General features: G+C 53.0%; 4 protein-coding genes, 1 long non-coding RNA gene and 1 pseudogene across 12 annotated transcripts; 3 read left to right on the top strand and 3 right to left on the bottom strand.

The window, feature by feature from the left end:
- The first annotated feature begins 21,791 nt into the window (after window positions 1-21,791).
- ACP7 (acid phosphatase 7, tartrate resistant (putative)) lies at window positions 21,792-38,221 on the top strand. The gene is made up of 13 exons (XM_043598969.1): window positions 21,792-21,882; window positions 22,655-22,937; window positions 29,622-29,822; window positions 30,129-30,311; window positions 31,193-31,316; window positions 31,533-31,595; window positions 31,693-31,807; window positions 31,900-32,007; window positions 32,099-32,156; window positions 32,235-32,302; window positions 32,413-32,484; window positions 35,281-35,418; window positions 37,836-38,221. The coding sequence occupies exons 2-13, from the start codon at window positions 22,817-22,819 to the stop codon at window positions 37,899-37,901; spliced, it is 1,317 nt and encodes a 438-aa protein (XP_043454904.1). The 5' UTR covers window positions 21,792-21,882; window positions 22,655-22,816; the 3' UTR covers window positions 37,902-38,221.
- A 7,947-nt stretch (window positions 38,222-46,168) lies between these two features.
- PAK4 (p21 (RAC1) activated kinase 4) lies at window positions 46,169-91,342 on the top strand. Of its 8 annotated transcripts, none has more exons than XM_043598962.1 (11): window positions 46,196-46,348; window positions 59,726-59,855; window positions 80,445-80,518; window positions 81,729-81,987; window positions 84,755-85,213; window positions 85,428-85,865; window positions 87,185-87,318; window positions 87,537-87,663; window positions 88,810-88,935; window positions 89,768-89,902; window positions 90,334-91,342. In XM_043598962.1, exons 4-11 carry the CDS (start codon window positions 81,784-81,786, stop codon window positions 90,487-90,489), a joined length of 1,779 nt encoding a protein of 592 aa, XP_043454897.1. In that variant the 5' UTR covers window positions 46,196-46,348; window positions 59,726-59,855; window positions 80,445-80,518; window positions 81,729-81,783; the 3' UTR covers window positions 90,490-91,342. The 8 variants fall into 8 exon arrangements, 7 of the variants coding, with proteins under 7 accessions (XP_043454894.1, XP_043454897.1, XP_043454900.1 ...); XM_043598961.1 differs by lacking the exons at window positions 46,196-46,348; window positions 59,726-59,855 and adding exons at window positions 71,929-72,140; window positions 72,594-72,657; XM_043598959.1 differs by lacking the exon at window positions 59,726-59,855 and having other exon boundaries at window positions 46,169-46,348.
- LOC122494074 lies at window positions 77,114-79,267 on the bottom strand. The gene is made up of 2 exons (XR_006300098.1): window positions 78,619-79,267; window positions 77,114-78,057 (listed from the first exon to the last, which is right to left on the bottom strand). It is a non-coding gene; the product is annotated as an uncharacterized LOC122494074 (long non-coding RNA).
- Window positions 91,343-106,510: 15,168 nt separating the features above from the next.
- Window positions 106,511-109,723, top strand: NCCRP1 (NCCRP1, F-box associated domain containing). Its single transcript, XM_043598966.1, has 6 exons — window positions 106,511-106,842; window positions 107,445-107,507; window positions 107,592-107,643; window positions 108,225-108,320; window positions 108,912-109,050; window positions 109,183-109,723. The coding sequence occupies exons 1-6, from the start codon at window positions 106,584-106,586 to the stop codon at window positions 109,321-109,323; spliced, it is 750 nt and encodes a 249-aa protein (XP_043454901.1). The 5' UTR covers window positions 106,511-106,583; the 3' UTR covers window positions 109,324-109,723.
- Window positions 109,724-110,559: 836 nt separating this feature from the next.
- On the bottom strand, window positions 110,560-111,951 carry SYCN (syncollin). Its single transcript, XM_043598968.1, has 2 exons — window positions 111,542-111,951; window positions 110,560-110,723 (listed from the first exon to the last, which is right to left on the bottom strand). The coding sequence occupies exons 1-2, from the start codon at window positions 111,934-111,936 to the stop codon at window positions 110,714-110,716; spliced, it is 405 nt and encodes a 134-aa protein (XP_043454903.1). The 5' UTR covers window positions 111,937-111,951; the 3' UTR covers window positions 110,560-110,713.
- Window positions 111,952-125,573: 13,622 nt separating this feature from the next.
- LOC122494293 lies at window positions 125,574-126,579 on the bottom strand (annotated as a pseudogene).
- Between the last annotated feature and the right edge of the window lie 13,144 nt (window positions 126,580-139,723).

The raw sequence follows: 139,723 nt of genomic DNA, 5'->3' as shown, positions 1-139,723 counted from the left end.
TGCGCCCCCCCACCACCAAGATTTTCTTTTTAAATAATCTCTACACCCAATGTGGGGCTCAAACTCAAGCCTGAGATCAAGAGCCCCAGGCTGTACCGACTGAGCTAGCCAGGGGCCCCAGCAGTGCAGTTGAGTGAGAGAATGACCTGATTCTTACCTGATGTGTGCTTAAGTATTTAAGATGAATGGTCATCCTGTCTACAACTTACTCCCGAATGGTTCAGGAAAAAAAAAAAAAAAAAAGGACAAAGCAAACATGGCAAATCATTCACAGTTATTAAATCTGGACAGAGGTAATGGGTGGGGTTTATTATACGGTTCTATCCACTTTTCTGTATGTTTGGAACTTTTTAGTAAAAACGGGTTTTGGCAAACAGAACACCCGTTATGGCAGGGGATTCTACTGACCAAAGGCAGGGCTGGAACCCCCCCAGGGGCTTTCAGAAGGGCTGGGGGTCCCACCTGATGCTCGATGTTACTATAGATTGTAGATCTGTGCCCCCCGAGCTATGGACATGTTGTCCACGTCGCAATCCAGACCCTTCTTCCTGGCGTAGAGAACCTCAGTTTTATTCAGGACCAGACAGTAATATTCTCAGGGAATTAGTTTCATTTGAGGTAGAAATGGCCAGGTCTGTGGGAAGAATGATGGGGGCAATCTGGGTGACTTTATCCTGCTTGATAAAAACTGGGAGACACACAGAACTGGGGGGAGGTGTCTGTGATTGGAGGGGGCGTGACGAGGAAGACGTCAACGTGAAGCAATGTCCCATTTCCTGGCCTGGTTGTTGGTTATGTGAGTGTTTGCACTATGATAATCCATTTATGCTGTATGTTTATGGACTTTTTGGTGTGTATGTTACAGTGTTGTTACACATACAGTGTGTGTGTGTGTGTGTGTGCATGTGTGTGTATAAAATGTTTTCTTTCCTAGGGCGCGTGGGTGGCTCAGTCAGTTGAGCATCTGACTCTTGATTTCAGCTCAGATCGTGATCCCAAGGTCGTGGGATCGAGCCCTGAGTTGGGCTCCACACTGAGTGTGGAGCCTGCTTAAGATTCTCTCTCTCTCGGGGCTCCTGGGTGGCTCAGTCGATTAAGCGTCCGACTTCGGTTCAGGTCATGATCTCACCATCCGTGAGTTCGAGCCCCGCGTCGGGCTCTGTGCTGACAGCTCGGAGCCTGGAGCCTGCTTCGGATTCTGTGTCTCCTTCTCTCTCTGCCCCTCCCCCACGCACGCTCACGCTCTGTCTCTCAGAAATAAATAGATGTAAAAAATAAATAAATAAAAGATTAAAAAAAAGATTCTCTTCTGCTGCCCCTCCCCCACTCACGTGCACTTGGGCAAGCGCACATGCTCTCTCTCCCTAAAGAAAATATTAATAATAATAAAATAAAGAAATAGAAATGTTTTCTTTCTTGTGGCAAACGTTGAGTGAAGACAGTCATGCAGGAGGCGTTGGCGGCCATCTTGGGGCAATTGGGTGGCAAATCCCAAGTTGGATGACAGCATGCTGAGGATGATGGAGTAGAAAAATGGACAGAGGTGTCCCTCGCTGTCATCACTGAGCCACTGCACCAACCCAGGTGTTACATACCTCCTGGTTAGGAAGAGGGAAAAAATGCCCTCAATCTTCAAAGCCTCTTGGAATTGGGTTTCCTTTACTGTTTCCCAGAGCATCTTGGGAATTGTGGTGGGGGTCTCCAAAGCCACCCTTGGGTTTGGTGATTCACCAGAAGCAGTCACAGGACGCAGAGGGTGCAATGCTCACAGTTAGAGTTTACTACGGTGGAAGGGAAAAGGTGCATGGCGAGAAATCCAGAGGAAACCGGGCGCAAGCTTCCAAGAGTCCCTCCCCCCCCCACCCCCCCGCCCCCAGCGGAGCGATCAGGATGCAGCCTAGGTCCTTCAGCAATGATGGGTGACAGCTCATGCAAATATTGTCCACCTGGGATACTCACTTGAACCTAGGAGTCTAGGGTTTTTTTGTTTTTGTTTTTTTAGGAGTCTAGGGTTTTTACCGGAGGTTGGCCATGGAGGCACGCAGTATTTGAAGCTTGACTCCAGAGCTCCAGGAGAAAAGGAGACGTTCAACTGCACATTATATTTTCTTTTCTTTTAAAAAAATTTTTTTTAACGTTTATTTATTTTTGAGACAGAGAGAGACAGAGCATGAACGGGGGAGGGGCAGAGAGAGAGGGAGACCCAGAATCCAAAGCAGGCTCCAGGCTCCGAGCGGTCAGCACAGAGCCTGACGCAGGGCTCGAACTGACGGACCGCGAGATCGTGACCTGAGCCGAAGTCGGACGCTCAGCTGATGGAGCCACCCAGGCGCCCCTCAGCTGCAAATTATATTTTCTGCACCAACTATCTAGACAAACAAGCGCCAGGGTGGTTCGAGCCCCCAAGTGTGCAAAAACAATCTTGTCAGAACATTCAGAGAGCTCCATTGGCGGGTGCTGGCTAAGGGCCAGTCACAAAAACAGGCGCCTCTCGGGACTGCGTATCGGGCCTGCTGAATGAACTTTTTTTTCTGCATAAATATAATCATCACTTTCATTCTTGTCTTCGAGTACATGGAGGTCCAGAGGGGTTAAGAAACGGAATGGGCCCAAAGCCACCCTAACAAATGCTGATGCTCTTTAGTCTCTGGCATGACTGTTTCAAGTTGGCCACATCAGTGGGACCGCCTCTCCAGACCAAAGAAGACACGGATGTGGGCTGGATTTGGCCCCGGGTCCTGCAGCCCTCATCCCTGGGATATCGAGATTCCACTGAAATCCTTATAAGGGAGTACGAGGGGGAGAAATCCCCAAAGGTAAAGGAAAGGATGTCAGAGGAAGGCCACACGAAGGGACAGATATGTCACACACTTCCCAAAGAAGGAGCTCCACTCGTTGGGGGAGCAGTGGGCTCTGGGACAGGAAGAGGGGCTCAGAACTTGCAGGAAGGGGGAGCAGTGGGCTCTGGGACAGGAAGAGGGGCTCAGAACTTGCAGGAAGGGCTTAGAGGGGAGGGTCCAGGTGGCGTCAGGGGGCAAATGGAAAGGGGAGCTGGAATCCAGCTGTGTCAGCTGGCTGCTTACTCCCTCCTCCCAGGCGGCCCCACACTGAAACCCCGCCCTGGGAGGAACTATTCTATAAAGCAATACTTTTGGAATCGTGGTTATTTCATTATATATTTTTTAAGTAAGCTCCACGCCCAGCGTGGGGCTTGAACTCACAACCCTGAGCCCAAGAGCCACATACTCTACAGACTGAGCCAGCCAGGGGCTCCTGGAACGGTGACAGAGGATCATTCCTGGAGTGGCCACCTCTCCCCTGGGGGCATTTGGGAAACTGGAGGAAGGTTTTTATTACAAGGATTAGGGGGAGCGACCATCACTTCCTGGACAGGGGACCAGGGCACCAAGATGCCAAATGTCCCATGAGGCTTCCCACAGTGGCCCCGACAGAGAGCCCCACACTACAATCCATGAGACATTCATGGAAGTTAAGAACCTGTTTATAATTACCCGCGTCCAGCACCGAGTTCCGTTTACTTATGAACAAAGTTATACATTTTCCAGAAATGCACACACCGCTCCCACCAAGGGAGGTTCGTTCATTGTTCGCCACTGGGTTCTTCGAATCACAAATACAGTATATTGTGTCTGTTTTGTTTGTGGCAGTCAGAGAGCATTCAGGAAGATTCTGCCCCGCGTACACACTCCCACCCCCATCATTGTGTCTTGAAGCTTTATCAGGCCTGAGTCTTTCATTAGTGTATTACAAATTACTTTCCCCTTATTCTTTCCTTAGATCACAATAAGGGCATTATCTTGATTAAAAAAAAAACAACAACACTTTTGGTATGTGGGTAGGTTATATTATCCACAAATTTTATTTCGGGGTGGCGAAAGGAGCGTTAAAAAATATTTATTATAATACTAATCTACGGTGATAACAATCAGAACAGCAGTTACCCCGGAGGGTGGGTGGCGGGTGGTGAGAGGTTTGACTGCAAAGGGGCACAAAAGAACTTTCCGGAGCAATAGAAATGTTCTTTACCTTGACTGGGGTGGTACACAACTGTCAAAAGTCATTAAACTGCATACTTAAAGTGGGCTTGTTGCATTGCAATTGTAATGCAAATTATAACATCACTCGGGCTGAATAAAACATAAATTTAAAAATATTTGTGCGGAAAAAATTTTAAGTATGTATTTGTTACAGAAAGGAGGTAATGGATCTGCTGAGGCTTTGAAATTGATTAGGTGGATTTGTGTGGGAATCTGAAAACAAAGATGAAACAATAGCAGAAGAGATCATTTCATCCAGGGCTGCCTTTCACACAAGTTATGCAAAACTTTCAACTAAATAATAAATGTGCAGATGTGGGTGCAGGTTGGGTTGCGATGTGAATACATTTCTTACTCTGAGTTGCAGTCAAAAAACTTCGAGGGGTGCCTGGGTGGCTCAGTTGGTTGAGCGTCTGACTCTTGCTTTTGACTCAGGTCATGATCCCAGTGTCATGGGATCGAGCCCCATGTAGGGCTCTATGCTGAGTGTTGAGCCTGCTTGGGAATTTCTCTCTCTCTGTCTCCCTCTCTCTCTCTCTCTCCTCTGTCTCCCTCCCCTGCTCACACTCTCTCTCTAAAAATAAAACAAAAACCAAAAAACTTTGAAAACCACACTCTAAAATAGAAATCGCCAGACTTTCAAAGCGATCACTCATGTTTCGGCACAAAGCGGATTCAGGGCAATGGCTTCGCTCATGGTGGTGGACGTCAATCTGTCCCCTCACATCGTTATCTTTGTTTAAAGTTTTTTAAAGTTTATTTGTTTTTGAGAGAGACAGAGTGGGACTGAGCGGGGAGGGGGGGCAGAGAGAGAGGGAGACAGAATCCAAAGGGGGCTCCAGGCTCTGAGCTGTCAGCACAGAGCCCAACGTGGGGCTCAAACCCATGAACCGTGAGATCATGACCTGAGCTGAAGTCGGATGCTCAACCGACTGAGCCATTCAGGTGCCACCCCGCCCCCCACATCATTTTCTTAATAGATTCTTGTACAGCAACCTGATCAGATGTGATTAGATTAAATCATTCTGGCTTTACCTGAGAAGCTCGTCAGTCAGGAGCTTGTGTCTGAAGCTTGCAAGAAGTTGAGATACAGGGAAGGGAGAAAGAAGGTGATGGGGTAAGGAATCAGAATCTCCATCTTTCATAATGAAAACTTAATACATAATGTCTAAATTCGATCAACCCAGCCATTAACACTCACAAAATGGGAAAAATACAAATCGTATCACACACAAAGGGCTAATTTTCCTAACATGCATACAGATTACTAAGCTTTGGACTGGGAAGCTCGTCGTCACCATCACCATCAATAACACCAAAAGGTGGAGAAACAGAGTGGTTTGAGACTTCTTAAGAACAATACAGATTCTCCTTGACTTACGATGGGATCATGTCCTGATGAACCCATCATAAGTTGAAAGTACTAGGGGCTCCTGGGTAGTTCAGTTGGTTGGGCTTCCGACTTCGGCTCAGGTCATGATCTCATAGCTCGTGAGTTCGAGCCCCGCATCAGGCTCTGTGCTGACAGCTTGGAGCCTGGAGCCTGCTTCGGATTCTGTGTCTCCCTCTTTCTCCGCCCCTGCCCTGTTCATGCTCTGTCTCTCCTTCAAAATTAAATAAACATAAAAAAAATTTTTTTTTTAAGTTGAAAGTGCTAGAAGTCAAAGACACATTTAATACACCCGGCCTGCTGAACATCATAGCTTAGCCTGGCCGACCTAAAACATGCTCGGAACACTTACATATTAGCCTACAGTTGGGCAAAATCATCTCACACAAAGCCTATTTTTTTTTTTAATTTTTTTTTCAACGTTTTTTATTTATTCTTGGGACAGAGAGAGACAGAGCATGAACGGGGGAGGGGCAAAGAGAGAGGGAGACACAGAATCGGAAACAGGCTCCAGGCTCCGAGCCATCAGCCCAGAGCCTGACGCGGGGCTCGAACTCCCGGACCGCGAGATCGTGACCTGGCTGAAGTCGGACGCTTGACCGACTGCGCCACCCAGGCGCCCCATACAAAGCCTATTTTACACTAAAGTGTTGAATATCTTATGTCAATATTGAATGTTGTACTGAAAGTGAAAAACAGATGGTTGTTTGTATTGGTTGTTGACCCTCACGATCGCGGGGCTGACTGGGAGCCGTGGTTCCCTGCCACTTCCCAGCATCGTGATATGCCCATCCCTGCATATCACTAGCCCCGGCAAAGATCCAAATCCAAAATTTGAAATCTAGTTTCTACTGAATGCGTATTGCTTTTGCCCCATCGTAACAGTCAAAAGATCATAAGCCGAGAATCATTATTGTACATCGGGACCATCTATGTTACCAACGTGAGGACAAGGGAGCAATGCCTTCAAAATTCTGAAGGAAACTACTTTCTGTCCCCGAATTCTATAGCCAGCCAAACTATCACTTGAGCGAGAGGGGGAGTTGAAGACATTTTCTGAAGCACAAGCTTTAAAAAATGTACCTCCTGAGACCCCTTCCTCAAGAAGCTGGAGGATGTGCTCTATAAAATGAAAGTATCATTAAGGAAGAGAAGGAACTGGGACCCCAGACACGCAGGGGGCCCTTCACAGGAGAGAAGTGGGGGGAACCCCAAGGATGATGGAAATCCCAGCACGTCAGCTAGTCTCAAGATTACTGGTCAACCAGTCCTAGTAGGACCATGTGACTGCAGGGACACTCACGTTGAGGGCTGTCATCCCCAGATGCCAACTGCCATTGAACTGTTTTGTTTTCTTTTGATTTTTAACCTGAGGAGAGAACGGCTGGATGGACACGAACCACATTCTTGTCTGTAGTTGACTTGTCGCGGCCATGATGGAGACCCTGTTCTCCCTCCACAACTGGCTGCTGGATCCCCACCCAGGGGGCTCATTTCTCCCCCAACAAATGTGCTGCTTGGCTCCCACTCATGAGAGCTGTGGGAGGCCGGGGGTGTTCTCAAAAGTGGAAGACACAGGGCTGACCACATTCAGGCCGGCTGTGCGGGACGTGGCCCACATGTCTGCCCTGACAGTAACACTTATTTACGTATGGTTAGCCGTATGCTTTCTAGGATTCGTTCAGGCCCTCACCCACTGAATTCTCCAGAAGGGGTTTGTGTAGACTCTCAAGGAAGCTGCCACCAGATTATGATCTGGATATGGTCCAGCTCTTGCTCTCCCAAGGACTTCCGTTGAAGAGTGGCTGGTGTGCCCTCTCCTTACACAGATAGATGGCTCTTCTCTTGTTCTTTAACCTTTCCTTCTCTTGCAAAAAGCTTTCTTGTTTCCCTTGGGGCCATAGCTTGGGAGAGAGCTCCAGAGTGGTTACAAAGCTGCCCAGTGGGGCTGCAGGGAGAGGTTCAGGCACGAGCCCTGACCCCAGGGGGATGCCAGATGGACCCGTCAAAGGCCGCTGGGCTCCAGTGTTTCCTAGTCATGGTTGTGTTCCTTTATCACTTTTTAAAAACTCAACCATAACAGTGGATAAATGGATATTATTATATACTAGGATCACAGTTACCATGAGAAAGGTGAACCCAGAGTGTGTGGTCTAACCGATAATGCCGTACTGACATAAATTTCTCAGTTTTGACAAACGTACTGTGTTTTTTTTTTTTAATGTTTATTTTTGAGACAGAGAGAGACAGAGCATGAACAGGGGAGGGTCAGAGAGAGAAGGAGGCACAGAATCTGAAACAGGCTCCAGGCTCCGAGCTGTCAGCACAGAGCCCGATGCGGGGCTCGAACTCACGGACTGTGAGATCATGACCTGAGCTGAAGTCGGCCGCTCAACCGACTGAGCCACCCAGGCGCCCCAAACGTACTGTGGTTTTGTAAGATACTAGATGCGAACATCAGGAGAAACGGGGCAAGGGGTCTACTACACTGGAGCACTCTGTGTTGCAACTTTCTGTCGATTTAAAATTATTCTAAAATTAAAACATCGGGGTGTCTGGGTGGCTCAGTCGGTTAAGCATCCAACTCTTGATTTCGGCTCAGGTCAGGATCTCACACGGTTCGTTAGTTCAAGCCCCACGTCTGGCTCCTTGCTGACAGCATGGAGTTTGCTTGGGATTCTCTCTCTCCCTCTCTCTCTGCCCCTCTCCCGATTACTCGCATATGCGTGCATGCTCACTCTCTCTCTCTCTCTCTCTCTCAAAAATAAATAAAACTTAAAAAAAAACCAAAAAACAAAATTAAAACATTGAAAAGAAATGTCATAGGGCCACCTGGTTGGCTCAATCAGTACAGCATGTGACTCTTTTTTTTAAAATATAGCAGCCTCTTATAAGGCATAGATTTTTAAAATTTTATCTCTGAGGGAGAGCACGAGCAGGGCAGAAGCAGAGAGAGAGGGGAACAGAGGATCCAAAGCACAGGCTCCACGCGGACAGCAGTGAGCCCGATGTGGTGCTCAAACTCACCAACGGAACTCGCCAACCGTGAGATCGTGACCTGAGCCGAAGCCGGGCACTCAACTGACTGGGCCACCCAGGCGCCCCGGAGCATGTGACTCTTGCTCTTGGGGTCGTGAGTTCGAGCCCCATGTTGGGCCTAGCGCTTACTTAAAAAATAAATAAATAAATAAGTGGGTGAATAAAATTAAAAAAATAAAAAGAAATGTCAACCATTATGGTGTCGGAGGACGGAGGAATTGCACGTAGGTGATCAACTATAAAGAAAAGAAAGAGTAACACAAGAGGCCATGATAATGGCGACACGGGACTTGGGTGGGGCACACAGGTGGTGCTAAGACACTGAGGATGAGCTCGTTCCTTACCCAGGTGACGAGTTTACGGGCTTCTAAATTGTTGTCCTTTAAGCTGTACACAGGGGTCTTACAACTCTGTACTGTGTTCTATGAAACAAAATACAATATTTGGATGGTGTCTTACACACAGCCTGGTAGTGACCTACCACCAACGACACCCCAGCCAGAGTGAACACACATATCACAGGCATTCGGTTCTGTGTTCTCAGGGAAAATCCTCCCCTCCAAAACAAAACCAACTCCCTAAAGGGTATTCTACTCAATAAACATGGGTTTCAGTGGTAGCTGTGCTTCCAGTATATAATAACACCCATTTCTAAGATATCATGGGTCCGCGTTCAGTAGTATTTTGTTATTGTCCTCAGATTTCAACCTCAACTCAAGCTTTATCTAAATCACCGTTCAGTGATCAGCTCTAATGTGTGAAGAAAAACAGGACGTCTTGCCCAGAGGTAAGCGGCTTAAGCCATCGGCGGTGGCTGACCCAGAGGCAGGCACTTTATGCTTGGCTTTCCTCATCTGTGAAATGGGTATAATGAAATCCCTACCTCACACCCTTGTTAGGATGTGTAAAGCACTTAAATGTGGTGGGTTTTTTTGTTTGTGTTTTCAACATTTATTTATTTTTGAGAGAGAGAGAGAGAGACAGGGCTCAAGTGGAGGAGGAGCAGAGACAGAGGGAGACAGGGAATCCAAAGCAGGCTCCGGGCTCCGAGCTGTCAGTACAGAGCCCCACGCGGTTCGGTTTCGTGAACCTCAAGATCACGACCTGAGCCGAAGTCAGATGCTTAACTAACTGAGTCACCCAGGTGCCCCATGGATGTGTAAAGCACTTAGAATGACACCGTGGCACCCACTGAGTACTCTGGAAATGTTGTTCTTTAAAAAAAAGACAAAGAGTTTTTAAACGCAATTAAAAAAATTTTTTTAATGTTTATTTTTGAGAGAGACACACAGAGAGACAGAGCTCGAGTCGGGGAGGGGCAGAGAGAGAGGGAGACACAGAATCTGAAGCAGGCTTCAGGCTCTGAGCCATCAGCACAGAGCCTGATGCAGGGGCTCGAACTCACGTGCCGTGAGACCTGAGCCGAAGTTGGACACTTAACAGACTCGTCACCCAGGTGCCCAAAGGTAATTTTAAATAACATCTGTTTTTAACTCTTATATAGTTTGGCTTGGTTTACTCTGTCCCAGGCCTCAATTTCTGGATCTTATGGAACCATCACTCCCACCCCACGATTGGACAGTGTTGGGAGATGCCCCTGAACTTGAGGCCTGAAATCCAGGATGTGATGGCTCATGTCTATGGGCGGAGGGCGCTGGAAATGATTCTCAGCTCTTCTTACTAAGGCATATATCTCAAGTTAGTGAGTTCACTTCTCTGAGCCTCAGTTTCCCGTTCTAGAACACGAGGGTATGAGGAGGAGTGTGGAATCTACACAGTCCCACTCATGGCACCTGACACATAGTGAGCACCCACTGGCTCAGGTCATGACTATAAGGATGAAGCCTCAGGTAGGCGGGAGACTGAGTGTTCGGGGGGGCTCCCCTGGGTCTGTCACAGGAAGCTTCCATATCCAATAGGGTGAGTCACCCTTCCTTCCTACCATAATTTGAGGCAGAGTGGCATCTCCCAGGAGGCGAGCGGTGTCCTGGTCACACCCCTCACCTCCAGTGGCTCACAGGTCCCCTGACACATGACATCCTAGTCAGGATGAAATAATGCAGCCAAAGGTTTGGATGAAAGGAAGTTGTTCTCTGTTCGTCTCTTCCTCTCAATCTCAAATTCTTTTTTGTTTTTTTAATTTTTCGATGTTTACTTAGTTTTTGAGAGAGAAGCAGAGAGACAGAGCGTGAGCGGGGGAGGAGCAGAGAGAGAGAGGGAGACACAGAATCAGAAACAGGCTCCAGGCTCTGAGCTGTCAGCACAGAGCACGACGCGGGGCTTGAACTCGCGAACCACAAGATCGTGACTTGACTCGAAGTCACCCAGGCGCCCCCAATCTCAAACTCTTGAACCTAGCACTTTCGGGTTCCTCTGGAAGCAGCGGGGCCCTAGGGAGTAGGCAACAACCTTGGTTACCCCCAGTGAAGAAGGTGGTGTGGAAGTAAAGATGGGCTCATGTTCTCAACAGTGAGGATTCATTCACGTATGCAATCATTTAACAAACCTTTATTGTACAGCTACCGTGTACCACGCAGACAAAATCCTCGCCTTCCTGAAGCTGACAACCTAGTGGGGAAGTCAGACAGACGTAACGCCGGGGGAAATATTCTAATCTGTTAGAAAGTGAGGCATGGGGCACCTGGATGGCGCAGTCGGTTAAGCGTCCGACTTCAGCCAGGTCACGATCTCGCCGTCCGTGAGTTCGAGCCCCGCGTCGGGCTCTGGGCTGATGGCTCAGAGCCTGGAGCCTGTTTCCGATTCTGTGTCTCCCTCTCTCTCTGCCCCTCCCCCAATCATGCTCTGTCTCTCTCTGTCCCAAAAATAAATAAACGTTGAAAAAAAAAATTAAAAAAAAAAAAAGAAAAGTGAGGCGTTCCATGTGAAAATACTGGGCAGGGGGATCTCAGGGCAGGGTCAGCAGACTGCAGCCTCCAGATAAAATCTAGCCCATCATTCGTTTTTGTACGGTTCCCAAGCCAAGAACGGTTTTTACTCCTTTTCGTGGTCGGGAAAAGGAAATCAACGGAAGACTTTGGGACCCCTAAAATTTGCATGAAATTCACATGTCAGGGTCCGTACATGGAGTGTTATTGGAACACAGCCATGCTCGTTGGGTTACATAGTGCCCGTGGCTGTTTTTGTGTTCTAACCCCGGAGTGGAGTAGCTATGCCAGAGACCACATGGTCTGCAAAGCCTAAACTAGTTAATCACCTTGCTCTTCACAGAAGAAGTTCCCAGATCCCTGGCTTAGGGGATTGCAAATGGTATGTGAAGGTGGACTGCGATTTTATATTAGAAAGTCAAGGAGAGCCTCGCTGAGAAAGTGACGTGGGGGTAAAGCCTGAAGGAAAGAGGGAGGGCTGCTATGCCAGCATTGGGGAAGAATGTTTCAGGGAGCGGGAACAGCCAGTGCAAAGGCCCCGAGGTAATGTGTCTGCTGTGTTCAAGGCACAATGTGGGAGCCCCCGTGTCTGAAGCAGAGAGAGCACGAGGGGGCGTGGTGAGAGAGGACAGAACGGTGATGGGGAAGGTTGGGTGGGCTGGGCCACAGGGCAGACTCCGGCTTCTATCCTGAATGAGACGGAGCCACAGGAGGGCTCTGGGCAGGGGAGGGGACAGTAATAGTCTGGTTACACGTGGGGAAGGCTGCCGGGTCAGGCTGGGGGCAGGGAGACGAAGGAGGGAGCTGCTGAGATAGTCCTGGAAGGAGACGATGAGTAGATGCTGGGGAAGGGAGAGAGGCGGGCAGATTCTGGATAAATCTGAGGGTGGAGCTAACAATATTTCTCAAGAGATAATATACCAACCGTGGAAAAGTCTTTCCTAAAAGTGCTCCCGTCCTAGGCTTTCAAATCACTCCCGTCAGGGTTTTAGTCACAGCTTGACTACGTGGTCATACCTATGTGGTCTTAGGTAAGTCGCTCAATCTCTCTCAGCCTCAGTTTCCCCACCTGTTAATGGGGCTAATAACCGGGGTGCGGTATCAACGAGCTCATTCATGCAAAGCGTCCATCATGATGCCTGGCACACGGAGCGGGCTCCCATGCGAGGCAGCTGCCGTAATGAGGATCGTTCCCCACGAGGGACCCCAAGATCTGTGGGTCCGGGTCACCGTCCCTGAGTCGTAGACCACCTTCCTGGAAGGAATCTGTCCATTTACCGCCCACCTCCCCTCCGCTGGATCCCACCCTCCTCCTCGACCCCCGCCCCACCAAGTCAGTGACCCGAAGACCACACAGCGAAGTGCTAAACCTTGCTGAGCCTCAGTTTCCTTAGCTGTAAAATGGGCCTCCTAACGCCTGCGTTACGGACAGTCAGGGCCATGAAACTAACTATTCCAACGTTTATTTATTTTGGGGACAGAGAGACAGAGCATGAACGGGGGAGGGGCAGACAGAGAGGGAGACACAGAATCGGAAACAGGCTCCAGGCTCTGAGCCATCAGCCCAGAGCCTGACGCGGGGCTCGAACTCCCGGACCGCGAGATCGTGACCCGGCTGAAGTCGGACGCTTAACCGACTGTGCCACCCAGGCGCCCCAACTATTCCATATACACATCAAGTGCTCAGAAATCCATTGCCGCTCTGTTTTTCCCATGGCCATCAGCAACAACAGCCACGTGGGTCTCCTCAAGTATTTTCCCCAACGCTGTATTACGAAAATTCTCAAACACACAGGAGAATTGAGAGAATTTTACAAGAAACACACATGTATCCACCACCTGGATTTCTACCATTAACATTTTATTATTCTTGCTTCATCACGCATCTGTGGATTCCCCTGTCCAGCCGTCAGTCCATCTTACGTTCTTGCGACAAATTTCAAAGTCGTGAAATATCTCTTTTTTTCTTAATGTTTTTTAATGTTTATTTGTGAGAGACAGAGACAGAGTGTGAGCAGGGAAGGGGCAGAGAGAGAGAGGAAGACACAGAATCCGAAGAGGCTCCAGGCTCTGAGCTGTCAGCACAGAGCCCGACACGGGGCTTGAACTCACAAGCCATGAGATCGTGCCCTGGGCTGAAGTCGGACGCCTAACTGACTGAGCCACCCAGGCGCCCCAAAATATTTCTTTTTTTTAACATATATATTTTTTAAGTTTAGAGAGAAAGAGAGAGCAGGAGAGAGGGGTAGCAGGAGGGAGGGAGAGAGAAAGAGAGAGAGAGAGAGAGAGAGTCTTAAGCAGGCTCCACGCTCCTCAGAGCCCAACATGGGGCTCAATTCCACAATCGTACAATCCTGACCTGAGCAGAAATCAAAAGTCAGGTGCTCAACCGATTGAGTCACCCAGGTGCTCCTCAAAATCCTGAAATATTTCTATTAAGATTTTCGAGGACTCAGTTTGCACCAAGCGTTGTTTTTATCACTGTTCTTAGTTCATTACTTCCACTTGCTCACCCAGTTCTCACATCAACCCTCTAACATATGTCAAGTATGCAGTAGAGTGTGTTATTCCCACTTTACAGGTAAAGAAATTGAGGCACAGAGAGGCAAAAGACTGATAGCTGCTAAATGTTGGAGTTGGGTTTGAACCCAGACCATCATGTTGCAAAGCCCTAGCTTTCAACCATTAATGCCATATTGCTTCTCCTTAGTATGGGAGAAGTATGCCACCCACTGGAGTATCATGCAGCCAGTATCAAAGAATGTCGAGAAGAATCCAGTAAAAATAATACAGGACTGCGACATGATCATGATTCAGCTCAGATCCGGTGTCGAAGAAAAAATATGCTCCGAGGAGGGGCACCCACGGTCACCAGTAGTAGCTCAGGGGTAAATGGACACTGACTGATTAAATAAAATCGTTTGTTACTCTTTGCAGCTACTATCAGTTGAGCTCTTTCTTTGTGCCCCACCCTCTATCACAGGCTTTACATGTTGTATCTTTCCAAGCACTTGGAAGGTAGGCACTGCCATATCCATTTTAGAGATGAGGACACTGAGACTATGAAGGGCAGGACTTGCCCGAGGTAACTCAGCCGATAAGTGGAAGAACCAGGATTCAAATCCAGGTCTGTCAGTTCCCTGTGCTGATAAGCCTTTCCGGCTCTTTCCAACGTCTTCTTTTTCAGTAATAAGATGATTTAATTCCATAATGGAAACTACTCTTTTAAGAAGACATCTCCTTAAGAAAGTAGACTTATTTATCGTTATTGTATTAGCCACGTGTATTATTTTAATACAATTAAAAATCCTACCTCACACCATAGACAGAAATCAGTTCCAGGCGCACCTGGGTGGCTCAGTAGATTGAACGCCGACTTCGGCTCAGGTCATGATCTTGCAGTTCATGAGTTCAAGCCCCACATTGGGCTCTGCGCTGACAGCTCAGAGCCTAAAGCCTGCTTCGGATCCTGTGTCTCCTTCTCTCTCTGCCCCTTCTCCACTCACGTCTCTCTCTCTCAAAAACAAAATAAACATTAAAAAAATACAATAAAAATCAGTTCCAGATAGACAACCAACTTAAATGTAATGCAAGGTGATAAAGATTTTGGAAAACAACGTAAGAGAACATCAACATGTTTTGGAGGCATGGAAATATTTCTTAAACAAGACATAAAAATAATTATTCATAGGAAAAGACTGAGGAATTGGACTGCACTAAAGGTAAGATCTTCTGTTCACTAGAAAATGCCATTAGAGGGGTGACTGGTGGCTCAGTTGGTTGAGCATCTGACTTCAGCTCAGATCATGATCTTGTGATCGTGGTTTGTGAGTTCGAGCCCATCAGGATCGCTGCTGTCAGTGCAGATCCTCTGTCCCTCTCTGTCTCTGTCCCTCCCCCACTCATGCTGCTTTCTCTCTCTTTCAAAAATAAATAAACATTAAAAATCGTGTTAATGTCATTAAGAAAATGAAAAGACAATCTGTAGAGTAGGAGGTGTTCATAGTACAAACAACTAACAAACGGCTTGTGTCCTGAGTATATGAAAAACACATCCATTTTAAAAATGGGCAACCCAATAGAAAATTGGGCAAAACACCTGAACAAGCACATTACAAAAAAGGATATTCAAAAGGCCAATATGCAAATGAGAATTTTATTACTCATCAGGAAATGCAAATTAAAATTACGATGAACTACCATCGCACATCCACCAGAATGGCTAGAAACGAGATGGCTGACAATGCCAAGTGTTGGTAAGCAATGGAAGTACTCCAAGATGGCCAGAGGGAGAAGATATTATTACAACTACTTTGGAAAACTCTTTGGTAATATCAACTAAAGATAAACATACATGTCCTATGATCCAGCCATTCTACTCCTGGGTTCATACCCAAGAGCAATGTGTAATAAGTTGCCCCTTTTAATAACTCAGGAGTTAGGGGCAGTGACCTTCCCATGCAGTCAAAAATCTGAGTATAACTTTTGACTCTCCCCAAACTTAACTACTGAGAACTTCCTCTTGATGGAAAGCCTTACCAATAACATAAACAGTCAATTAACACATATTTTGTATGTAATAGGTACCATATTCTGTATTCTTACAGTAAAGTAAGCTAGAGAAAAGAAAATGTTATTTCAAAAATCATAAGGAAGGGGCACCTGGCTGGCTCAGTCGGTAGAGCATGTGACTCTTGATCTTGGGGTTGTAAGTTTGAGCCTCACACTGGATGTAGAAATGACTTAAAAATAGAATCTTCAGGGGCCTCTGGGTGGCTCAATGGGTTGAGCATCCAACTCTTGATTTCATCAGCTCGGGTCATGACCCCAGGGTTGTGGGACTGAGTTCCACACAATGCAGAACCTGCTTAAGATTCTCTCTCTCTCTCTCTCTCTCCTTCTGCCCCCCTCCTCTTCTCATGCTCTCCCTCTCTCTCTCTCTAAATAATAATAATAATAATAATAATAATAATAATAATAATAAACATATAAAATAAAATCTTTTAAAAAATAAGAGGGGACTCAAATAAATTTAAAAAATCATAGGGGCGCCTGGGTGGCTCAGTCAGTTAAGCGTCTGACTTCAGGTCATGATCTCACAGTTCATGAGTTCCAGCCCCGTGTCGGGCTCTGTGCTTACAGCTCAGAGCCTGAAGCCTGCTTCAGATCCTGTGTCTCCTCTCTCTGCCCCTTCCCCACTCGTGCTCTGTCTCTCTCTGTCTCTCAAAAAGAAATAAACACTAAAAAATAAATAAATAGGGGCGCCTGGGTGGCTTGGTCGGTTAAGCGTCCGACTTCGGCTCAGGTCATGATCTCACGGTCCGTGAGTTTGAGCCCCGCGTCGGGCTCTCTGCTGACAGCTCAGAGCCTGGAGCCTGTTTCGGATTCTGTGTCTCCCTCTCTCTCTGCCCCTCCCCTGTTCATGCTCTGTCTCTCTCTGTCTCAAAAATAAATAAATGTTAAAAAGAATTAAAAATAATAATAATAAATAAATAATTTAAAAAATCATAAGGAAGAGAAAATATAGTGATGATACTGTATTTACAAAGTCTACGGACATGTGGGCCCATACAATTTATTTTTTAAATGTTTATCTTTGAGAGAGAGAACACAAGCAGGGGTAGGGCAGAGAGAGAGAGAGAGGGAAACACAGAATCTGAATGAGGGTCCGGACTCTGAGCTGTCAGCACAGAGCCCGAGCATGGAGCCCGATGTAGGGCTTGAACCCACGAACTGTGAGATCACGACCTGGGATGCAATCAGACGCTTAACCCGCTGAACCACCCAGGCGTCCCTGGACCCACGCAGCTTAAAGCTGTATTGTTCAAGGGTCAGCTGTATAGGTTGACCACCCTATGCTGTGAACGTACCAGAACAAAATGCTCATTATGTATCATTTGCGAGAGCAAAAAATGGAAACAACTTAAATTTCCAGCCACAGCTGGTGTGTAAACATAGAAACATATTGTGGTGTATTCGCACAATGGAATACTACTCGGCAACGAGGACGAGTGGATTGCGTCACACACCCAACCTGGATGAATTTCACAATCGTAGCGTTGAGGGAAAGAAGCCGACACAGGAGTTCATACTGTAGAATATCATTTACATCGTGTGGAAAAGAGGCACAATGAAACTCCTGTCTCTAAGGAGGCATACTTAGGCAGTAAAACCTAAACCAGGTCAAAGTCAGTCCAGTAGGCACCTTCTCAGGGACGGAGAAAGTAGTGCCTGGGAGGAGGTGGGGAGGAGCTTATGGAAAGCTGGTAGAATTTGTTGCCTCACCTGGGTGGTGGTTATACAGGGACGGTCCCTTTGTCCTAATTCAGGAAGTGGACTACTTGTGTTTCAGGTACCCTGCATATGTATGTCGTATTTCACAAGGAAGAAGGTTCAAATAATTTAAAAATGATTTAGAGGGGCGCCGGGGTGGCTCAGTCGGTTGAGCGGCCGACTTCGGCTCAGGTCATGATCTCACAGTTCATGGGTTCGAGCCCCGCGTCAGGCTCTGTGCTGACAGTTCGGAGCCTGGAGCCTGCTTGGGATTCTGTGTCTCCCCCCCCCCACCCCCGTCTCTGCCCCTCCCCTGCTTGCACTCTGTTTCTCTCTCTCAAAAATAAACATTAAAAAAAATTTTTTTGGGTGGGCGCCTGGGTGGCGCAGTCGGTTAAGCGGCCGGCTTCAGCCAGGTCACGATCTCGCGGTCCGTGAGTTCGAGCCCCGCGTCGGGCTCTGGGCTGATGGCTCAGAGCCTGGAGCCTGTTTCCGATTCTGTGTCTCCCTCTCTCTCTGCCCCTCCCCCATTCATGCTCTATCTCTCTCTGTCCCAAAAATAAATAAATGTTGAAAAAAAAAATTTAAAAAAAAATTTTTTTTTTTTAATGATTTAGAAAAGGAAGCTCATCACAGCCTCATGTTACAAACGGAGCAGACCAGATGTCTATGATATAATAATCATTGGAAGGGACGTGCGTGGCCCTTGCTTTGTGCTGTTGCTTATTATCTGTTACCTTATTTCATCTTTATGACAACCCTCTGAGACAGTTACTACCATTATTCCCATTTAACAGATGGGGAAACTGAGGTCCGGTGAAGTTCAGTAACTTGCCTACGTCAGTCAGCGCTAGAGCTCGATCTAATCCCAGGCCGTCGGGCCCCAGAGTCTGTGCTCTGTTCACCACCACGAGACTCTCTCCTCTCTAAGGAGAAGCAGAAATAGGGAAGTAGAAGGCTATTTCTCAAAACACAAAGCTGTCTGATGAGAGGATCTGGAAATCATTCTACGGCCGTCTGTCCGGACAACAGGGGAAGGCCGTGATGGGAGCAGGGCTGGGGGGCGGGGCACAGGGAGCTGTGAGCCCCTCACCCACCACATCAGAGACCAGCAGGTACAAACAATTCTAGTGGGGCTTATTTAGTGGTATTATTATTATTATTATTTTTTTTATTTATTTTTTTTTTACTTATTTATTTTTCTACTGGGGCTTTTAACCGGAGCTGGTGGATGGAATTCAGCAGCTACGTGATTTTGGATGGGAAAGCCCATGACCTCTTTGCTTTCACTGCCCTTTAACTCAGCAGTCCTCAAAGAGTGGTTGGGGAACCCCCGTGAATCCCCAAGACCTTTTTCAGGGCGTCAATGAGATCAAAACTCTTTTCTTTTCTTTTTTTCAAGTTTATTTACTTTTGAGAGAAAGAGAGCGTGCGTTCATGGACGCATGCACATGACTGGGGGAGGGGCAGACAGAGAGGGAGAGAGGAAATCCCAAGCAGGCTCTGCACCACCAGCCCAGAGCTTCAGGTAGGGCTTGAATTCACGAACCCGGAGAATGATCTGGGCTGAAATCAAAAGTCTGACGCTTAACCCACTGAGCCACCCAGGTACCCCAGAACTATTTTCATAATGATACTGAGATGTGTTCATCCTTTTCACGCTCCGAAGGCTGCTCGACCTGTGGTGACATCATTGATAGGACGGCTAATGAAATGTACGCATGTGTATTCCTGCGTTTGAAAAACTGCTCATTTTAGGGGCACCTGGGTGGCTCAGTGGGTTGAGTGTGGGACTCTTGATTTCGACTCAAGTCGTGATCTCAGAGATCATGAGATGGAGCCTGGCGCTGGGATTCATGCTCACAGTGCAGAGCCTGCTTGGGCTTCTCTCTCTCTCTCTCTCTCTCTCTCTCTCTCTCACTCTCTGCCCAGTGCCTCAAAATAAATAAACAAACTAAATAAAAACTTCTCGGGGCACCTATGTGGCTCAGTCGGTTGGGCATCTGACTTCAGCTCAGGTCATGATCTCGCGGTTCATGAGTTTGACCCCCCCAGCATCGGGTTCTGTGCTGACAGCTGGAGCCTGCTTCGGATTCTGTGTCTCCTTCCCTCTCTGCCCCTCCCCTGCTCGCACTCTGCCTCTGTCTCTGTCTCTCTCAAAAAATAAATAAATAAACATTAATAAAAAAATTTTAAAAACCTCTCCTTTTATTTTTCTTGCATGACAAATAGCAATGGATATAACCTATGTGTGTGTGTGTGTGTGTGTGTGTGTGTGTATACACAAAACGTCTTCGGGGTCCTCAATAATTTTTAAGAGGATACAGAAGGGCTGCTGTGATTGAAATTTACCATGTCCTTCTGTCCTACTTTCAGACTTTCAGCTCTGCCATGAGAAGAAATCAAAGTTGTTTTCAAATCCCACTGAGTCATTGCAAGCCACTCAACCATCTTCTGTTCATCCATTAAAACTTTGGAGTTTGCCATAATTTTCTGAACCTGCACTAGATCTTGAAGTTTAATGCATTAAGAAGGAAGCACACATCTCACCCTATCATGTATTTGTTTTAAAAATATTTCAGTATTGGGGCGCCTGGGTGGTTCAGTCGGGTAAGCGTCCAACTCTTGATGTCGGTTCAGGTCACGCTCTCAGGGTCCGTGAGATGGAGCCCCACGTCGGGCTCTGTGCTGACAGTGCAGAGCTTCCTTGGGATTCTCTCTCTTTCTCCCACTCCCTCTCCCTCTGCTCCTCCTCCACTCGCACTTTCTCTCTCTCTCTCTCAAAATAAATAAATAAATAAACTTAAAAAATTTTTAAAAATATTTCAAGATCTATAATTCAGTAGCATCGGTTTCCTTCGTAATCCTGTGTGTTTATTTCATGCCTGTAAAAACATGATTCAGGGAAGGGCTTCACCAGCCCTCCCGAAGCGTCTTTAGCACAAAAAAAGTTTAGAAGCCTCAGCTTCTGCAAGAAAGACTAAAAGCAAGGGCAACTTGCAATTGGGGGCGGGAGTGGGAATTGAGGGTGTTTGAGGATGAAAGAATTGTTTATTGTTACATTTTAAGCTGTAATGGGGACTCTGGAAGGTGAAAAAAAAATCCGAACAGTACAAAAGGCCCATCTGGAACCCCGCGCCCCTTCAGTGTCACTCCGAAATCTGTTGTACCCAACCTGGGGACATTGTTATACTTTGAATTACAAAAACCAAGTAGGCGGGGTCATTTTATCTGCTGCCGGGAAGAGAGAACAATCCAAAACCTGGACCCTCCATACTTTTTCTGCTGCTGGAGGAACCCCCAAACATATTTTGTAGCAAGCCACACTCAACCTCCGAACAGCTCCCGAAGGTTTGCTGGAAAATTCTCACTTGCTCCCACCTAGACCTCAGACCCATTTCTGGAGTTCATGCAATAATAATAATAATGATAATAATAATAATAATAATAATAATAATAAAGCTGATTCTTATCCAGCCTTTATTCTGGGCCAGGCCGGTTCTCAGCCTGAAATTGCCTCACCTGGTTTAAGCCTCACACCCGCCCATAGGATATGCACTATTAATACCTTCCTTTTAGGCGTGAAGAAGCCATGGCTCAGCGAGGTTAAGCAACCGGCCGAGGGCGCACAGCCCAGAAGCGGCACTGTCTTTCTTGGATTTTGATTTTGTGTTTTCAGTGTGCCCCGGGGTTGAGTGGGGGTTGGGGGTGGGGGGAATCCGTGAGCTAAGCTTGGAGAAGGAGGAAGGTGGAAGGGGTTTAGAGGAAGACGAGCCGGCCGGAAGGGATGGGGGAATCGAATCGCCTGGGTCGCAGACCCCCGCGGCTGGCACACGTGGGTACCGCGGGATCTGGCAGCTCCAGGGGTGGGAGCCAGCGTCCGTGCCCCGGGGGCTCCGCAGTCGCGGGGTGGGGCGCCTGGGGGACCAGCTCAGCCTTACCTGTCTCGGCGCTCATCTGGTGGTCAACCTGGAGGTGTTGGCTGCGGTGTACCAAACCTTTCTGGGCCCCCATCACACGCCCCACCCAGGGTGGGGGGGTGGGGCGCCCAGGACCGGCCGGACCTGTGTGGCCCGGGGCCCGGGTTGCCTGGGGAGCCCGTCACCTCGAGAAGGCAGGCTCTTCCGGGGCTGGGACAGCTGTGGGCGGCAGGATGCCACGATGCCTGCAAACTCATAAATACCGCCGCCGCACGAGTGGCCAGAGACGCGCGTGCGGGCAGCTGGCGCCCCCGAGGGTGAGCCGGGGACCGGGAGGGCGTCCCCCGCTCCAGCTCCCGGCGTCCGGGCTGACTGACGGTCCTGGCCCGGCTGTGCCCCGGCAGGTCCTGGGGGAGCTGGAGAGCGAACGGGAGCCGGCCAGAAGGGGCTGGGGAGAAGGGGGGTGGGTATGCAGGTGCAGCGCCGGGGGCGGGATTGGGGTCACCGAGGCAGGATGGGATGCTGGGGAGAGGGCAGAGAGGGCTGGGGCCGCCTCCGGGAGGGTGGAATTCCGGGGGGGGATCTGGGGTTGGAGTGGGGGGGGGGTTGGGGTCACTAACACCAAAATGGAAGGCTGGAGGACCAAATAGGGAGCGACGAGGTCTGAGAGCCGAGTGCAATGCTAGGGGTGGAGGTAAAAAGGTGAAAAAGCTGCGGTGGCTGAGAGCAGGCGGAGTGCTGGTTACGGGGTTGCCAAGGGCAACTTGCTACCCCGAGCCCCCACCCCACTCCCAAACCTGTCGCCGAGAGCGAGCTGCGCTTCACGGCAGGAGCTCTGGGGCCGGGACCCCTGGGTTCCAGTCCCGGCTCCATCACATCCCCGGCTGTGCACTGAATCACTGTTGCTCATTTCCCTCCTGGGTGACACAGGGGACACCCGGTGACACGGGGATCATCACAGTAGCCACCACACATAGGAATGTTGTGAGGCGCCCGTGACTTAATGTATGCAAAGTGCCTAGCACACAGCGAGTCTCGGGACGTCGGGCGGGCGCTTGGTAATGATCAATACGCTTGTTTTCCCTGCAGCATCCGGATAACCGTCCTGCCTCCCTCCCCCCCAGCATTGCCTGCGCTCCCTCCACTCTGCCTCCCAGGCTCTTCGCGTGTTCCTGATCTTCGCGCTGTTCCGGAATCTGAGCTACTGTGGACCCCTCCCCTCCCCCATCTGTCCCTCACCGTCCCCTTACCATGCGCCTCCTTTGTCTCTGCTCGTCCTGCTGCTGTGTGCTCCTGTTTTTCTCCCTCGGAGTCCGAGGGGCCCCAGAGGCTCCCAGGGCCCCCCCTGAGCAAGTCCACCTGTCCTACCCGGGTAAGTTTCTGTGAGCACTTCCTGGGCATTTCCCCGGGAGGCCCCGTGGGTTGGGGGCTCCGGAATCCCATGCCAATTTGTTGTGGGACCTTGGGCTTGCCCTTCCTGAGCCTCGGTTGTCTGCCTCTGTTAAATGGGGTTCCAAGCAGTGTTTCCTCTGGCTGTGTGGGAAATGATTACCGTGTCCACCCGGTGGTAAGCATTCCCCAAAGGGGGCTGCTGTTGTCCCTGCCCATTGTGTCCCCACAAAGCTGCCTCCTGATCCTTGATCTAGAGGCCGTGGTGCCCTGTGGCGGTAAGGCCTTGGACCCTGGAGCCTCTGTACCCAAACTTCCCGGGTTTTAATCCCAGTGTAAGTAGTTTAATCGTACTTACCTGCTGTGTGACCATGGGCCAGTGACTTAACCTCTCTGGTCTCAGCGTCCTCATCTGGACAATGGGAAAATGTTAGTGTGACCTCAGGGCGAGGAGTAAATGAGATATTACCTGTGAAGGGGCAAAGCGGAGCTTGGCCTGTGTGCATCCATGCCTCTCCCACATTTTTGTCTCAGGGCCCCTTGGCACAGCTAAAAATTATTGAGAACCTCAAAGACCTTTGGTTTATGTGAGTTATAGCCAGATATTTGCATCTTAGAAACTAAAACTGAGGCATTTACAAACTTTAAGTCATTTAACGTGAACACTCATAAATCTGCTCTGCATTAGGTAAATGGCATTTTTCATGAGATGTTACTATGCAAAAGAAAAGAAATTTCATGAGAAGAGCAGCACTGGTTTACATCTTTCTAAGCCTCTTTAATGTCTGGCTTCATAGGAGACAGCCAGATTCTCCCCACATCTGCTTCTGCTGCTGTTGCAATAGGTTGCTTTGGATGATACCTAGGAAGAAAATTTGGTTTCTCACGGGCACTTGGTTGAAACAGGGAGGAGGCTTTTTTCATTATTATTTTTTTAATGTTTTATTTTATTTTTGAGAGAAAGAGAGAGAGAGAGAGAGAGAGAGAGAGAGAGCATGAGCAGGGGAGGGGCAGAGAGAATAGGAGACACAGAATCTGAAGCAGGCTCCAGACTCTGAGCTGGCAGCACAGAGCCCTCTGTGGGGCTTGAACTCACGAGAGCTGAGATCATGACCGATGCAGAAGTCAGACCCCCAACTGACTGAGCCACCCAGGCGCCCCTGGGGAGCAGGCTTTTAAAAGGAGTTTCAAATTATTGTGCCCATAGCTTTTCGATCCTGCACCAAATCTCAGCACACAGCCCTGTCTGTCTTTCAAATAATTTTAGCTTTTTATTTTGCAATAATTTTAGACTTATGGAAGAGTTGCAGAGAGAGTGCAGAGTTCCTGTACCCCCTTCACCCAGCTTCCCCAAATGTCAATGTCTTATGTACCCATGGTACCGTTGTCAAGGCTAAGAAATTAACATTGGCATCATATCACTAACTGAACTATGGACTTCACCCATCTTTCCACTAATGTCTTCATTCTAATCCAGGATCCAACCCACGACTCCACACTGCTTCTGACTCTATGTCTCTAACCTCCTCTCTGTAACAGCTCCTGAGTCTTTCCTTGTTGGTTTTTTGTTTGTTTGTTTTAAAAAAAATTTTTTTAACGTTTATTTTTGAGACAGAGAGAGACAGAGCATGAACGGGGGAGGGGCAGAGAGAGAAAGAGACACAGAATCGGAAGCAGGCTCCAGGCTCTGAGCCATCAGCCCAGAGCCAGACTCGGGGCTCGAACTCATGGACCGTGAGATCGTGACCTCAGCTGAAGTCGGACGCTTAACCGACTGAGCCACCCAGGCGCCCCTGTTTGTTTGTTTTTTTAATGTCCTTGACACTTGAGGAAGAGCGTGGCCTAAAGGTTAGTTGCAATGTAGAACCTGAAACTCACAAACACACTGCTTTGGCGTTTGTTGACCAACTGACCCAGGACAAGGCACTTTGCCTGGAAGCCTCTGTAAAATGGAGCAATGATAAAACCCATCTCATGGTGCTGCTGTGGAAATCCAGTGGGATGACAGCTGTCCCTTGTTTGGCCTGCACAGTAACAAGAGCAAATACACTCTTACTAAGTCCCTCAGATAGATAACTCACTTCACCTCAAATTGGATCTTATGCTGTAGGTACTATTGGTACTCCCATTTTACAGGAGCATAAACTGAGGCTCGTGGAGGTGAGGAGTCTGACCGTGGGTCACGCAGTCTGGAATTTGAACGCAGGCAGGCTGGCTCAAGAGCCTAAGATATTTGTTTGAAAACTTTAACTTGTACTCATTACAAAAAATTTTTAAAATATATTTATTTATTTTCGACAGACAGAGCGCAAGCGGGGGAGGGGCAGAGAGAAAAGGAGACACAGAATCCAAAGCAGGCTCCAGGCTCTGAGCTGTCAGCACAGAGCCCGACGCGGGGCTCGAACTCACAAACCGTGAGTTCATGACCTGAGTTGAAGTCAGAGGCTTCACCGACTAAGCCACCCAGGCGCCTCCCCCCCCCCCCCCCCCCCCCCCCCCCCCCCCCCCCCCCCCCCCCCCCCCCCCCCCCCCCCCCCCCCCCCCCCCCCCCCCCCCCCCCCGGCTTGTACTAATTTTAGATTTAACAGAAAATTAGAGTTTCCTTCTCCCCCGGTTTCTCCTAGTGTTATGTTAGCGTCTTACATAATTACGGTCTGATTATTAAGCCGGGAGGTTAACATCGGTACAATACCATTAACTGAACGAGAGACCCTGTTCATATGTCAGCACTTTTTCCACTCGGTTATTTTGTCATTCAACATTTAGTTGTTCTCCTTAGTCATCTCCAACCTGCCAGTTGCAAAGTCTTTCCTTGTCTTTCGTGCCCTCGACATTATTTAGCACTGAGCAGTTATTTTGTAGGGTAGCCCTCATTTGGGGCTGGTCAGGTATTTTCTCAAGATTAGGATGAAGTTATGTGTTTTTCTGGCAAGACTATCACCGCTGCGATGTTGTGTCTTTCCCGGTGCCTGTTATCAGAGAGTTCATGATGCTGACACAGTTTATGGCTGTTACTGAGGCTGTTATCCTTCACCGCCTGGTTACAGGGGTGCGTGCTGGGTTTCTCCAGGGCAGGATTTTTATTCTTCCCTTTGTGGTTAATGAGTATCTTGGGGGAGATTCCTTGAGACCATGCAAATGAATGTTTCTCTTGAAACTTCCTCCAGCCAATTTTGGCAGCTGTCAGTGGATCTTGCCTGCAACAATTGTTAGGTGGTGTTTGCCTAATTGTGACTTTGTAACTTTCTAATTCCCTGTCTCCATCTAACGAAACCTTTCTGTAGGGAGAGCTGTTCCTTCCCCCCTTCATCCATCCATCCATCCATCCATCCATCCATTCATTCATTCTTTTATGTCAGTATAGACTTACAGATACCCACTATTCCATCGGTTAAATATATAGTACTATTGTTATTTACTTTGTGGCTCAAACTGTCTCGGATTTAGTCTTCTGGATTTCTTTCAGATTGGCTTCTGTGTTCTTTCAACAAACCCCCATCATTTTTGGAGCACTTCCACTTTTTCTGGGATCATAGGTTATTCCAGGCTTATCTTGTATATTTCCTGCCCCATCTTTGGAATCAGCCGCTTATCCAAGGAGCCCCAGTTTCTTTCACTGGAGAATGGGTATTTAGAAACTAAGATCTGAGCACTCGGTGTGCTCGCGGCTACCGAGGTATCATTGCTTCTAGGCCCTTTCACGAACAGAGCTAGGCAACATGTGTGTGTTACACGCGTATGCACACATCTCTATTTTCGCGTCTATCTGTGTGTATACGCTACATACCATGAGATCATGCTGATACCTCTGATTCTATTTTTTTTTTTTAAATTTTTTTTTTCAACGTTTATTTATTTTTGGGACAGAGAGAGACAGAGCATGAATGGGGGAGGGGCAGAGAGAGAGGGAGACACAGAATCGGAAACAGGCTCCAGGCTCCGAGCCATCAGCCCAGAGCCTGACGCGGGGCTCGAACTCCCGGACCGCGAGATCGTGACCTGGCTGAAGTCGGACGCTTAACCGACTGCGCCACCCAGGCGCCCCATGATTCTATTTTTTTTTAACATTTATTTATTTTTGAGACAGAGAGAGACAGAGCATGAACTGGGGAGGGTCAGAGAGAGGGAGACACAGAATCTGAAACAGGCTGCAGGGTCTGAGCTGTCAGCACGGAGCCTGATGCGGGGCTCAAACTTGCGAACCGCGAGATCATGACCTGAGCCGAAGTCGGCCGCTTAACCAACTGAGCCACCCAGGCGCCCCTGATACCTCTGATTCTAAATCAAGGATTTATTTTGGCCGTTTTCTTTCCTTGTTTGTAATTTCTCTCGCCAGCATTGAGAAACCTACCTTCCACTTCTACAACATGCTTACTTATTTGCTCCACGCGAGTATGGGCATAAAGCGGTTCCGGAGAACATTTAGTAGGTGACAACGTGTGTGTGATCCTTTTCCTCTGTAGTCCTTTTATTTTTTATTTTTCTGAAAGGAGAGAGGTTTGGGGTTTTTTTTTTAAGGTTTATTTTATTTATTTTGAGAGAGACAGAGACAACGTGGGTCAGAGAGGGGCAGAGAGAGAGGGAGATGGAGAATCCCAAGCAGGCTCTGCGCTGTGGGCACGGAGCCCGCTTTGGGGCTCCAACCCATGAAACCTCGAGATCATGACCTGAGCCGAAACCAAGAGTCGGACGCGTGACCGACTAAGCCATCCAGGCGCCCCTCTGTCGTCTTTTTAAAAACATTTTTTTATTACTGAAGTATAAGTTGACATCCAACATTATATTAGTTGCAGGTGTAAAACATAGTGATTGGACAATTCTAGACACTACTCAGTGTTCACCACGGTAAGTGTAGTCGCCATCTGTCACCATACAATGTTATTACGATATAATTGACTATATTCCCTGTGCTGTACTGTTTTCATCTCGGTGACTTATTTATTTTATCACTGGAGGTTTGTACCTTTTCTCTATAGTCTCTCAGTGTCCGGTCGAGACCTAGTTCCCGTGGTTACCCACCCCTTCGGTGTGGCTACTTTATTCACTTAAAAAAAATTTTTTTAATGTTTATTTATTTTTGAGAGACAGAGCGTGAGTGGGGGAGGGGCAGAGAGAGAGAGAGGAAGACCCAGAATCTGAAGCAGTTCCAGGCTCTGAGCTGTCAGCACAGAGCCCAACGGGGCGCCCGAACCCACAAACCGGGAGATCATGACCTGAACTGAAATCAAAAGTCAGGCACTTAACTGACTGAGCCACCCAGGCGCCTCACCCCTGTTCACTTTTTAAATATAGTTACCTCCATTGGTCGGTATTTATATTCCATACTGGCTTCTCCCCACATCCTGGGTGGCTTTAATTGTTAGTTTATTTGGGGAGTGCGTGAAGGAAATTTGAAGCGGGACTATAATTCTAAGAGTCTTAGAATTATAGACTTTCCTGCTCGGTTCCTGTCCCCCCCTTTTCTACCCCATCCACCCCATGTAAGTAACCCATCTATTTCCTTTCTGCTGTATCCTTCCTGTATTTCTTTGGTAGAAACCAGTAGATAACTTGTGTATATCCTCTTACATGAAGAGTAGCTGACTATAGGCACAAATAAGGGAGGGGCAGAGAGAGAGAGGGAGACACAGAATCCCAAGCAGGCTCCAGGCTCCGAGCTGTCAGCACAGAACCGGGCGCAGGGCTTGAACTCACCAACCGCGAGATCATGACCTGTGCCGAAGGCGGACGCTTAACTGAGCCACCCAGGTGCCCTGACATTTAAGAATTTTGAACTGTCACTTAAAAGTTTGGATCTCTGGGGTGCTGAACAGGGTGGTTCAGCCTGTTAAGGGGCCAGCTCTTGATTTCGGCGCAGGCCATGATCTCACAGTTCGTGGGATTGAGCCCCGCATCCCGCTCTGCGCTAAAGCATGGAAAACCACCACATAGAGACTTAGTCTAGAAGTTGACAGATTTCGTGGCACTGGGCCCACATGGTGGCTGTCACCAGAGCCAGCGATGGCCGCCCCTTTGAGATAGGGCAGGGTCTACAGTTGGCCACACACACCATAACTCCTTGCTGCCTTATTCCTTCCATCTGGCCCTTGTCTCCGTTTATATTACCCAGCAGGCTTCTAGACATCTAAATTTATAACCCCCAAATAATATCAGGTATGGGGGTGCCTGGTGACATTGGGGAGCCTACTTGGGATTCTCTCTCTCTCTGCCCCTCCCCAGCTCGCGCTCTCTCACTCTCTCTCTCAAATAAATTAAAAAAAAATTTTTTTTTAAATCATGCATGTAAAGTGGCACAAGGTCTGCACAGAGTGAATAATGATATTAATAATGTAATCCCAGCTGCACTGTTGCAGGCGCTTTACTCGTATTTACTCACCTAAGCCTCATCAAAACCCTGTAGAGTAGATATTATTGTCATTCTACCTTACAGATGAGGAAACGGGCTCAGAGAGGTGAAGCGACTTGCTCAGGGAAGCACAGCTTAGAAACGGCAGAGCCGGGATTGAACTTGGGGAGCTCCGGAACTGTGTCCCTTGACTCCTCGGTGTTCAGGAGCTCTTAGTTATTGGCCCTCGCTCTCGGTGCATCCTTCCCTTTCCCCCCTCTCAGCCCCCCGCCCCCCCCCCAGGCCTCACCGCCCAGCCCCACTCTGTTCCTCTCTCCCTAGGTGAGCCAGGCTCCATGACGGTAACCTGGACCACGTGGGTCCCCACCCACTCTGAAGTGCAGTTCGGCCTACAGTTGACGGGGCCCCTGCCCCTCCGGGCCCAGGGCACCTTCAGCCCCTTCGTGGATGGGGGCGTGCTCCGGCGGAAGTTCTATATACACCGAGTCACGCTGCGGGGGCTGCTGCCGGGGGTCCAGTACGGTGAGAGGGGCCCCGGACCCAAGCGTTGAAGGGAGCAGGAAGAGGAGTGCGGTGTAGACTAGAAGCTACTACCACCAGCAGGGGGCTCGGGCTGGGCTGGCAACTGCTCTGTTTACCTGGACCCCATTGTAGGAGACCTTGAAGATGAAAATGGAAGGCGCTGGGGTCCAGGGCCGGGTGGACCAGAGGCACGGGTCAGAACCCTTCGATCCCCCACCGCCTCCCCCCACCAGCTGAAGGTGGATGGCGGTGGAGGAGACGGCCGGGGGGGCCCCTCGCTGACCACGACCTTTCCTTTTCCCTCAGTTTACCGCTGCGGCAGTTCTCGGGGCTGGAGCCGTCGGTTCCGCTTCAGGGCCCTGAAGAACGGTCCCCACTGGAGTCCCCGCCTGGCTGTGTTTGGGGACCTGGGGGCTGACAACCCGAAGGCCTTACCCCGGCTGCGCAGGGACACCCAGCAGGGCATGTACGATGCTGTTCTCCATGTGGGTGAGGCATCGGCAAGGGTGCGCCCAGAGGTGTGGGGTGGGGCGTGGGTGGGAGGACTGTTGAGGGGACCTGGCCGGGGCCAGTGTGGTTCTGAAGGGACCGGGGATGCGCCTGACCTTGGCGATGGTGTCTATGGTTAACCAGAACGCCCGGGTGAGAATCCCAGGTCCCAACACGTAGAGCGTTGCTTTTGTCCTCTGCGTTACTCCCCTGTGACAGCTGAGACTGGGTCAGAATTCACGGGACTGTCGTCATGACTAAATAGTTGACATTGCCCAGCATGCTGTAAGTGCTACATGTTCATTGTCATTATCATTGCTGCTGTGGTTTCAAGGGACAGGGAAACAGATGGGAGATGGAGATTGGGGCTGATAAGGTTCAAGGCCGCAGACTCTGGAATCAGACTCTCGGGGCTTGATTCCTGGGTCTTTACTAGCCAGCCTTGTGACCTTGCACGGGCCCCCTGGGCCTCAGTTTCCCCGTTTGAAGTGAGGTCATAATAATATCCACCTCAGAGGGTGTATTGAAGATTCAGGTGATCAAGAATGTGAAGCATTTGGAACTGTGCCTGGTACGAAACCAGTATCAGACCGTGTCGCTCTTAACATCGTTGTCCTGGGAGGGGACAAGAGGGCGGGCAAAGATGTGGGCCGGTGTAATCAGAGCACAGGAGACCAGCACGGTCCTGCGGGGGGGCGCTCAGACCAGAGGTTCGGGAAACAGTCCCAAGGGCACACGTGGGTGGGTGTGAGGTAGGGATCGGAGAACCGGGATGGCTCCGAGCCAGAGTGACAGCCGACTGAGCAGCTGTCTCAGTCCTGGCAGAAGGAGAGCCGGAGAGCCGGGCCTGGGTCCTCACTCTCTCCCCGCCCGCCCCTCAGGAGACTTTGCCTACAACATGGATCAGGACAACGCTCGCGTCGGCGACAAGTTCATGCGGCTCATCGAACCTGTGGCCGCCAGTCTGCCCTACATGACCTGCCCTGGGAATCACGAGGAGCGCTAGTGAGGGCCGCGGGCTTCAGGGTGGGCGGGGGCCTGAGCGGTGAAAACGGATGTGTCCTTCTTAGTAGTGTCTCACCTTAGTCCCTCGTGCTGCAGCTGCTGATTGGTGGAGATAAGGGCTAGGCTGGGAGCCAGACCCAGCCTGGAAGTGGGGAGGTGGGGGTGGGACCGGAGAACCCAGAGTCTCTTCCCACCCCTTTATTTCCTTTTATCCAGCAACTTCTCTCACTACAAGGCTCGCTTCAGCATGCCGGGGAACAACCAAGGCCTGTGGTACAGGTAATCTGGGGGGCCTGGGGGACTGGCTTCCCTCCCCCGAAGGGCGGGAGATGCAGAGGAGACCCCGCCTTCGACCCATGCCCTTTGACCCCTCCAGCTGGGATCTGGGCCCCGCGCACATCATCTCCTTCTCCACCGAAGTGTATTTCTTCCTCAATTATGGCCGCCACCTCGTAGAGAGACAGTTCCACTGGCTGGAGAGCGACCTCCAGGTAACCTGGCTGGAGGTCCCCTCTCATCCCCTGACCAGCCTGCCCTCCCCTCCCCTCTCCCTGCCTCTCTCACTCTGGGCCCTTCTCTCCAGAAAGCCAATAAGAACCGGGCGGCCCGGCCGTGGATCATCACCATGGGCCACCGGCCCATGTACTGTTCCAATGCAGACTTGGACGACTGTACGTGGCACGAAAGCAAGGTGGGGACCCCCTCCCCGGGGGCGGGGTGCCGAGCGCCACGGGGGGGGGCCGGCCCGATTCACCACTCACCCCCTCTGTCGCCCTGCCCAGGTTCGCAAAGGCCTCCTTGGCAAGTTGTATGGGTTGGAGGACCTTTTCTACAAACACGGTGAGTGACCCGGGGGAGTTCCCCGCCCCCTGATCTCTCCAGGGTCAAGGGGCTTGACCCCCACTTTTTCTGTCTCAGGGGTCGACCTGCAGCTGTGGGCTCACGAGCACTCGTACGAACGGCTGTGGCCCATTTACGACTACCAGGTGAGGCTCAGGGAGGGCCAAGGGCCCGTGTGGCTGGTGTCGGTGGACCCCTGGACGCCCCGGGGTGTGGCCTGTTGTGACGTGCCCCTCCTCCTCGCTCCCTCCTCCAGGTGTTTAATGGCAGCCGAGAGATGCCGTATACCAACCCCCGAGGCCCCGTCCACATCATCACTGGATCTGCTGTGAGCAGGGCGGGAAGGGGGCGCCTTCGGCTTCTGGCCTCTTGACTTTCATCGCCTCTTGTACTGGCCTCGGTGCCACGTGCTTTGTATAGTCACCGTCACCAACTCTCAACCCGAGAGCGTAGGTGCCCCTAGTAGCATGCCCATTGTACAGATGGGGAAACAGAGGCACAGGCAATCAGATGCTCGTTCAGTAGTGGGTTCCGTAAGTGGCAGGGGTGGCCCCGGTCCCCGGATCATCCAGAGGCACCGGGCTTATTATTATCCTCATCGCACCTGAACTCCAGACTAGTCCCATTTCCCCGAACTTCTCACTAACGACCGCCCCCTGTTCCGGGATCCCACACTGTGTCCAGTATCTTGTGTCTCCTGAGTCTTGTCCCATCGGTGACGGTTCCTCCGTCTTTTGTTGTCGTTTATCCTTCACATTTTGGAAGACTCCCGGCCAGTTGTCTGGCAGGATGGCCCTTGGGTCTGGGCATGTCTGATGCTGAGCCTCGGGTTATGCATTCGGGGCAAGACAGTGCCCGGACGTCACCCAGAAGTGATGGTGTGACCGGGGGTGACGTGCCGTCTGCGTGTCTCATTCCTGGAGGTGTTTCTCTGCGTCACCTGGTGAAGGAGGTGTCTGCCGGGTTCCTCCACCGTGAATGTATTATGGCTCCCTTTCTAATTAACCAGTGTCTTCAGGGAGATCCTTTGCCGCCATGCAAATATCCCGTCTGTCCTCAAGCTTTCACCCACTGAGTGTTGAATCCCTTGGCGGGTCTTGCCAGCAAGAATTATTACTGTGGTGTTCTAATGGGGAGCTTCTATTTCCCGCGTTCCTCCTAGATTTATTAATTAGAAGCCTCCCATGAGCAAAAGTTGTCCCTTCTGTTCCATTTATGTAGTTAGTTATTGATTTATACCAGTCTGGACTCACGGGTAATGATTCTATCCTGTGGGCGATAATCTGATACGACCGCTATTACCTTGCTGCTCCTGTTTGGGCCACTGGGAAGGCTTCCGGTCAGGTGCTGTGTTTTTTTCCCACGTGCCCCTGTCATTTGGTGAGCACTTCCTTATTTTTTGGCGCTCCAAGGTGCTCCAGGATCATCTTGTGTTTTCCTGCCCCCCGCCCTCTGCCTTGCAATCACTCATTTCTGCAAGGAGAGAGGGCTTGTTTTTTAAGCCGGTTCTTACAAATCAGGACGATCAAAGTAAGAACCACTTGTGACAAAAATTCAAACAGTTCAGGGGGCAGGAGGTGAACGCCAGCCCTCCACACCCCTTCGTAGTCCTACTCTGTTGTTCTGGCTCTTGGATGGCATTTTAGAATGTTCTCTGCATGTACAACGGAGTCATTGTCTTGATAGAGATGTGTTACTGTACTGCCCACTTTTAAAAAACAACTTGGATCATGCTTCATACCCTAGGGGTTCTCAGCTTTGGTGCGCATACCATGGGGAAGTTTTAAAACTCCCATGTCTGGGCCCCACTCCACAACAAACACGAGAAGCTTCGAGAAAGGGGCCCTGACATTGGCCCAGTGTTGGCCACCACCTGGAGCAGGAAATAGACTGTGGTCAGCACCAGAAGACTCCTCCTCCTACGTGATCACTGTTCTGAACTTTAATCAGCACAGATTGGTTTTTTTCTTTGATTTTAAATTTTGACATTCCTTCAGACTTCCAGAACAGTTGCAAAAATACAAAGACTTTCCATATCCCCTTTACCAACATTTCCCAGGTGTGAACATTTAGCTGCCTTTGTTGTAATCTCTACGTTATTTTATTTGTTGTAGTTATTATTCTATTATTAATGTTTTATAATTTTATCTTATTATATATAATTATTACTAATATATATTATTACTCCTGGAGAGATCATTTGGGACTCTGCCAATATCTGGCTATTCCTCAAACTTTCACCATTAGTTTCACGATCTACTGATGATTCTTGCTTCCATCTGTTATTACAGTGATGGCTGCTTCCATCCATTATTATAGTGATGGCTGCTTCCATCCGTTATTATAGTGATGGCTGCTTCCATCCGTTATTATAGTGATGGCTGCTTCCATTTGTTATTATAGTGATGGCTGCTTCCATTTGTTAATATAGTGATGGCTGCTTCCATTAGTTATTATAGTGATGGCTGCTTCCATCCGTTATTATAGTGATGGCTGCTTCCATTTGTTATTATAGTGATGGCTGCTTCCATTTGTTAATATAGTGATGGCTGCTTCCATCCGTTATTATAGTGATGGCTGCTTCCATTAGTTATTACAATGATGGCGGTCCCTCATGGTCTCTGCTCATGTCGCCTGGTGTTCTGCTGCTTGTAGAGGATGAGCACACCCTCTCCCCCAGGCACTGGTGATTTACAAAGCTCTCTTGGGGAGTCTGTTGTGCAGCCAGTGTTGAGACCCACCGGTTTTTATCTATTTTGCATTTTCCCTTTTATTATACATCTTGGCCACCTTTCTGTAGAGCCCCGCTTTGTGATGGCTATGCTATAATTTATTTAACGGACCCCCACTGATGGGCATTTGGGTGACTTCCAGCTCAGGGCTTTTACAGAAAATGCTGCAGTGGGCAGTCTTTTCCAGCCATGCACTTTTCTAGAAGTCAGAGACCCAGGGCACAGGAAGCCTGGCTGGGTCAAAACCCTCAATGCTGAGCATCAGTGAGGTCAAGTCTTAACGGATTTTGCCCTCCTTGGGGGCAGGAGGGTCCTGGCCCGGGGGGTTGTTTCTGCTCCTTGCGGGTCCTCCACCCTCCCCAGCGCTGGGTCTGAATGATTCTGTCTGGCAGGGCTGTGAGGAGCGGCTGACCCCCTTCTCCCTCTTCCCGCGGCCCTGGAGCGCCTTGCGCGTGAAAGAGTACGGGTACACGCGGCTGCACATCCTCAATGGGAGCCACATCCACATCCAGCAGGTGTCCGACGACCAGGTCAGTGAGCAGTGGTCCAATCACCTCCCTGAGAAATCGGGCCTGGCGTGTTCTGGAGTCGAGTGGTTAAAAACAGGGACTTCAGGGGCGCCTGGGTGGCTCAGTCGGTTAAGCGGCCCACTTACTCTCAGGTCATGATCTCCCGCTTTGTGAGTTCGAGCCCACGTCGGTCTCTGTGCTGACAGCTCAGAGCCTGGAGCCTGCTTCGAGTTCTGTGTCCCCCCTCTCTCTGCTCCTGCCTTGCTCACCCTCTGTTTCTCTCTCTCTCTCTCTCTCAAAAAAAAATGAACATTAAAAAATTAAAAAAACCAAAACCAAAACCAAACAAAAAACAAAAACACACGGACTCCAGAGCTGGAAATCCTGGGTTCAAATCCTGCCTCTGCTACTTACCAGCTGGATGACCTCGAGCAACTTATTTCAACTATTTGAGCCACAATTTTCCCATCTGTTAAAGGGGATGATAATAGTTGAATGACTTATGATAGAGAAGTGCTGAGAACAGTTTCCCAAACATGGTAAATTCCATAGATGTTTATCAACATGAAGCAGGGACTGAAAGAGGTGGGAAACCAATATGACATGTGGGTGGTTGAGACGCCTTAAGGTTAGATGCACCCAAATAATCACGGTTCACCATTTTTTGCCACTGTAATTTTAAAATAATAATTATGATGATGATTTATTGAGCACCTGTTGTATATCCGATGCTGTGCTAGATGCTTTCCATCTCGTAGTATTTGAATCACGAGAGCCATCACATGGGGGGGGGGGTTTCTTTCCATTTTACAGATGAGATAACTGAGGCTTAGAGACAGGAAATAATTTTCCAAGGGTCACACAGCTGGAGGGTGACAGAGCTGAGATATGACCCTAAAGACCATATTCTTTTCTTCTTCTTCTTCTTCTTTTCCCCCTCCCCCCTCCTCAACTATGTTCTTTTTATTATAAATAACTTCCATTTATTGAGCCCCACGCGCTCCGGGGGTAGGCTTATGTGTTATCCCATTCGGTTCTCCCAGTGTGTAGAATATGGGAGTTAAGGCTCAGAGTTGGATAACGTGCTTACAGTCATGGAGAGAGAGCCGTTGCACTGGGATGTGAGTGAGGTTTGTCTGACTCTGGGGTTTGTGCTTATAATAATATCCTACACTTATGCAATCCTTGCCATGCTCTGGGGCCCCTTCAGAAACGTCCTTCGGGGTGCCTGGGCGGCTCAGTCGGTTGGGCATTGGCCTCTGGGTTTCAGCTCGGGTCATGATCTCACGGTTCATGGGTCTGAGCCTCAGGTCCGGCTCTGCACCGGCAGAGTGGATCCTGCTTAGGATTCTCTCTCTCCCCCCCACCCCGGCCCCTCCCCTACATGTGCACACGCGCACTCTCCCTCAAAATACATAAACTTTTAAAAATATAAAAAATAAAAATTGGCGCCAAAAAAATAAATAAAAATAAAAAATGATAAAAGTAAAAAATAAAAATAAATAAAAATAAATCATAAAAATAAGTAAAATGTAAAATAAATAAAAATAAAAAATAATAAAAGTAAAAATAAAATAAATAAAAATAAAAAATAAAAAAATGATAAAAGTAAAAAATAAAAATAAATAAAAATAAATCATAAAAATAAGTAAAATGTAAAATAAATAAAAATAAAAAATAATAAAAGTAAAAATAAAATAAATAAAAATAAAAAATAAAAAAATGATAAAAGTAAAAAATAAAAATAAATAAAAATAAATCATAAAAATAAGTAAAATGTAAAATAAATAAAAATAAAAAATAATAAAAGTAAAAATAAAATAAATAAAAATAAAAAATAAAAAAATGATAAAAGTAAAAAATAAAAATAAATAAAAATAAATCATAAAAATAAGTAAAATGTAAAATAAATAAAAATAAAAAATAATAAAAGTAAAAATAAAATAAATAAAAATAAAAAATAAAAAAATGATAAAAGTAAAAAATAAAAATAAATAAAAATAAATCATAAAAATAAGTAAAATGTAAAATAAATAAAAATAAAAAATAATAAAAGTAAAAATAAAATAAATAAAAATAAAAAATAATAAAAGTAAATAAAAATAAATAAAAATAATAAATAATAAAAATAAGTAAATAAATAAAAATAATAAAAGTAAGTAAAAAATAATAAAAATAAAAATAAAACATAAATAAAACATAAATTTAAAAAGCCCTCTACAAATAATCTCATTTCATTCCTACAAGATCTATGATGTACGTCCTATTACTATCATGCCCGCTTTTCAGATGAGGAAAACTGAGGTTCAGAGAGGTCTAGCAATTTGTCCGGTCTCACACAGCCCATTAAAGGTAGAGCTGGAATTTTAATCCAGGTCCCTGGCCCTGGAGTCTGAACGTCCAGCTGTCATTACCTCCTTTGTTTCTGTCCCTTGCAGGACGGGAAGATTGTGGACGACGTCTGGGTGGTGAGACCCCTGCTTGGCCGGATGATGTACCTCTAGGCCCAGGGGCAGCCCTGGTCAGGAGCCCTGGGCCTTGCTGCCTTGGCTAGTGTGACCGGACGCTGCCCAGGCCCGGGTGGAGAGTCAGGGCGGGCCTTGTCTCCCAGCCCTTCTGAGGCCCCATGTGGGGTGGACACAGCCCTCGGGGAGCTGGGGCCGCTCTCCCCTCCTGGAGAGGTGGGGGTGCCTCTGGCTGTAACGAGAGGGCAGGTGTACAGGAACCGAGTGAGGCGGGCGCTGGGCAGCCCTGCTCTCCTGCATAGCACTGACGGGGCGGGGCGCCCACGGGGCCTCTGGAATAAAGAGGCTCATCGCTGCGACTCTGCACTTCCGCTGGGGGTGCCCCCTGGCCCGTCTCCTCTCCCTCCCGCGCATCACCGCCCGGAGTCAGCAGGGTGGGCACGGCCGTCATGACACCACTCTCCGGCAGGTGGCGCTGGTGACTCTCTCCTGGGTGGGCCTTCCGGCCCAAGGCGTACCAACCGGTGTTGCTTTGTGCCTCAGTTTCCCAGCCCAGCACTGCTTAATCCTGGAGGGGAGAAGTGTTAACACTCCTAGTGTTAGTCCTAGTCCGTGTAAGCCTCCAAGCTAGTGGTGCTTACACGGACCTGCCTGTTTTTTTCCCCTTTCCCCTTCCTCTTCTCCGCCCCCTCTGTCTCCGCCCCCCCCCCCCCCCGACGATTATTTACTGGGCGTCTACCCCCAAAGCAGGGAAGGGCCATGAGGGGGGACACTTGCAATTTTCACCAGGACAATCAGGGAGACCTCACTGAGAGGGTGACATTTGATCTGAAGGAGTCAGAGGGAGTAGCCACAGGACCAGAGTGTTCTGGGCAGAGGAACGGCCAGTGCAAAGGCCCTGAGACAGAAATGTGGCTGGCCCTGCCGGGGTGTCGACGTGGAAGTGGAGGCCGGGGCGGCTGGGGCAGAGTGAGTGAGGGGGAGAGAGGGGCAGAGAGGGGTGACAGGGAAAGATCAGAGGACTTTGTCCTCTATCCTATGTGCAGTGGAGCCACAGGAGGGCTCTGAGCTGGTGACAGACCTCCGACTCCGGGAATCCGAGGCCGAGCTGGGCTCCAGCCCCAGGGCTCAGGGCTTCCCTGAGGTAGCCCGTGGGTCCCCAGCTCTGCAGGCTCACTCGTCTTAATCGCTCTATGAGATGCACGGGCTCAGCTTTCTAAAACCAGCCCATCCCCCGGGTGACACTTTCTGGGGGGGTGGGTCCGTCTCCCCCACTGGACTGTCCATCCCGGGAGGGTGGTGCCCAGGGCTCTCCCCGGCATAGGCCAGCACAAGGTAGGTGCTTAATAAATATTTATTGCCTTACTGATGGCCACCATACGCCAGGCTCCGGCGGGGCGATGCCAGGGACATGCCGGGGACAGCAATGAATCCGCCCCCATCAGGCCCTGTAGGAGTTCACGGGTGAGCAGAGAAACACAGTTACCCAACGCCGGTGACAAACAATGAGGGAATGCCACAGAGGGGTGCACCCAGCCCGTGAAGTCACCCGCTGGGCGGTCGTTGCCCTGAGCTGGTGCCCGTGTGGGCCTGGCCTGTTCCATCCCAGGCCTGGGGGAGGCTGTGAATGTACCTGGGCGGCGGGGTCCACAGAGAGCAAAGGCCCGGCACTGGGTTTGGATCTCAGCTCTGCCCCTTCCTGTGGGGTGTGAGGTCACCAGCCCACTCTGAACCTCTGTTTTCTCATCTGTCACAAAAGGAGGATCACACATTATGGGGTTGCCTTGGGATTAAATGAGTCTGAAAGCCTTGGTGTCGTGTTGTCCTTGACTCTTCTTTTTCTCACGGCCTTCATTTTTTGTTTAAGCAAGAGCGAGAGAGAGAGAGAGAGAGAGAGAGAGAGAGAGAGAGCAAGCGGGGGAAGGGCAGAGAGAAGGAGAGAGTCTCAAGCAGGCTCTGCACCATCAGCACCGAGCCCGATGCGGGGCTTGAACTCACGAACCGTGAGCTCATGACCTGAGCCGAGACCAAGAGTCAGATGTTTAACAGACTGAGCCACCCAGGCGCCTCTGTCATGTCCCACATTTAATTAGCTAGCGGGGCTCCTGGGTGGCTCAGTCGGTTGAGCGTCCCACTTCGGCTCCGGTCATGATCTCGCGGTTTGTGAGTTCGAGCCCCGCATCCGGCCCAGCGCTGATGGTGCGGAGCCTGCGTGGGATGTTGTCTCTCCTTCTCTCTGCCCCTTTTCTGCTTGTTCTCTCTCTCTCTCTCTCTCTCTCTCTCTCAAAAAGTAAATAAATTAAAAACTTAAAAAAAAAAACCCCACACGGCATCCCACCCCCTACCTCCCATCACCTTTCCCTGCTTTATTTGCCTTCAGATCAAGTTTGCTTTGGGACCCGCTATGGAGATACATCTTTCATGATTTATTCTTTATCTCCTCCATCGGAAACTGAGCTCCTGGGGCACGGGGGTTTCTGCCAGCTCTGTTTACCCCTGGAGTGCCAGTACCTGAGACAAAGCAGTCCCTCAATAAACACTGCTTGAGTGAATGAGGGAAGGCAGGAGACGTGCAGACAAAATGCTTAATGTGGCGCTGAAGGAGCAGGTAATAAATAGGAGGAACGATGGTAATTTAGGTGAATCACATGAAGGCCTGGCCCTCGGGGTTCCCACTGCCGGGTGCGCAGGAGACAGGCACGTCTGGCCGATTGCAACACCTGTCGTGTGTGACATGCCCAGCAAGTGACAGGTTGCAGGACGGAAGCCCCTACAGCTTCTGGGAGGGCGAAGCGGAGCGAGGATTTTGGAGGCTCCACAGATGTGTGTCCAGCAAGCTGGGGTGAGTGTTCCCAGGAGGGGCGGTGGTTTTGGCCCTTGTGAGGCTTAAATTCTACTGGGAGAGATAGAGAAGAAACCATGAACAAAAATACTATCATGCGAGCATTCCGGATGGCGATCAGCACTGCGGAGAAAATACCCTGGAATTAAAGCATTGGGATAGACTCCGTCGGTTGAGCTCCGACTTCGGCTCAGGTCATGATCTCGTGGTTCGTGGGTTCGAGCCCCGCGTCGGGCTCTGTGCTGATGGCTCAGAGCCTGGAGCCTCCTTTGGATTCTGTGTCTCCCTCTCTCTCTCTGCCCCTCCCTTCTCTCTCTCTCCCTCAAAAATAAACTTTAAACATACATAAATAAATACATACATTTGAAAAATAAAGTGTACAATTTGAGGAGTTTTGGGCCATGTGTATTCCCATGAAACCGCCACTGTAATCAAGACCCGGAACATTTCCACCACCCCAAAGTTTCCCTCCTGTCCCTTTGCCGCGAATCCTTCCTGTTGTCCCCCAGCTTCTGCCCTCTGTCACCAAAGATTCGATTTACCTTTTCCAGAAAGCTAGGAATAGAACTGTAAGAGGCTGGCTTCTTTCACTCAGCCTAACACATTCGCGATTCATCCATGAGGCCCTGCTTATCAACAATCCCTTCCTTTTTATGCCGAGCAGCGGCCTGGAATGGATATATGGCAACCCGTTTATCTGTTTGCTAGTTGATGGACGTTTTGGGTTGTTTCCAGTTTCCGGCGATGTGAAAACAAGCGCTGTGGAAAAAAAATAAAACAAAAAAACCCCGAAACCCCAAAAACAAGCACCATGAACCTTCCTGTACAGGTCATTGCGGGAATATATGGTTTCATTTCTCTGGAGTAAATACCCATGCGTGGGATCGCTGGGTCCTGTGTCTTCTGCACTCTTTTTATGGCGACAATCTTGTGTTCTGTGACACGTTTCTTTTCTTTTTTTTTTTTTTTAATTTTTTTTTTCAACGTTTATTTATTTTGGGGACAGAGAGAGACAGAGCATGAACAGGCAAGGGGCAGAGAGAGAGGGAGACACAGATTCGGAAACAGGCTCCAGGCTCTGAGCCATCAGCCCAGAGCCCGACGCGGGGCTCGAACTCCCGGACCACGAGATCGTGACCTGGCTGAAGTCGGACGCTTCACCGACTGCGCCACCCAGGCGCCCCCTGTGACACGTTTCGAGCTCCCCTTGTCACCTTGTTTTGTATTATCCATTGGTTCATGTGTTTATTATTTCTCTCTCGAGCATTTATTCTCTGAAAAAGAAGAGAAATGGTTGGAAGCCTAGACCCTGAAGCCAGGCTGCCTGTGTGGCTTTGGAGAAGTTACTTAACTTCTCTGTTCCTGTTCGGCCATTTGGAGAATGGGAATAACAAAAGTGCATAGGCTGGTTGTAGGGGTTAAATGAGGTGGTGCATGTAAAGTGCTTAGCACAGGGCCTGCTAGAATAGAAAATCTTCGGTAAATGTCGGTGGTTGTAATTATCCAGTAGGCTTGGCACACGGATGGCGTTCGACGAATGTATTTATTGAATGAATGTGAACAGTCTTGAAGAGCATCAGCTTTGAAGTCAGACTTCCTGGGGGGAAATTCCAGCGGAGCTGCTTACAAGTGGTGGGACTTTGTTCCACCTCCCGCTCTCCTCCCCTGCCTCAGTTTCCTCATCTGTTAAATGGGGCTAAAGGTCTCACCTCATAGAGAAGTGGTGAGGATTAGATAAGGTCATACAGGGAAAGTGTTTAGAGAGTCTGGGAAAAATTGGAAGCAACACGAATATGCAACAATAGGGAGATTGTGAAGTATGGTATGATACATTAGTAATTAAAAAAACGATGGTGAGTAGGGGCACGTGGGTGGCTCAGTCAGTTAAGCGTCCGACTCCGGCTCAGGTCGTGATCTCACGGTCCGTGAGTTCGAGCCCCGCGTCGGGCTCTGTGCTGACAGCTCGGAGCCCGGAGCCTGCCTTGGATTCTGTGACTCCCTCTCTCTCTGCCCCTTCCCCCACCCCTCTCACTCTCTCTCAAAAATAAATAAACATTTTTTAAAAATCTGCTTATTAGTGGGGTGCCTGGGTGGTACAGTTGTCTGAGCATCTGACTCTTGATCTCGGCTCAGGTCATGATCTCGCAGTTTGTGAGTTGGAGCCCCGAATCTGGCTCTGCGTTGATGGTGCAGAGCCTGCTTGGGATTCTGTCTCTCCTTCTCTCTGCCCCTCCCCTGCTTGTGTGCATGCACTCTCTCAAAATAAATAAATAAAGAAATTTTTTTGAAAATATGCTTATTAGTGGACCGATGCAGTTCAAATCTGTGTTATTCAAGCATCACCTATACATTCGCATATATTCCTTTGTCTATGTCTTTTTTTCTCCCTTTAAGAACAATTCCAAGAAGAATTGCATCAAAGGGTTGACAGCATTATTAAGTCTCTTCATGGATATTACCAAAAGCCTACCCCAAGATCATAGTCCTATAAGTGGGGTATGAGAGTGGCTGTTATCTGGTATTCTCGTCAGCACTAATTATGACATAAAAATTTTTCTGAGAGATCAAAAAAGGGATCTGTTTAAGAGTTTAATATCCATTTCATTCATTTGATTTGCCAATTCCATTTTTTTTTTCGTATTCGTTGTATTTTAAATTTGTGTTCATGTGTTTTGCCTGTTTTTATGTTGTATGTTCATCTTTCTTACTGATTTGAAAATGCTCTTTACATATGAAGGACAGAAAGCTTTATCTGCCATCTATGTATCGCCACTCATCTTTTCCCTTGATGTACTGAAATTTACCATTTTTATGAGGCCAAGTCCTCCTCACCTGTTTCCATCTATTGGGCGGTCACCTCCTGGCTACCTCCTCCAGGAAGCCTTCTGGAGGAGGCTGATTTTTTTCTCTCAGAGCCCTGAAGAAAGAGGGTCTAATTGCCCATCCTGAGGAAGCCCTCGGAGGAGATCTACCACTGGGCTTGTTCCGGGGGTCTGATCTCTGACCGAGATCCCCAACTAAGTTCCAAGAGCCTAATACCCTGCCTTCAAGAGGGCCGCAAAGAGGCAAAGGCTACCCCCGGCCCTCCTCCCATCACTCCGACCTGGATCGCGTGCCATCATCTTCGCTACTGGACTTGACTTTTAAAAAGCGGAGACTCTATAAGACATACAGATTTCAAAAGAGCACAAAACCAAGAATGTTTAATGCTGGCGAGGATGCCTAAAAGTGCACGTTCCCTCTGAACGCTGGTGGGAACGTGAATTGGATCCTTGGAGCACAATTTGGCAGCCTGTGTTCCAGGCCGCCGGGAGGCAGCAGAGGGCAGGTAGTGAAAGCCTTGGCTGGGAACCAAAGGTGGGGAGGAGCCCTGGCTCTGCCCCATTAGCTTGTGTGACTTGAGCAAATAAAGTTACTTCTCTAAGCTTGGATTTCCTCTGCGAAGCGCAGGCACGAATAATCATAGCCCCTGTTGTTAAAATTACACAGCTTAGCTCCAGGCATGGCAACTGTTACTATTATTAAATCTTAAAGTTGTACATTTCCTTTGACCCAGCAGTTCCATTTGTGGGAATTTATTCAAAGGAAATAATTAGAGATGTGCACAAATATTTAACTGCTTGAATGGGGGGGGGGTATTATTTATAATAGCAAAATATTTATCACAGCTTCGATGTTCAACAAGAATGAGTGGTTAAACAAATCAGAGTTCATTGACAGGATGGCATCTGAAGCCATTAAAACGAATGCTCTCGAAGAAAATGACATGGGAAGATACTGGTGATATTTCCCATCTTGTTTTTAAAAACATATAAAATTCTTTATAAACGTATGCCTCTGATTCTGTTAAAGACAAAAGGGGTAGGTAAACGTACAGAAAAAAAAATGACTCATGCAATCATCCATTCATTGCCTCCACAGGCATTAATTAAATGCCTACTATGTGCTAGACACTATTCCGGTGTGTGGGGGCGGGGGGAGGCAGAATGCACTCAGCGTTTAAGAGTATTTCTGTGGGGGTGGATTTAGGAATCATCCAACCACCCCATTCAGTAAATGTTTATTGATCATCTACATACCAACAGTGCAAGGGTACTGGGGCATGCACAGTGAAGAAAACAGACAAAACCCATGCCCTCCTCGAGCTGACATTTCAGTAGAGGGAACTACCAAAAACAATAACTACAATTAGCTAATCATCTCATTTGTTAGAAGGTGATTACAGCAGGGAAATAAAAAAAAAAAGCAGACAAAGTGAAGGGTTTAGTAGCTCAAGAGAAGGTTGTTTGCTGCTTTAGTTAAGGTGCGAAGGTATAAGATCACTGATAAGGTGATACAGGAGTAAAACACTGGAGTCAAGACAGGGAGCCCTGGGGTACCTGGGGGAAGTCTACTCTGGACAGAAGGAACAGACAATGCAAAGACTTTGAGGTGGGAGAGCACCTGATATTTTTCTGGAAGGGCAAGGTAGCTGGTGCCCAGTGAGTGAAATCACAGGACAGCTTGTCTGGGTTTAGCTTAAGGATTTTGTTGTTTTCTGGTAGTTTCCTTTTTTTTTTTGGACACATTATTCACTTTTAAAAACTTATTAAAAAGAGTAAGATCAAATAGTGTCTTGATTTCAGGTCAAGTTCCTGAACTCAGACAGACTGTCGTTCAAAACTCATTATCTGGGGCGCCTGGGTGGCTCAGTCGGTTAAGCGACCGACTTCAGCTCAGGTCATGATCTCCATGAGTTCGAGCCCCGCGTCAGGCTCTATGCTGATAGCTCAGAACCTGGAGTCTGCTTCAGATTCTGTGTCTCCCTCTCTCTCTGTCCCTCCCCTGCTCACACTCTATCTCTCTCAAAAATAAATCAACTCACAGTCTGTGAGTTCAAGCCCCGCGTCGGGCTCTGCTGACAGCTCAGAGCCTGGAGCCTGTTTCAGATTCTGTGTCTCCCTCTCTCTCTGCCCCTCCCCTGTTCATGCTCTGTCTCTCTCTGTCTCAAAAATAAATAAACATTAAAAAAAAACACCTCATTGTCTATGTCCTGTAATCCTGAGGCAGCTAGGTCACCACTTTGAGCCTCAGTTTCTTTATCCGTAAATTGGGTATTAACAATAAAATAGGGATTTAGTGAGCGTTTAGCGGAACGATGCAAGTAAAGCATTTGGTCGGGTGTCTGGCACATAAGAAGTTCGTCCTAACTGTTTCTGGCCACTATTGCGCATTACCCCTTTCCACCCACCAACTCTTTTTAGTGTAAGGTGGGTCTGTTACAAGAGAATAGTCATTTCCCCTTTAAGAACTCGATCCGGCGGGGAGCCAGCTTCCCGGCACCCTTTCCAAATTTTCCAATCCCCGCTTGGCATTTTCATCCCGAAGGCCTCCGATTGGACAATATGCACCAATCAGAGGCTGGAGCGGGTTCTGCCAGCGGCCCAGCTCCGCCCCCGAGTGGGCCCTGCCCCCTGCCCGGTCAGCCCCGTTGCTATGGGGACTGGTGGGCGGTGAGGGGGGAAAGCCCCGGATGTTCGTTGGGGATTTAACATGGCGGCGGCAGTGGCCGCGGTGGCGGCGGCGCAAGAGAGTTGAGGGCCGTGTGAGGGTTCGGAATTCCGAGTCGAGCGGCTAGGCCGCGAGCGACTGCAGCGCCGATCCGGTAGGATAAACGGTCTGGCCAGGGGTTTGGGGTGGGCCGGGCGATGGCGGTGGGAGATCGTTTACACAAGTAGGGGGCGGGGCCGCTGGGGTCAAAGTTCACTCAGGAGGGAAGGGTCGCGTCCGAGGGGTCGGGGGTCAATATTGCTGGGGAGGGTGGGGTAGGGGAGGTCAGAGGTCAAACTAGCGAAGGGGGCGTGGCGAAGGAGAGCGCAAATTTCGAAATTTAGAATGGGGCGCGTTCGAGGGGGCTCGGGGCGAGTGTCAAAAATGGGGGTCAGAACTCATCACTTGAAGGCCGGGTGCGCCTACCAGGGTCACAGATCGCAGCTAAGGGGGTTGGTGGTTCGCAGGTTTAAGGCAGCAACCAGCGGAGCAGATGCATGAGATTTAGGTTGGGGGACCTCTTTTTAAGGGCTCAAATGGGGGGTGTGGCCAAAGGAGGGCAAAGGTCAGAATCTGACAGATGATGTACCTGAGGGTCAAAAGTTAAAAGCCTAGAGGGATGCATTGCTGGGGAGGACGGGAGGAATGTCCCAGAGAGAGGTCAGGGATGTCCTGGTGGAGTAAAAGCCCCCTCCCGCAAATAATGAAAATAATAGCAAACACTTACAAATCGCTATGTGCCAGTTCATTTAGATGCTTTACATATGTTTAATCCTCACTACAGCCTTACAGGGTTGGCACTATTATTAAGAGCCCAAGTGATTAGCCCCGGATCATCTAACGAATAAGTTGTGGGGTTGGGATTCAAACTCTGGAGTTCTGGGCGCAGAATGGTACGATGCTCTCAAACATAACCTTGTCTATCATTTGATGACGGCTCACGCTGTTCTCAGTGCTGTTTCATTCTACCACAATCTTGTGAAGTGGGTACCGGATAGACCCACTTTGCAGACGGGAAAACTGAGGCTCAGGTAGCTTCTGTTGAGTGACAGAGGCCGATTCCAAGCTGGGTCTGACTGATTCCAGAGCTCCTGCCCCCAGTCCTCATACTGCAGATTGTTGAAGGTCTGTTCCTGGAAGCAGGGGGCCGGGCAAAGCTGAGCCACTCCCTGGACTGGAATGGATTGTCTCTGGGCTTCTTGGAAGGGCGTGATCTGGGAAGAGAAGTTCCCTCGGACCTATGGGAGTGGGGTGTTTGTGGGTGGCCCAGAGTTCGATGAGTCTGATGGGCTTCTGCCTGGAGAGGGTGTCCTTGAGTGGGACCCTGTACAAAGCTGAGTATCCTCTGTACTGAAAGCCCCAAGCTCTCACCTTGGTCCTCAGTCGCCCCCACCTCATTTCCTCCCCATCCCTCCTCGAGGTCCAACCCCACTGGCCTGTTTGCTGTTCTTACTCTCTGTAGGCATATGCCCCCCTCCAGGGCTTTGACCTTCCTGTTCCCTCTGCCTGGAATCCTTTCCCCACCCTGCCCCCTCACTGCCAGTCACTCCGCCCAGTTCTCACAGTCCCTCACACTCTTTATCTCACTATCTTGTTTTCTCCCCAGCCCTTCGCTCTGTTCCTACTTGGGTTTTCAGGGCACTGTTTATTCCCTGCCTCCTCCCCAGCATGTGGGCCCCCCACGGCGGGAGTTTCCCCCATGTTGTTCCTTCCCTGAACACCCACCTGAAGCCCTGCCCGGCGGTAGAGGATGCTCGGCTGTTGGTGGTCGAATGATGGACACTGCCGGGCGCCGGGACCATAGCAGTGGAAGAGACACGGAATCCCTGGCCTGCAAGGGCTCTCGGCATCCCCTCGTGGGAGCAGACTGGAAGCAGACCCCCAGCCAGTGACACGTGGCTTCATCCGTACCCCTGGGGTGCCTGGCCTGGGAGGGGCGGTGGAGCAGGGAGGGGATGGGTACCTGCCCGGGGTCTGTGGAGCAGTACGGGGGACTGGTTCGGAGCGCGGGCGCTGGAGCAGGGATTCACACGCAGCTCCAGCGCTCACGGGCTGTGACTGTGGGCAAGTCGCTTAACTTTCTGGGCCTCCGTTTTTTTCGTCTGCAAAACGGAAATAGCGATAGTGGCCACCTCGTGGGATTGCCGTGAGGGTGCAAGGTGTAAAGCGCTTGACCCAGGACCTGGCACACGGTAGGTGCTGTGTTAGCGTTTGTCTTCCTTGGGAGGACCTCAGAGACCGTGGAGGGCCTCTTTCCATCCGCCTCCTGGCTTTCTCAGCCAGCCGCCCCGCCCCCTTCTGGGCAGGGTCACTGGGTGGGCACACTGCCAGGCAGCCCCATGAGGTCGGCCCAGCCTCGTGCCCTCGCGGTTCCAGCTTGCTCAGCATCCCGGGCTTGGCACAGAAAAGGAGGGACGGGGCTTTGGCACTGGGGACCCAAGTTCGGGTCCCTGCCCTGTCACCGGCCGAGGGACCTTAGGCAAGTCATTTCTAACTTGCCAGTCTTATTCCTGACGATACATTTTAGACTAGGGAAGAAAGTGAAGCATTCAGTATAACAGAGCACTCCCCCCTCCAGCTTGGGCCTGTGACGAGCTCAGAGCTGGCAGTGTTGAGTTCAATGCCCCGCCCCCTCCCCAGCCACCCTGCCGGCGCTGCCCAGCACTGGAATTGGTGTTCAGCGCTCCTCTGCGGGTCTTCCTACTGTTACTGCCTTTGAGAGTGTTGCCGAATGACAGAGCAACAGCCCTCAACCCTGGCTGCACACTGCAGTCACCTGGAGAGCTTTCAAAAATGCCGTTGCCCAGGCCAGCCGTAGAGATTCCGACTTGGATCCGCTTGGGTCTGGGGTGGGGCTGGGGTCAGTACGTGGCTCTGGTGGCCAGCCAGGGCTGACCGCCGCTGTTTTCCGGTTTCACGGATCATGTAAGTGGTATCCCGGTAAGCAGCCTGCGTTTCCTGCTCAACGTGAGAGTCCGCCTGTTGCTCCGCGAGGATGCGTGTCGCGCTAGGATTCACGGTCTCGGCCGTGAGTGTTTCTTTTTGTGATTATGCCACACAGGAGTTACCTGTTCACCTCTTGGTGGACATTTGGGTGGTTTCCCATTGGGACAGTGACGGTGCTGGGTGGAACATTCTAGAACGTGTTTCCTTGGATACCGTGGCCAGAGTCTCTCGCGGGCATGGGACTCGCAGTGGAACTGCTGGACCTTCCAAATTGCTGTCCTAAGCACTTGTACCAGTCTGCTTTCCAACCAGGCTTGAGGGCTCCCTTCACGCCACGTCCTGCTTTGGGCGAGTTCATGGCCCCTGCTGAAATGGCTTTACTCAGCCATGAGATGGTGGCTTTATGCCCACCCCCCGCCCCCGGGCTGGCTGGGAGCAGTTGAGGAGGTGGTTCACGCGATGGGCTTAGCTGGGGCATGACACCCACGGAGCCCCCACACCCAGGCTTTTGCCCCGTAGGGCATCCGGGGCAGTGACCACAGCTTTGACGCAGCTCTCCTGGGGACGCATCTCTCAGGGCTGACAGTGGGGAAGGAAACCGTACTGACTTGAACCTCCTCAGGAACGGGGCAGGGAGGACGCAGGTGAAGTGTGGAAAGCGACAGGCAGAGCCTGTCACACTCTTTGTGTGTCTGACCACGGGTCCCACTGGCAACCAACACGGCCCTGGCCCTGCCTGCATGGATTTTGGCATACCAGGGACACGGGCCCCATCCCCAGACAATGACGGCCCAGAGCGTCAGGGCTGGGATGGGGAAGCAGAAGCAGAAGCGTCAAGGTTAGGATCCGGGAAGCACCTGGCCCAGCCTGGGGAGTCAGTGAGGGCTTTCTAGAGAAGGAGACATCGGACCGATGAGAAAGAGTGAGCCAGGCCTAGAAAGGAGGTGGAAAGAATAGAGCGGGTAGTGGGTATGGGAAGTGCAAAGGCCCTGAGATGGTCAGGTACCAGCACGGAGGCCAGTGTGACCAAGCAGGCACTGAGCTCAGGGAGGCGGGGAAGATGTGGCAGATACACGGGGGGCCGACAGGCTGAGGCGAGGAGTGTGGGTTTTGTTCTGTGTCTAATGAGGATCGTTGGAAGGTTTCAAGCAACATTTGGTGTCTTTCTTTAAAAAAAAAAAACAAAACTTTTTTTAAAGTTTATTTATCTTGAAAGAGAGAGTGAGAGAGCACAAGGTGGGGAGGGGCAGAGAGAGAGGGAGAGAGAATTCCAAGCAGGCTCTGCACTGTGACAGAAGAGCCCAACTCGGGGCTCAAACTCATGAACCCTGAGATCGTGACCTGAGCCGAGATCAAGAGTATACTTAACAGACTAAGCCACCCGGGCGCCCCCATCCCGTTTCTCTTTTATAAGGGTTGCTCCTTTTGCCATGTGGGGCCCAGATCATGGGGGGCGGTGGCAGGGAGACCGCAGGGAGGCTGCTGTAATAGTCCCAGCAGATGAGGGCGGAGAGGATGAGGGCGACAGTGATGGAGGAGGGATCTGTGTGCTGTCGAAATTGTGGGTACTTTCCACATATTAACCCATTGGATCTCCACAGACAGCCTACGAGGTAGGTACTGTTATTGTCCCCACTTTAGAGATGAGAAAACTGAGACCCAGAGAGGTAGGTGACAAGTCTACGATTACACAGCAGGCAAGCGGCAGAGGTAGGACGGGAACTCCAGGCCTTCAGACTCTGGAGTCACTGCCTGCTGTGGCTGTCCTCAGTGATTTGGAAGTGGTTTTGATGAGACAAGGTCTCTTCCTGTCCAGTTGGGCCTGACCCAGGCTCCTCTTTATTAGATGGAAGCTCCTTGGAGGTCTGTTCAACCTGGGCTGTTTCTGGGCCCCGGGTCCCTACCCCTCTCGGGGCCCCCCACAACCCCTTCGCTCTCTTATCCACGGCCTCGCCCCTCCTTGTCCTGCTGGCTCACAGTAGACCAGACTTCCTGGCCAGACGCCGGTCGGGGTGTCCCCAGCAGCTGTTTATCCCATCACCCGAGCCAGGTGGCCACAGATGCTGCCAGCAGGAAGCGGTCTCCTTCCAAGTCACGGCCAGGGAAATGGGACCCTTCCCGCCCCAACCACCCTTCCGGGGCTGGGGCTTGTTGTCCGCCGGCCGCCTTGGCCCACAGGAAGGTGTGGGGGGAGCAGAGGGGGGCAGAGGGGAGCTCTGCCAGGTCCCAGGGGAGCTGGCTGTGGCGGATGAGACAGAAGCCACCCCTCACCGCAGCCTGTCTCCTGGGGCCCTCTGGTCCTGCCCTGCCTTTCCCCAGGTGCTGCTGCCGTCCTCAGGGGCAGTGACCACTTCCGTGCCGGGGGCCACGCCGTCCACAGCATCCCGGCTCCCCCTAGCTGGGGCCCCTGGGAAAGAGCCGGAGCCTCCCGACCTCACGTTCCTCACCTGTGAAATGGGCCGTTGGGAGGGTTGTAGATCATGCTGGAAAGCGCTTAGCACGTTGCCCGGCCCACGGTGAGCTTGCGGTAACAGTTTAATAATTCAACAATTTTAACAGTCTCCGTTTCCGTGCGCCCCCTCCTCCTGGGCTGCGGCGTCCTCCTCGCGGGCTCCCAGCCTCCGGGGCGGCCAGGCCAGGCGCTGGCTGTGCTTTTTGAGCATCCTCGCGGTGGCTCTGCCCAGGGGCCCGGAGGGGGAAGGCTTAGTAACCTCATTTCTCTCTGCCAGCGTCCTCTTCGTTTTAAAGAGGCACGTTTTTGCTCCGTGTGCGCGTTGTCCCCTACATAAGAGTTGCAAACCTCCGCACGGCACAGCAGGCTACAGGGTGACGAGGAAGCCCCTCTCCGGGCCTGGCTGTCCGTCCCCTTCCCAGAGACAGCCGTTGTTCCCGGCGTCTTTTCTTTCTTGCGACGTCTGTTCCTGCACGCGATCTGCCCCCTTTTGTTTCTCCCCAGGTGGAGCCGACTTCCCATGTTGGTATTCTGTCCCCACCCTTGCAGTTTCCCCCCTTCCGTTCTGTGGAGCGCTCTCTGTCCCCAGGGGACATCGAGTGATGTCCCCTGATGCGCCTGTGTTCGCGTCAGTGGCCGTTCCCGCCCTTCCAGCCTTTCCCTCTTCTGGACAGGGCTTCACGCCTGTGAGCGCGGCTCTGGGTGCGGCTCTGGAGACGGGCTCGGGGGTCTGAGGTGCGCACCCTGGTAGCTCTGCCCGTAGGGCTCTGGCCTGCCCGTTTACACCCCAGCCCCGGGGTCTGGTGCCTCTGAGGTTGAGGTTTCCCTCCGCACTGGCCGTGTTGTTGGGTGTTACCTGATACTTTGATCTTTGCCCGTCCTTACCTGTAAGGTCCTGATTTTCACGTGAATGAAATGGAGCATTTCTGTGTTTGTTGAAAGCCATCCAGGCTTCCTTTCCCGGGAGCTGTTTGTGGGATTTTTACTTTCCCTGAGAAGGGGAACCTGAGGCACAGGCTGGCAACCCCTGCGCAAATAAGTGGCAGATCCGGGACTCGAACCCCAGGCCCTCCTGGCTCCAGTCTGGAGTTCTTAACTTGAGTGACACGGTGGAGGCTGAGGGCGTGGACTCTGGCGCCAGCTTTGCCCCTATTAGCTGAGTGGTCACTTAACCGCTCTGTGCCGTGGCGTCCTTATCCGTAAAACGGAGACGACGATGGTACCTCGCCGAAGGGTTGTTGTGACGATATAAACGCGTAATCTTCAGGCAGAGTGCATCGAAGGCGCTCAGAGACTTAGCTGCTAGTGATAACATGCATAGTCTCACCCGATACCAGGACTGCTCACGGGCCTCCCTCTGCGTGCTCCTGCGAACTGACTTATTGGCCCCCGCCAGCACCCTCCAGATCGGGGCGTTCCTGAGAGCCTGGGAGACTTGCCTGGGGCCACTGCCGAGTCTGCCTCCTGACCACCTTGGCACACGACCTGTGCCACCCCCGGAACTAAGCCTGAGGGCTTAGAAGGCTCTCTCGCGCGCCCCCCCCCCCCCCCCCCCCCCCCGCTTTGTGTCTTCCTGGGGTTCCAGGCCCTCCCTGCTTCCACCCCCAGGTGCCTGGGGCCTGGCTCTGGAAACTCCTGATAAAGTGGCATTGTGCTGAGGTTTCGGCCCGGCTCACTTCCCCAGTCTGGTTTCAGCCGCTCCCACACCACGGGAAGGGAAGCCGCCTGGCTATCCTGGGCCTCCTCCCGCCCTCCTCCTGCCCCTTCCTCCCCTCCCCTCCCTTCCCCTCAGCAGTCAGTGCTGGGAATGGGGAGAAAGTAGGACATGGCCGGAGGGCAGGGCTCTTCAGCACCTGCCCCTCAGGTGAGGACCCCCAGGCCGGTCTGCCTCCTCTCTCCCTAGGGACCCCTCCTCTGCTGCCCGCGGGCGCCCCCAGATCTTCCACAGCAGCCTGACCCCAGATGATTTGACTCCGAGATGCCGCGTGTGTGTCTATGTATGTTTATGTATGTTTATGATTCTACTACTTTTATACGTGTACCAATCGTGAAGCGTAATATGCCTCCGGAAATGCGCGTAAGCGCACGCCTCAATTTCACATAATTATAGGAAGAACCGACACCTCACCACACCCGGGGGGAGACAGGACACCTCACCCTGGAAGCCTCCACCCCCACTCTCTCGATCACGACCCCAGGAGTGATCACCCCCCTGACCTTGGGGGTCCCTGCGTCCCTGCTTTTCTGGAGAGTTCTTACCAGGCATGCATCCCCCACCTTTGCCTGCTTTTGAACTTCACATACATGGAGTCCTCCGGCGCGTCCTCGTTTGTGCCCACCGTCTTTGGTCCGCAATCTGGGAGGTCCAGCCGAGCGCTCGAGTGTGGCAGGCCCCTCGTCTGCTGTCACTGCTATGTAGTATTCTGTCGTGGAAATAAACCAGAACAGATCTCTCTGTCTCCTGCTGTGCAGGGTATAAGTGTCCTTGAATTCGTCTGTTGGGGCACGTGTGCATGCTTTTTCCAGGGAATCTACCCAGGGTGCCTTGCTTGGGTCAGAGGTAGGGTATGGTACCAGTGTGCACTACGCATCCTCACCAACGTTTGGTCAAACTTTCTTTTTTAATTTTTTTAAGTTTATTTGAGAGAGAGAGAGGTGAGGATGGGCAGGGAGAGAGAGAGAGAGGAGAGAGAGAGAGAGAGAGAGAGAGAGAGAGAGAGAGAGAGGGAGGATCCCAGCTAGGCTCTGCATCAACATCACAAAGCCCCATGCGGGGCTCGAACCCACAACCGAGAGATCATGACTTGAGCCGACACCAAGAGGCGGACAGGACACTTAACCAGCACCCCTGGCCGGTCAAAGTTTTTAATTGAGCTTGGAACATTTTATATTCTGTTCTGCAGAAGTAACATGTGCTTGTTTATCATTGATTGGAGTCCTCTCGTTATTCTGTCCTTCCCATGTTCCTGTCCCTGCCAGCTCTTACCCGTCTTTCCAGTAGGAGTCAAGTGCTTATTCCTGAGTAGGCGCTGTGCTGGGGCCACGGGAACCAGAGGTGACCACAGTAGGTGGCCCTTAGTGTACCCTGTCTTAGTGCACAGACCTTGGTCAAAGGTCGACACACAGACAGGTGAAGGAAGCCAGACTCCCAAGCCCCCGTCGCCCCCCAGTGACCCTGTCTCATCAACGGGCACCCCATCCATCCTGTAGATCCGGCCAGGAGTCTGGTATCATCCTGACTCCTCTTGTCCTCTTCCTTCGCATCCACCATGGTAGGAAAGCCACTCGCTGTACCTTCAGAGCAGAACCTTTCACTCTCCCTGTGTCAGCGCCTACTTAATCCACTCTCTTCCCCCACCTCCTCACTCCCCGCACCCCCGCTGCCCCCACAGTCCATCCTCCCACGAGGACAGAGGGAGCTGGGGTCACATCGTGTCTCTGCCTGCTGGGGACCCTCCTGTGGCTTCATCTCTTTGGGGCAGGGGTGGGGGGGTGGGGCACGAGATCCTGGCCCAGCTTCCTTGCCAGCTTCCCCTTCTCTCCCGCCATGCTGTTCCTGGAACATTCTAGGCTGGGTCCTGCCTCAGGGCTTTTGGTTCATGCTGCTTCCTCTGCGACCTGTCACCGGCTCTTCCCGCCTTCCCCTGCTTGATTTTCTTTGCAGCACTCACCCTACATTACATTACATTAGGATTTGTGGGTCGCTTGGCTTATTGTCCTCCCTGCCCCTCATAACTTGGCTTCATGGGCTGGGGGGGGTAAGCGTGGGAGACCCTTACCGTGTCCCTTGCTAGAACCTCAGCTTGATGTGTATGTGTCGTGATTGCTCAGTCAACGCTGGTGGACTAAACGTGAAAGCAGGAATGAATGAGCTGTGCTAAGCTGTGAGTGCTGTTGTCACCTGAGTGCAGTGACCAACGACGGGAGATCTGCCCCAGGTAAGGAGGGAACACCACTTGAAGGGTGGATAGAGGTTGGCTGGGGATGGGCACTTGAGGCTGGGAGAGCGCAGGGGCCTTCGGGGAATTGAAGGGTAGCAGTGTCAGTTCTGTGGTCAGTCTGGATTTTGAATGCAGACGGCCACGCGGGCCTCTCCACGTCCCGGTTCTTCTCTAGAATCGAGGCCACTCTGGGTGTTCTAGGGCATCTATGAAGTTCTGCTCCTAACATACTTAGCTGAATGCCTGGCGTATAAATATGAACGTGATTGTTTTCGTTTCCCTTCCACAAATACTCTGGCCCTTTGTGGCCTCCAGGGACACAGCGGTTGGTGGATAAACAGATCCCGTTGCTACCCACTTGGCGTCTGCCTCTTGGACTTTCAGCCTTCTGGGGCATCCCTGCTCAGAGGCAGGGGAGGGCCTGAAATGACCTCGGGTCTGGGGAGTGCTTATTCCCTAGACTGATTAATAGGGAAAACTAATGGAAGGTTTGCACGTACCAGGCCCGGCGCCCCACGTAGCACTCCTGTACGTCTGCTCAGTGCATCCCGGGATCCCAGAAGGTGGCCATGACTATTTGACCCCTTTCATAGAGGGTAAGGGTGGTACCAGCGGGGAGTGCCAGCCTGTCCTGAAAGCTGGTGCTAAGCAGGTCTGGTGGTATCTCCTCAGCCTGCCGATTTGCCTTTCCCTGGTGGCCGGTCAGGTGGAGCAGCCTTTCACCTGTTCCTGGGACATCTGGAAGCTCCTCTCTTGTGAAGAGCCTGTTCAAGTCACTTGCCCATTTTCCATCAGGCTGTCTGCATTTTTATTTGTCAGTTCTTTGAGTTAAATCCTAGGTTCTGGATGGGAGCCTTTGTTTCTGAGATGCTATACGTATCTTCTCCTGGCCTGCTGCCTGTCTTTTCGCCTTCTTTATTGTATCTTTTGATGAACAGAAGCTCTTAATTTTAATGTGGTCAAATGTATCACTCATTTCCTTTACAGTTTTATAGTCCTGCTTCTCACCTTTAGTCTTTCTTTGTCCTGGGTGTGTGTGTGTGTGTGTGTGTGGTGTGAGGTAGGCATCCAGGTTCATATTCTTCATCTGGATCCCCAATCCTCCAAATACCATTTATTAAAAACAGGCTCACTTTTCTCCACAGTCAGGCTTCTCATAAATCACGTGTCTGTATAACTGGGTCTTTCTCTGAGTGCTCTGTCCTTTTCTCGCTCTTTTGGCCTATTCCTGCATCACTACCATGCTGCCCTAATTTCTGTAGTTGATAAGAAGTTTTGATCATGGGGAGAGCAAACACTCTTACTTGTTCTTCAAGAGTGTCTGGGCCATTCCTGGCTTCTTGAGTTCTATTTAAATATTAGACAAGCATCTTGTCACACACACAGACACAACATTGTGTCTCCCCAGTCCATGAACATGGTATATTTCCCCATTTATTTGTCTTCTCTGACGTCTCTCAGGAACGTGCCCTGCTTTTCCAGCACTTGGACTTTTCCAGTCCTTGCCCACCTCTTGTTGGATCTATTCCGAGGTACTTCATGATGTGGCCGGGGGAGTCCGTGCCTTCCTCTCCCACAAGGTGCCTTGCACCCTAGGTTTGGCCTTTGCCAGGTGAGGCTCACATTAGGGGCAGAAGTCCCCCTCCCCAGACCCTGCTTCCTCCCTGGCATCACTCCTGGGCCCTGGGAGAAGGCGGGCAGGGTGCCCGGAGAGGAGGTTGTAATTTTCCTGAATGATTTCAAGGGCTAATTAAAGGTTTTCCTTGACTAATCAGCTTACAGTTTAATTATCGGGGAACAGGCTCAGGGATGCGGGAAGCAGCTCTGGAGGAGTCTCCTCACAGCGTGGCAGGAAGGAACCAGGGCCCAGCTCTACCCCTCTGGGGTGGCAGGACCTGGGGATACCCTGGCACCCTCCAGTGGACCAGCTGGTGTTTCCCATCCCCGTGAAAGAAGAGAGGTGGAGGGCAGCTGGTGTGGCTGAGGTCAGCGCGGGTTCCTTCTCCGCCTGACATCCTTCCATGTCTCCCACTGCCTGGGGGCGAGGACCCAAACCTGGAGCCCCCTCTGGTGGACCAGGCCCTGCCCCGATCTGCTTGCCTGCTGCACTTAGCCTTGCCCACCTTTGTTAAGTGCCCTCATCTCAAGTATTCCTCGCTGAGTCTTGAACTAGAGGTCACCCCCTCTGGGAGGCCTTCTCAGGTCGCCCCTCCCCCTGCCCCGCCCACCAGAGCAGGTGATAAGCTCTGCTAGCTCCCTGCTGGCTGTCAGGGTCACTCACTCCACCCCTGCTAAGTGCTGGGCCTGGCGCCTGGTCCAGCATGTGAGCTGCAGAGAACCCAAAAGGAGAAGGGGTTCAGGACGGGCCTTCCGATGAAGCCTGGGAGGGCTGGAGGACTGAGGGCTAGCTGATGCCTTCCCAGGGGAGGCTTCTGGCTGGGCCAGGCGGAGGTGGGCTCCTGGGAGTTTGTGCAGGGGGAGGGGACCCGGAGATGGCCGTGCCAGGCCCGCCTGCATTCCTCTGCAGGCCCCAGATTCCTGGTGGTCCGAGGTGGGGGAGGATGAGCAGGCAGAGGGGCCTCCCAGGCCATGCCCCTGCCCCTCCCCGGCCCTCCTTTCTACTTCCCTCCCCCTCTGTCATCAGTCTGTCTCACTTTACAAATCCCACCTCTCCCCTCCCACCCCCCCAGGCCTCAGGCCTGGAGCTGTGTGTCCTGCCCAGCCCCTGACATCCCACTTACCCCCCCCCCCCCCAGCTGCACCTTAAATCATCTGGGGTTATCGAGCCCAGATCGTTTGTTTGAATCCCAATCTCTGGCTGTGGGGCCCGAGCATTGATTAGTTTTTGTTTTGTTTTGTTTTGTTTTGTTTTGTTTTGTTTTGTTTTAAGTTCCCTGGGTGATTAGCTAAGATGAGAGCCACCGACCTACAGAAATGATAGCAAACGTGTTCACTTCTGCAACGTTGGGTGCACTTTCCAGTCTTCTGACATGGCATGATTGAGCCACGTTACCCCCACAGGCGCACTGTCGGAAGATAGGACTGTTGTTCCCACGTTACAGATGAGGCCGCTGGGCCCAGGGAGGGCTTCCGTGCTGGCGGTACAGCCTCTGCCGCTGTCCCGTCTTCCCATCCCTGGGTCCTCCAGGCTCCTGGAGGTGGCCTTCTCTGTCTCCCTGCCCTCCTCCTCTCTTTCTCCCCATGTCTCTCTGCCTTTCGCCTCTCTCCCCCTTTCCCCGGCCTCGATTTCTCACTCCCTCCTCCGCGAGTCGAAGCTTGTCCGGCTTCCCGTTTAGCCAGGATCCTGCTGAAGCCACAGAGGGAGATGGTGTCCACCAGCCCAGGACAGGGATGGGAAGGATGCTGGCGTCACCCTCGCAGCCCCCATCACCTCTCCTGGCACCTGGAGTGGGGGTGGGGGCAAGCGTCCCACTGATATTTGGGGGTACTGGGGCCGGCTTTGCTGCCTCGCGGGAGGACTGTCCGGGCAGGCGGCAGACCCTGACGTGACCGATCCTGTGACCCATGATCCCTCCGCGGGCCCAAAAGTCTGGTGGTGCCCTCTGTGGCCGGTTACCATTTCAAGCTCCTGCGGGGCAACCCAGGGTTTGGTTTCAGCCAAAGCTTATGCTCAGATGTGGAGGTTGCATCGCGGGGGCCTTTACTATTTGAGGAGAACGAGGGGAAATGGGTCCAGTGCTCGCCAGGGCTCACTGGCCTCGTCTCCCACGCCCACTCAGGGCAAGGGCTCCCCACTGGGCCTCTCCGGTTCTGGCAGAGCTTCCCCTGGGGCCCCGGCCGGGCCCCGGGGCCCCGGATGCCGCAGCGGCGTCGGTTCCCACATCTGGAGCAGGAGATGGGTTCCCGCTGCCTCCTGGGAGTAGCTGGGAGGAGTGAGCGAGTCAGTGGCGTGTGTGACGCTCAGCACAGCGCTGCCATCCGTATGTCGTCATGGTCGCTTTGGCCGCGATCGCTGTTACAGTTCTTAGAGGCAGGACACGTGTTTGGATTTAGTAATAAAAGATGCACTGGGCGAGCAAGCCGCAATTCTTTGCTGTTATCAGTAGGTCACACTTCCTTTTGCAAAACGTGTAAAACCTTTGTGTAGAAGTGTTCATTCATGCTCAGAGGGGTGGTCTCATGCCTTCCCCAGGTCCCCGTCGCTGTCCCTGTCACCGGCATCCACAGTTACCAATGATGTCACCGGGCGTTTTCATCTCGTAACGCAGTCCCCACCTCCGTGATTGTTTCAAAGCAATTCCCAAACGTCATACACTTTAGCCGTAAGTTTTCCCAATTTTCCTCCTGAAGGAGATTAAAGAGTCTAAAAGAACAAACCCACAATACTGTTGTCACAGGAAAACAAGAGCTGGTAGTTCGTGAACATCCTCACATTTCTCCAATTGTCTTATCATCCTTTTTTTCAATTTGTTCGTTTGATTTGGAATCCAGACAAGGTCTGTGCTTTGCATTTGGTTGACAGGCCCCTTAAGGCTTCTGTCGTCTGTGGGACCTCTCGTGTCAGCGCTTTTGTGTGCTTGCTGTTTGCATTGTGTATCTATCAAAGACCCTAGTGCTTTGTCCCCTCGAGTTTTCCACAGTCTGGACCCAGCCGATGAATCCTTGTGTCTCTTAACGTGTTCCTCTGTCCCTTGTGCCTCCTGTAAATTGGGACTTAGGTCTAGAGGCTTGATTATATTCAGGTTCTGTTTCTTTCCCAGGTGGTACTATATGTATGAACATCCCAGGTCAACATTAGTGCCTGGGGCACTTTTAAAATAAACCTAGGGGGCGCCTGGCTGGCTCAGTTGGTTAGGCATCCGACTTCGGCTCAGGTCATGATCTCACGGCTCTTGGGTTCGAGCCCCGCGTCAGACTCTGTGCTGACAGCTCAGAGCCTGGAGCCCGCTTTGGATTCTGTATCTCCCTTTCTTTCTTCCCCTACCCCACTCACACTCTGTCTCTCTCGAAATGAATACATGTTTAAAAAAAAAAAAACTTAAAAAAATTAAATAAGATAAAATAAAATAAGTTTCATTAAATTTTAAAAATTGAGTGGATCGAAAGAAAAATTCTTCCGTTGCTCCCAGTCAGACTGGTATCCGGATACAGCAGAGTGGGGCGGGGCGGGGGGTACCTGAGGACAGAGGCTCGGGAACTGCCGGGGCCTGGGCAAAGGGCTGTGTGTCAGCCACCAGCCTCCATGAACTGTCTGTCGTCAGGAGCGCGTGGCTTCGGGTTCCTGCTTTGCCAGGACCTCTAGGCCCCCAGCTGAGAGCCATCCCCGCCCCCCAGCCCCATCCTTGAGTCACCCCCTAGCTGGCCACTAGCTGGCCTGGTGGTCATTTAGGCACAGAGCTGCTCTCCTGGCCTGGCTCTGCCCTTGGCCAGCGGGGCCAGCCTGGGAAGCTGTCCCATCCTCCACCCGCCTCCTCGGGGACACGATGGGGACCACGCCTCCCTAGGAGGGCTGTGGTCAGGACTCAGCCAGGCGGAGACCGTGCAGAAAAGGGTGTGATGGGAGCTACTTTTCTTCCACAGTCCGCGTGGGCTTCCTTGACCTCAACTGTACCACTGCCTCCACCGCTCCCGGCCACGCTGGCCTCCTCGCACATCCTGGCGTGTATCAGGCGGGCTTCGGTCCGGGGGCCTTTGTGGTGGCCATCCCCTCTACCCTGGGTTGCCTCGTGGCTTCCTCCCTGCCCTCTGGTCCAGCTCCAGTGCCACCCGCCTCGGAGACCCCCCTGACTGTGCTCCCTGTCGTCGCCCCCTTGTTACGTCCTATTTCTTTTACTTGTGTATTGTCTTATCTCCCCCACTGGAACTTCAGCTCTGGGAAGGAGGGACTGTCTTCTTTACTGCTGTGTCCCCAGTGCCTAAAACCGTGTCTGGCGCTCACTGTGTGCGTAATAATTACCGGGCGCATGAAACGAGAGGATGAACACGGTTACGCGAGCAGACTTTGGCCTGCGTCACACCTACCACGGGCTCCTGGCTCTGATACACGCTGTGTGACCTTGGGCTGGCCCCTCCCCTCTCTGAGCCTCACTTTCCTCCTCTGCAGTGTGGGGTGTTAACAGCACCCTGCCCACCGCCTCGTTTTGGGCCAGCAGGGCGCCCGGACGGAATGCTTCGCAGCTGGCCTCGCTGCCGTCTTGTGTCTCCAGCATAGGGCACCGATGAGCCAGTAAAGTGTCCTCCAGGGGGACACTTCACTAAATCTTAACTCTGTCCTTCTACTCTGTATGACTGGCTGTTGGTGCCCCGGGGTAGGGCAGGGCAGGGACACATTCCCTTGGCCAGAAGGGCTCACTCACTGAAGAGTGATGCACATGGGACACGGGAGTGTCCAGGGTACGGGGACCCCGGCCGTGGCAGCATCCAAGGGCTCCAGGGCTGGCTGCTTGCAGGCCTGTGCCTTCCTTGAAGGAAACAGGCCAAGAGCTGCAAGGGGCCAAGGAGGACTGTTGTTATTATGATAGCAGTTTACAGCTTGGGGGTGTGTGTGTGTGTGTGTGTGTGTGTGTGTGTGTGTGTGTTGAGAGAGAGAGCTCAAGAGAGGGAGATTGTCTGAAGGTACAGGTGCGTATAGAGGAAGCTTCCAGCTGTCAGAATTGCCGTCCCTGGTGTTTGCCACACGGGAGTGTAAAATAGGACATGTGTAGACAAAAAGTACATCACTCCCTGTTCAGTTTAATGAATGATTCTAAGGTGTACCCCCATCTAACGACCACCCAGATCTGGAAGGTAGGTGTCACCAGCTTTGTCAAAGAAATCCAACCGTCTTTTTTTCCTTTTACTTTTTAAAAAAAAATTTTTTTTAATGTTTATTTATTTTTGAGAGAGAGAGACAGAGACAATGTGAGTGGGGTGGGGCAGAGAGAGAGGGAGACACGGAATCCGAAGCGGCCTCCAGGCTCTGAGCTGTCAGCACAGAGCCCCATGCGGGGCTCAAGCTCACGGACTGTGAGATCATGACCTGAGCCGAAGTCGGACGCTTCACCAACAGAGCCACCCAGGTGCCCCTTTTCTTCCTTTTAATTGTTGCTTCTATTTTTGTGAATTTTGAGAGCTATCAGATGCCCCAAGAGGACAGGGAATCACCTGACGGCCCCCCTTAGGCCCTCTTGCCCAGCTGAGAGGAGAGACACCCTGGCCCTGGGGAAAGCCCTGTGTGCCCACCTGCAGGTATTCAGGCCTCACCGTGGTCCCTTGGTGCCTCCCTACACAGTCTCCCATATTGCTCTGCAGCTTTTAAAGCCGAGTGTAATGACACCAGACCGCCAGCTCTCGGCTGTAATTTGCTCTCAATATTTTGCTCTTGAGGTTTCTCTAGGTGGACAAATGAAGTCCTGTGCCAATAGGAATGTTCCCCAGTGTGGGTCGGAGCTGCCTCCCCCGCCCCCACAGTTGCCAGATGAAAGCAGCCCAGCCCTGGGGGAGCCTCGGGAGGGCATGGGGGGGGGGGCAGTGGTTTGAAACCTCAAGTGACATCGGCATTTTCTGTCCATGGAGGGCACTGCTGGCTTCCCAGGTCACCACATGGGACTCAGTCACAGGCCCTTGACATGTAAGGGGTCTTCACTGAGCACCTGTAAGGGATAAAGGAACTCTGATATCATCCGGGGTCTGTTTGTCCCACTACAGAGGAACGGATTGCAGGCTGAGGGCCAGACGGTCTCTTCTCTTGCCTGCCCCCCTGTGCCCCTCTGCTTCCCCTGGTAGCCAGGCTCATCCAGCCTTTCCGGAGAGGCCGTCGGGGGTGGAGATGACTATCAAAGGCTCTGGATGCGTTCCCCGGCTCTGCTGCCTATTGGCTGGGTGACCTTTGGCATGCGGCGACTTCCCCCTGTTGGCCTCAGTTTCCCCATTTATAAAATGGGACTGTATAAAGATTATTTCATCCACGGAAAGCACTCAAAAGAGACTGGCGTGGAGAATCCTTGTACTGAGTGCGAGCTATGTTATTGTTCTCACTGCCACTCACTCATTGATTTTGTAGATATTCCCTGAGTGCCGCTGTGCCTCCAGCTCTTTTCTGGCTGACGCCGGGGAAAGGCTGGTGGCCGGTCAGCCCATGGTCTTCCCTCATGGAACTTGTGCTCTAGTGGTGGAGACAGACAGCACCAGTCGGTGACAGCCAGAATGACCGTGGAGCACAGATCACTGCCTTGGCTGTGGAGGAGGAAGCCCAGAGAACTGGGCTTAGGAAATCAGGGAAGGCTTCTTGGAAGAGGAGACTTCTGAGCTGAAGGCTAAAAGAGGCACAAGAGTTAGTATGTGGAATGGTGTTCCAAGGAGAGTGAATAGCATGTTCAAAGGCTAAAAGGTGGGCAACATATATATATGTTATATATATAAATATATTATATATTATATAATATATATATTATATTATATATTATATAATATATATATTATATTATATATATTATATATATAATATATAATTCAAATAAACATTGAAAAAAACATATATTTTTTTTTCAAATGTTTATTTATTTATTTTTGAGGAAGAGGTAAAGAGCAAGCAGGGGAGGGGCAGAGAGAGAGGGAGAGAGAATCCCAAGCAGCCTCTGGAATGACTGAGCCCCCCAGGTTCCCCTCAAGTATTAATATTTTTGACTAAGCTTTTATTTCGAGATAACTGTGGATTCACTGGCAGATGCAAGAAATAACACAGAGAAGGCCCCTGTTTCCCCAGAGGTAACATCTTGCAAACACTATAGTTAGTACAAGACCACAACCAGGATGATGACATTGATACAGTCAAGAGACAGAACATTCCATCACAAGGTTCCTTCCTGATGCCTTTTTATAGCCACATGCCCTCCCTGGCACGTCCCTACCTCCTGACAATCACTCATCTGTCCGTTCCCCATTATTACAATCCTGCATTTCAAAAATGTGATGTACTGTGAAACAATTTTCACAGCCCTGATGTAAAGAACTGTAACAATAAGGAGAATTTAAAATATAAAATAAAGCAAAAAAGCTTACAGTTTCAAAAAGAAAAGAATGTTATGTAAGTGGAATCCTACCGTATGTAACCTTTCGGTTGGCTTTTTTTTTTTAACTCAGCCTAATTCTTTGGAGAGTTCCCCAGGTTGTTGCGTGTATCGATAGTTGGTTCCTGGAGCGCCTGGGGGGTTCAGTCGGTTAAGTGTCTGACTTGGGCTCAGGAAATGAACCCACGGTTTGTGAGTTGGAGCCCCACGTTGGGCTCTTCGCCTGCTTGGGATTCTCTTTCTTTCTCTCTGCCCTTCCCCCACCCGTGGACACTTGTTCTCTCTCTTTCTCTCTCTCCAAATAGATAAACGTTAAAAAATAGAATAGGTATTTTTTAAAAAATCGTTGGTTCCCTTTTCTTGCTGACGAGTATCCCATGGTATGGACGTACCACAGGTTATCCTTTCACCCATGGAAGGACCTCTGGGTTGTTTTCATTTTGGCGGCTATTACAAATAAAGCTGCCATAAACAGTTGCATACAGGTTTTTGTGTGAACGTAAATTTTTGTTTCTCTGGGGTAAATACCCAGAAGTGCACTTGCTGGGCAGTATGGCCAGTTGCACGTCTAAATTGCCAAAAAAAAAGAAAAGAAAGAAATCACCGAACCATTTTCCAAAGCGGCTGTACCATTTTACGTTCCCCCCCCCCCCAGCAGTGTGCGAATGATCGTTTCTCTGCATCTGCACCCGCATTTGGTGTTGCCGCTGTTTTTGATTTTCGCCGCTCTGCTAGGCATGTTAACGGTAACTCATTGTGGTTTTAATTTGTATCTGTCGCCACACATCCTTTCATGTGCTGACTGCTGTCTCTACACCGTCTTTTTTTTTAATTTTTTTTTTCAGCGTTTATTTATTTTTGGGACAGAGAGAGACAGAGCATGAACGGGGGAGGGGCAGAGAGAGAGGGAGACACAGAATTGGAAACAGGCTCCAGGCTCTGAGGCATCAGCCCAGAGCCTGAGGCGGGGCTCGAACTCCCGGACCGCGAGATCGTGACCTGGCTGAAGTCGGACGCTTAACCGACTGCGCCACCCAGGCGCCCCTACACCGTCTTTGGTAAAATGTGTCTTCGTGTCTTCTGCCCATTTTCTCCCGGGGTTGCTTGTTTTTTTTACTGTTGAATTTGGGGAGTTCTTCTAGAGACTAGTCCTTGGTCAGATAGGTGGCTTGTAAATCTTGTCTCCCAATCGGTAGATTTTCCCCCCCTTCTTGTGGACTTCCGCAGAGCAAAAGTTTATAATTTTGATGAGGTCTGCTTTATTAATTTTTCTTTTTATGGGTCTTTTCATATCCAGTCTAACATTTCTGCCTAGCCTTAGATCCTGAAGGTTGGTTTGGTCGGTTGGTTTCTGAAAGTTTTGTGGTTTTATATTTGAGTTTGTGATCCATTATAAGTTAACGTGGGTGCAAAGGGCGGGGTTGCAGATCAGGGTTCATGATTCCAGCACCGTTTACGGGAAATGCTCTTTTCTCCATTGAGTTGCTTGTGCTTTTTGGGGGGGCCAGAAGTAAGTCACCACAGTGAGATACTACTTCGCACCTACCAGGATAAATGTTACCAGTAAAGGGAAACTAACAAGCATTGGCGAGGATGTGGAGAAGCTGGGAGCCCTCACGCATCACCGATGGGAATGTAACACGGTGCAGCCGCCGTGGAAAACAGTCTGGTAGTTTTTCAAACGGTTAAACACAGAACCATCATATAACCTGGCAGTTCTACTCCTTAGGTATATACCCGGAAGAGTTGAAAGCAGAGGCTCGAATAGATATTTGTACATCAGTGTGCGTAGTTGGATTGTTCACGATAGCTAGAAGGTAGAGGGAACCCAAGTGGCTGTCAACGGATGAATGGATACACAAAATATGATGTGTGTATATACAACAGTGAGTTATTTTTCAGCCACAAAAATGAGTGACATTTTGAAAAATGCTCCCACGTAGGTGGACCTCGAAAACATTATGCTTCGCGTAAGAAGCCAGACATAGGAGAAGTGTTGTAAGATCCCCCTTAAAGGAGACACCCAGAATAGGCAAGTTCCCGGAGAGAGTAGAACAGAGCCTCCCAGGGCCTGGGAGGCAGGAGGGAATGGGGGCTGCTGTCTCATGGCTGTAGGATGTTTTGCTGGGGATGACGAAAACATTTTGGGTGTAGACGGTGGTGATGGGTTCACAACACTGCAGAGATACTTAAGGCCGCTGAATTATACACTTCACAAATGGTTGAAATGATAAATATTGCGTATATTTTACCACAAAGAAGGAAAAGCCAGTGTTTATTTATTTTAAGTATATTTGTTGATTTTGAGAGAGAGAGAACATGTGTGTGCCCACAGGAAGGGGCGGAGAGAGAATCCCAAGCAGGCTCCTCACTGTCAGCACAGAGCCTGAATGGGGTTCGCCCTCACCAACCATGAGATCGTGACTTGAGCTGACATCGGGAGTCGGACGCTTAAGCGACGGAGCCACTCAGGCGCCCCGCAAAATGAGTTTTTTAAACACCAGTGTGTCTATTTGTGTGGGTCTGTTTGCGGGTCCTCACTCTGGCTCGCTGACCCGTGTGTGTTTATCCGCACTGATTACTGCAGCTTTGTGAGTGGGGCTTCACATCAGGGAGAGTGAGGCCTCCACTTTCCTCTGTTCCAGAATTCTTGGGCCTGGGGCCTGTCGCTTTTGGAGTTCCTCTCAGGCCCCCTTGTGTGGAAGGTGGCACTGTGGTTTACCCAACTTCCGAGACCCCTTGACGCCTGCCTCGTCCTCAGCCCCTGTATCTGACTCCTCAATTATCGCCCTGGCCTGTCCCCCTCTCTCTGCGTCCCGCTGTCCCGGCTGCCTTCATCAGTTGCCTGGACCGATGCTGTGTCTTGTCACTTGTCCCCCACACCCACTCAAGCCACCTCGATCTCGTCCTCCGCAGACAGGACAGCCAGAATTCTCTCTGGCAAGGACAGGCCCCTCGCCAGCACCCACCCGGCTCCCCCTGGCTCGCCTGTGGCCTGGCTGCTGCCCCTCTCTGGCCTTGCTCCGCCGCATTCTCGTCCCTCCAACCAGCCTGGCTCAGCTGGAATTTCACATTTCATTTGTGTGATCCTTGATCAGGGGCCCCAGCGGGCAGGGACCAGGCTGCACCCCGCCCCAGCCCTGGTGACACAGGGCAGACATGGATTGGATTTCTCTTGACAGAAACCCTGAACGTGGGCAGGAATTTGCACCCGCGATTGGGGGGAAAGGGAAGGTGAGGATATGAGGCCAGAGAGGCTGGGAGAGCCTGGGGAACCCTGGAGAGGGGGTGGCTTTAGCCGTGCGTGCCCGCTAGCGTTTCGGCAGGAAAGGGACATAGATTGGATTTACAGAGGTCTCCCTGGGCCCGTGGAAAATAGGCAAAGGCTTGGTGGAGACGCTCGGCGGGAAAGGAGTCTGATGGCTTTCAAACTACGATGGGGTGTGCATCCTAAGTAGAAAATGCAAATGAAAAGTAGGCCGAGAGGGGCCAGACCTCCCCTATCTGACAGGCAAGGAGCGAAGAGAGCGAGACAGCACCCCGGGCTGGGAGGCCGGGGGGCTGTGGGGGGGGGTGGGGAGCGCTCACGTGGGCGGCTTGGCGGTGATGGTCCTTGTCCAGCGAGCCCGCTTGTCAGCACGTGGCCCACAGACATGCTGGCACACCCATGAAGTGACATCTGCACACGGGCGTCGTCTTGCCACACCATTTGTAAGAGCAGAAGGCTGGAAACCACCTACCTGGCCCCGTGGGGACTGGCTCGGGCATCCCGGTCCTTCCGCGCGACAGCTCAAGTGCACGCAGTGCTTTGCAACGATCGAGGCCTGGAAAATCACCTAAGACACGTAAAGACTATGTATATAATGTGTGCATATTATACATACATAAACACATACACAGGTACATATATACACGTATGTACTTGTGTCTAACATCGTGATTTTATTTATTTAAAAAAAATTTTTTAATGTTTATTTTGAGACAAAGAGAGAGAGAGAGAGAGAGGGAGAGAGAGACAGCACAAGTGGGGGAGGGGCAGAGAGAGGGAGACAGAATCAGAAACAGGCTTCAGGCTCTGAGCTGTCAGCACAGCCGACGTGGGGCTCGACTTGGGAACAGCAGATCCTGACCCGAGCCAAAGTCAGACCTTTAACTGACTGAGCCGCCCAGGCGCCCCCGTAACATAATTTGAAATCGTTAGCCTGCATGCCGAGGAGGGTATCAGGCACGAATGTGTAGCGTAACCAGTTACTGTGAAGGGGAAACCCACGTAGCGCCCCCGCCCCAGGAGAAGAAGCAGCTGGCGCCAGCCCCCCAGGACCCCCTCTCAGGCCCTCCCTGCCCCAGAGGCCGCCCCTCCCCTGACTTTGGAGACAGTCACCGCCTGGTGCTTCTCCTTGGGTTTCGCCGCCTCTGTCGTCATCCTTAAACAGCGTATTTCATTGTGTCTAGTTTTGGGCTCTTTCTAAACGAAGTCATGGGACGCATTGTTTTGCGGTTTGCTCCTTCGCTTTCGACTGTCCATTCACAGGTAGCTGTGGCTCATTTCTTCTCACTGCTGCGTACCACCCCGTGGAGCCAGCACATCCCAGATCGTCATCCGTCTCTGGGGGACGAGCGTGTGCGTCGCTCCCAGTCTCTCTCGCCGATTCCGACTGTGCTGCGGGAACTTACCCGTGCGCGTCCCTGAGGCCGGCAGTCCGCTGGCCGGGAGAGCTCAGTACGTGCCCGTGCCCGGGAGAGCGCTTTCTAGGTGTCGAGGGAATGTGCCCGGGAGAGCACGTGCTAGGTCCCCAGGGTGTGTCTTCACCTCCGCTGGGTGCTGCTGAGCTCCTCCCCTGTGCCGGGAGTGCGGAGGACCCAAGGCACGTTTTTGAGAAAAGCAAGGTCGGAAGAGTACGCGTGGTGTGCGGCCATTTCTGTTTTGTTTTTGTTTTCTCAAACGGTGTGCGAGCACGTGTGCGCACACGCGTGCACACGCGCGCGCTTGTGCAGGCTCTCTCGGGAAAAGAAAAGACACTGCGTAGAGGTTGCCTCTGGGGCTGAGCTGGGGCCGCCCGGGAGGGCGCAGTCCTGTCACTGTTTACCCTTTGGTGCCACTGGCTTTTGAACCCTGGGCCTGTGTCCTGTAGAGCCAGAGAGAAGGAAAGGGAAGAAAGGGGATGGATGAAGCCCAGATGTGACGGAGTGTGATGAATTTTGCATGGGTTTATTGGTTTAGTCTGTACTTGGGGCTTGTGTACACAGAGCCGTATAACAAATCTGTTCCGGTGTGAGATGGTCCTGGAGCCACCTCTCCTTGCCCCTGAAACCTGTTCCCAGGAGGACCCCTTGTTTCCAGTGTGGCTTCTGGGGAAAGAGTGCTCCCTCCCTCTCCCCCCATCCCTCCCCTTGGGACCTAGTTTCCCTTGGCTGGCCAGAACTGCCCAATCCAGCCAGCCAGCCAGCCAGCCAGCCGGAGCCCAAACCTGCCTGTCCGGTCTGGGAAGGTCTGGGGGCCCACCCACTTGGCTCCTCTCTGGGCGGCTGCCTGACAGGTGCCCCACCCCATATAGGAGGGCGTGGCCTGGGATCTAGGACTTCTGGGGTCTCCTAGACCTGCCCTGCTGTGGCCCCCCCATGCCGGACCCAGCCTGGGCCTGACTGGGAGCCCCTGGCTTGGTGGGTGGGTGGTAGACAGGAGGAGGGAAGGTGGGGTTTCCAGGACCTTGGAGCCGGTGCGGTCCTCCTGGTCCCAGTGATAAAGTCCTCGGGGAGTTGGCCGCCGGGAGTCGTCTCTGTAGAGGCGCCAGAGCAGGAGAGTGGGAAGGACACAGGCTTCTCTGTCCACCTGCCCACCTGGGCCACTTGCTCGCTGTTCTCACGGGCTTACTATCGACTGGGCACCCGTCCTAGGCCACCTGTGAGAACCTGAGAACCTGGTCTCCACTGCTCACGGGACCCCGCCCCCGTGGGGAAGCAGTCCCACTCGACGTCAGTCCCTGGAGCAGGGAGTTTTGTCTAGTTTGTTCCCTGCTGAATTGTCAGGGCCTCCAACAGGCCGGCCTGGCAGGTGCCGGGAGCTCCGGAAATGTGTGAACGAATGAGGGAGACCGACATGGCAGAGACAGCGTGGCCTGGAGGAGTCAGCACCAGGATGGAGTCTGGAGGAGGTACCAGACCCAGCCGGGTGTCAAGGAGGGCTTCCTGGAGAAGAAGGTGTCTGAGGCAGGGCCGGAAATGTGGATAGGGACACAGCAGGCAGCCCCACCGTCTTGCCCCCCAAGTCCCCTGTCAGGGAGAAGATAGACAGACACAAAAAACACATTTTACGCAGTGCGCTCTGACCTGGGCCGCCGAAGGCTTTGTAGAGGAAGTAAGATCTGGAAGGGGAGGGAAGAGGGAGGCAGAGGTGGGGCGGGGTGTGCACACACCTTCTAGGTTTCCCCTCTCTAAACTTTCTCCTGTGTGGAATGGGGGTTCAGGGCAAGCCAGCCTCATGCTCAGGACAGCTGGTGAAGGGCACAGAGGCCTGTCCGGGAAGCCTGGTGCCCGATCTCCCTGCTGGGTGCCTGGGGCAAGTGTTTCAACCTCTCTGGGCCTCAGTTTCCTCCATTGTAAAAGGACCCTGGTAAAGTACCTCTCCCTTTTAGGGCAGTGGTGAGTGTGCTGTAGGTGCCGAGAGCGGGCCCAGCCAGAGTCAGTTCTTGGAGAGTCGGGCCCCTCACTTTCAGAAGGTTGGTTGCATCCGGGAAGACGGGAGCCAGCGGAGCGTGACGAGGCCCCAGCCCTCCCTGCCTTTCTCCCTCCACATGTCCACCATTCAGGCCCACCAGTCCCACTTTTGCGCCTAGAGATGGCCATGTCAGGGGTCCGCCGTGACCTTCCCTGCATCTAATGAGAGAGTGGGGTACAGCAGGAGAGGCCCCCTTCGCGGCCCCTCTCGGAGCTCTTGCTGGAATCACGAGGTGGCCGGTGGGGGCAGAGACAGCAAGCTCTGGATCTCCAGCCGCCCCTCCGCATCGGAGGGGCCCCCCACCCTGACCAGCGCCCCCCTCCCCCAGCCCGGGCTGTCATCTCAAACCTGGCTGCCTGGCCAGCCACTCTCGGGTACTCAGCCCCATGCTGTGTGGCCACTGCTTCCCTGGCCCCTGGCACCAAGCCTGGCACGGGGGTGTCGGGTGCCAGTGGGGAACTACCCCGTTGAAGCAAAGGGCTGGGGCTTGGGTCCCCCGTTGCTGTGTCCCTGCCCAGGTCTTCCCTCCGCCGGGGCAGTTGTGGCCACGTGGCCCCGGCTTTCCAGGCTCGGCCCCTCCTTCCCTCTGTTCCTCCCTCCTCCCTCCTCCCTCCCCCCTCCGTGGACCGGAGCCACTGGTGAGCTCGGCTCCTGCCAGGGCGGGCCTCAGCACCACCCGCTGCCAGAGAGGCTGGGGTGCAGAGCCAGCCAGCTCTCTTTGGTGGGCGCCTGCGTCGTGGGCCGGGGAACCCCTTGATCCCCGTTCACTGCTCTGGCGGCTGGAAGCCTGTCTGCTGGCCTGCCCCAGTGAGGGTGGCCTGGGACAAGGGAAGAGGATGGTGGAGGTGAGCCGACCCTGGCCTCGGGCAGCAGGGGAGGAAAGGGGAGGACCACATGGGGCGTGGGAGGGCAGTCCTACCGCCTGGCGACCAGAGCCACCCAGGCCAGGGTAACACGTGCTCAAGGGCCCACACCGATCTCGGGGCCAGGGGCGAGGTGGCCGTGTTTCCACGTGCTCAGAGGCAGGTGTCTGTCTCCTGGGGCTTCCTGCGTGCCTCAGCGCAGGCCCCTGAGCACCTCTGTGGGGGCACATTCCCGGGGCCTGCTTTCATGGGGGTGGTCCTGAGGGGCTGTGCCCCGCTGGGTCACCCCGGATGACCCTGGGGTTGGCCATGGGTGTGCCTGGGTCTGGTGTGGGGTCTCGTTACCTTCTGTGTGTGGAGCTAGGGATGTGTGGGTCTCGGGGTCTAACTCCGTCTCGGGGAGTGTTCCTGAGTATGTGTCTGGGTCCTTTCTAGGTAAATCCGACAGTTGTGGACCATCTGGGATTGTGTATATGCGCGCGGGTGCCTGTGTTTTAAGGTGGGTGGCTGGTCTGTATGGTGTATCTCGTTGGCATGTGTTGTGGGTCTCTTTCGGGAGTCTGTGCGTCTCGGCGGGGAGTGGGGGGTGGTCTCTGTACTCTGTGTGGAGAGGCAGCTGCGGGGCTGCCGATTATCCTGGCCCTTCCATTCTGGTTCTTCCGGGCCAGGCCCTTCTTCACGGCCGCTTCTCCCACTCGGAGCTCGGCCACGGCTGCTGGGGCCTATATTCCGGAGGCGGGAACTAAGGCTCAGGGTGGGATGTCCTTTCCTGCTCCGAGGCTCCTGTACGGCTGCTGTCACCAAGATGCGGTGGGGCGGCTTCATGTACTTCAGTGTCTAGGGCTCCTCTGTGTGTGTGTGTGTGTGTGTGTGTGTGTGTGTGTGTGTGTGTGTAGCGGGGAGTTGTTTGGCGGGGGGCGGGGGGGGGGGCTCCAGATGCTCTTTCCCGCCTGTGACCCCCTCCCTCCTTCCTGCCCTCCCTCAGGGGAAGAATGAATGAAGTCGAATCGGATTTTCCTGGTCCCTGGGGGCTCAACCACACTTTCAGGCTTGTTGTGGCCTCTGTCCCCACCCTGGGCACCTCTGGGGGTGCCCTTTGTGTCTGTGTCCTGTTGTGCCTGGTGGGGGGTGCGGGGCACCGGGCCTGGGGCTGCCGGAGGAGCCGCCTGGCCTCCTTGGGGCTCTGGGCACCTGCCCGGCCCGGTTGGGCACAGGAAATACTGTGTCTTCATTCAGCCCCGCTCTGAGCTGTGTGCCACCCTGTGTTGGGCAGGGCTGGGGACCCAGAGGGGCTGAGATGGCCCCAGGCCCTGCCCTGTCGGAGGGCTCCTGGTGCGGCAGGAGAGGCAGACCCGTCGTCGGACAGTGTAGCCCGTTCTGCCCCCCATCCGGGCCCTGGAGAAAGCAAGGCAACAGAGACAGGCTGGCACCCCTGTGCTGGCCAGGAGACGGCTGTGCCCGGCCTCCTCTTTCATTTATTTGTTCCTAGCAGCAGGTTCACCCGTAGCGAGGACCCGCTTGGTGGCGGGTCCTGTTCTAAATGCTTTTCACGCGTCGCCTTATTCCGTCATGCAAACAGTCCCAGGAGACAGGGACTGTCGTCATCCCTGGTTTGCGGATGAGACCCGGAGAGGTTGAATCACTTGCACAGGGGCGCACAGCTTGGGAGTGGTGGAGCCGGTGGCAGAGCTTGGGCGGCCCACTCCTAACCACCCACCGCCTCCCGAGTCCTTGCCTGGCACTGTCTGCACAAAGGCCGGGTTGGGGTGGGGGAGGGCTGCTCCTCGCTCCCCAGACTTCCCCAGGCCAGGGGGACCCCTGGATCTGTGTCATCTCATGGGATTTCACCCGTTATGGGGACCAATGGGTTTCCTGCGGCATCTGTCACTGTATGACCTGCCTCTTGCCTGTCGCCAAAATAGGCTGTCACTTCTTCACGTTTGGAGCCTCGGCAGCACAGCGTGGCTGGGGTGGGCCTCCCTGGGGTGGGCAGGGCCCCGGGATAGGAGCGCAGTGGGTGCCCCTTGTGTTGTTTGGAACACGCACCAGCTTCTTCACAAATAGCAGGATTTGGTCTCCAAAGCCCGGACCCACTCCTGCTGGAGCCTCAAGGTCGGACTTGCAGGTGGTGTGAGGCAGGGATCGGGGACTGATGTCCACTCTCCGCCTCCACCAGCCTCGCCTGTCCCCCCTCAGGGTCTGGACGCATCACTTGGGCAATGGCATCCCTCCTTTGCTCCACAAATACCTGATGAGTGCCTACTGCTCTGGATGCCAAGCCTACAGCAAGAATGAGACAGAGACCCCTGCTCTCAGGGAGAGGGAGCCTCTACTGGGGGGAGAGGAGGAGGAGGGGACCAACAGTCCGCATGTACACGAGGTCAGGTGCTAATAAATGCCACAGAGGAGGATAAAGCAGGGGTGCAAACTTTGTCAGGGGTCAAGAAAGACCTTTCTAATGAGGTTTTATTTGCACGGAGACCCAAATGTCAGGAAAGGGTGAGCCACACAGCTCCGGGCAGAGGGAAGCATAGGTGCAAAGGCCCTGAGGCTGGAACAAGCTTGAGGTGTCTGAGACAAAAATGCAGGAGGCGAGCGCAGTTGTAGTGAAGAGAGTGGAAGGGATGAGGTCCTGAGGTTGAAAGAGCCCAACTGGCCTGGGGCTTGGTAAGTCCCAGTGGGGAGTTTTATCCAAGGGGGAGGCCTGGGGAGAGCCATTGGTTTACCGTTGCTTCTGGTTCCCTCCTAACCAAGGCAGCCTTTCTGATCTTGGTTCTGGTTATCGGCATAGAGTTGTCTCTGCTGTCGTTCTTGTCCCATAAACCTCTGGGGTCCTTTGTCTGGAGCAAAGGCCTTGGCTGGAGCCTGGGCCGCAGGGAAGCAGGAGGCAGAGGGGGTGGTGACCTTCTCTGTGGGTCAGAATGGGCACTTCTGTGACCTGGTGCAGGGCAGCCCTGGGCAGTGACTTCCCCTCTCTGGACCTCAGCGTTTTGGTTTGGGAAGGAGAAAGGAAGAGGAACCGTGCGGAGGGCTCACTGTGGCCTGTCTGCACGCCTGGTGCCGCACGCCTGGTGCGGGCCTGGGCCAGAATCGGCACCAAAGCATGCGCCCGTCCCCTCCATCCACTAGGCCACCAAGAAGGAACAGCCCGCGCTAGGTGTTGGGACCGAGCCGTAATCAACTGAAACGTGGGTCCCGCCAGTGCCGAGCCACTGACTTAGTGGGAGACAATAGGCACACTCATGAGTGTGTAACCTGTTGGGTGATGTGAAGGGCCGGGAGAGGGTAGGCGGAATGTGCCAGGCACCGGGGGTGCGGTGATGGGCAAGACTGGACCAAGCCCCCGCCCCCGTGGCGCGCTTGTTGCAGCCAGTGCGGAAAGTGGTGTCGGTCCTCAGCAAGTCCCGTCATCGCGACCATTACCACACGCCTGGAGCCTGCCTGCTTCTCCCTCCTGAGCCCCCACGTGGGCCTGCCCACCCCTGTCTTCCACTGGACCGTCACGTCCTGCACCTCCCCGGGCTCCCCGCTCCCAGTCTGTGCCCCACACTTGGCCATGGGGAGCCCGTGGACGCGAGTCAGGCCACGTCCCTTCCCTGCTCAGAGCCCTTGTGTGGCTCTGCCTCACTCCAGGGAAAGGACAGAGTGATCTCCGTGGCCCCCAAGTCCCTACGTGATCTGCCCCCACCGCCTGCCCCGCCACTCGGCCTCCTCTGCTCTGACCACACCTGGGGACATTTGTCCTGACTCTTCCCTCTGTGCTGCCCTGCCCAGTGCTCTTCCTCCGGGTATCCCAATGATTCCCTCTCCGCTCCCCTGTCAGGTCGCTGCTCAAGTGTCCCCTTCCCAGCCACGCCCCCCCCCCCATCACTTCATTGAAAATTCCAACCTCTCCTGACCCTCAACAAGGTCCTGACCCTTCCTTTGTGTATGTCCTCAGCGCTTACCATCTCACTTACTAGATGTTTTTCTGATTCAGCTCATTTATCGACAGTCTCCTTTCCCGTAGACCGTGGGCTCTGCACGGGCAGGGAGGCTTCTGGCCGTCCTGACCACCGCTAGGAGGCCCGGCCCTAGCCTGGCAGAGATCAGCCCTCAGTAGCTATCAACGGTGGGTGGATGCAGGAGCGTGATGGGGTCCTTTGTGGGTAGAGTAGGTATTGTCAGGCCCAGAGCTCGTGGCAGGGTCTGGGGTCAAGATCCCTGAGGATTCCTTGGAGGAACTCAGCTCGGGGCGGGAGACTGGGAGAGAGATTTGGACTGGGGAGGGCAGGGCGCTGTACAGGTGGGCACCCAAGAGCTGAGCACAGGTATGGAGGTGGGAAGGGTGGGGGATTAAGGGAGGCAGCGAGGCTTCTGCTGGAGGCCGGGAAAGGAGGCCGGACTCTCCTTCCGTTGTCAGAACACAGCCAGGGGAGATGGGGTAAACTGAGGTGAGGAGGGACTTCCCAAAGCTAGTGGGTGAAGGTCTTGACAGAAGGATGAGTGGGAGCCACGGGTGAAAGCCCTGAGTGCAGGCCGGGGCCAGTGAGCCCTCCTCCGTGGTCCTCTTCCTGATCGAGGGGTTTGTTTGGGTGGATGTGAAAGCAAGACTGTGATCCTGTCACATCCCCTGTTCTTTCCCTGGGCCCCTGGGGTCCAGCTAGGTCAGCTCCCAGAACTGCAGCTTTATTCAGAGCCTGGGGGGAGGGAAGGGGACAGGAGGCAAGGAGTTTTACACGTGCGCGCGCACACACACACACACACACACACACACACACTCCCCAGACAGCTTCGTCCCACAAGTGATCTTGCTCTCCCCCTGGGGCCGATTTCCTTGGTGGGGAGAGTTTGGGTGGGTGGGAGGGTGGGTATCATTTTCTCCCGAAAGCTCAGAGTGTAGAACCAGTGAACGCAGGGGTGACTAGAAAATCTGAAGCTTTTGCTGGGACAGGTTGGAAACCGCCTGTCCCACATGCTGAATAATTCAAAAGACTTTCTTTAATTGCAATGACCGTACGAGAGTAGAATGCAAAATGGGCCTGCGTTCTTGGGATCAGACCCTAGGCTTCAGAGGCATCTGCACGCTGTCCTCCTCTGTTCCCTCTGCCTGACGTTGCTGCTTCACCCGCCGCCCCTGGGTCCCAGGCACACCTCCGCCAGAGTGCCCCAGGGACCGCCCGGGCAGAGTCAGAGGTGCCCAAGCAGGGCTGTAGCGTAGTGGGTACAGATGAATCAGTTCATTCACCACAGGTTCCTTGAGCGCCTAGTGTGGGCTGGGGCCATGTTGTAGACGGGGTACACTGGGGAGCAAGACAGAAGACAGGTGCAAAGAAAAAGGCATAGAGGGAGCCGGGACAGGAGCAGGGATATTTGAGCACAGACTCGGGTAGCGGGGAGGAGGGAGGGAGCCATGTGCAGATCAGGGAGAATGAAGTTCCAGCAGGTGGGGTGACAGCCAGTGCAAAGGCCCTGAGGTGGGGACACGTCTAGGGTTTGAAGAACAGCAAGGAGGCCCATGTGGCTGGGGCAGAGTGAACGAGGGGGCAGAGATGACAGGCCGATCGTACAGGCCATGGGGCCACACGGAGGAGCCTTGGGGGCCAGCAGAAGGCTTAAGGAGGTCGACCCTGTAGTAGATCCCCCTGTCTTCTAGGCCCAGCTCTGCCTGGTAACCTGAGCAAGAGATTTCACCTTTGTGATCCTCAGTTTCCACATCTGCGAAGTGGGAATGAGAATAGCTGCCCCACCGAGGTCATAGGGGGTCCGTGAGCTCCGCGTCTGCATCTGCACAGGGTTCACGGGGCCCTCGTGGTGGTGGTAGTGATGGAAGTCCCAGAGCTGAGCCTCGGTGTGGCACATTTGGTGGCAGGGACTGGTTTGTGGACATCTTTTCTGCTTCAGATTGTCCTGCCGAAGGCTGCGGTAAAGGCAGATAAGGATGGGAGGCAGGGGCAGGAACCCCACTCTACCCTTGGGGGCCTGGGACGGGTCAGACAGGGGGTAGGGGACCCTCGGCCCCAGGAAGGGTCAGGGCAGGACCTGAAGGGCAGGGTGTGGGTGTGGACTGGAGGCTTGAGTGGGAGGGAGGGCACCCTGGTGATGACGATGATGACGGAAACAAGGGCATCCCTGTGGCCCTCCGGGCAGGCCAGGCAGGGAAGAGCCTGGACTCTGGTGCCCGCCTGCCCGAGTTCAAATCCCGGATGCCCCGGACGAGAGACTTCCTCTCTCCGGGCCTCAGGCTCCCCATGTGTGAATTGGGGCCAGTCGGTTGTGAGGGCGGAATGGGACTGGGGGCAGAGGGCGCCGAGCAGAGCCTGGCACGCACGGGCCTCCGAGGGGGCAGCCGCCTTTATTTCCGAGAACTGGCCGGGCACGGGCTTCGGGTTAACAGGCCTGGAGCCTCGTGTCCCCCACTCTGCTGCCAAGCTGTGTGACCTGGGCAAGTGGACCGCGCCCTCCCCGTGCCTCGTTTTACCTTGTCTGTCACGCGTAGTGGCTGCTTCCTCGTGGGTCACGTGTGCAGATTACATGAGGGACTCAGGGCAGGGTGCTTAGAGGAGGGGCCGGCACACAGTGGGTGCTCAGGTCAGTGCTGCCCACAGCTGCTTTCGGGCCAGGCGGTCAGGGCCTCATGTTCTCACTTGTGACTCCTGTAGGAACTCCAGGAAGCAGGCACTGGCATTATTGTCTTTAACAGAGGGGGAAACCGAGGCACAGAGTGGCCGAGCGGCCGGCCCCCAGCTACACAGTGAGCCCCCGAGGTGGGTTGGTTGGCAGGGGCAGGAGATAAGGCGGCACAGGGCACAGCAGCCGGGCCGCTCAGGGGCCTGGGGACTCGGTGGGGGCGGGGAGCCGGGCAAGGCTAGCCGCCAGAGCTGGGAGCTGTCCCAGGGTGGAGCCGGGGCCTGATCATTATAAACACGGCCAGTTCCTCTGTTTGTCCCGCCCTCCATGAGGTGCCCAGAGGGAAGGGGTGGCCCCCTGGCAAATATCCGGAGGTGTGTCCTTCCATCCCCTTCCCCTGCAGGGGTCACGCGAGCGAGCGGAGGGCAGGATAAACAGGCGGGCTGCAACGTGCAAGGGTGGCTTGGGGCTTCTGGGGGAGGGTTCTGAGTTGGCTGTCCCACCTTGCAGGCTGCCTCCCGCGCGCGCCCCGTCTCCGTGCTGAGCTCCTCCCACTCAGGGTCCGCCCCTCCCTCTCCCGGATTTAGTGAGGGGTCACGTGGCTAATCTTATGCCCCTGGAGTGACTTGGTGCCTCGGGCTGTGGGCTGCTGGGTGGAGGATGGGTAGGGCTGCGTGAGAGAGGCCAAGGTGAGGGTGAGGCTGGGCCAGGGGGCCGGGTGGGGGCACCTCTGGGAACACAGTGAGGAGGTGGAGGCGAGGCTCCGGGGTGACAGCAGGGAGGATGGGGGAAGGTCCGGCTGTGGGGACAAGGCGAGGAGGGGTACTAGGAAGGGGGGGACAGCCGAGGGCAGACAGGCTGGAGAGCCCGGACAGGGATGGAAGTCTCCCCGGAAGGATGGGCAGGGGTCAGTGGGCTGGAACGGGGGAGAGACATCGAAGGGGCTCCTGGCTTGGTTGGGGTCAGAGAAGGGAAAGAGGCAGAGGCAAAGGGGCACCCGCCCTGGCCACGGCTTTCACACACCACTTCCTGGCAGCCAGGGGCCCCAGAGCAAGCTGGGAAATTGGACCTGCTCGGGGAGCCCTGGCCAGATCTGGCTGTGGCCACCTGCTGCCCAGGAGGCCCCGACCAGTTGAGACAGGTTGTCTGCTGGGTCCCCACCCCCTCCCACTGGGCTCCTGCCACCAGACCGGTTCTCCCAGATGGCTACCCACTGATGGTCCTACCTCTGGGCTAGGGGTGGCAGCCTGTTCTAACCTCACAGAGCTGCTCCCACAGGAGAGGAACAGGGAGGGAGGAGAACCGGGGGCTGAAGGTCCTCATTAGGTCACAAGACTTACTAAGCTTGGGGCCGACCCTGTGTCAGGCACTGTGCCAGGCTCTGGCGGGCCAGCATGAACCAGATGGAGATCCCCGCCCAGTGCGTTTCCCCTCATCCTCTGGGCCTTCGTTCACACGGCCTGTCTTCTGGGAAGCCTCCCCTGACCCCCACCTACCATCCTTCACGCCAGTCCGGTACTCCCTGACCCCAGCCCTGACCACTCTGGGCTGTCAGAGGGCTATCTTGGTCACCACTGTGTCCCAGCATCAACCAGTATGTGACTGGGCACAGAGGAGTGGGTTATTGGTGAATGAATGAATGAGTGAATGAATGAATGTTTTCTTCCCATTTTACAGATGAGTAACTCGAGGCCCCAAGAGGAGACGTCACCTGCCCGAGGGCACTTCTAGCACAGCCAGCATCAAACCAGGTCTGTGGGACTCTGGGGCCCATGTGTGGGACAGGGGAGCAGGACCCAGGGCCCTTCCTCCCTCAGACACTACAAGGAATACTACTCACGAGAGTCACACACGTGGACAAGGCCCTCGCTCCACGCCCGGCTCCGCTCCTGTTAACTCAATTAATCCTCACAGCAGCCCTGTGCCGGTTGATCCGAGGCACAGAGAGGTCAAGTCACTTGCCCAAGGTCACGCATAGTAAGTGGCAGAGAGAGATTTGTGCTCTGGCGACTTGACTCCCCTTGCCCTCATCGTCCTGGTCTCCCCGTGGGACACTGCGATCTGCGCATCTCCCCTACAGCCCCTTTGGTTGTAAAACTGGCTTTCGTTGAGCATTTATGCCTTGCCTGGTACTGTGCTAAGTATTCACCTGGAGACCACGGCCCCTAAAGGCGGGCGTGGTTTTGTCTGCTCGTATCTGCTGCACAGAACTTTCCCCATTGTGTGAACTCACTTCTGTGAGTCTCGGTCCCTTCATCTAGAAAGTGGGAGTGTTGCGGTGAGACTCCTAGGGGTCGCGCATAGGACAGGGACTGTGATTGGGTAGGTAGCCAAAAATGTGTGGGGTTAGCCCAGACTCCGGGCTGGGAAAGCAGAGGTGGCTGAGGCCAGGCCTTTAGGAATCGGTCACTGAGCACACTCTGTGTGCCTGGCATGGTTCTGGGAATGGGGTGGGACACAGAGACACTGGGCAGGTGAGACCTGGCCTGTGATGCTGATATTCCAGTGCTGACGGGTATAGACACGGAGCTAGTAAACACAAGAACAGTGGAATTTCCAGACGTTAAACGTGTTATGAAGTGATATCATGGAAGGCTAGTGGGGTGGTCTTTTACTTGAAGATTCACCAACTCTGAGACTTGAAGGAGGGGAAGGAGGGAGCCATGTGTGGGTACTGGGGAATAGTGTCCCAGGGGGTGGGAACAGCCAGTGCAAAGGCGCTGAGGTTTGAAAACCAGTGTGAGCGTAAACAAAGGGGAGGTGACAAGGGCAGGTTGTGTGGGGTGGGCCACCGGGAGGACTCGGCTGAGGGCTCTGAGCGGGGGCAGGTGTCCACAGGGTCCCTCGGGCTGCATGTGGGAGACGGGAGACCAGGGAGGAGACGAGGACGGACAGGACCAGGGCAGGGCCGGAGGAGCAGAGAGGACTGGGCGGGTTCTGGTGAGTGGCCCCCTCCCGCAGGCCTGCTGATAGGAGCCCGCGTCTGCACCCTCGTGGTGCCGAGAGCCTCAGCGCCATGTTTGGGAAGAAGAAGAAGCGGGTAGAGATCTCCGCGCCATCCAACTTCGAGCACCGCGTGCACACGGGCTTTGACCAGCATGAGCAGAAGTTCACGGGGCTGCCCCGCCAGTGGCAGAGCCTGATCGAGGAGTCGGCCCGCCGGCCCAAGCCCCTCGTGGACCCCGCCTGCATCACCTCCATCCAGCCCGGGGCTCCCAAGGTAGGCCAGCGCCCACCTCCACCCCTCCTGCCCCACACCGACCCCCGATGGCGCCCCCAGCCCTTAACCCCACGCTTGATCGACACACCCCAACCGTCCGCCCCAATCCTCGTCCCCCCGTGCCGACCTTTCATTCCTCCACCCGCTGATCCCTCCCCTTGCCTCTCAACACTGACCGCGCTACCTTGACCCCTGCAGCAGCCCCCCACACCAGCTCCGATTCCTGCTCCTCTCCCTGGGCTCCATGCCCCTGTCCCCAGTAGCAGAAACTTGTCCTGGGGCGAGGGACAGATTTCCCCCCCACCATCCCCCATGATCAGGGCTAGGCTCAGAGGAGCTGCTGACCCAGCCCCACAGTCCCGGCCAGCTTCTGGAGGACACCTGAGCTGAGCCCTGAGGGGCACGGAGGAGTCATTGTGCCAAATGGAGAGGAGGCTCGGCTTTTAGTGGAGGAAACGGTCCAAGTGAAACCTTTGGGGTCTTTCAGTTTGGGGCTTTGGTTTCCTGCCACCTTGGGCAAAAGGGTGGAGTTGGGATTTGAACGGAGGTCTTTTTCCAAGGCCTGTGCTCTTAAGCCCTTTCCTGTCTGCGTGGTCCAGGCGCCCAGGCGTGGCCCGCGGTGAGGCTGGCCCGGTGGTGGCAGGGCGTGAGCCTGCCCGGCCCAGGAAGCTGGCTTCGGAGCGTGGACTTCACCCCAGGGGCAGTGGAAACCAGGAAGGGCCGGGGGCCAGGGGCATGCAGCCAGGGTCGTTCTAGGGGCGGAGATGGGTGTGCCCGTCCGCGGGCCCAGCGCCTGGGGACAGGCCTGCAGCTGACTCATCCTCTCCTGGTGCCCGGCCCCTGCCTGGCGGGAGGGCGCCCTTAGTGATCCGCGTGGCGTGGCGGGTGGGGACACAAGAGCGGACGCTCACCAGGATGACCGGAATCTCCATCCGGTGGCCCACCGAGGTGTGAGGGCATCCCACGCAGGCCTTTTGAATATTTTGAAGTCTTTGCCACGGCTTAAAGCAGCCGAGGCTTCACCTCCGGATCTTTCTTTCTGGCTCTCCTGGGCCCCACGCAGCCCCCCTCACTTCTACCCCTGGCTGGTCCCGTGGCCCCTGGAGCACTGGCTGTGGCCTCCCTGGGGGAGCCCCTACAGTCTAGCCCCTGCTTAGCCTGTCTGCCGTGAGCCCTGCCAGGAGGATGAGGTGCCTGGTCGTAATTCATGCAAAGGTGCCACGTGGGCTGGTGTTCGCTGCCCTCGGCTGGGAATCTCTCCAGTCCTCCCGGGCCCTCCCCCAACCCCCAGGGACTTAGCCTCTTATCCCAGTACCAGAGTCTGAGCGGATATCTTCCTTCTTTACTGGGCTCCTGGGCAGGGTCGGGCTTCTGCGCTGGTAGCCAGGCCCAGGAGAGGCAGGGGCAGGGGCGCTGCGGCCTGTAGGTGGCTTTTGTGTCATCGGTGTTTTCTGCACAGCAGAGGCAGCTCCGGCCTGAGGCTGCCTGGCCGCCCTGGGCCCGCGTCCCCGCATAGCAATGACTGATGGCAGAGGGATGGGGGTGCTTCTCTGCTCCCCGCGGCCTCCTCCCAGCCCCCCCCCAACTCACTCACCGGTTCAACCAGTGTTTACCGAGCACTGTCTGCATACCTCCCAGACACTGTTCTGGGCGCTGAGATGTGCAAGAGCACAAAAACAGGAAGAGACAGGAGCTGCCTTCATGAACGTTGCACTGGGAGTGCAGGCGATGGTCAGCTTATGAGTGCTTCGTGTCTGCTGGTTTTGAGTACTCCAGAGAAAAAAGAAGGCAGGGAACGGGGAACAGGGAGAGTTAGGGGCGGGCATTTTAGGCTGCGGGTGGTCAGCAAAAGCTTCCCTCTGAGACGCCGAGCAAGCCTGAAAGAGGGAAGGGAAGGAGCTGTGGGCATACTTGGGGGGAAAGATGTTCTAGGAAGAGCGGACAGTCAGTGCAAAGGTCCTGAGGTGGGAGCGTGCCTGGTAGGTTTGAGGAGGCCTATGTGTCTGGAGCTGAGTGGGGGCTGGGGGAGTCCTGAAGGCCTTGACTCAGTACTCGAGGGAAGAGGTGGCCATGGCCCGGATCGGGGTGGACTTGGCAGGTGAGGCTTGGGTGGATTCAGGACACACTCTGGGTCCACCGGGCCCTCATGGGAATTTGCATTTGCCCCCGCTGCTCCTGGGGCACTCGTGCCCTGCGCTTCGGGCCCGGTCCTTCCCGACTCTCCCTGTCCTCCACCCTCGGCTTCCAGGGAACCCAAGAGTGTGGTTTTGGGGCTGACGGCCCTCGCGGGCTGCAGGGGAGGAGGTCCGAGCCGTGCCCTGGCCCTAGCTAGCATCCTGTAATTTCCGGCTCTCCGGGGCTGATTATGGGCTGGCGTGGGCTCTGCACTCCTCCCCCTCCGGCTCACAGGGCAGAGGCCTGCTCCCAGCCTGGAGAGCAGAAGACAGGGAGTGCTTCTCAGGGGGCCCAGCCAGCCCAGGGGCCACAGCCTGCCCTGTGGGAGGTGAAGCCTCCAGCTCTTCTCCGGCGGTAGGCAGATAGACAGACAGACAACTCAGTGGTATGGGAGGGGCTGCAGCCTCCCCCGCTCCCCCGCCGGTGCCTCCCCCAACTGCCCGGCCCCATCATCACCCCATGGCATTTCTTCATTCCGTCTCTGTCTTGTCTTTGTGTGTGTTGTGTCGTGCTGTCCTTGTGTGTCGGATCCACGTCCTGTGTCCTCCTCTTCCTTGCCCGGCCCCCATCCCGCCATTGCCCCGGACCCCAGACCATCGTGCGGGGCAGCAAAGGCGCCAAGGATGGGGCCCTCACGCTGCTGCTCGACGAGTTTGAGAACATGTCGGTGACACGCTCCAACTCCCTCCGGAGAGACAGCCCGCCGCCACCTGCCCGAGCCCGCCAGGAAAACGGGATGCCCGCAGAGCCGGCCAGCACGGCCAGAGGGGCCCCAGAGAAAGCGGGCGGCCAAGGCCGGGTCGCCGGTCGCAGCGAGGCGGGTGGCGGCAGTGGTGACAGGCGGCGGGCGGGGCCAGAGAAGAGGCCCAAGTCTTCCAGGGAGGGCTCGGGGGGACCCCAGGAGTCCTCCCGGGATAAACGCCCCCTCTCTGGGCCTGACGTCGGCACCCCCCAACCTGCCGGTCTGGCCAGTGGGGCAAAAGTGGCAGCTGGTCGGCCCTTTAACACGTACCCGAGGGCCGATACGGACCACCCGTCCCGGGGTGCCCAGGTAACCAATCCCCCTGCCCCAGGACCTCCCGCTGTCCCTTTTTCCACAGCTTCCCCTGTTCCCCACCCACCAACCCCAACCTGTGCCCAGCCCGCTGTCCATCTCCATCCTGACCGCCATGTGTCTGTCCCGCAGCCAGGGCCCCTGTCCTGCTCAGGGAGCAGAGCCGGCCCCCGTCCCCTCCACTGACAGCTGCCTCTCTTTTCTGTTGCAGGGGGAGCCTCACAACCTGGCCCCCAATGGGCCGTCGGCAGGGGGCCGGGCTGTCCCCCAGTCCTCCTCCTCCCGGCCTCCCACCCGAGCCCGTGGACCCCCCAGCCCAGGAGTGCTGGGCCCCCATGCCTCCGAGCCTCAGCTGGCCCCCCCGGCCCGCCCCGTCACCACCCCCGCCGTCCCCCCCGCCCCTGGGCCCCCCGGGCCCCGCTCGCCACAGCGGGAACCCCAGCGAGTATCCCACGAGCAGTTCCGGGCCGCCCTGCAGCTGGTGGTGGACCCCGGCGACCCTCGCTCCTACCTGGACAACTTCATCAAGATCGGCGAGGGCTCCACGGGCATCGTGTGCATCGCCACCGTGCGCAGCTCGGGCAGGCTGGTGGCCGTCAAGAAGATGGATCTGCGCAAGCAGCAGAGGCGCGAGCTGCTCTTCAATGAGGTGGGCCTCGGGCCCCCTCCTGTCCCCTCCTGTCCCCGCCGTCACCCTCCTCTTGGAGTCCTCCACCAGTGGGTTTCGAGGCCCGTTCTGGGCCAGCCCCTGTAAGGGTGGGGATGGGAGAAGGCCGTTCAGGGCTGGGGTTCCCTGGGGCTGGGTTCTGGGCCTACCTCCTCTCCTTACTCCTCACACCTCCCCGGGCTGTCACCTCTGCGCCCCCGTACCCCCCGCTGCATCTCTGTCCCGTTACTGGCCTTCTCTGAGCCCCAGGCCCCTCACACCCTCCCAGACTGGCCCCAGAGTCCCAGCCCTGCCCCTTCCCGGGTCCCCTGTCTCAGGCCCCACCCTCCCTGACCCCAGCTCAGAGCTCTGGCCCCTCCCCGTCTCCCAGCCCATCAGCCCCTGCGTAGCCCCAGCCTCTCCCGCTTGGCCCTGCCGGCCTTCCCCTCTTGGGCGCCCCCTGGGCATTCCCCACACAGCCGCTAAAGGGCTCTTTTTGACATGTGACGTGTGAGACTATCCCACGCCCGCGCCCCACCCCTCAGTGTCCTCAGGATGAAGGCCTGGCCTCTTGGCCGAGCATTTGAGGTCCAGCCCCCATCTAGGCCCTTGGGTCTGTCCAGCCTCTGGCTTTGGCTCTTGTGGCGTCTGCCAGGGAGCTTGTTACAAAGGCAGACTCCCGGCTCCTTCCCCAGAGGAAGCAGGCCCCGGACTCTGACGCAGGAGTCCCAGGACGGCAGGCCTGGAGGTGGTCTAAACTGTGGCTTTTGCCTCCCCGTCTCAGTACTCCTCAGCTGTCCCCGTAACCCTTCCCCCGGCCCCCCAACATTACAGGGCTCCAGCTGCACCGGGAGCTATTCAGCGGGACCCCTGCAAGTGGTGTGTTCCCACCCCCAACCCCCGGCTTTGCCTCGTTAGGCCCTCTGCCCCTGAAGTCCATCCCCCCCAGCCTTTTATTCTGACCTTGGCTGATAACCTGCTTGTGCTGAGGTCTCATCCCTGTGCGTAGATGTTCTCTTCCCGAGTCCCTCTCCCAACACCAGCCTGGTCATCAGGGCCACTCAGACCAGCTCAGGACTGGTCAGAGAGCAGGATCCGAAACTGGGGTGTGGGGGGGCGCCCCCCCACCACGCAGGCATCAGGCCTCAAGCTGCCGTTGGGGTCTGTTGGCTTTGGCACTGGGGCAGGCGGTCCAGGATGACCCCGGTGAGCGGGAGTGACAGGTGGGACTGGGCCTGCGGCATGGCGGGGCCCAAGCCCGGGGCGGGAGAGGAGGCGGGAGGGTGGCCCTCCCCACCCCGCTGACCCAGCCCGGTGCCCAGGTGGTGATCATGCGGGACTACCAGCACGAGAACGTGGTGGAGATGTACAACAGCTACCTGGTCGGGGATGAGCTCTGGGTGGTGATGGAGTTCCTGGAGGGCGGCGCCCTCACCGACATCGTCACTCACACCAGGTACCGCCAGGCAGCTGGACCCCGGCGGGCACCCAGCCTGCTGCCTCCCCAGGCTCTCCAGCGGGAGCTGCGTCCCCTCAGACCTGTCCCACGACAGGATGAAGTCCCCTCGGACCCCTTGGGGCGGGGCCGCGTCTCGGGGCCGGGAGGGCCGCATCCCCCTCGGACCCCTGGCCGGGGCCCTGTCTGCCCCAGTCGCTGACCCCCATCCCGCGCAGGATGAATGAAGAGCAGATTGCCGCCGTGTGCCTGGCCGTGCTGCAGGCCTTGTCTGTGCTCCACGCGCAGGGCGTCATCCACCGCGACATCAAGAGTGACTCCATCCTGCTGACCCACGACGGCAGGGTGAGGAGCAGGGTGGCTCGGGCTTCCCCCGCCTCTCCCCAGTTCCCCCCACCTCTCCCCAGCTCTCCTCTGCTCCGAGGGTATCTCTGATCCCGGGTTCAGTGGCTCAAGGAGCAGTAAGTTTGCGCCTCATCAACAGTCCGGAGTCGGGTCTGGGGCGGTGGGGGGCTCCGCTCACGCATCCACGGGGGGCCTGGGCTGGCGGAGTCTGCCTTCAGCGCAGGATGCTGGAACTGTGGTCTCGCATTGGGCCCAGAGAGGGCAGAGGGCGTCTGAGTGGCCGGCCACTGCTCTCGGCCATACGCTTCCTCCTCCACCAAGAAACTGTTCCTAGCCGAGCACCCAGAGGTGGGCCGTCGACCGCCATCCCGCCTCCCATCTTCTGGACCGACGCTCCAAATTTGAGGTCCACGGATGAGCCTCCCGGGGCCCAGAACCTGCATTTATATTTTTAAGAGTAGATGTGATTTTCAGCAGGAGGGGTCCTTGACTTTCACCAAAATCCTGTTGGTGATTCGCCTGTCCTCCCCCGGGAAGCTTAAGCCATTCCAGTAGAGGTAGGGGTGGGAGCGGGCCCTGTTTCACTGGGAGTCTCAGTTGAAACCCACCAACCCCTCAAGCCGTCTGCAGACGTGTTTGGGGGACATCTGGGAGCCTGAAATTGTGTGCATGCCGTGTGCATATATTTCCTGGGGGTGAGAAGATCCACACATACCCTCAAGAATCTGAAGGGGGCTCGTGGCTCCAAAACAGGTGAAAATCCGTGGTTCTGGGAACGCGGTTGTTGCCGCGTGGGCCACACCCCTCCTGCCCTCGTGGGCAGGGCTGTGCCCCTCTCACCTAAAGATGTGCTCCCTCCAGGGACACCGGGGCCCAGGGCATGGGCCTCTGGAGCCAGCCGTGATCTCCGCCCCCATGAAGCATCTGTTACCTGTAAGGCTTGGGCCACTTCCTGCAGGAGTCCCAGGGGAGACCCTGTCAGGGAGGCAGAAGGTGTGATCCTGGGGAGGTGACACACCTGAGGGCCCCCTGCTGGCAGATGGTGGAGACACTCAGTGGTCTGGCTCTAACCTCCAGGCTGCAGGTGGACACCGCTCACTCCCACCTCCAGCACCTCTGACCCCCGCTGCCTGTGCCCTGTTGCAGGTGAAGCTGTCGGACTTTGGGTTCTGTGCCCAGGTGAGCAAGGAGGTACCGCGGAGGAAGTCACTGGTCGGCACGCCCTACTGGATGGCCCCAGAGCTCATCTCTCGCCTCCCCTATGGGCCAGAGGTAACCCGGAGGTGGCCCGGTTGTCCGGCTGTCGGCCCTGGCGTACAGCGTGACGGTCCGAAACAGCTGGAGTGCTGGGGGCGGGGTGGGGCTCAGTCTGGGAAGTGGGTCACCAGGGATGGGCTTGTGGGAGAGGACGTAGGCACGCATGTGCTCTGCGCATTCGTCCCTGATTGGGTGCTAGTTCGGAGCCACGCCCGGGGCTGTGAGTGACAAAACCAGCTCAAACGGTTAGCTGGGTCTGGGTCCCAAGAACTGTGAAGTTGGGCATGGTGACCGGCTTCGGGCCCAGCCATCCATGCGCTCTGTCCGTCCCCAGCCCCGACTGCTTCGGAGTAGTCCTCAGTCAGGCGGGCACCGCCCTTGTTGGAGCAGAGCTGGCCCAGCCCCTCGGTACATGGCCACGTCCCCACCCCACGAACGGCACTGTTTTCCTGGATATTAATCTTAGAATTGACTCCGATTGGCTCCGCTTGGGTCACGTGCCTATTCCTGAACCAGTTACTATGTCCCACCTGTGCCGATTGGGCCCCCTGGTCCGGGACCCCAGGATGCTCTGCAGAGGGAGGGAGGGAGGGTCGCTCCCCCGAGGAGACCTGGGCGTGGTTAGCAGAAAAGTGAGGGGCGCTGCGTGCGCAGAACCCTTCGAGGGCTCCCTGCGGGAAGAGTGTGTGGGTCTGGCAAGGTGGGTGCCAGAGCGGGTGTTCAGGGCCCAAGGACCCCAGTCACAAAGAGGCAAAGGCAGAAGCAGGGCCCCTCCCCGCCTCCGCGGCTTCCCCCAGCACCAGCCAGTCCCTGCACAGCTCAGCCCTACCGTCCTTCCCCACTACAGGTGGACATCTGGTCTCTGGGGGTGATGGTGATCGAGATGGTGGATGGGGAGCCCCCCTACTTCAACGAGCCACCCCTCAAAGCCATGAAGATGATTCGGGACAACCTGCCGCCTCGACTGAAAAACCTGCACAAGGTGGGCCCCGCCCGGCAGGCAGGTGGTGTAGGGGAGAGGACGCTCAGTGCTGAGCTCCCCGCCCCCTACCCCCGCGGGTCCCCTGAGCCCTCACCGACCGTCCCACAGTGGTTGTGCTTAGGCTGGCCTGGCTGAACACACACAGCATAGCCAGGTGCAGGAGAGGAGCCTTCCTGGTAAGGGAGAGGTGCCCCCAGGGCTCAGCTGCGGTCACCTCCTTACAAACCTTGAAAATGCAGAAGAAATGAGCCCCTGGCTGGATTTGTTGCTCCCCCCGGGGCCCGACCCTAGTACACGTGGGACCTCCTGGCCCCCTCCCTGGGCAGCGGGTATTGTCATCCCATTTGACAGAGGAGCACGGAGGCCCAATGGCAAGTGAGCGGTGGAGCTGGCACTCAGATCCCCTGACTGTCTCCCTCTCTTCCCGACAGGTGTCCCCGTCCCTGAAGGGCTTCCTGGACCGCCTGCTGGTGCGTGACCCGGCACAGCGGGCCACGGCGGCTGAACTGCTGAAGCACCCGTTCCTGGCCAAAGCGGGCCCGCCCGCCAGCATCGTGCCCCTCATGCGCCAGAACCGCACCAGATGAGGCCCAGTGCCCTGTCCCTGAACCAAAGAGCCCCTGGGGTCACCCCTGCCCTGCCGCAGGCCAGTAGGGGGCCGGCCCCCACTCCTCAGCCTGGGAGACACTCCATGTGGCACCGCCCTTCTTGCTGGGGGTGGGGGGGTGTGCAGGACCCTACTACTGAACTCCAGTTTTGATTTTGTGACTTTTGAAAAAACACAGGGACTCGTGGGAGCACGTGAGGATCCCAGGACCCCCACCCTCGGGGACAGGCCCTCCCTGTGTCTTCCTGTCTCCAGGAAGGAGGGGCAGCCCCCCATCACTGGAAGTCATCTGCAGTGGGGGCTGCTGTGGGTGGAGAGAACACTACGAAAGGTGTGTGTCTGTCTGCGTGCGTGTGCTCACGGGTGTGCATGTGTGTGCGCGTGTGCATGTGCGGAAGGTCCATCCGCTCTGTCCTCCAGCCTGCGAGTGGGTATCGCTGAGACCTTACCTAGCATACAGCGCAGCCCCCTGTCCCCGCCTGAGCCATTGTGGGGGCGGTCGTGAATGTCTGAAGAGTGGCCTTTTCCCCAAGTCCTGCACCCCCTTTCTGTGGCTGGATGGGGAGACGGGGGTCAGGGCTTCCTGCCCGTCCCCAGCCTCTGCAGAAGACGACTACTGCGCCTGGACAGCCTCCTCTTTTCTAGAAGTCTATTTATATTGTCATTTTATAACACTCTAGCCCCTGTCCCGACTTGGGGACGGATGGCCCCTGTCCTGCGGGGCAGCGTCAGGGACAGAACCACCACTTGAAGAATCAGGTTCCTGTCCCCTTGGAGCCGCCCCACCCTCCCCTCCCTCGAGTTAGTTTTACAATTAAAATGTTTTCTTGTTTTGTGTGTGTGTGTGTGTGTGTGTGTGTGTGTAGCCCCACCCCCACCCCCATCCAGGCCGGCTTGGTGTGGAATTGGGAGGAGTTGGGGCGGAGAGAGGGCAGCCTCTGCGGGAGTTCGGGTCAAAGAAGCCGGTAGCACCCCCCTGACCAGGGGCCCCGATTCGCTCCCCTGCCGGCCTGCCAACGGCCAGGTTCCCGGAGCCCATGTGCCACGACCACCAGTTGGCCAAATCTGAGATTTGCTGGAAACTTGTTTCAGAGGTTGTCTTGAGCATGTCCAGTGGATGGAAATGATCCTTGATGAGTTGACGTTCGAGTAAATTGGCCACTCAGAAAATCGGTCAGCGGGCAGGTGGGCTTTTGAGGAATCGGCAGAGGCAGATGGATCCCGAGTGGCCAGCTGGAAGATACTCCATTGGCCAAAGCCTCCCCTCCACGTCAGGGTCCCGGTGGGGGCTGAGCCTGGGTCTCCACAAGGGGCGAAAGCAATTGGCTGACGTCACGATAACCCCGCTGCCTGAGTCCTGGTCACTGACCGCCCCGGGCTGGTCCTGGGCTTGCCTGCGCGCATCTTCCCCGGAACCCGGGAAGTGGCGGGGGCGGCGGCAGCGGGAGGAGCCAGTCGCATCACCATTGGCACCCGGGACCTCAGCCTGGTTTGTGGGCATGAAGTATGTAGAGATTCCGGCTCGGGCCACACCTCCTGTTCCCCACGGTCACATGACACCCCCTCCGCCCCCAGCATCCCTCTCCTCAGGCCCTGAGCTCCCCAAGGATGGGGCACCGTGTCTGCGATCCGGGCCGGCCAGGAACACGCACTAAGGCTAGATGGGGAATCGGGTCGAAACCTACCAAGGGCGACAGCTGTTGCCGAATGTGTGAATGTGTTGGAGCCTGGGTGGAGCTGTTACGTCCCTGGGAAGAGCCAAAATTGGTATAAGGAGGAATGGAAAACAGGAAAAGTCCAAAGTAACACACACCCCCGTCCCCCGCCAAACACACACTAACGAAAAAGCTTGGAGTTTAAATGCTTTTACAAATGAGTTCTACCAGACTTGGATCCAGTAATTCCTACCTGGTACAGTTTGTTCCAGGAAACAGAAAAAAGATAGAAACCCCCACTCATTTTAGGAGGCTGGTAAGCCTGTGATTCTAAAACCAGCGAAGGACGGTGAAGAACAGAGCCGCCGAGCTCACAGCCTGAGTGCCTTGTTTCCCTGGGGCCCCCGGGGCCTCTCCGGGACAGGCCACTGCAGGTGAAGGACGGGAAGTCCCTTGTAGGGCCATTACATGGTGGAGGCGACCCAGCTGTGATTGTCCCCTTCAGTCACCGTCACTGCAGTTTAAAGAATGGTTTTGGGTGGCCTTGAGGATGTCTCTGCAGGCCCGTCCTGCTGTCCTGCCTCCGCAGAAGGGGCTCCTGTGACGTCAAAGGCCTCTAGCTGTCTCAAACGAGATTTAACACAGGGGGTTAGTTACAAAAGTATTGGGAAGTCTGTGGGAGCCGACAGGGCCAGTAACCCGGCCATGCGTGGGGCTAGAGGAACGGAAGGGCTCAGTGGCACCACCAGAGTCCCGGGAGTCCCCTCGTGCCTCTGCTGCTGGGGGAACAGGGGTTCTCCCAGCTTCCCGCCCCCCCAGCACCGGTGCCTCCTGCAGGCAGAACCCTACTGACCCCAGCTCGCAAGGGGGTCCGTACAAGTTAGTTCTTCAGGCTTCCAGCCTCGGCAGGACAGGGGAGCACTCAAGGGCAAGTGTGGCACAGTCGCAGCCGGCCTCTGAGTCGACCTGGTGCCACACAAGCAGCGAGGGTTACCTCAGCTCCAGCAGGGGGTGCTGTGCTCTAAACTGCAAAGGCCTGGGAGGGGGAAGTCAGGATGTATTAGCCTGTAGGTCAAAGGCATGTTTAACAAAAACCCAAGATGAGTGAGTGAAACAAGTCAGACCAATGGTTCTCCGAAGTGTGGTTCCCAGACCAGCAGCATCCCTGGGAACTTGCTGGGAATGCAAATTCCCAGCTTCCGCGCCCCCCCCCCCCCCCCCCCCGGCTGAATCAGTGGTCCAGAGGACTGGAAGAGGTAGGCACTCCCCTTTAAGGACATGACCAGAGGTTGCACCATTGCCTCATTGGCCAGAGTTTAGTCACATGGTTTCCTCCAGTGGCAAGGGAGGCTGGGAAATGTAGTCTTCATTCTGGGCAGCTGTGTGTCTGGCTAAAAAGTCTGTTAGTGTAGAATTGTGATTCTCCACCTCTTGCTCTTCACTAGACTCACTGGGCTTCTCCGGAGAACCCAGAGGCCGACCCACGTGTATTCAGGAGCTTAATATACAATAAGGATGGCCCCACAAAGCAACGAGGGAAAAATAGATAGTTTAATAATAGTGTTGGGGAAATTGGTTCATTTTCTGGAGATAAAAGAAAACTGAATCCATACCTAACACCACAACAAAATCCTAGATCTGTGCTGTCCGGGGCGGTAGCCACTAACCACATATGGCTATTTAATTTTTTTTTAATTAATGAAGCAAAATGAAGCATTCAGTGCTGTGGCTGCAGTAGCCACATTTGACATTCTCAATTGCCACTTTTAACCAGTGCTACTAATTTGATGGTATAGATATGAAAGCTTTCCATGATCTGAGTTCTATGGGACAAGGTTTCTCTGATGGATTCAGCATCCTCTGAAAAACTATAAAGGTGACGGAGGAAAATACTTGATGACCAGGAGCAGAGAAGAACTTAAAACTCCATTGGAACAAATTGTAAAGTAAAAAAAAAAAAAAAAAAAATTAATTTGACTTTGTTAAAATTTAAAGCTTTTGTTCAAGGAAGGACATCATGGGCAAATGTAACAGGTTTCAGAATGGGAAGAAATATTTGCAAAGTCTAACATGGAGATTTGTGTGTGTGAGAGAGAGAGAGAGAAGAGTGTGTGAGCGAGCAGGGCAGAGGGAGAGAGCGAGAATCCCAAGCAGGCTCCATGCTGAGTGTGGAGCCCAACTTGCGTCTCCACCCAAAACCCTGGGATCATGACCTGAGTTGAAATCAAGAGACACGCAACTGACTGAGCCACCCAGGTGCCCCGAGAAGATTTTTTTTTAAATTTTTTTTTAACGTTTATTTATTTTGGGGGCAGAGAGAGACAGAGCATGAATGGCGGAGGGGCAGAGAGAGAGGGAGACACAGGATCGGAAGCAGGCTCCAGGCTCTGAGCCATCAGCCCAGAGCCCGACGCGGGGGTAGAGCTCACGGACCGCGAGATCGTGACCTGAGCTGAAGTCGGACGCTTAACCGACTGAGCCACCCAGGCGCCCCGAAGATTTTTTTTTAATGAGAAAAAGAGTGACCCAAATAGGAAAATGGGCAAATGGTATAAACAGGCAACTCATAGAAGAAAAGAAATTAAAAAAAAAACAAACACAAAAGACCAATCAGGGTGTGTACAAGCACAAACTCACTGGTAATTAGAGGAAGACAACTTTCAACAACAAGTTGTCACAAGTCTGCTAAAAATTAGAGTGTGGTTTAGTCTGATGAAGTAAGTATTGCACATACGTATCTCCCAATAATTCTGCCTCTGGGTGACTTCCCAAAGAAATCATGGGACCGGGAGGGAGTGAGCATGAGGATGTTCACTGCAGCAGTGTTTATGGGGCAGGAGCAGGAGGCGGCCTGGGTGTCCCTCCTAGGGCAGTGAGTGATAGACACGGGCTGCACACCAGCTCGTGCCGTGCTCAGGACCCAGGGACCAAGTGCACCCGTGGGTAGGGGGAGCCAACCCAGCAACAGAAGAAAGTGAAATCAAGATCTATAGTACCAGGCTACGTGTGTCGATTATAAATTATGGGCATAAAACAATAATATTCATTTTTCAGGGTTAAAAACAAGAAAGACTCATTTACATAATGAAATGGCTCCCAGTGGGGAGGAAGGGGGAGGGAGAGGGAACAAAGAGGAAGAATAAATGAACAAGAGAGGGGTTTGGGGAGGAATAAAGACCTTCAAGGTCATGCTGATGGTCTGTCCTATGAACAAAGGGCAACCCTCTTTGGTATGGCTTGGGACCTAGTCACGGGTATTTAAATGAAAATTATCCAGGTGATTATACACGCGCGCACACACACACACACACACACACACGCAGAGAGTGGGGGAGGGGGGACAGAGGATCTGAAGCAGGCTCCACACTGACAGCACAGAGCTTGAGGCAGGGCTTGAACCCATGAACTGTGAGATGACCTGAGCCAAAGTTGGACGCTCAATCGACTAAGCCACCCAGGCACCCCTGTGCAGGTGATTCTAACGCTCAGCCAGGATTGAGAACAGGAACACGGTGTGGGGGCCGCCCAGCACTTTGTCCGCCACAATGTCACTGTTGGGCTCAAACCTCGTGCCTGCCACCTGCCAACACCCCACAGCTTATGAAGAGGGGCCCAGGAGAAAAAAAAAAAAGAGCCCAGGGAAGCATCTCATGCCTTCCCCCATTTCACAGATGTGGAATCATGTCCACAGAGGGTAAGGCCCTGCCCTGGATCCCGTGGCCTAGGAGGGCCAGGCCTAAAGTCTCAGGTCTCTTGTTGGTTTCTGTGCCAGGCCCTGGGTGGCCCAGACGGTGGGGCTGCAGCATTGAGCACGACAGACATGGTCCAAGAGGCTCAGCCTCCGAGCCCCGGGGCCAGGTGGGTAACATCAGGGAGTGGGAAAGTGGGTGGCACACACACCCCTCTGAAGAGCAGTCACTTCTCAGGTCGCTGTGGCCTTGGGGGAGTTCGGCCCCGCGGTGCCACATGTTCTGCTTTTCCTTGAGAAATCCCCATTTTCACGTGAGAGCTCTTCAGTCTTCAACGTAGGCAACCGATCTGGCACGTTGAACAGTATCGAGTGGCCCAAGCAAAATCAAGGTCATAGCTAACATTCGTCAAAATAGTCCGTGTCCAGGGCTTTGCTGAGCTCCGAGTTTATCTCGTTTAACCCTACAGGGTGTTGAATGGCGCCCCTTGCGGCCTCCCGGAGATCCGTCCACGCGGAGCCTCCAAATCCCTTCTGTGGAAAAAGGGCCCTTGCGGGTGTGATTAAGGGTTTCGAGATGAGATCACCCTGGTTCCTCGCGCTGGGCCCTGCATCCAGTGACAACGTCCTGTCCTTAGAAGGGAAAGCGGAGGGAGGTTTGCGATGCCCAGAGAAGGCACGTGAAGACGAGGCAGACACGGGAGGGCTGCAGTGTGAACAGCACCGGCGGCTCCCAGGAGCCGCCAAGAAGATTCTCCCCTGAGAGCCTCAGAGGGGGCAAAACCCTGCTGACGCCTTGATTTTGGACTTCGGCCTCCAGGGCTGTGAGACAGCACCGTTCTGCTGGTTTAAGCCACCAAGTCTGCGGCGATTCCCTTACGGCACTCTGGAAGCTAATACAAGCCTCCCAGGAAGTCACCAACCTGAGGTCACACAGCCAGAAGGTGCGAGAGGCGGGATTCGAACCTAAGCACGTGGCCTGGGATTCTCTGCACATCACTGCCCTGTCACAGCCTCCTGGACCGGGCAGGGCTCCCTTCACTACTGCGCCTGAGGGGCCACAGGACCCAGTTGGAGATTGTCACTGTCTGTCTCCCGGGGGGCTGGGGGTGGCCAGTCAACTGGACCAGGGCCAGGCCCCAAAAAGGCTCAGGGGAGAGATGGTTGCTCAAGAAGCCTTAGGGCTGAGAGGTGTTGGGGCTGGGAGTGACTCTGGGCAGCAAACAGGGTCCAGGTCTGTGGTTTGGGGAGGTGGGGACAGCTCACGGCCTGCCCCTAGAACGTCAGACGCATCACAGAAGTTTGGGGCCCCCGGGTTCAGCAAAGTTAGAATCTCTCCCTTTCTTCCTCACTCCGTCTCCTCCCTGTACCTTTGTCTCTGTCTCTGTCTCTGTCTCTGTCTCTCTACCTTATTCTATCGCTGACTCTTAGTATTTAAGCAGGTAACCCAAACCCATGGAACAAAATGTAAAAGATTCCAAAGGGGATAAATTGCAAAATCAACCCCCCTCCCTCCCCCGTCCCCCCTCCCTCCCCCGTCCCCCCTCCCCGGAGGCGACCCCTGGTACAAGTTTCTCTACAAGTTTCCCGCAATCTCCTTCCAGAAACGTATGGCATGTACCAGCAAATCCCTCCATGCATATGCAGATATGTGTCCTACTTTGCACAAATGTTAGCATAAATGTACACATCCTTCTGTCCTTTGCTTTTTCCTCCCTAACACTCTATGGTGGTGGTGGTTCCTTGTTAGTACGGACACAGCAACCGCACTCCTTGTCGATGGCTATAGTATTATCCCATGGAGCATATGAACCGTGAGTTACTTAAACAGTCCCTGTTGATGGACTTTTCAGGAAGCTTGCGGTTGTTTGCCGTCCTAAACAATGCCTCGGTACAGATCTCGTACGAATACTTTGTATTTGGCACAAGGGCAAATGTATCTGAAATACACACGCCTTGCCTCTTCCCCCACCTGCCTCTGGACTCCCACCTGCCCTCTGCCCCAGGTAATGCCTTCCGGGTGTCTCTAACCTTCTAGATCCTTCCCTGCCCCTGGCCAAACTCATCCCAGTCTGTCTTTATCTACACCTCTGTCTCTGTGTCTCTTTGCTTCCCTCCCCACCACTCTCCCCTCCTCCTCTTCCTCTCTCCTCTGCCCCTCCCATTTCCCTCCTACCCAACTCATCCCTGCCTCTCTGTCGCCCCCTGCAGGACGAAGCTGGCTCCCCGCATCCTCCACCAGACTCTCTCCCATCCCCTGCCCCCTCCCGACCTGGCTGGGCTTCCCCACCCCCTGCATCCCTGTTGGGAAACCTACCGTCTGTTTCTCAAAGGCCCCTGGCACCTGCCCTCCAAGAACCCCACCATTCTCTCTCAACCAGTAGGATTGGGCCCTGGGGGTGATACTGGTTTTGCCGTGAGAGCTAGACTCTAGCTCTGGTGGGAGCTAGACTCATGCACGTTGGATGCGGTTCCTTGACTGGATGGAGCCTCGTCCTCCTGCCTTCTTGTCCTCCCTGCTCAGCAAACAGAGCAACCAGTCTGTCGGCCCTGAGCTAAAAACAAAACAAAACAAAACAAGAAAACAAACCCGCCCAAGGCCCTGCCCTGGTGAGGCAGACATTCTCATGGGGTGACACGGTTCATGACCAAGTGAACATATCCACATACTCATAGGTATTTATAAATCATACAAAATTCAAGAAAGAAAGAACGGGGTGTGACGACAGAGAATAGCAGGGGGGGGGGGAAACTGACCTTGGCTGGGGAGGGCCCAGCTTGCTGTTTATGCACCGGTAGGGAACAATTGCCAGGATATACTGTTGGGTAGAATAAAGGCAGAAAGGTGTGTGTTATGAAGAGGTGACGTTTGAAGGGAAGATGGAGTGGAAGGCCTGGTAGGCAAAAGGGGCAGCCTGTGCAAAGGCCCTGAGGTAGAAAGGAAGGTTGAAAGGTCAAGCACCAGCAAAAATATGGAATACCACGAGCGAGGGGAGAGTGTGGGCTATCTCGGATAGCACTGTGGGGAGGAGTTAGCTCAATATTATAGATGAGGAACTAAGGCTTGGAGAAGGAAAGTCCTTCGCCCAAGGACACACAGGATAAGGGTGGCGACTGTTGAGCTCAGGCAACCTTATGCTCAACCACCAGCCAGTGGTTCCTAGTGTGGGATCCCAGGCCAGCATCACCTGTTGGCCCACCCCAGAACTACCGAATCAGAAACTCGGGGTGGGAGCAGGGTTTGGAGCCCGACAGTCTGCGATTAATAAGCCTTCTAGAAGATTCTGACACATAGTCAAATTTGAGAACCACTGAACCAGGCTCTCTTGCCTCCCCAGACCTCTGAGGAGGTCCTCTGAGGGATCCCTGTCTGTCGTGGGTTGCATGGCGACGAATGGCAGTCCCCGAAAAGATATGTCCCCAACCTAGTCCCCAGAATCCATGAATGCTACCTTACTTGGAAAAAGGGTTTTTATAGATATAATTAGGTTAGAGAGCTTGAGGTGGAAAGGTCATCCTGGATTAGTCAGGTGGGCCCTAGATTTAATGACAAATGTCACTGACCTATGCGAGTGAGGCAGAGGGGCCTGGGTGGCTCAGCCTGTTGAGCGTCTGACTCTTGATCTCAGCTCATGTCATGATCTTGTGGTTCGTGGGATCGAGCCCCACATTGGACTCTGCCCTGACAGCAAAAAGCCTGCTTGGGATTCTCTCTCTCCCTCTCTCTGCCCCTCCCTCCTCAAAATAAATTAACTTTAGGGGGAGAAAAGAGTGAAGCAGAGGGAAATCTGAGAGTGAAGAGGAAGCAGCATGACCACAGAGGCAGAGGTTAGAGTGAGGTGGCCACAAGCCAAGGAACACGGCAGCCACCAAAAGGCACGAGAGGCAAGGAAGGATTCTCCCCCAAAGCCTCTGGAGAGAGGGAGACCCTGCCAACCCCTGATTTCGGATTTAGAATAAGCTTCTGTTGTTTCACCACGTGTGTGCTCATTGGCTGTGCAGCCCTAGGAAAGTCGTACACTGTGTGTAATGGGGCAGACGGACCGACAGACCCCAGCGGGACTTCCCACCTGGGACGAGATGGAGCCCTGTCACCGTGCCCGGCACAGCCTTCATCTGTCTTCCTCCTGAGGGCTCTGAATCCTAGGAATGGCAGTTGGAGCTGCCGGAATGCAGAGAGGGGGCAGGGGCAGTGTCCGGGTAGCTCGGGACCAGCTCCATGACTTAGAGACTGGGCTGCTGACCAGGATCCCCTCTGAGGCCTTTGGGGCTACGGGAGGGGTTTTAAGGAGAGCAGAGCCATGGTCAGATGGCTGGTAAGAAGGGTCCCACTGGGGGTCAGGTACTAGCATGAGGACCTTGGACCCCAACCTCAGCCCCCTTCCCTGGGGGTGCAGACTCTGGGGCCAGCCCGCTGGGGTTCAAATCTCAGTTCTGCCACGTCCTGGCTGTGTGACCTTGGGCAGGTCACTTTACCTCTCTGTGCCCCAGTTTCCTCCCAGTGAAGTGGGCTTAATAATAACAATACCTACCGCAGTGAGCGCGTTACGTGAACACACACGAGCACATTGGGCAGTGTCTGGTCCAGAGTAAGCGCTCCATAATTGCAATCATTATTGTTGTTATATCTCATTATTTTCTTCCGCTGTCGACACGGTGGTGCCTCCCAGATCTGGGTCTCGGCCCTGATCTGTCCCTCAACTGTGGCCTCGTACATCCAGTCACCGCCTGGCACCGTCCCTTTGGATGTCCTGCACTTTCCTGTCTCTCCTCCCCAAGCCCGCATCTGTCCTGCCTTCCAGACTCCCCTCTCTGATAATGGTGCCACCATCTGTCCGCGGCCCAGGGCCCATCAAGAGGGGATACTGAACCTGTCCTCTGCCTGTCATTCCATGACCCCGCCCTGGTCCTGTCCACCCTCATCTGCCTCCTCGCTGTTCCCCTGACCACTCTCAGCCAGAGATCATTTCCCAGCTGAGACCTTCCCCGGGGTCTCATTTAGAATGTATTCCACCTACCTACCTACCGCTCCCTACCTAAGCTGCCCCCCAGTGCCCTACATTCCTCTGTTCCAGCAGCCTGGGCCTCCCTGCTGTTCCCCAAACACACTAAGCTTGGTCCCACCCCAGGGCCTTTGCACTTGCTTTTCCTGCTGCCTGGATATGCTCAGCTCTTTCCCCTTCTTCGGGTCTCCACTCGAATGTCACCTCCTCCGAGAAGCCCTCCCTAACTACCCTAGTTAAAGCAGGCTTCCTGCTCCTCTCCTCCGTCCTCACAGTCTGTTCTTTTTCGTCAAAGCACTTGATGCTGTTTGTTAATTAACCAGCTACCCCTGGACTTGTTGAAGCCCATACCTCCCCCGACGAGGCCTGAGGCTCCGTGAGGACAGGAATCTGTCTGTTCTTCCACATTATCTCCCCAATGCACAGGGCTGGGGGATGTAAGTAATAGTGGTACTTGATAAGTATTATTACTTATTATTATGTAATCCTTAAGTATTTGTTAAAAGAATAAGAGATAGAAAGGCAATGGGAAGCCAGGGATCCTTGTTTGCTTTGCATATATTTTTTTCTTCACACGAATAGTAGCATATAAGGTCCCCTGTCGGTCACCTCGCTTTTTTCACTTAATAAGCTGGTAGATAATTTCTTATTAGTATGTAGAAAGAGTTGCCGTATTCGTTTTGTTTTGCTTCTTACGGAGGTATAATTTACAATACAACACACCCATTTTATTCTGTTAATGTTTATTTATTTCTTTTGAGACCCAGAGAGTGCGCGCGGGGGAGGGGGAGGGGCAGAGAGAGATGGGGAGAGAGAGAATCCCAAGCAGGCTCCGGCTGGAACCCACGAACGGTGAGATCATGACCTGAGCCGAAGTCAAGAGTCGGACGCCTGACTGACTGAGCCACCCAGGCGCCCCCCACCCCAAACACACCCATTAAAAAATTTTTTTTTCCAACGTTTATTTATTTTTGGGATAGAGAGAGACAGAGCATGAACGGGGGAGGGGCAGAGAGAGAGGGAGACACAGAATCGGAAACAGGCTCCAGGCTCTGAGCCATCAGCCCAGAGCCCGACGCGGGGCTCGAACTCACAGACCGCGAGATCGTGACCTGGCTGAAGTCGGACGCTTAACCGACTGTGCCACCCAGGCGCCCCCAAACACACCCATTTTAAACACACCGCTGGGCGAGTTTTGACAAACGTATTCACATACATATATAACCACCACCACTAAGAACTGCCTCATCCTCCCAGGAAGCACCCCCCCCTCCTCGCCTCGTGCCTCTTTAAAGGGGACCCTCCCAGGTCCAGGGAGCCACCAGCCTCCCTTCTTGGATTCTAGGTGACTGCCGCCTCTTCCGGCATTTTCCCTAAGCGGAACCGCAGAGCACATGCGCTTTTTCGCTTGATATTTGCCACTCTGCGTGACAGTGTGTGGTTTCGGGCGCGCGCTTGTACGTTTCGATGCTTTATCCCTTTTCCTTACTGAGAGGAGAGAGCACGAGCACCTTGTGCTGTTCTCAGCTTGGAGCTGTTATGAAAAAGCGTGGCGTGTGGCCCTTTGTGTGGACCTGTGCTTTCGTGTCCCGTGGCTGAGTCCTCGGCGTGGTGGGACGGCTGCGTTGTAGGGTGGAAGGATATTTGTTTTTTTTTCTTTCATTTTTTTTTTTTAAAGTAATCTCTACACCCAACGTGGGGCTTGAGCTCAAGAGCCCAAGATCAAGAATCGAATGCTCTTTCGACTGAGCCAGTCAGGCTCCCCGGATATCTGGTTTCATAAGAAATTGTGGGGGCGCCTGGGTGGCTCAGTCGGTTGAGCGTCCAACCCTTTTTTTTTTAATCTTTTAAATGTTTATTTTTGAGAGAGATAGAGTGTGAGCAGGGGAGGGACAGAGAGAGAGGGAGACACAGACTCCGAAGCGGGCTCCAGGCTCTGAGCTGTCAGCACAGAGCCGGATGCGGGGCTTGAACTCAAGAGCCATGAGATCATGACCTGAGCCGAAGTCGGACGCTTAACCGACGGAGCCACCCAGGCGCCCCACGTGTCTGACTCTTGATCTCGGCTCAGGTCATGACCTCACAGTTCATGAGCTCCAGCCCCGCATTGAGCTCTAGGCCAACAGTGTAGGGCCTGCTTGGGATTCTCTCTCTGTCTCTCTGCCCCTCCCCTCCTCTCTCTCCCTCTCTCTCAAAATAAATACACTTACAAAAATTGTCGAAGTGATTTCCAAAGTGGTCCCACCATTGCTCATGGTCTTGAATGTTTCGTGACCCATGAGAGGTGCCCTTGAGGAGGGGCGCTATGTCGGTCACCCAGGCCTCAGCCTGTTTGGAAGACGGGTCCCCCCACTAAGACCTTTATTCCTTGAAGGTGGAGGCAGGGGGACATTTGAGGCCTAATGTTGAAAGCCGCTTGGCTTTGCAGGGCCCCGGGTTGTGGCCTGGATTCCTCAGATTTAAGTAAGAATGTTTCTCATAGGAGTGTCAGGGGGAGAGGTGCTTCTGAAATTTTGGATTCTGGGGCCCAGAGGGATTGAGTCAGGTGCCTGGGAGTGGCACCTGGGAAGACACATTCTGCATAAGCTCCCTGTGTGAGTCTGACATGCTGCAAAGTTTGGCACACGGGGTCTGGGGGGTGAGTGAGGGGGAAAGTCATTCAAGGTGGAAAGAACTTTGGGAACAAAATCCCTGATGGGAGAGCACAGGTTATGGGGGCAGGGACCAGAAATCCGGGCCTCGAATGTCAGTCCAAGAGTGCCTGAGGGCACTGGGGAGCCATGGTGGTTTTAAGTGGGGGAGTGTCTGCTTGGGTTTGGGCTCTTGTAGGACCCCTCTGACTGTATCCGTGTGTGTGTGTGTGTGTGTGTGATATAGAAGGGGGTGAGGACCCAGGAAGGAGACGATGTGAAGTGTGGTGTGGAAACCATGACAGGCCAGGGGGGCAGGCGGGGCAGGGGTATAGACCCCACTCTACACACTCCTTGCCGCTCTTCCTTTTAGGTCTCTGGCCCCAGGCCACTCCCTGCCTTGGATTCTGACCCAGGAACAATTGTGACTCCCCTCGAAAGACACTCCCGCTCTTCTCTGCCCTTCCTCTTCCTCCTCCCCCACCCCTGCTCCTGTGCTCCCTCTCCAGCGAGGACAGGAGGGCAGGCGGCCAGATATGGGTGTGTGTTGTGTGCTTGTGGCGGCCGGGGGAGTGTCTCTGGCCGTGCATGTGCCAGGAGCTCTGCCAGTTTTTGGGAAACCCCTGAGGCCTTCCTGGTGCATCTGGGTGGCAGCCCTTGAGGGCAACAGTTGGTCTGCTCCCTCCCATGGGTCCCACTTGCCACCCCTCCCCCCCCCCCCCTCGCCCAAGACCCTGGCTAATTCTCACCTTTCCCAGGACAGGTCATCTCACCTCTTGCCTCAGTTTCCCAATCTGTGAATGAAGGAACCATGGCTAGGTCCCCCCTACCCGGGCTTGTTGTGAGGTTCCATGAGTTAAAGACAGACACCCAGTAAATGTGACCATCATCTCTCGCGTGCTTCTGTGCGGGCCAGTATTCCTCCCTGGGGGGTGGGGGGATTTGATTCTCTGTCCCCGTCCGTGTGCCTCCGCGGAAACTCTGGTGTATCCACCTGTCGACCCGCCAGCTGTGCAACCGCGGATGAGTTACTAGACCTCTCTGCGTCTCCGGTTCCTCATCTGCAAAATGGGTGCGATGACGGACTCCATTTCCTAGGGAGGATGTGGTGATCGGGTTAATTACTCCACCTAAAGAACGCGGAACAATGCCTGGCACGCAGGCAGCCCGCAATTACACGAGCAGCTTCATTCGGGTGTGAGCTCAACTCTGAGTGTCTGGAACATGTGTCTGTCGGCGTCTTGCAAGAATCCGGGGCAGGAAGTGCCCGTGGAAGCATACGGAGTTATTTAGGGCAGCATGGGACCAGGCCTGTGAGGGTGGCCTCTCTTTCCTCATCTGTGAAATGGGAATAACAACACACCCCACACGGGGTCGGTGCGCCGGCAACACAGGCACTGGGTGCGCAGGGCCAGGTCGCAGCGCCACCCCTGTGTGCTGCCACCTTTCCTGGGTCTCCAAAGTGCAGATAATAGGGGCGTCCACCTCCCCTGTTGCTGGAGGACGAAACGAACCCATAAGCACTTAGAACAGCACCTAGTACACAGGAAGCACCCACTGTGAAAACTGTCGCCGGTAATCCGTGCGGAACTCTGTGCCTGTGCTTGCCTGGGCCGGTGTGGGACGGGGCCCGGAGGATGTGGCCGCGGGCATCCGGCCCTACAGGTTCCTCCGGCACCCCACTTCCTCCGCACCCCGACCTCTTGCCCCCACCATCGCCCTACCCCTCACTCCAAAATCCCCAGGACTTCTGAGGAAAGAGGGGTTGGCAGTCCGTAACCCCTGCCCCTGTCCCGGGAAGGGGTACAGGCCCCCCCAAACCCAGGTGGGGTTGCTGCTCCCCTCTCTGCTGTTCTCTCAGGGCTTCCCTGGGGTCCCCCATCTCGCGCCTTCACATCTGTCCCTCTGCATCTCTCTCTTTCTAAAAAAAAAAAGTTTAGGGGCGCCTGGGTGGCGCAGTCAGTTAAGCGTCCGACTTCAGCCAGGTCTGGATCTCGCGGTCCCGGAGTTCGAGCCCCGCGTCGGGCTCTGGGCTGATGGCTCGGAGCCCGGAGCCTGCTTCCGATTCTGTGTCTCCCTCTCTCTCTGCCCCTCCCCCGTTCATGCTCTCTCTCTGTCCCAAAAATAAATAAACGTTGAAAAAAAAATTAAAAAAAAAAAGTTTATTGGGGCACCTGGCGGGCTCAGTCAGTTAAGCATCAGACTTCAGCTCAGGTCGTGATCTCGCGGTCCGTGAGTTCGAGCCCCGCATCAGGCTCTGTGCTGACAACTCAGAGCCTGAAGCCTGCTTCAGATTCTGTGTCTTCCTCTCTGCACCCCCCCCCTCATTTTCTCTCTCTCTCTCTCTCTGTCCCTCTCTGTCTCTCTCTAAAGTTTATTTATTTTGAGAGAGAGAGAGAGAGAAAGAGAGAGAGTGCGTGCAGGGAGAATCCCAAGCAGACTCCGCACCATCAGCACAGAGCCCTAAGCGGGGCTCGAACTCACAAACTGTGAGATCATGACCTGAGCTGAAATCAAGGCGCTTACCTGACTCAGCCACCCGGATGCCCCTGTCAGGGTCCCAAGGGTGTGGCCCAGGTGAGGGGGGAGGAGGAAGCAGCAGAGGTAGGACCTCCCCCCAACCTCCTACCCTCTGGATGCGAACGGGGTGGGGGCAGGAGGGGGTCTTCCTCAATTGACCTCTGAACCCTGCCATGCCAGGTCTTGATGAGGGCGGGGAGCCCTGGTATTAGCTCTTTTGTCACACGCTTCTCCCAGGGCCAATGCCTGGGCCCTCGGCCGGCCCCGGGGAAACTGAGGCAGGAGGCTTGGGAAACTGAAGCGGGGCTGGGCGCCCGGACTCCTGGGTCCCGGCGGAGGAGCGGACCCGGACTCCAGGGTCTGAAGGGGCAGGGGACTGGGGCCCCGGACTCCTAAGTCTGAGGGCGGAGGGCCTGGGACCGAGGGCCTGCCCCCAACACACCCGTCTCTTAAATGCCCGCCGAGCGCCCCGCCCCTCCCGCCCCCAGTTAACCCCGAGCCCCGCGGCCGAGCCCGGCACAGTCGCCCGGAGCCCACAGACCGAGCAGGTGCGCGACCCACACGCGCTCGGCAGCGGGATGGACACCGACCAGCCCGAGAGCCCCCGGGAGCCGCCGTCCCCGCCCCCGCCGCCGTCGCCGCCGTCCCCCGCGCCCCCCGAGTCCCCCGGGTCCCCCCGGCCCGAGCAGCCGTCGGAGGCCTACGCCCGGCAGCTGCTGCTGGAGGAGTGGGGGCCGCCCGGCGGGAGCCTGGAGCTGCCCCCCCGCCTCACCTGGAAGCTGCTGTTCCTGCGGCGGCCGCTCTACCGCAACCTGCTGCGCTCGCCCAACCCCGAAGGTGCGGGACCCGCAGGGCACCCGGCCCCGAGGCCCCGCCTCTTCCGCCGCGCGCGGCCCCCTCGCGGCCCTCCGTCTCTCCTTCTCTGCCCTTCTCGCTTTCCCGGCATCCTTCCCCGGCTCTCCCGTCATTGTGCCCCTCTCCGTCTCCTGGCGCCTCTCTCCGTCCCACCTTGCACGGCCCTCTGTCTCCGTCTGTATCATTTGCCCCTGCTATGTCCCCTTGTGTCTCTTTGTCTTATCCCGTATCTCTACCTCTCTCTCCCTGCCTCCCTCCGCCTGTATTTCTGTCTCTTTCTCTACGTGCCTCTCTCTCTCGGTCCCTCTGTCTGTCACGCCAGGACGCCCTCCCCCTTCCACCCTCCCTCTTCACCGCACCGTCGCTTTTCCCCCCCGGACATTCCCAGGGCTCTGGCAAGGCTCTGACTCACACGTCGCTGCCAGGCAGGTCCGGTCTGGCACAGATTCCTGCCCTTCCAGCGGAGCCCTGGGGGGGGGGGGGGGAGTCCGGTGGAGGCGGGTAGGGGTGGGACGGGGTGGGGGGGGGAGCGCTAGAGGCAATTTCAGCCTGCCTGAGGCTCCACTCAACCTTGTGCATTTCAGGCATCAACATTTATGAGCCAGCACCCCCTACTGGTCCCACCCAGCAGCCCCTGGAGACTCTGGGTGAGTGCTGGTGGCGGCGCCCTAGGGGAGGGGACAGTCCTGGAGAATGTGCTTGTTCTAACGCTTTGCTCCTCTACCTGCCAGGCAACTTCCACGGCTGGTACATTAGGACCGAGAAGCTCCAGCAGAACCTCAGGTGAGCGGCCGGGATGCGTGTGGCCTGTGTTTGGTTCCCTGCCCCAGGGTCTGGCTGGGGGCCCTAGAGACACTGACTTTGCCCCTCTGGGCCTCAGTCTCCTGCTTGGTGCACAGGCTTTGACATAAAAGAATGCTCGCAAAACACAAGGGAGGGTCTGGCTGGCTAGGTCCCACCCGCATGTAGTAGATGTTCAATAAATAACAGGTCTTAGTGTTGTTTTCTCCACTTTTTTCCCCTCGGGAGAGGGAGTCACCAGGCCACTATTGATTCTCCATCAAACCGAGCCTCATTTCTGCACATTAGGGGAGACGGTGTAACTCAGGGGCTCAGTCACACGCACCTCGGTTGGGATCCCTAAGGCCAGTGACTTCCCTTCTTGAGCCTCTGTTTCTCATCTGCATCATGGGGTTCCGAAGGAATGCCCCTCAGAGGGGAATAGAGGAACCCTCAAGGTGCTGACTGAGTGCGCGGCGCCCCTATGTGGGTGCCCTTGATGTCTCTGCGAGGGCGCTAGGACCCCAGCACGTCCCAGGCCTCACTGCCCGCCCCCTCCCCCCCCCCACTGCCCTGTCCCGCAGCTGGACCGTGAAGCAGCAGTGTGTGGATCTTATGGCCGAGGGCCTCTGGGAGGAGCTCCTCGACGATGAGCAGCCAGACATCACAGTCATGGACTGGTACGTGCCCCTGCCCGGCCAGCCTGTCCCCGCCAGCTCACGGGATGGGCTCCCGGATGTGGAAACCTCACCTTTCCTCCCCTTTGGTCTGAGCTCATCACCAAGACCGGCTCGCCCGCTGCAGGACCCAGCCCCGCCCACTGCACTAGCCCCTTCGCCCTGAGACTCCCAGCTTTTGAGATGGGCCAGGCCGGAGGCCGGTCCTTCTTTCTGAGATGCTCGGCACCCCCTGTTCTCGAGATAAAGTCCTTCTTATCCTTTGGGGTTCCGTCACGCCTGGTTACACAAGAATCCTTTCCTGACTACCCTCGAGCTGGGGCAGACGCATTATGCATTATGTGCCCCCAGACCTCCCCCCTCCCAGCCCCCACCATTCTTGGTTTCACTGGTGACAGGTCTGCCTCCCCCATCAGACTGTGACTCCCGGAAGGGCGGGGCGGGGGACCATCTTGCTGTGTGGCCAGCACTGCCCGGCCCCGGGTGCACAGAGCGGGTGCCAGTGAGCGTGTGCTGAATGGCCATCAGGGCCAGGGGCTGGGGCCGGGACGTCGGGGCCGCAGTGGCAGCTGAAGGCCTGGACCCAACCCCCAGGTACGAGGACAGCCGGCTGGACACGTGCGTCTATGAGCTGCACGTCTGGCTGCTGGCAGCCGACCGCCGCACGGTCATCGCGCAGCACCATGTGGCCCCCCGGGTCTCCGGGAGAGGCCGCCCCGGCTGCTGGATCCAGGTGAGGCTCTGTCCCCGGCTGCCATCCCCAGACACGTGTTCCTGTCACCTCAGAGAGGGCAGAAGGCAGGGTAGGGTAGGGATCGCAGGTCCCTAACGAGGACTTCTCCCCTAACCCTGGGTGCTGCCACAGGTGTCCCACGTGTTCCGCCAGTATGGCCCTGGCGTGCGCTTCGTCCACTTCCTGCACAAGACCAAGAACCGGATGGAGCCTGGGGGGCTGCGGCGGACCAGGGTGACGGACTCCTCCGTGTCCGTGCAGTTCAGGGAGTGACTGGCAGACTCCGGGCCCGTTCTGACCCCCGGTGTCACTTGTCCACAGCCTTGACACTTTACCCGATCCCTTGGCACCTCCCCGACCCTTCGGCTCTGTGGCCTTCTCTTCCCACCTCCCTGGTGCTCACCACCACCTGTTCCCTTAATCCCTTCATGACCCCTCAGCTTCTCCTTGATCGCTGACCACCTCCTGGGCCCCTTATTCCTGCCTGGCCCTCGGCTCCCCGCTTGGCATCTTCCCACAGCCTTGGACGTCTGACTCGTTGGCATTGCTTCCGCACTCTCTGAGCTCCGTGAGGGCAGCGGCCATTTCCTCCTGAGTTAGTGCTCGACAGACAGTAGGGGCTTCGTGCATCCTTGTGGATCGATGAATAAATGCGTGTGCGCGGGGATGTGGAGTCTTTTCCCTGGCGTTTGCTTCTTCACAATGTCACTGAGTTCACACCGTGATTTTCCAGCACCCCACAACCCCTGTGCCCTTTGCACCTCCCTTGACCGCTGATCTCTCCACATGTCCCCAGTTTACAGCCTCTTGGAGCCGCCACCTGCCTCTTCTCTGGCATCTCTTAGTCTCAGACTGTTCCCCTTCTCCCCGCACCCCCAAGTTCTCAACCCCTAGAGCCGTCCCCATATCTTTTCCCACAAGACCCTCACTTCTCCGCCTCAGTCCTCCAGAGCCCCCGAACCCAGCAAAGTATGGTATCCATCCGGGGCCATCGTGCTGGGGACAGTGGCGGGACAGACTGCAAATCTGAACGAAAATTTTTTCCATGTGTTGGGGAAAAAGAGATTGAAAGTCTTTAACCACCCCTAAGCCCGGGGCTCTGGCCAGATCACGCAGGAGACCCCGGTCTTAGCCTGGGCAGGGTCCTTGGAGGCCTCCTGCTGTTCCATTCGTGAATCCTGAGGGAATCTGGAGGTCCCTGGCAGGCCAGAACAGCTGGGGGCGGGGTGGGCTATCTACCAAAAAGTGTGGGAAGCATTTGAACGTTTAACAGTCAGCCACCGGTACATGTCACACGCGTGTCCTGTGGATGTGTGCCTTTGTGCACACCTAAATCCATGGCAGAATCTATGAGTATGTCCCCACCTACAGCATTGTCCCAAGTATAGGCTGATGCAGGCCTCACCACCCTGCTCTCTCCCCCGACCTCCCCCCCCCCCCGCCCCCCGGCCCCGACCGCCCTTTCCAGTGTGGACTTGGGCCCCAAGCACGAGTAGATGGCAGACAGGGTAACTTCACAAGCACACTCTATATTGCAGGGAAGACAGGGTGGGGAGGGGGCAGGAAGAAAGTTCTCTCCTCCTGGGACTTGGGGCCTTCAGCATACCCCAGGTGAGGGGCCTCTGCACTCTGTGGGGGTTGGACACGAGGTACCTCTAAGGCATCAGTAACACCTGCAACAGAGTCAAAAATTGTCACCAGCGGGGGATGCCAGGGGCTTAGAGATCCAGGGTGTGGGGGCTTCCGAAAGCCTGAGATGGGGTGGAGGGCTGGGGCTGGGCTCTGAGTTCAGGACCTAGGTGTCCTGGGAGCTCTTGGCGCTCTTGTAGGGGGAGGGACCCAACAGGTGGAGAGAGCTCTGACTCGGTGTAGGGCCCCAGGGTCTGTGAGCTTGCATGGGAGAGTGCAGAGTGGGCTCAGGGGCCTCCAAAGTTGTGTCTGGAGGACTCCAGAACCCTAGCAGGGCCTCCTGGGACTGGTGTCCAGGGCGGAGGCCCATCTAGAGAGTCTAGGTGGATGGGGGGAGCATGAGGGTAGCTGGGGGCTTCCTGGAACTGGGTTTGGGGTCTTGCAGTGGGTCAGTTTAGAGTCTGGGAGTCCCAGAGTTGGGTCTGGGAGCTCCAGGACCCGATGATCTGGGGGTGGGACGACTGGCTTCGGTTCTGGGGGCTCCAGGGTGAGAGGATTGGTGGCTCCCCATCCCCAAGCCAGGCCTAGGACTGCCAGGCTCTGGACCGATCCGCAGGTGGAGGATTCAGGAAGGTGGGAGGCGGGCTGGAGGGTGGGGTCAACTTCTGAGTCCGGGAATCCCAGAGCTGGGTCCGAAGGGCATGGCCTTGCCGGGGGGAGGGTGCGGGCAGGGGAAGGGGGCCCTCCGGGATTGGTTCTAGGGAGTCCCCACGTGGGTCGGGGGCGCCGGGTGGCGGGGGCTGGGGTGGGGGGGCGGTTCGCGCTTTGGACGCGGAGGCGGGGCCGGGGCGCGGGCGGGCACCTGCAGTAGAGCGACGCGATGGTGTTGGACCAGTCTCCGAAGATGCCCTTGCGGAACTCTTCCAGGCGCGGGTAGGCGCCGGTCGAGAACTTGTGCGTCTTGCCGGCCTTGCCGCGCAGGGACCACACGGTGATCTCGCAGCGCGGGGCCACCACGAGCGAGGAGGCGGCGTTGTTCCAATCGGCGGGCAGGAAGGGCAGGTCGGTGCCCGGCTCCACCGACAGCTCGGCGCCCCCGCAGCAGTTCTCGTAGTAGGGGTCGCTCTTGTCGTAGAGCTTGGCGCACGTGCGCGTCCCGTCCGGCCTCTTGAGGTCGGCGGGCAGCGGGCAGGCGGCTCGGATGCCGGGGACGGCCACCAGGGCCAGGGCCAGCAGCAGGGCGCACAGCGGGGACATGGCGACACTTCGGGCCGCGTCCCCTCGAGCTTTTATGCGCCTGACCCGTGGGAAGGGAGAAGCTGCGAGATAAGGTCGCCCTCCCTCGCCTCCCCCGCGGGGAGGCCTTCCTAACCGAGGCCGGAAACCCACAGCCGCTGAACACGAGTTGGGCAGATTTGTATACAACCTAGTAACTTTCACGTGGCAAACGTTATTTTTAAAAAGTCGATTAACGGGACTTGAGGACGAGTCTCTTGTAACAGGAGGGCAGCATAGCCTTATAGGTATCGGTAGGAACAGCTCTAGAAAACCGACAGGGATTGGAAACCAACCCCCCCTCCGCCCACTTCCAAATAAAGAGAGATCAACGGAGGGCGGGGTGGGGGTGGGGGGCTGGGTTTCCAGGCTGGGCAAGTCCCCTTATCAGGACACAGGACCTTGGGAAAGGAAAAGCTGGAGGTAAGGAGAGAGAGGCCCTGGAGGGAAGGGAGAGGAGGGGAGGAGAGGAGGAGAAAGATCCCACTCCCCCCAGAACAGGAGAGATTCCCAACCAAGGTTGGAAACCCAGAATCTGTGAATTAGACATATCAGGACAACACTTGGTTTTCACCACCTCAAGGCAACATATAAAAAGGTTTGGGGGTGGGGGTGGGGGGTGGGAGATCGCAACACGTGGGCCAGTGTATCAATGATAGCTATAATATATAAAGAGTGCTTACAAATGGACAAGAAGATATCAAACAACCCCCCCCCCCCAAGAAAGGCAAGCCTTGGAGAGGGAGAGGGGAGGAACAGGAGGCTGCCACAACCTCCTCCCCATTTCCCAGGAGCCAGAAGATTTGCTTAAGAAGACTGGAAATCTTGAATTTATAAGATAAACAGAGGACCTAGTGAGCTGTATAACATGTAAACCTTTTGTATAGCAACACAGCCTAAACGAAAACCTTTTAACCTGGGAAAAAGTAGACAATTCTTGTAACATACAGTAAGCGGTGACCAATCAGCAAGCAGAAATGACACAAACCGAAGGGAAACTTAAGGAGCAGCAAAGGAAGGGTGGGTAGGCTGGGACCTCACAGGGGGACAGGGAGCTGGGCATCTGGGAGCCTGGCCAAGACCCTTCAGAGACTTGGGAGTTCCTGGCTGCCTGCCAGGTGAGCACAGAGTGAAGAGTGGATGAACCCATCAACAATCAGTGTTTCAAGTCTGTGGCTCTGCGGGTAAGGCCAAGTCTGGCCTTGGTTTCCTCATCTGAAAAATGGGTGATATTCTGGGGCACCTGGGCAGCCGATTGAGTGTCTGACTCTTGATTTCGGCTCAGGTCACGATCTCACAGTTGGTGAGATTGAGCCCCCTGTCGGGCTCTGTGCTGACAGTGTGGAGCCTGCTTGGATTCTCTCTCTCTCTCTCTCTCTCTCCCTCTCTCTCCCTCTTTCTCTCAAAATAAATAAACATGAAAAAATTTTTAATGGATGATTGTTATGAAGATTACAAAGGGTGACAGAAAGTACAGAGGGAGGGGGTAAGTGAACGGCCTACGGAGCCAGGCTGCCTGGGGCCAAATCCCAGCTTCTCTTTGAGCAGGGCCCCAGGGGGACAACAATGATATCCACCTCAGGATGCTGGCATAAGGGGTCAGTGAGTTAGTCCCCGTGACAGCACTAACGGTAGGGCCCTTGCCAAGTGTCCTGTGGGCATTTGCCATCACTGTTACTACGTCAGCCCTGAGCACGGTGCCTGGCACACAGTAAGAGCTCAATAAACACAAAGCAGCACAAGGCGACATCAAGGGCAGTCTGCTCTTCTCCCCGACCAGCTCGCCCTGCCCCCACCCCCGGGGCCCCCAGATGCTGTCTCCCCGCTTTGGCCAGGGTCATGCAGGGGTGAGGAGCCAAAGGCTAGAAACACTTGGAAGAAGGTTCAAAGTTTTGACTCTTGTCACTGTTGAGTGACCTTGGGCAAGTGAACTCACCTCTCTGAGCTTTGGTTTCCTCCTACCTTCAATGGGATGATAGAAAAGGACAATAGAAATTTACTATGGGGCGCCTGGGTGGCTCAGTCGGTTGAGAGTTCAGCTCAAGTCCCGATCTCGTGATTCGTGGGTTCGAGCCCCGCGTCGGGCTCGGTGCTGAGAGCTCAGAGCCTGGAACCTGCTTCGGATTCTGTGTCTCCCCATCTCTCTCTGCCCCTCCCCCACTCGTGTGCTCGCACCCTCTCTCTCTCTCTCTTTCGCTTTCTCTCACTCTCTCAAAAATAAATGTTAAAAAAATGTTTATTTATGTTTGAGAGAAAGAGACAGAGCATGAGCGAGAGAGGGGCAGAGAAAGGGAGACACAGAATGGGAAGCAGGCTCCAGGCTCTGAGCTGTCAGTACAGAGCGGACGTGGGGCTCGAACCCACGAACCGTCAGATCATGACCTGAGCCGAAGTCAGACATTTAACCGGCTGAGCCACCCAGGCGCCCCTAAACATTTAAAAAAAGAAAATAACTATATAAAGAAATCTATAACTGACATAATTAAATCTTATCCATAAACATTAGGAACAATCCACATAATTTTTATTTATACATATAATATAAATACTTAATCTGTAATACTGAACAAAAACATTATCAATATAAATATATAAAGCACAAAGTACAGTGCCCAGCACAGGGAACAAGCTCCAGAGACGGGAGCAGTTGTGACTGTCTTATAATGATGATTTTGAGACCCTGGATCCTGGCCTGGCCCTGCCCCAAACCAGAACCTGGATCCTTCCCCCTCCTTTCCTCCTGTGAGCCCATGAAATCTAATCTCCAGCCGCTAACTTCCCAGCCGGCCTCCTTGACCTCAGGGACACAGAGCCCCCACCCTCCCAGCTCTGCATGGGTCCCTGGATCAGGGATGGAGACAGGAAAGCATAGTGCTATTGGAGAGGGCCACGAACATCAGACACTGTAGCGACACGGGACAGCAAGGATACCCTGATGGGGAGACAGACCCAGCGACAGGACCCTTGGCTGTGGATCATAGTATACAGCCAGCATCAGAGAGAACCCACGGAGACCCAGCGCGAGGGCACGGCATCCCCAATCCGGGGTCACATACACGGGCAGGGGAGGGGAGGGGAGGGACATGCTGTGACACAGTCGACCACTGATGGTCACTGAGACTCACTGGTGAGTTCTAGAGAACAGCACGCACTCAGCGCAGACACATGCTTGGACACAGTCGGGGAGAAACTCTGTCCCCGCCCCCGGACAGAAGCACACCCACCATCAACAACAAGCCCCCAGCCCTCAACCACTCCCGCTCTACACCCCATGAAATCTCCAAAGCACAAAAGTCCATGCACATTTCTGATGTCCCAGAGTGAGCACCCACAGTCATCTTCACCCAGAAACAATTTCCTTACTGTTTATTAACACAAACTGGGCAAATAGTAGAAAAGTAAACATCTCCTTTTTTCCTTTTTTTTTTTTCAAAAAAAAAAAAAAAAAAAGGAAGAATGCCCTGCCCTTGAGGAACCCATGAGCCCTTGAGAAAGTAGATCAATAATTTGAACACAATGTGAAGAGAGTTAAAACGGGGCATTGCAAAGGACTCTGGGAATACAGTGCAAAGAATAGCCAGTTTCCCCCTTAATGTCCACTGGTATATTTTGATTTGTATCATCAGGAAAAAATCTTTTCAGAGCTCACAACCTGAATGCCACATTTTTCACAAGACCCTAAAAAAGGAGATTGGTGTGCACGTGAAATTGCCACTAGTAGAAAAAGGAAGTATTTGTCTCAATCAAGGTGGTGCCTGAACACAGACAATATTATAGGTGGCACACCCTTGAAATGAAAATGCTGTCTGTTGCATAAGTACAGGAAAATATTCAGATCGGTACTCAAGTTCACACTGGATCAGGGGAACTCACTACGCTTCTGCAATGATATGTCACTGGTGGGATTATTTCTGTATAATCCTTAAGGGCTAATATGACCACCCCCCCCCCCCCCAAGCAGCCATAATCCTATGGTTTGGAAATAGGGATTCTCAGAAGTATGGTCCCCGGATCAATGGCATCAGCATCCCCCGGGGACTTGTTAGAAGTCAGTGCAAATTCTCAGCCTCACCCAAGTTGGATGAGTCAGAAACTCTAGGGGTGGAGCCCCACAATCTGAGTGTTAAATGCCCTCCTGGTAATTTGATGCCTCCTGGAGTTTGAAAAACGCTGGGTAGGGTTTTGGTCTTCTAAGTCTCCGCAGGTCACTGACTTTATTACATCTAGAATTTTCTGTATTGACACCTCAAGTTTTTCAGCTTCTATAAGACGTATTTCACAGAATTTTCCTGATTAAAAAAAAAAACACGTTAGCCATAGAAAAAGGGACAGGTCTTGGGGGTCCCAGGGGGAGCCTCATAAGGCGGTGCCTGGAACCTAATGCCTCACATGAACTTGAATCTTCTCCAACACAGACAAAAGGTCAGTCATCATCCAACTTCAGGACGTGGCTGAAGACCGTATTCTCAGATACACCGGCCCCAGGTGAGGCTCCTTGTTTCCAAGCCTCCCTTGGATCCCATGGCCCCCTTGCTGTCTAGGTCAAGGCTACTCAACCTTCGCTGCGCCGCAAATCGCTTGGGGAGGGAGGGGGGAGGGTCTTAAGAAACCGATCCAACAGGTCTGGGTGAAGGATCTAGGCTCTGCATTTCCCGCGAGCTCCCGGGTGCCGCCAGGCTGCTGGGGGCCACTGAAGAAGCGTCTCTCCCCAGCCGAGACAGGTGTAGCGAGAATGCAGCTCCAAATATGGAACCTGTCACCAGGAGGTCGTGGCAGGATTTGGAAGGTGGGCAAGGCCAAGTGGACGCCCGGGCAGCGGTTAGATAGAAAGAGAAACTCCAATGAAATTTCAGGAGGAAGGCTGTGGAGGAAGCGAAGTCCGAGACTCCTCGGGGCTGGAACAGCTTTGGCTCAAGAGTCCCTGCAGCCGTGGGTGCGGGTGCGGGTGCGGGTGCGGGTGCGGGTGAAACCCTGGGCGGAGCCCGAAGCGGGGCGGGGCTTCGGCGGCTTCGGGACGGGTTAGGGGAGGCTGAGAGCCCTCGCGAGGTGGCGCCAGAGCACGGAGATTCACCAGGCAGCCTGGGTGTGCCGGCGTCCAGGTTCAAATCCCGACTCTGCCCTTCACGAGCTCCGTGCACTTGGGCACGCTGAACAACCTCTGTAGACTTCAGCTTCTTCGTGTGTGAAGTGGGGCTAAGACACAAAAGTTAGTTGTAGCTTTTTAGCTTTGAGGCTTGCATGGGACGTTTCCTTTTTATTGCTTATATTCGTCATTGGTATATTTTTTTGAGAGGGGGAGGGGCAGAGAGAGAATCTTTTTTTTTTTTTTTTTTTTTTTTTTTTTTTTTTTTTTCCCAGAGAGAATCTTAAGCAGGCTTCATGCTCAGCACAGAACCCCAGGCGGCGCTGGATTCCACGACCCTGGGTTTCTCACCTGAGCCTAAATCAAGTGTTGGTAGCTTAACTGAGCCACCCAGGCGCCACCACCATTACACTTGCATGGGGACTAGGGATTAGAGCATGGACATCTTGGGGGGACAGTTACTCTGCCTATCGCAGATCAGTATTGAGTTTTACTATAAAGGAGGAGTAGTCTCTCTTGTATGAAGAGAGGCAGTCGCCCAAGCCGTCTGGGGCTCCAGTGTCAGGACCCAACCTCCTTCTATACTGTGGCTCCATCGTCAATATGTGGGTTCCTCTTCATGGTCCAAGATGGCTGCTTGTGCTCCATCCTTCACACCCACAATCCCAGACAACAGGTGGACAATGGGAGGGAGGGAGGGAAGAGTGAATGCCTTACCCTTTAGGTCTTTCCCAGAAGTGCCACATGACACTGAACTTAGCTCCAGGGGAGCACATGATGCCACACGAAGATGAGTCTTGGGTTAGCCATTTGCCTGCTGACAGACCAAGTTTCCTGTTCCTAAAGAAAGAACAAACATTGAAGGATTGTCACAAAGCTTGGGTAAGAGGCAGGTCGAGGGATGGCACGAGAGGCGGATAGGGGACAGATATCCAGGAGAAGAGAAAAGGGGATCCAGCCTGTCCACAGCCTGGGTGTGGTAGAGAGAAGGCTGACTGCGGTGGGCTGATGAACGGCCTCCAGAAATATTCTGGTACCAATCCTGGAAGCCGTGAATGTGACCTTATTTGGTAAAAAGAGACTTCGCAGATGTGAATGCGTTACAGATCTTCAGATGGGGAGATTGTCCGGGATTATCTGGGTGAACTCCAATCGCAAACACATGTCTTTGTAAGCGGGCAGTCGAGGGAGACTTGACCACAGAGGAAAAGGTGTGACAGCCGAAGCAGAGATTGGGGCGATGTGCTTCAAGGATGAGGAAGGGGCCCGAAGCCCAGGAATGCAGGCCACCAGCGGAAGTTGGAAAAGACGAGGAAATGAATTCTTCCCCGGATCCCCCCTGAGGAATCAACCCTGCCAACACCTTGATTTTAGCCTTTGAGGTCTCGTCCTTACCTTCTAACTTCTAGAACTATCGGAGAGTGAATGCTGTTGTTGCGGACTACTAAGCTTGTGGCAATTTGTTACACCAGCCATAGGAAATGAATGTGGTGACTCTGCCCTAAAATGTCTCATGTCTCCTAAGAGAGCTAACTGGGGCAGGGGATCCCCTGAGGAATTGGGTGTTGGCTAAAGTCTTCCAGGGAACCACAGTGATTATGGGCCCAGCAGCTCCACTTCTGGGTATTTACCTGAAGAAAACAAAACACGAATTCAAAAAGGTATCTACGCCCCCATGTTCATCGCAGCCCTATCTACGATAGCCAGGTCATGGAAGCACCCTAAGTGACCACCAGTGGGAGAAAGGATAAGGGAAATGTGGTATAGGTACACGATGGGATGTTATTTGGCCATGAAAATGGGAAATCTTGCTGTTTGCGACAACCCAGGTGGACCTTGAGAGCATCATGCTGAGTGAAATAAGTCAGACAGAAAAAGACAAATAGTGTAGGATCTCACTTATGTGTGGCGCATGAAAACAACACACACACACACACACACACACACACACAAGCAAAACCGAACTCACAGAAATAGAGAATTGGTGGCTGCCAGAGGCAGGGCAGAGGTAGAATGTGGACAAAAATGGGTGGAAAGGGGCAAAGGCACTGACTCTTCGTTATGAAATAAATGTCACGGGATTGTAACCACACCATGATGGCCACAGTTAATAATGCTGCAGCCCGTATTTGAACATTGCTAAGATAGATCTGAAAAAGTCTCATCACAGGAAAAAACATCGTAGTAATGTACGGGGACGGATGTTAACTAGACTTAGTTGGTGATTATTCATACGTACCGACGTCGAATCATTATGTTGTATGGCTGGAACTAATATAATATTCTATGTCTATTATACCTCAAGTCTTGAAAAAGTGATCGTGGGGAGCAAGGGGACTTCCAGAAGGCAAGGGATGAATTCGATTGACTGGTGCCAATACACCCCAAAGTAGGAGGAGTAGTAAATTAAAAAAAAAAAAATAGTGACAGTAGCAATGATAAAAGTAGTACTAATACATGTTCTCATTTCCTCTTCATAGACACTCAGTGGGTTGGTGACGACGAGCCGGTAAGTTAAGACACGCTGCATTTTGCCGCGGGAACAAGCAACCCTCGGGGGCTGACGTCTGCAAAGGTTCTTGCTCACACCACATGCTCATCCAAGTCACTTTGGCGACTTACTCAGACAATACCCCGGATCCTTGCCAGTCTCTGGTCATAGGAGAAAGCAGGTAAAGTGTGCACCGGCTCAGAAACGACGTGTCATACCAGTCACATTTAGGGGCTGGGGGGTGGGGTGGGGTGGGTAATTGGCTTTACTAACGAGACAAAAAGACAGTGCCCTTGGGGAGATTGCATTCCACGTGGGGAGACTGGCAATAAGCAAAAGAAAATAAATGAAATGATTGAATGCCACATGGTATACATGCTACGGAGAAAAGTTAATCAAGCAGCGGGCATGGAACAGAGTAGGAACAATTTTGAATGAGTGGTCAGGGAAGCCTGACCTCAAGTCAGCAAAGACTTGAGGAGGGGAAGGAGGGAGCTATGGCAATGCTGGGGGAGGGTGGGGGAGCATTCCAGGCAGAGGGAACTGCCAGAGCAAAAGAATATTTAAGAAATGGTAAGGAATTCGTGTGGCCAGAATGGAGAGAGGTGGGAAGAGAGAGGAGTAGATGAGATCAGGGAGGTCAGGGGGGCAGGTCATGTGGGGCCTTATATGAGGACTTTGTCTTTTACTCTGAGCAAAATGGAGCCAGGAGAGAGCAAGGGGGGTCCTGGCCTGACTCAGGTGTTCACAGGGTCCCTCTGGCTGTGTTTGGGGAATAGACTGGGAGCCCAGGGAGGAGGCTGCTGCCATGGTCCAGGGGGAAGAGGGTGGACAAGACTAGGTGGGGGCAGTGGAGAGAGTGAGAAATCATCAGATTCAGCATATACTTACAATTAGAGCCAACTGGGTGTACTAACCAGATGTGAGAAATGACAGAAAAGAGAGGAGCCAGGGATGATTCCACGGTCTTTCGCCTGTGGGTCTGGAAAGATGAGCTGCCACTTACTGGGCTGAGAAAGATTATAGAAACAACAGGGTTAACATGAGAAGAGCGGGAGTTATGTTTGGGGCATGATAAGTTTGAGAAGCCCATTGGACATCTAAATGAAGTTGTTCGGTAGTCACTTTGATGTATAAGCTTGGAGTTCAGGGGTGAGGTCTGAAGATCAAAATTTGGGAGTGGTATCAGTCACTTTGTGCTGTGTAATAAATAATCACAAATATCTCAAAACCACAATAACCACTTACCGAGCCCAGCATCTGCAGATCAGCCGGAGGTGGCTCTGATAATCTCTGGCAGATTCCGGCCAGGTTCAGATGGGTGGCGCTGCTTCAAGCTGTGGGTCTGGCTGGTTCAGATCTGAGGCCAGCCTGAAGGACAGCAGCAAGCCAGGGGAGCTCTTCTCATTGCCATGGCCAAAGCCCAGGCAAGTGGAAACCCATGAGGCTTGGCTTAGCTTGAGAACGACACATCATCACTTTTAGACATACGTCATTGGCTTTAAAAATCCACATGACTTGGTCCAAAATCGAGAGGCAGGGACGTAAACTCTGCCTTCAGTGAGGCCATACCAATGATGTGGATTTGAGGGTGTGGGGGAGAATTTGCAGCAAGAATTCAATCTGTCCCAGGAGCCATGGCTGAAGAGGCTGGTTATGTTCTAAAGCCATGAGAATAGACGAATGCATCACAGATTGAGGAAAGATAAAGACCAGGATGAGCCCTGGTATATTCCAATGTCTATAAGTGGGAGAGGAGGAGAATGATCAGAAAATAAGACTGAGCAGGAGCCACCAGAGAGGTAGAAGGAAAATCAGGCAAGTGGGAACTAGCGAAGAGTATGTTTCACAGAACAAAGAATGATCACCTATATCAACAACTATGAATAGATCATGAAAGATTGGGCTGAGAATCAACCACTGAGTTTAGCAATATGGAGATGATTGGTGGGCTGGAGAAGAACTGAATCTGTGGAGTGGTAGGATGCTGTCCCTTTTCTTCCTCTGGATATTGCCAAGAGGATGTAATGTCTGGAACTGTAGTAGCTCCCGTGTGACCATAAGTTGGCCTAACTTAAGGGTGAAGCTAAAATGCTGAGAATGGCAAGGCTGAGAGATAGGAAGAATCTGGATTATTGATAACATTACTGTGAGTTCCTGAACTGGCCAACTCTTGGCCTATTTTACCCTTAGACCTCTGGTTATATGAGATTACAAATTCCTGATTGTTTTGAGTTGGGGTTTTCTATTATTTAAGCAAAAAAAAAAAAAACCCTGATAAACATATTTGCATTTAATACACAATGGTATGGTTCTTTTTGTTCTACAACTATATGTGATGTTACAGTATTTCGTTTAAAAAACAACCGGGACACCTGGGTGGCACAGTTCGTTAAGCATCTGGCTCTTGATTTCAGCTCAGGTCATGATCTCATGGTTGTGGAATCAAGCCCCATGTTGTGCTCCCCTCTGAGCATGAAGCCTGCTTGAGATTCTCCCTGCCCCCGCCCGCCCCGCCCTCTGTCTCTCCGCCCCTCCCCCACTGGCACACACTCTCTCGCGCTCTCTCTCAAAAATAAAAGCCACCACCACCACCATTACCTCTAAGTGCTGAAGATGTTAACAGGCATTCATCGAGATCCAAGGGATGGAAGAAACCACCCTGCTCTGGCAGATAGCGGTGTTCAGAACCATGGAGAGCAGCCAGTGGCGCTGCCTTCTGGGTGCAGTAGACTGGCTCTTAGAGGGGTTTCCGCAGGCCAATCCCTTTCTATGGATCATTATTCAGAAGATGGCAAGGGGACCTTTAGAATTAGAGTTTTTGTTGTTATTGGCTTATGAGGTGGTCCAGTGTGGATTTGAACTTGAGCTGCTTTCTATGCACAAGAACAAAGCTAATTTGTCCCTGTCCTTGAAATTAGAGTTGGAGATATGACTTTAGAATGTATTAGACTGCCTTATCATTCAAATTATGTTCTTACATTTATTTGTTTGTTTGTTTGTTTGTTTGTTTGAGAAAGAGAGAGAGAGCACACAAGGAGAGAAGAGGGGCAGAGGGAGGGAGGGAGAGAGAATCCCAAGCAGGCTCCACGTTCACCATGGAGCCCAATGTGGGGCTCGATCCCACAACCCTGGGATCATGACCTGAGCTGAAATCAAGAGTCAGACGCTCAACTGACTGAGCCACCCACCCAGGTGCCCCTGTTCTTACTTTTTAAAGTGAGGAATCCATTTATTGGGAAGGAATTACAAATCTCTGCCCTATTGACCTCAGTCTTGGTTATGTCATTTGTTTTGTCCAATGAAAGTATGTGTACCATTTTGGAGCAGATGCTCTAAGAATGAGTACATAGACCACCATGTACTCTAATCTCTCTACTCTAAGACCAGCAATATCCCAGTTAGGGCTACACCTTTATCCTGGATCCCAGTGAGGAGCTGGGACTCAGCCTACCCATGATGGTCATGTTGAATGAGCAATAAACTGTTGTTACTAGCCACTGAAATTTGAGACTTATTTGTTACGATAGCATAACCTGGCCTACGTTGACTGATACAAGAGTAATCAGCAAGAAGGTTGTTGGTGAATTCATGTATGTATGAATGTATATCATGTATATAGAAATGTATAAGTCCAGAGAGACCATAAAGAGGGAAGGAAGAAAAGGGACAGGACTCTGAGAAGCTCTAGTATTTAAGAGGTAGGAAGAAGAAAGAGAACCAGAAAATGTGACTGAGAAGTAGCAGCCAGACTTGAAGGAAGATAAGAAAAGTATAATATCACAAATATCAAAATGGGAGAGAGTTACAAGAAGGAATGGATGAAGAATGGGTTCTATGCTGCTGGGAGGCCATCTGGGGTGAGAACTAGAGAATCAATCACAGGATTTAGCTGTGAAGAGATTGTTGGTGTTGAGTGGAGCTCTTTGGGCAGAAGCCAACTGTAGGGGCTATGGAGACTGGGGTAGGTAAGGAAGTGGAGCCAATGGAAAAAAGATATGGAGAAATAGTTGGAAAGAAACCTATGGACTAAGAAAGGTGAGCCTGATGATGGGCAAGTACTTGTAAAGAAGGTTTTGAAAATTAGAGAACAAGAGAAGGGTATTTTATGGGGGAGTGAATTAAGAGGGGCCAGGATCAGGCACTGGCCCAAGTCAGGCAGAAAGACACTTCATCCATGGGGACAGAGGAGCAAGGTAGGAGAGTGGTGTAGATGATGAGGAATTTCTACTTTGCAGCTTCTGGAAGGTAGAGGGAAAGGTAATCTGTATGGAAAGAGAGAGGAAGTGATGGAGTAGTGAATATGAGAAAGAAGAGATTTGAAAGAGCTGGAGTGAAACATTCCAGAAACAGATTTAAAGAAAGAGTGGTGTCACAGAGATGGGAGTGGGCAGAAGAGGCTGGTTCCCCAGACTGCCGCCCCAGATTGTCCATCTTCCTGACTCTCCTCCATGGGTACTGAATACAAGGATACTTTGACACTTCATACCGACTGCAGTCCCAGGGAATGATGGTGACAAATAATCCCATGCAGCCAGAATTCTTCAGCTTTGAGGGAAACTCACCTTTCACTTCCACGTGTATCATTAAGGATGTTTTGGCTACAAATAACAGAAAGTACTACCTCAACTAGCTTAAAAAGTGAGGTGAGGGGCGCCTGAGTGGCGCAGTCGGTTAAGCGTCCGACTTCAGCCAGGTCACGATTTCGCGGTCCGAGAGTTCGAGCCCTGTGTCAGGCTCTGGGCTGATGGCTCAGAGCCTGGAGCCTGTTTCCGATTCTGTGTCTCCCTCTCTCTCTGCCCCTCCCCCGTTCATGCTCTGTCTCTCTCTGTCCCAAAAATAAATAAATGTTGAAAAAAAAAAAGTGAGGTGAATTTGTTATCTCACACACACACAAAAGTAATGAATATAGACACAAAACTCTTTAACAAAATATTAGCACATAGAATTCAGCAATAGATCAAAGAATTATACACCATGATCCAATGGGGTTCGTCCAAGGATGCAAGACTGGTCAGTATTTGAAAACTAATCAGTATAATCCACCAAAACAGGCTAAAGAATAAAACTCATGTGATCATATCAATCAATGCAGAAAACACATTTGCCAAACTTCAACACTCACTCATGATTTTTAAACACCTCTTATAAAAATAGGAACAGATAAGAACTTCCTCAAGTTGATAAAGAGCGTCTACAAAGAGTATCTACAAGTTGATAAAGAGTTAACATTACGCTTAATGGTGAAAGACTGAAGGCTTTCCCTGTAGAAGAGAGAAAATGTGCCTTCTCAGGCCATTCTTATTCAATGTAGTACTACAGTTCCGTCCAGTGCAATAAGGCAAGAAAAGGAAATAAAAGTGTAAAGGGTGGGAAAGAATAAATAAAACTGTTTGCAAAAGACACAACTGTCTGCATAGAATGATGTCCACAGTGTAACGTAAATAACTTCTTGGTGACAACTCTGACATCCCTCCCAAGAGATTTCCACCATGACAATTGTCACTCTGGATTGGGAACCACAGTAAGTTTAGGGGAAGGAACCACAAACACAAGATTGACACATATCCTTAGAAATACTCAGATACAGACCCTAGGTCCATGATAAAGCCCTTGTCCCACTGATCTGACAGCCACAGCCTCCATCCAGACATGTTATGACTTGGCATCACAACTGCTTGTTTAAGTAGCTTGCAATGAAATCTTCCGCTACTTGCAGCTGAAAGCGTCCTTAGTGAGCCTGTCCCTCCTCATTCATTCTTTCATAAACTCTATCACCCTCTCCCCCCTTCCTTTGCTGCCCCCTCCCCACACACACACTCAGAGGGCCACAGTCACTTATGCAATCGTGCAGTCATTTACGCAGTCACATATAAACAAGATCAATGTCACAAATAGTTTGTTTTCACACATTTTATGAAAAGCATGAGATAAACATCTTTTGGGGGTTTCATAAACAAATAGGGATCTGGAAGCAATAATCTAGGGGAGATTGTTGGTGTGGCAATAATATCCAAGGGACACGCTACAGGTGGGTCTCAGTGATCAGACACAAGGGTCTTCACTGGTGACACCTTTCAGGTCCCAGATGAGGAGGTAGAAGAGGTTGAACATGACAGAGGCCTCCAGGCAGCTGAGGGACTTCAGTGGGGAGGAAGGGATGGGTCAGTGACTATCATCTGGGCTCCTAGCTGTCCCCAGATACCAGTCACTCCCAGGTCACTCACCTTCTTCGGGGCCTTGTGGAGCCAGGGAAGCCAGTGGTGGAGGTGGCCTCAGGTCTGGGGGCCTGCTGGGGCAGAGGAGGGTGACATGTGAGGCAGGACCCAGGACAGAGGGGGACGTTCAGGTGGTCGGAGCGCAGACACGGCCTGGGTGCCCCGAGTGCTCACACGGGCCCAGAGCTCGGAGTGGATGTGGCCCAGCGTGTGAAGGGGCTGGTGCAGGATGTCCCCCTGGGACCCATTGGCCACGGTCCCCAGGACCTTCAGCGTCAGGGCCAGCTCAGCCTCCAAGGCCACGGGGCGCTCCCACACCTGGGGACGGGAGACAGAGGCAGGTGAGAGAGGACAGGTTGGGAGGGTGAGGAGAGAGGGGCGGTGAGAAGGAGAAGGGCAAGGGGACAGGTGAGGGCAGGGGTGGGCCTAACTGTCCCCTCACCTGTAGCTGTCGCAGCTCCTGGGTCTTGGGGAAGAGGCAGGGGTGGCAGGTCCAGGTCTGTGGGGCGACTGACTCTTTCTGGAGAGCAGAGGCAGAGGTGGACCCCGGCAGGAGCAATGAAGGGGACACTCACAATGGTGTCCTCTCTCTAGGGCCCCGCACCTGGCTGCATTCCCGGCTCCTGAGCCTCTTTCACCAAGAGGAGGAGGAGGCTGCTGCCCTGGGATCTGTTGCCCTGGGGCCTCAGTCTCCCCTTCCGGGTGCCAGCTGCAGCTCTGTCCCCGATGACGATGACAGTGCCTAAATTTCCACGTCCTCCTGGGAGCTCATTCTTGCCTCAGCTCCGTGTCGCACCATGTGGCCCGGACAGACGGGCCGTCTGGGCTGACATGGCAGAACACAGCCCGAGGTTGTCTGGGGAGCCAGGGGAAGCCCCAGGCTGGGGAAGCTGGGGGGCAGGGCGGGGCCAGGGGAGCCTGGGAAGGGGAAATGGACACGGGAAAGTGATCTCCTGAGCTGGACACTCCTCAGGGCTGGGGCGGCCTCAGACCCACAGTCAGGGGTTACAGGTGTCTGGGTGGGGTGGGGAGCTCATCTCTGCAGGCTGCCCAAACGTGGACAGGAGACAGTGAGGGGATACCCAGAAAGCATCTCCACAAAGGGACTGGAGGCTTCTGGAGGGAGGCTGCTTACAGCAGAGGGATGACCCAGGGAGCCACGCAGGGGGAAGAGTCAGTAAGGCAGAGACAGAAGAGGAAAGCTTCTCTTGGGCCCCTCTTCACGTGATACCAATACGAGATGGGAATGAGTGTCTGCTAAGGACTTCAGGTGCGGCTGAGGACGTCAAAGGACCCAAATGATTGTGGAATAAAGGAACTCATTCCTTTATTTCTCTGTTCAGTCATTCAGCCGATCATTGATTCAAGAATGTATTCATGGGGCCCTGGGTGGCTCAGTGGGTTAAGTGTGGGATCGAGGCTCAACGCAGGGCCTGCTTAGGATTCTCTCTCTCTCTCTCTCTCTCTCTCTCTCTCTCCCTCTGACCCTCTTCTTTGCTCCTGCTCTCTCTCTCTCTCTAAAATAAAAAAGGGGGGGGGGCGCCTGGGTGGTTCAGTCGGTTGAGCGCCTGACTTCCGCTCAGGTCATGATCTCACAGTTTGTGGGTTCGAGTCCCGGGTCGGGCTCTGTGCTGACAGCTCAGAGCCTGGAGGCTGCTTTGGATTCTGTGTCTCCTTCTCTCTCTGCCCCTCCCCTGCTCATGCTCTGTCTCTCAAAAATAGATAAATGTTAAAAAAATTAAAAATAAAATAAGCTAAATTAAAAATAGTCACAGGTTCCAGGGACTGGAAACACCTGTGGGGGCCACTATTCAGTCCACCGCTCGTCTGTTGCGAATGGAGACAACAGACTACAAGTGTTGGCAGAGCTTGTGACTTTATCACCAAAAGAAATCACAGATGTTTTCTTATTATGTTATTTTCCAACAGGCATCTTGCAATATTATTTATGCTCATCTCTACTTTCAAGTTAAAGTAGCTATTAAAGCTGCCACGAGTGGCTTTCTATTTAATGCATTAGCGAAGAAGCACATAAATTACTATATCACGGGTTTAAAAATATTTTGATAGCCGCGTTACAATAAAAATTGGATTTCTTTGTCCTGTGTCTTTTCCTTTATTTCAAGAAGCTTTGCAAGGCTGTCATGAGGTCCAATGCGTGAAAATGTTTAAGAATGCCTGCCCTCTGCCTGAGTGGCTCAGTTGGTTAAGCATCCAACTCTTTTTTTTTTTTTTTTTGAGTTTATTTGTTTATCTTGAGAGAGAGAAAGCAAGCAGGGGACGGGCAAAGAAAGAGACAGAATCCCAGGAGGCTCTGCACCGCCAGCACAGAGCCCGATGCGGGCCTCGAACTTACAAGCTGTGGGATCATGACCTGAGCTGAGTCGGTTGCTTAACCGGCTGAGCCACCCAGGTGTCCCGAGCATCTGATTCTTGATCTCAGCTCAGGTCTTGATCTCAGGGTCATGAGTTCAAGCCCCCTGGGCATGGAGCCTATGGAGGGGGGCAGGGAGTGAAAAACTGGGTCTCTGGAAAACTGGGTAGAGATGTTCTGTCAACTGGACCACGGCCCTCAGGGCTGTAGGGTGGAAGAGAATTATACTTCCGTGGGGTTGTCTCATCTACTGGTTTTGAGAGTCTCTTTGTTACAGCAGCTCACCCTTTATGCAAACTCTTTAGTATGAATTGTCTAGAGTTGTTCTCACTCGTGGGGGCATATCCAGGATTAAGTGGGGCTTGAAGCTTACACCATTCAGAGGCTCCTTTTGAAAAACTGAATGGATGCAGCCACTATGGAAAACAGTATGGGGGGGTGTCCTCAAAAAATTAAAAATAGAACTACCATATGACCCACTAACTGCGCTTTGGGTATTTACCCCAAAGATAAGAATACAATAGCTCAAAAGATATACACACCTCTGTATTTACTGCAACATCATTTGCAATAACCAAGACATGGAAACAACTTAAGTGTCCATCAATGGATGAATGGATAAAGAAGGTGTGGACTGTATATAACAAGGGAGTATCATTCAGCTACAAAAACGAAGGAAATCTTGCCATTTGTGATAACATGGATGGAGTTTGAGGGCATTGAGCTTAGTGAAACAAGTCAGAGAAAAGCAAACCCCATATGATCTCACTTATATATAGAAGCCATGAATATATCTATATCTATATCATCTATATCTGTATCTATATCTAGCTTCTATATATAAACAAACAAAAAAAACCTCATAGACACAGAGAACAGACTGATGGTTGCCAGAGGCGGTGAGGGGGATGAAGGTGGCCAAGATGGGTGAAGGTGTTCAAAAGGTACAAACTTCCGGGGTGCCTGGGTGGCTCAGTCAGTCGAGTGTCCGGCTTCGGCTCAGGTCACGATCTCGCAGTTTGTGAGTTTGAGCCCTGAGTGGGACGCTGTGCTGTCAGCATGAAGCCTGGAGCCTGCTTCAGATTCCGTGTCTCCCTCTCTCTCTGCCCCATCCCCACTCGTGCTCTGTCTGTCTCTCTCTCAAAAATAAAGAAACATTAAAAAAATTTTTTTAAAGGCACAAACTTCCAGTTATAAAATAAAGAGCTATTGAGGGTGTGATTTACAGTGATTGTAGCTAATAATACTGTATTGAATCTTTGAACATTGCTAAGAGAGTAAGTCTTAAAAGTTCTTATCTCAAGAGAGAAAGTTATAAGTATATATGGGGATTAATTGAGGTGATCATTTCATAATGTATACAAATATCGAATCATTAAGTTGGACACCTGAAGTTAATATAATGCTATACATCAATTTTATCTCAATAAAAAAAAAGGAAACAGAAAGGGAAAATATTTTTTTAATGTTTCTTTATTTTTGAGAGGGAGTGAAAGGGGGAGGGACAGAGAGAGAGGGAGACAGAGAATCCCAAGCAGGCTCCGTTCTGTCAGTGCAGAGCCCAACATGGGGCTTGAACTCACAAACCCTGAGCCCATGACCTGAACTGAAATCAAGAGTCGGATGCTTAATCAACTGAGCCACCAGGGGAAAAGGTTTTATTTTGCTTATTTTACACAAACGTGTGACCTTGTGAACCTGCGGAGAAGGCCCCACCCCAGACTGGGAAGGGCCATGCAAAGGTGAGGCCCTGAAGCTTGGGCTGTGTTGTGAATACGAATGCCTGGTGATGCTCCACCCACATCCCTTCTTCAAGACCAGCAGGCTCAGGCCCCAGCGGTTGGGAACGTAGCTGCTGATGGCTCCCAGCTGCACCACCCCCCCCCCCCCCCCCGCCGGGGGTGGGGGGAGTGCTGTTAGCTCCAAGGAACTGCCTTGCTTCAAAATTAGTCCCCCTCCCAGGGAACTGGCCATGGCCAATGGTTGGCTGACATAGAGATACCAAAGCCTGAGTCCCTGGCTTCAATTTGGAACAAGTCTGAGGGGCCATTTCGGCTGCAGAGCTCTCTGTAGGATGGGCTAACGTCTTGTGGAACTGCCTTGCCCCCCACAATCCTGCCTTCCTCATATTCTTACAGGTGCACCTCCCAAGAGCCCTCCCCTAAAAGCCTTCTGCCCAAGGGTCCCTGGGTGGCTCAGTCGGTTGAGCGTCTGACTTCGGCCCAGATCATGATCCCAGGCTTCGTGGGTTTGAGCCCCGCATCGGGCTCTGTGCTGACAGCTTGGGACCTGGAGCCTGCTTCGGATTCTGTGTCTCTCTCTTTCTGCCCCTCCCCCGCTCATGCTCTGTCTCTCATAAATATACATTAAAATTTTTTTTAAGATGAGGTCATTAGGTTTGGCCCTAATCCAATACAACTGGTGTGCTTATAAAAAGAGGGAGAAGAGACACAGAGGAAGAAGGCGGCCATGTGACAATGGAGGCTGAGATGGCAGTGACGCACCCCAGGAATGTCAAGGATTGTTGGCAAATGCCGGCAGCTGGAAAAGATGAGGAAATTCTCCTGCACAGGTTTGCAGACGAAAACCTGAATGGCCCTGCTGACACCCTGACTTTGGACTTCCAACCTTCAGAACTGTGAGACCACACACTTCTGCCATTTTTAAGTCACTCGGTTCGTGGTGCTCTGTTATGAGAGCCCCAGGCAAGTAAAATATTATGTCTATTATTTCTACGTAGAAATACTAGATCATGACGTCCTGCCGGACATGTCTTCCAAACTCCGTGCTCAGCGATACCATGTTGGCAGCCTCTGTATTTACACCATCGAAACTGGAAAATGCTACAAATTAGAGCTTTTCTTCTCTGAGAACCAGTCGGTAAACATTTACAGGAAGCCACTACCCATGGCCGTTACCTTGGTTAACAGGGCACTGGTTACAGGTGACAACTCAGACCTTTTGATGATCGTGGAACACAGAATCTGAATGAATATCGATGCCATTCTGGCCCTTCCGTTCGAGTGGGGGGGCATATGGAGGCAGGTGATACATGGCATCCTGACCCAGGTCTCCCTCACAGAGCTGTTACAATGGGGAAGGGCTTCTTATCATGGAACTATCTGCAGCTGGCCCCTTCCCATCCTGATCATCATAACTAAGAAACAATCATCACACCCCCGAGGGCATGGCAGAGATCAGTGCCCTCAGACACGAAGAAGGCAAGAGTGGTGATCCCGTCATACCCTCATTTAGTTCACTTGCCTGCTCCCTTTGAAGCCCGTCTGGATCATGGTGGATGACAGTGGATGTGCACATTCAATCAGGCAGTAGCCCAAACTGCAGCTGCTGTGCTGGACAGGGTATCTTTGCCAGCGAGAATGAACACAGCCTCACCGTGTGATATGTGGCCATTGCCCTGGCAAATGCAGTCTTTCTGTCCCTTATGGAAAGGAGAATCAGAAGCCGGTCGCATTTACTCAGGATGGCCAAGATGCATACTTAATCTGGCCCTAGGGATATGTTAGCCCATCCTGTCCTCTTCCATAACATTAACTGCAAGGACCTAGACCATCTGGACACGGAACGTCGTGTTGGCCTACACTTTGACAGCGACATGCTAATCAGATTGTAAGAGGAAGAAGTGACAAGTATGTGGAAGATATCCTCCCGGGGGTGGGAGGGAAACTCTTCAAAGGTCCGGGCACCTGCTCCATGAGTCAAGTCTTTAGGGGTCCAGTGGCGTGGGGTATGTCAGGATGCCCACTTCAAAATAAACTATTGCAAGTCACACCTCTTCCTGCTAAGGAAAAGGCCCAATGCCAGTTAGGCATGTTTGGACTCAGCAGACAGCATATGGGAATAATGCTCCAAGCCATAAATGTGAAACAGTGTCAGCTTCGAGTGGGGTGCAGAGAAGAAAAGCACTCTGCAGCAGGTCCAGACTGTGATGTGAGTCCTCTGTCACTTGAAGCATATGATCCAACAGACCCTATGGAACTTGAGGTATCTGTGGTAAGAAAAGACCACTTGTGGCATTTACACAAAACCTCAATGGAAAAATCACAATGGAGCCCACTAGGGTTCTGGAGCAAGGTCAGGGCATCTACAACAAAGTACACTCCATTCATAAAGCAGTGCCTGGCGTGCTGCTGGGTCACAGTGGACAGGAAGTTCAATGTCTCAAGACATCAAGTGACCAATTATGAACTGTCTGACCCACCAAATCATAAGGCCAGGTGATCTAAGCAGCCATTCATTGTAAGATCTAAGATCTAAGATGAGACACAGGCAGGGCCAGAGGACAAGTCTGCTTCATGAACAAGTGGCCCAAGCTTCCATGTCATCTATTGCTGTTATATGGCTGCCTATTCCTCTGTTCACATGTATGGCCACACGGCAGGGGGTTCTTTGTGACTGGCCCATGAGAATGAAAGAGGCTAAGTTTGGCCCATGGATGGATTGGCTCAGTACTTGGGTCTAAGATGAAAATAGACTTATGTCTCATGACAGCCCATTCAAGGGTGACCCCAAAAGACAGCTTTGAGAGGAAACCTTGTCAATAGGCAGAGCTCCAGGTGGTAAAGCTGATCATCCAGTATGTGGAAACAGAAGTAGCCCAAGGTGACTATGCAAGAATTTATAAGCACTAGAAAATGGCCCTGACGCTTGGTCAGCAGCTTGAAATTAGCCTGAAAAAGACGAGATGACCTCAGATGGGGACATTTGGGATAGAGGTATATGGATGGACACAGGGGAATGGACACACAGCGTATTTTGGTTTTGCATGTCAACGCCACCGGAGAGCATCTACTACAGAAGTGACACTAATCAACCAAGGGGAAGTAATGATTTGGCCAGCTGACATCAGCCGCCTCCATCATAAGCCTCCCCAGATCTGCTACCATGCGCACATGAATGGGGGAGCCATGGTGGCAAGATGAAGGCCATGGATGGGGCCCAACAGCCTGAGTTGCTGCTCACAAAAACTCATCTGGATAATGCCACTGCTGAATGTCAAGCCTGCTAGCCAGAAGCACCGTGAACTAAGAAGACCAACCTGCCACTGGGTGATAAGTTGATGACATTGGATCCCTTCCACCGTGAATAAGACACTGATTCATCCTGATCGGGATAGCCCAGCCAAGGGTTTGCCTCTCCTTACCTCAAGGCCTCAGCAAGAACTACCATCTGAGGGATGTCAGAACTCAGATCCACCAACATAGGATCCTGCATAACACCACCATGAATCAAAAGACTTCATAACAAAGGAAGCCCAGCAGTAGGCATGCAACCATGGGATCCACTGGTCCCATTTCATACCTCACTACCCAGAAGATTTGGCCTAATAAAGCTGTGAAGTAGCCTCTTAAAGATGTAGCTGAGGCTTCCGCCTGCAATGGAAATTCTGCAATGGAAATTACTGAGTATGCAGCATATACCACAAATCAACCATCACCATATGGTATTGGGCCCCCAGCGAGTAGAAAAAATGAGTCCGGGAACCAAAGAGCGAATGCAAAAATGGCATTGCTTACCATCATTTCCACTGACCCACCTTAGAAAGTCATGCTTCCTACCAGAAAAATTTAGGTTCTGCAGAATGAGAGATCCTGGTTCCCAGTCAAGGGTCCCTTCCACCTGAAACTCAGCAAGAATCCCATTGAACCTTAAGTTCTGATTGTTACCCAGCCACTGCTCTTCTGTGAAGACACCAATGAGCAACATTTTGGCAGGGGAAATTGACCCTGTTGTACAGTGGAGATGGGGAAGCATATGTTTAGCACTCAAGTGATCCACTGGATCTTCAGTTCGGTTAATCTGTTGGCCAGCTTTGATGGGGAAAAAAATGCACAGGTAGACTGCAGCCATAGATTGAGAAGGTCATGGTAGCAAGGGCCTCACACCACTCTGGGATAAGGGTCTGGGTTACCCATCCAAGCCAGTAGAATTTCTAGTTGAAGATGAAGGGAATCTACAATGTATGGTGCAGAAGGGAATAATAAGTATCAGTAACTTGCCTGTGACCAGCTGCAGAAGCAGGATGTAGATCATCCTACTAAACCTTCTTTATCAAGTTCCTCCAGAAGACTGGACTAGCCAGAATCTTGGAAAAACTGTTCCCAGATGGAACAAACTGAGCATATGGAGCAAGCGGCTCGACTAAGACAAGGGGTGGACTGTAGTGGACACTGTGGTGGTCAGAGCCAAGCTGCCGACAGTGCACAGCCAGGTCCCTCCATGGAAATTTCCATCATCCACTGGGAACCAGCTGGGACTATGTTTATGCTCCAGTTCTTGGTGGGGGGGAGGGTGTCCCACAACCACTAACTGACTGATATAGAAACGGAAAGGCCTGAACTCCTTGTGTCAATTTGGAACAATTCCAAAGGGCCTTCCCAGCTCCAGAGCTCCCTGTAGGACCTCGTTTTCAAGTGTATGGTGGTTTAGCTTCCCCCTCTACCCAGTCCTGCTCTGCACACTCCCTTGTATGTCTATCTCCTGAGAATCCTCCCCAGTAAAGCTTGGGCTAGGAGGCTCTCATCTCATACTCTGTTTCCAGGAAACCCAACCAAAGGTGAACTTTGTTAGCTTTATGGCAAATCTGGTTCAGCCCCCTGGAATCTCCCCTTCCATTTCTTTTCTCCTGGTCTCTCCCTTCTTTCTGTCCTCCACATTATCACCAGCCTGGAAGTGGCCTTTGTGGGAATGGTTGAATATCAGAAACTTCTTGAGGGGGTAAGAACAGAGCCACCTTCCCTAGTAAACCACAAAAATCATAAAGCAAAAATGTTTGTAACTATAAAACTACCATTAGTACATGAATGATGTAAATGAAATATAAAAGTGGTAGCTTTATTTATTTTACCAATTTTTCATCAAGAAAGCAAGGAAAACAAAAAACTATGAGCATTTGTGACTTTTGAAAATGCTATTTTAAACTAACCTCTGTCTTTTTATTTCCATATGGCATCTCTCTCCTCCTCTACTTCATTGACCCCCATCTGTGTTCCTGTCTACCCTCATTCATAATTTCAGGGAGAGTCTGTACAGGGGTGTAAAGAAAACCACTGGGTTCTGTCGTGCAATAGTGTTGAAGAACCAGAAATAAGGATGGTATCAGTAAAAAAAGTTTTACTTTTCACATTTACTTTTGTTGCCCATTTTCTTTTAGAGTCCATATATTATAGTGGTTAAGAGCACGGAGTCTGTCAACAATAATTTGTTTTGGGGCGCCTGGGTGGTTCAGACGATTAAGTGTCCAACTCTTGGTTTCGGCTGAGGTAATGATCTCACAGTTTCATGAGTTTGAGCCCTGTGTTGGGCTCTGTACTGACAGTGTGGAGCCTGCTTGGGATTCTGTCTCCCTTTCTCTCTGCCCTCTCCCAGTCACACTGTCTCTGTCTCTGTCTCTCTCTCTCTCTCTCTCAAAAAAAAAAAAACCAAACAACACAATAATTTGTTTCAAATCCTAACTTATTAGCTGTGTAACATTGAGTGGGCAATTTACCTCTCTGTTCCTCACTATTCCTGGCCTCAAAATGTATGTAGATAATAGTACCTACAACATAGGATTATTGTGTGAATTTAAGGACTTCACCTTGGGATAGTGCTTAGAATATGACCAGATCCATTGTGACCTGTCACCAACTTCTTGCTATTGTTATAAAACAGAATGGTTCTCTTTTTTCTATTATTATATTTCATGTCAATTTTTGCCAATATTGACAAGGAAAAAACATGCAGTGTGTGTGTGTGTGTGTGTGTGTGTGTGTGTGTGTGTTGGTAAAGTTGGACCATTCTCCTGCATGGCTTTGGGCAGGGAGAAATCACACAGATTCAGCACCACGGAGAGTGGTACTAACTGGTCTTCTATCCCCTAATACTAGTGGTAGACAAAACCTCTGGAGGTGTGCCAATTTTTTTACTCTCCAGGGCACTGGAAGCCATGGACCCTTGGCAGACATTCACATTCATTCACACAGCATCGTACACACTTAGAGTATTGCGTGGAGGGAAATTGTGTCTATTGTGGTCAAACTGTATTTTCCAGCAATCTCTATTATATGCTCTGCTGCAGTGTGGCACTTCCACTCCACCATCAAGACTTTTCACCAGTCCCTCAAATCTGGGCAGGGCCTGAGACTGCTGGGACCAATAGAATTTAGTGTCATTTCTGGACATGGCCCTTAACTGGCCTCCAGCATTCACATCTTGTCCTTTAAACACCGTTTGGAGGTCAGCCAACCCCATTGTACGAAGTTCAACTGCCCAGGGAGTGCAGTGCTGGGAGAAGTCTGAATCGCATGGAGAAGCCACTTACAGGTGCTCTGGTAACTCTCCCTGCCGAGCTCACAGCCAGCCATATGAGTGAGCCATCAATGGCATCCAGCCCAGTCAAAACTTCAGATCAATCAAATCCCAGCTGACATGTGGTCTGCAACCACAGGAGAGACCCTGAGTGGAATCACTCACTTGAGAGGGAACCAGAGAGGGAGAAGGATAGGACAAGGACAGGTGAGAAGGCCCTGACTACCTTCCCCACACACAGCAATTACCAATTCTGGACCCAAAAAAAATTTTTTTTTTAAATAACTATTTACAAGCACTGGAGAGAAACTAGAGGCAGGCAGAAACTTGGAAAGGATTCAACCTTTTAAAGACAAGAACGCACTGTATGAGATCTAAGTTTACATGGCTTTTCCCCTAGAGACGCATCTCTGTCTGTGCGGGAAGAGGCAGCTAGAACTCAAGCAGAAAATCGTAATCATTCATTTGAGGTGTCAGATGCCAGAGTTTGGGGCTTCCAGAGCAGGTAGAAATTGAGAGAAGAAATCTCAATATGGAGGGAGCTCCAGAAAGAAAGGACCTCGGTCTATATATAACTTACCCTGAATTTTCAATGTGCTGAAAGAAAAAAAGGCTGTCAACACAGAATTCTATAGCCACTGAAAATACCCTGGAAAACTGAAGGCAAAATAAAATGACTGTTCTCATTCTTGTCATTCAGCAAGAAAGGAGAAAGGAGAAAGAGACGGGCATTGCCATTTCCTTCAAAGGAATGACTCATGGGGTGCTCAGATCACTTTCACTCATATGCATTGGGCAATACCCGCTGCTGTAGTTGCAGGGAAGGCTGGAAAATGTCTTTAGGAGAGCGCTCTTGGATCCACTTAAAACTTAGTTTGTCTCAGTAAAGGAAGAAAAAGAGAATAAGTATAGATACAGCTAGCTGTAATCTTTGCCACTTCTGGTTTTTTTGTTTGGTTGGGTTTTTTGGTCCGTTATGTGATTGTGTGATGGCTGGATCTGTGGCAGCCATTTTATGATCATGATGAGAGACAGTACTGATACACTGAGGAAGGAGGAGCAGCCGGGTGGAAAGAGTCTAGAACCAGTAAGACGTCATGCCCTCTAGACCAGCACTGTTCAATATAAGTATTATGTGAGACACGTATGTAATTTTAAATTTCCTAGTAGCCACATTTAAAAAGTAAAAAGAAATATATGAAATAACATGTGACCAATAAATATATGAAAGAAAAAGAAAATAATAGAAATATTCATTAAATATCATATATTTAAATATATCATATCTGCAAATATATTTATAATATTTAAAAATATATAATTTCAAACAGATAATCTGTGTAAAAAATTGTTTTAAGTTTGAGAGAGATAGAGCATGCACATGAGTGGGGGAGGGGCAGAGAAAGAGGGAGAAAGAGAATCCCAAGCAGGTTCCTTGCTGTCAGCACAGCGCCTGACTCAGGGCTGGATCTCACAAACAGTGAAATCACGACCCGAACCAAAAGCAAGAGTCAATCGCTTAACCGCCTGAGCCACCCAGGTGCCTCCAAGTGTAAAAGTTGTTAAGATTTTAGCCTTTTACGCTGAGCCAAAATTCCGTACGTACATCTATCTATTCCCTGGCTCTGTCCCTCTGTCCTCAGAGAGAGTAGAAGCAATGGTGTTCCTGAAGCAATCAACCCACCTCGCACCCAGATCTCCGTCTCCAAACACTGTGCTCCACTGAAAATAACCAGATCTCCTTGGAGAAGTGGCTCTTTACAGACCTGGAAGGGGCGGGGGGATTACTAAAAATTGTATTCCAGAAAGCAAGGCGGTGCTCAAAGAATGACGGGAACACGCACAAAGACACAGGCGCCCTCTTGAACCCTACTGACCTAATCCGGAACAGCTGAAATACCAAAATAAAGGATAGCAAAGAATTACAATCCACTGAATAAAATAAGGAGTCATGAGTCTGTGCTGATGGAAATCCATCGGTAAATACATAAGTGAGGGAGGAGAGAAAAGCTCTTCCCAAGAGTAGAATGCCAGCGAATACGTGTAAAAAGAGAATCACTCGTCGGTAACTGTCCTAACAGTAGCCGTCAAATGACCACCGTCAATGGATGCCAACATGGACGGGTCAGAGGTAGGGAAGGAATACGCATTTACCTAGTCTCAAAGTCTCCTCACTTACTTGTTACAAAGAGAAAAAGAGTAGCTTTACAGTGGGGAAACTTGGCAGGCCCGATGTGAAAAAAAAAATTTTTTTTAATAAAAATTCCTCAATTTCTGCAGAATGTTCTATACTTAGAGCAGAGCTCAGCTTGTACCAGCTACATTTCAAGTGCTGACTAGCTAGGTGTATGTAGCCTGTGGACCACCCGGGTCAACACAGCTTCACACGAACCCTGCTGTTCCAGACTTCTCGTTAAATACGATGAAAGAGGGGCGACTGCGTGGCTCAGTTGGTTGAGCATCTGGCTTCGGCTCAGGTCATGGTCTCATGGTTTGTGAGTTAGGGCTCTGTGCCAACAGCTTGGAGCCTGTTTTGGATTCTGGGTCTTCCTCTCTCTCTGCCCCTCCCCCGCTCATGCTCTCTTTCTCTCTCTTAAAAATAAATATTAATTAAAAAAAAAGAATCCCGGGGCGCCTGGGTGGCTCAGTCGGTTAAGCGTCCAACTTCGGCTCAGGTCATGATCTCTTGGTCCGTGAGTTCGAGCCCCACGTCGGGCTCTGTGCTGACAGCTCAGAGCCTGGAGCCTGTTTCGGATTCTGTGTCTCCCTCTCTCTGACCCTCCCCTGTTCATGCTCTGTCTCTCCCTGTCTCGAAAATAAATAAAACATTAAAATTAAAAAAAAAAAAAAAGAATCCTGATCTTAAGAGACAGAATCTTAATCTCTTAAGAGAAAATCTTAAGAGCCTCTTCAACTCAGCAGGGCTCAGTCCCACGACCCTGGGATTATGACCTGAGCCGAAATCAGGAGTCGGACGAAATGTGGCCGCAGGGGAAGTCAGAGGGATTCGAAGCATGAGAAGGACTTGCCACACGCTGCTGCTGGCTCTGACATGTAGGGTCCCGTGAGCAAAGACCACAAAGAGGCCACCAAGAGCTAAGGGTGGATGGGTGTTCACAGCCCCACGAGGGAGCAGGGATCTCAGTCTTACAACTGCCAGGAGCCGATCCTGCCAATAACTTGAATGAGCTCGAAGACAGATTCTTCTCAGGGCCCCGGATAAGAACCCAGCCAGCCGCACTTTGTTCGGCCTCGTGAGACCCACGGCGGAGAAACTACCGAGCCCATGTGGA

Source organism: Prionailurus bengalensis, chromosome E2 (assembly GCF_016509475.1).
Source record: "Prionailurus bengalensis isolate Pbe53 chromosome E2, Fcat_Pben_1.1_paternal_pri, whole genome shotgun sequence".
NCBI lineage: Eukaryota > Metazoa > Chordata > Mammalia > Carnivora > Felidae > Prionailurus > Prionailurus bengalensis.
The sequence above is the reverse complement of the archived record's forward strand: the minus strand, read 5'-3'. Positions and strand labels throughout refer to the sequence as shown.

Excerpts from the sequence above, each read along its gene's own strand:
- ACP7 (XM_043598969.1), top strand. The coding sequence starts at position 22,817 with ATGCGCCTCCTTTGTCTCTGCTCGTCCTGCTGCTGTGTGCTCCTGTTT. Across the intron at positions 30,312-31,192 it reads CGATGCTGTTCTCCATGTGG|GAGACTTTGCCTACAACATG; the intron begins GTGAGGCATCGG and ends CCCGCCCCTCAG. Across the intron at positions 32,157-32,234 it reads GGACCTTTTCTACAAACACG|GGGTCGACCTGCAGCTGTGG; the intron begins GTGAGTGACCCG and ends TTTCTGTCTCAG.
- PAK4 (XM_043598959.1), top strand. The coding sequence starts at position 81,784 with ATGTTTGGGAAGAAGAAGAAGCGGGTAGAGATCTCCGCGCCATCCAAC. Across the intron at positions 85,214-85,427 it reads ACCCGTCCCGGGGTGCCCAG|GGGGAGCCTCACAACCTGGC; the intron begins GTAACCAATCCC and ends TTTCTGTTGCAG. Across the intron at positions 87,319-87,536 it reads GACATCGTCACTCACACCAG|GATGAATGAAGAGCAGATTG; the intron begins GTACCGCCAGGC and ends CATCCCGCGCAG.
- NCCRP1 (XM_043598966.1), top strand. The coding sequence starts at position 106,584 with ATGGACACCGACCAGCCCGAGAGCCCCCGGGAGCCGCCGTCCCCGCCC. Across the intron at positions 106,843-107,444 it reads GCGCTCGCCCAACCCCGAAG|GCATCAACATTTATGAGCCA; the intron begins GTGCGGGACCCG and ends TGTGCATTTCAG. Across the intron at positions 108,321-108,911 it reads GACATCACAGTCATGGACTG|GTACGAGGACAGCCGGCTGG; the intron begins GTACGTGCCCCT and ends CCCAACCCCCAG.
- SYCN (XM_043598968.1), bottom strand. The coding sequence starts at position 111,936 with ATGTCCCCGCTGTGCGCCCTGCTGCTGGCCCTGGCCCTGGTGGCCGTC.